General features: G+C 45.8%; 4 protein-coding genes across 4 annotated transcripts; 1 reads left to right on the forward strand and 3 right to left on the reverse strand.

Annotated features, from left to right (window-relative positions):
• Positions 1-12,953: 12,953 nt before the first annotated feature.
• LOC119390794 (chymotrypsin-like protease CTRL-1) lies at positions 12,954-25,919 on the reverse strand. Its single transcript, XM_037658488.2, has 6 exons — positions 25,752-25,919; positions 22,818-23,013; positions 21,842-21,962; positions 20,221-20,359; positions 14,756-14,898; positions 12,954-13,728 (listed from the first exon to the last, which is right to left on the reverse strand). Exons 1-6 carry the CDS (start codon positions 25,861-25,863, stop codon positions 13,525-13,527), a joined length of 915 nt encoding a protein of 304 aa, XP_037514416.1. The 5' UTR covers positions 25,864-25,919; the 3' UTR covers positions 12,954-13,524.
• A 14,960-nt stretch (positions 25,920-40,879) lies between these two features.
• On the forward strand, positions 40,880-44,745 carry LOC119391723 (uncharacterized). Its single transcript, XM_037659378.1, has 2 exons — positions 40,880-42,355; positions 44,734-44,745. The coding sequence occupies exons 1-2, from the start codon at positions 40,880-40,882 to the stop codon at positions 44,743-44,745; spliced, it is 1,488 nt and encodes a 495-aa protein (XP_037515306.1).
• A 1,086-nt stretch (positions 44,746-45,831) lies between these two features.
• On the reverse strand, positions 45,832-66,692 carry LOC119390797 (uncharacterized). The gene is made up of 5 exons (XM_049415501.1): positions 66,597-66,692; positions 62,079-62,141; positions 61,922-61,996; positions 52,381-52,434; positions 45,832-45,987 (listed from the first exon to the last, which is right to left on the reverse strand). Exons 1-5 carry the CDS (start codon positions 66,684-66,686, stop codon positions 45,904-45,906), a joined length of 366 nt encoding a protein of 121 aa, XP_049271458.1. The 5' UTR covers positions 66,687-66,692; the 3' UTR covers positions 45,832-45,903.
• Positions 66,693-82,962: 16,270 nt separating this feature from the next.
• On the reverse strand, positions 82,963-106,316 carry LOC119390796 (uncharacterized). Its single transcript, XM_037658490.2, has 5 exons — positions 106,196-106,316; positions 104,698-104,798; positions 94,674-94,736; positions 94,519-94,593; positions 82,963-83,156 (listed from the first exon to the last, which is right to left on the reverse strand). The coding sequence occupies exons 1-5, from the start codon at positions 106,290-106,292 to the stop codon at positions 83,073-83,075; spliced, it is 420 nt and encodes a 139-aa protein (XP_037514418.1). The 5' UTR covers positions 106,293-106,316; the 3' UTR covers positions 82,963-83,072.
• Positions 106,317-144,179: the final 37,863 nt, after the last annotated feature.

The following is a 144,179-nucleotide window of genomic DNA, read 5'->3' on the forward strand; positions in this document are numbered from 1 at the left end:
ATTCACGGTTTACCGATGATTCTCTCCGGAGCTTCGCCCCACTCATCATCATTCACCACGTGGATATGCTGTGATTTTTCTTTTTAAATCAGCGAAGGGCCCACTACGCGTGCGTAAGGCAACACGAGAACCTACGCAGCTCCCCACTTTGTTGATGCTTTTGCTGCTGATGATGATTAAATATGTCTGAGCGCTTTCTTTTACAGTGAAGCTTTTAGGCACCCGTTCCTGCGTTCAGTGGCGTCGCCGTCGTCGGCGTACGTGATAAAGCGCACGAGGACGAAAGAGAGCGAACGCGGAGTGCAGCGAGCCTCTGTGTTAGCGCCGGCAATGCCTCGTTCCTGCTCGCGCTTCTTGTGACAGTGGAACGCATGCCTCTCGCGCACGGGCAAGAAAAGCGGGTTGACCTGCGAGGCTTGGGAGGAGAAGAAAACGTGCGTTAGTCGAAGAGACACTTTGTGGGTGGAACGCTCTAGCGGACTCTTAGATTTTGCATATTCTTTTCCGGGCACAAGTTCACTCATAATAAACAAGTTTAGAGCGCAACTCTTAGGCGCCCGTCCCTGCATTGAGCGGCGTCGGCGTCGTCGTAAGCAGCCGAATGAACGAGGACGAAAGTGAGAGAACGCGCAGCGCAGCAGAGGATGAAGGACGGCAGTAGCGAGGTGAGCGCAAGGAGGAGAGAACGGCAGTGGCGAGACGAGAGGTTTCGCGGCGGCTACGCGAGGCGCCACAGTAGTGCACGCTGTAGAGTGCCTCGATGCGCGTGCCCCCGCTTAGAATGGTGTCAGCTTTTGAAACGGCATGTGCCGCCTCCTCGGCCTTGGCGGCAGCGTGGCCGCCATTTTGAATCCCCCGCCCGGTTACTTGTGCGTGGCGCGCGTGCTGTTTTAAAGACGATAGTCTTTCTTGGGGAACTTAAACGCAGAAATTTTGGTCTGTCTTCCTGTTTGTCGGCACGTCCCTCGATTCAGCCACTCGGCCAAAGTTGAACCAATTGCCCAAGGGCCAGCCGTCTTGAACTCGTGCGGCTGTTCATACTTGTGAACGTTGTCGATCAAAAAGTAAATATCATGCATATCTCAGGTGCAACATCACTAGGTAAGTATTAGGTGGCGTGTTCCTTTAATAGAAAATGCATACATACGTAATTTTAAGGACCCTAGTTTCTTAAGCTGCGCTGAAAATGCATAAGAATGGAAGCTTGAGCGAGTTGGTATGCGTTCATCTTTGTTGAAACAGCGCTCACTAGACGACGACGAAGTAAAAGAAGGCACAGGACAGGCAGCGCCTGTCCTGTGCCTTCTTTTACTTCGTCGTCGTCTAGTGAGCGCTGTTTCAAGAAAGCTGAAAATGCAACTGCGCTGAAATATGCCTTCCTCCGTGCCCTTCGCACGAGCTCATTGTTGTGTTTCGGTTTCGGTTCTGTTGCACTGTACGAATGCCATGGGTTGGTGTTGAAAAACTTTAGTTTTGAGAAGGCCAAGAAGGTGAAAAAAAATATTTAAAAAATGAAAAAGCAGCGTTGTGGGCGGCCTTCAGGCTGCCGGTTGTGGGCGCCGCTCTGGCATTCCTGTTTTACCCAGGCGACGTGTAAATAAAAGAGTGTGTGGAGAGTACTCGTTGAGTGCGGACGTTTCTCTGCTTCAGCGCTTCGCGCCAAACCGCGTTTTCGGGCTGGCTGGCGTCCCCGGCGGTCGCGTTGGTCACCGCCGGTCTTCGCCTGCTGCTGCGCCGGGACTACCAGCACGCAACACAGCACTCATGTTTCCCGACGTATTGCCAGATGGCGTCCATATCTCACACAGCGCCTCTTCTATCGTCTTTACACGACATTTGCAGCGAAGCACGCAGATACGCGGCCAATTTTTTAGGTCGGTGCTCGTTTCCCTCCAGTTTTATGCGCTCGATACTGTCACCATGGACGGGTGTTGCGTGCAGCAGTGCACCAATCATTCCAGAAACGCTGGGAGCTGTATCGTTTTAGAAGATACGAGGTTTCTTTAGGCAGTAAAAATCAATCGTGACAAGCGGCATCCGAAGAACACATTATGCACTTGCAGCGTAAGTTTCCGGCCGGTATTTCGAATGCACATGCAAGGATAACTTCTGCCGGTGTTAACCTTGCGTAATAAATGGACACACTGATATCAGCTACATGCTTAAAATGCTTTGGCTCACGTGTGCATGAATCCTGCATTTTTCTTCGCAAGCATTCTTTACTGCACTTGGTTGGTCCTGTATCTGCCTTTGATTTTCGCTTTCGCTAATTTTGTGATTTGAAATGTATCATGGAATATATTATGCGTTTTTGTCTGCAGATCAGATCCTTCTTTTTTCCTAATAGGGTCATTCCACGCCAACTGTCCCAGTCGGGGCGCTCGACAAAAATCAGTTTCTCTGAAAAAATCTGAGAAAATTACACACACATAGACATTAGTTCTACAGTATTTTCACAAAATATTTTGAGCGGCAAAAATTTTTCGCGTACGTGAGCGCCATTTGAACTTCTCGATATGGCGGAAAACCAGGTACAAGAGAAAAATTTGCTATAAATGGACCGTTTCATGCATTCATTCGAAACTTGCTCTTTTGTGTTTTTGGAGCATCGCGCTTTCATTATAGGACGGTTGCTTAGAGTAGCTTTATATTTTTCACTCCATGGCGCGTAGGTAAAATTGAGTGAATTGCAGCGTTTTCGGGAAATTTTTTTACCAAAGACGATTGTAGACCAAATACATCAATTATTTTTATAGAACTTTGCATAACACGTACTATCTCCTAACCTTTTTGTTTTGCCTGTGTGCGGCGCACAGACTCAAAAATAAAGTCCTGAACTTGGAAAAAACGCTACATTGGCCTGGGTTCAGACGTCTGTAGCACCCTATGGTGGTCCATGAAAAAATAAGCAGAAAAGCGCATACGATTGAGAATCATAACACCTTTGTCAGCAGAAAGTTTAGTCGAAGTAGTTTTTGTTTTAGTCAAGAAAAAAATTTTTGAAGTTTAGTCCCACCATTGCATTATTTTGCTATGGGGCAGTACAAACCGACTAAATTCACTGCATAAAAAAAAGAGGTAGTGTATTCGTTGCACATGGTTTTCAGCTCCTTTTCTTAGTACTTTTTAATGTATATTACATATCAAGGAGATGATAAACAGAGGTGAAAATATAAGAATACCATTGGCTTAGATGCCGAAATTCCTAAATAATGAATCTTCCAGTGAAGGCAGCCGGCTAAGAGGTCGTTTCAGTTTTACATCCGAAATCCGAAATGCTGTTCCCTCTTACAAACTTGTCGCAGTAGACATCACGAAGACATCCTTCTTATAAGCGAAATATCATGGTGCTTAGGCGCGGCTAGCAACGACGTCTTCAGAACATCAGCACATGCGTTCGCGTAGACGGGGACGGCATACGACCTCTGTGCGTCTTGCACCGTTAAGTTTGCCATCATCAAGGGCGATGCAAATGCGAAAACGAGGAAACGAAAGATGATCTCGTTGACGCATCCTGCATGGGGGGAGGCCGGTGAACGAAATGAAAAAGAAGACACTACTTCTGCAGCCATCCATAGGAGCACCGTCTATATCTATCGAGAAGGGAATGATAGAAGAAACGATCGAAATAGGAAAATGGAAAGGATAACACTGCCCCGCTCTCGATGAAGGAAACAGGCCCCTAAAACTAGCTAGTTACCGTAGCAGTGCCCTCAAGGGATTGCAACAGCATTTCGAAGAACTACTGTGTTAACAGTGGCTTTTCACTTTTCACTCGTTGCCATGCTAGCCATGGGAACTAAAATAGCCGGCCATCGTTCGTGGCTGTTTGTGTAATGCTAAACAGAGACGAAACCTGATGCTTTCAGGTTGCTTCTTCCCCACACTCTGTATTAATTTCAGATGAGCTCATTAATATGCAGAATGGCGAAGTCAGCATTCAATGACGGCTGAGAAGGTCAACATTGTCGTAAAATAATTCCATATAAAATTACTCAGCAATCATTCAGATTGCTGTTCTCGCTGCTACAGCTAATTAAAAGTCAGCTTGAAATTTATAGGGATGGTTGCGCACTTCATGGGCGGCCAAATAATTGGGTGTGTAACGTTAATCTCTCATTCACTTTTGACGTGAATTGTTCGTAGAATTGTTACTCATGTGAATCAAAATGTCACGGCTTTCGTGGGTATTGACGTCAACAACTATACAATTAAACGCGAGCGGAGCATTCAGAGTGGTTCCATCTCTCGCTTAATAAATGCGCACTGGAGGCCATAGCATTCCAAGGGATCTTCGCCGACCTCCTCAAAGCAGCGTAACCCACCACTGCGTCGCTTCCCCTGTGCTGGGCGTAATCAGGCTTAGACGATCAGTGAATCGCTTCATTAATATTGTCACATGAGTGTGACGGTTAAGAAAGCAAAACGCAGCCGGCTAATGGGCTAACTTGTGTCCAAGAAAATAAGTAACACTCAAAGTGCAACGAAATCGGTGAGCACATAACGCCATACTCTTGAGTTTCGCAAGACGCGTAGCGCCACCTCTCGGAGCGAGAAGCAACGTACTGAGTATTGCAGATCCGGACTACCTTGCAAAGTTTGCTGTGGAACCAGAGGCAACTAGTGAGACCGAAACAACGATTTATTCTAATGTTGCGTGTGTTTTGCTCATTGAACACTCAGAAAGAGACCCACGAATTTCTCTTCGCTAGACGGACGCGCCACGAAAGCGCCATGAAGTGCTTGTTGGATCACTCGCCAGAACGATGGCGAAAAGAAAAGCGAACGCGACAGCTTCACGCGCTATGAAGAAGCGCTGCAATCGACGCCACTGTTGCGTTGTGAATTGCCAAGGATGTAAAGGACTGGACAACAACGTTCAGTATTACCGACTTCCATGGCTGTCGTACGAAGCAGAAAGGCGCAAGCGCGGCATGCGGGCCGTTGAACGTGTTGCGTTCTGTGGCATTGTCCACAGCCGGTCGCGTGGCAATGTGCGATAACGTGGTTCTACTGTTGTTGTTGCGAAGGTTGCAGGTTCGGTCCCTGCCGACGGCAGGTTGTCTTTTCGTGCACTTTTCTTTCTTGACGTCTATATCACAAATACTGCAATAACCTGAAGCAGTACAATTAAGGTCCCTTGTACGTTCCTTTCCTTCATTATCTGCTGGTTTTCGTTAAGGTTGTGTCAATCAAAGAAAATAGCCCTCACCATTTCCTTCTTTCTTTTGTTATCTTGTTGTTGGAACAGCGTATGCGCCTAGGGTTTCCTGGAAGATGGTTTCTGCTAATAAATCACACTTGGTAGTTGAGTCGTGGCGTGTGCCACATCTCCCCGTTGTCCTTTGTCGTTTTGACATTCTTCGTCCTTCGTCATTCTTTCAGCGTTATGTACCAAGTGACCCAGACTTTACCCGTACCGAATCCGCGATGGTTAGGGACAAACATATAAAAAAGAATGTTAGAAGTATGCACTGCAGGTTCCAGTAAACGCTTGTTCATCAAGTCCGTCTTTTCTCCAGTCCTATTATTATGCTTACTGAGCGTAAAGCCAGAGTCTGATGAATATTCTGGAAGATATGTGCACACAAAGGTAATACATTTTCAGGAACATTAGTGATCTCGTCTCAGTGGTTTATTAGGGGTATCCTTATCACAGCCACTGGTCGCTTTTGTGTGGCTGCCGTGAATACTTTGTTTGAAATAAACTGCGCCTTCGCTGAAGTTGGTGCACGACAGGTGATTGGCGTACTTGAATATTATTAATCTTTGGCAAATGTTTTGCCACACAGTAATAAAAAATTATTCACAGGCTATTTTATAAGTCTCAGGGTACGCGTAGCATGATGAATGTGTAAATTGTGTGGTTGTTATTGCTCCGCTACGTTTAGGCCGTTGTGCGTTTTTTTCTTTTATTTTATTAATCAAACGATATTCACATGATTCGATGCGATACCAACAAATTGTATTGTTATACGAAGTAAGGCTAGCAGCTGAATCTTTTGGATCCGCTCTCGCGAAGCTCAACAAAACGCTGGTTTAATTGAATATGGCCGCTCCAGGGACCGAAGCTGTTTTTGTGCTGTCACTTTTTAAACCCGGAGTAAGTCACTGAGAACGCAACAAGCTTGCGAGCCGTGTCCTGATGCCTCGAGATAGCGTGCATGCCAGTGATCTTCGAGTGACGCACCCCCCCCCTTCTCCCCCCCTTGCGTCCCTTTATGCTCCTTACGAAAGGCGGGTGGGGCGTTTCCTGTTTGTTTGACGAGGAATCGACGGCAGCCCTTGCACGTGCCGTGATGTTATCGCGTATGTGTCCTCCGTGCGACGGAGAACGCCGGCTCGTTTCATCTCCGCTTCAGCCGCGTTCGTCGCCATAGCTCGCGATCTTTCGCGATCGACTCGCGGGTAGAACATACGATGTGCGGAGTGATGTTATCAATTTGGAACATGACGGCAACGGCAAAAACTCGTCAAGGATGTCCGTATAATTTCTATCGCAATTAAAAGAAAAGAAATTGAGGAGCCATTCCACTCTGTAACGTGGATGGCCAGCGAAGCTGTTTAGCGCACGGCACAGTGGCGACATGGTGGAAGCCAGTTTAATATGCCAGGCCAGGTTGCTGAAGGCCAGGCTGTTAGCGTTATTATTGTGAAAGCCTTAGATGTCTCATCAAACACGAAAACTTACCGTCGGCGTTGGCGGCATCAACAGAAGTGATGCAAAAAAAATTATGACGTGATGACGTCATCATCGATCGCTAAAACTTGTGACGTTATACACTGTGAAGTCACATGATGATGTCATCACATGACATCGTCGCTTTGCACTGGTTCTGATCGGTGTGCTGATCATGGAATCAGTGCAAAACCAGGTGCAGTGCAAAAAGCTTGCAATGTCTCCGATCCTGGTGGCGGTACGAAAGCACGTTAGGTGCAGAAAGCTTCGAGAGGGGGCCGGGGGAGGATAAATACATCAAGTAAGAAGAAAAAGATGGCTCTCATCTTCGAGTCGTCTTAGGCGAATGGGTAAGGGACCCTGAGAGTTTTTTTTTTCCTTTTCGCACTGCTCCCTAGAGAGCAAATCAAATCAAATCAAATCTTTATTTCCAACCAAAGTTGGGGGTCCCTCAGGCGAAAAGCGGTTAAAAAACCAATTGAAAGTGCCTGAGGGCCCACGTACATGGCAGCGGTTTCAAATCGGGCTCTTGACAAATAATGTACAGTAATAGCAGGGAGGAAAGGAAAAAAAGTAACGAAAAAAAGTACATGGAAAGAATTAGGAGGATGTTGTACAAATCTATGATTAGAACAACTAGACAAATAACAAATGAAATAACTATATATGTACACTCATAAATACAACCAGTAATCAAAATAAGCGTGATAAAAACAAAGAACACGATACGCGAAAGTATAGTGGTTTCATTTTAGTGGTGATTATACCGCATGTTATAAAAAAAACGTCAGACAAGGGTGAAGAAACATTCACGCATTTCTCGTTTTGTAAACACAGAAAAGTTAGGGTCATTATCTACATATTTATTGAGTAGGTGAGGAAGTGTGTATCTGAGGGACTGTAGGACTGACGGAATGTAGGCACTAGGAGTTTTTCAGCGTACAGTCGGAATGTCCTAGCTATATACAGCTACGCTGTACAAACAGAACGAATTTTGTGAAATCATGTAGTCCCCCAATAAACGCACTTCTGGGCACTTTCGCTGAAGCTTGACATTGAAGCAGATCTCCATCTTTCAGGCAACCCGGTGCATGCGCAAAGGATGGCCTGGAAGCATTATGAGAACGCTCTTGCTAAAGCACAGAGAGGCTTCAGGAAGAGGAAGGGAGTGTCGGAGGAAGTTGGCTTTTTCAGGCTAGCTAAGTGACGTCATGTTGCACCCAGCAATACAGTCGATGGAGTTGGAAAAGAACATAGTTTTCGCCTTGTATTTGTCTTAGGGATATGCATTAGGCACATTGTAACTATTTAGCATTGAGGCACTGTTGTACGTCGCGGCATTTTCTACCACGTCTGGTGATAACCAGATAGATGTATTTAGAGTGTTAGTTTTATTGATCCAGTATGCTGTTTATTTGATAGTGTCAAAAATAATCGCTGAAGAGACTATTCCAAACACTCAGCTGCATGACGCCCGTATTTTTGTATTATCGAGTGAAATATACAGTGCTCCTGAGGTGATTTTCCCCATGAGGTTTGGAATGAATCGAAATATTTCTAGCTCTTCATAAGAGCCCCATAATGATTATTCAGGTGGTTGAATGTAAATGCAACATACTTCTCCAGTGTACTCCAGGATGTGAAATAGCTGCTCCAGAGTGCTCCCAGATGTAAAATTAGCTGCTCCAAAGTGCCCAAGACGAAAAATTTTGCTGCTCCAAAAATTGATCCAAATCAGAAGTCCTCAGTAGCGTCACTGTGATGTAGTCACTTTATGCAATATCAAATTTGGTACATGTCAAGATAACGAAACAGCCGCAAGCGCACCATGAGCGGGGCTTGTATGACATAGCGCACATAAAATATGTCATGACTCTCATGTTACCACCTGTCATTTATGTTCGTCATGCAGAAATGCTTAGTCGTACCAATTTTGGTATATATCCATATATATATATACGGCCGCGAGCGCCCCAAGACCATGTCACGTAAGTCATGCTGTACATGACATGCCTCTCATGATTTGCACGACAGGACCTGTCACTTATGTTTGTCGTACAATCTTTTCACGTCATACTACTTCTGGTATGTATCAAGCTAACGAAACGGCCGCAAGAGCACCAAGGCCGTAGCATGTAAATCATGCCGTTCATGACATACATGTCATGATTTTCACGTTATGACCTATCGTTTGCGTTCGTCATAGTCATGTTGTGCCATACCAATTTTTGTATACGTCCCATTAACAAAACGGCCAGGAGAGCACAAAGTCATAGATAGATAGATAGATAGATAGATAGATAGATAGATAGATAGATAGATAGATAGATAGATAGATAGATAGATAGATAGATAGATAGATAGATAGATAGATAGATAGATAGATGGAAAAGAGATCACGTATTTTAGCACTGTTTCTGGGATGTTTTACAGAGAACTCTGGAGAAAGAGTTTCCTCTGCATCCACTTGGAATCAGGTTTTTGCAGACAGAAAATTAGGATGGGATGCCTTTTGACCTAATTATGCTTCTTGGCCTCCACTGTTTCTGGCGGGCAAGAATGGCCGGATTGAACACCGACCCTGACAGGCGACCTGCCCGTGTGCTCTTTCGCGAGAGCTTTGTTGAATACATAGATGTGCTCCAACAACAAGAGTTTGTTCCTGACTGGCTGGCCAGGGTTGAACCTTTTGAATACCGTAAGCAATTTTAAAGAAAGCCAGTCTCGTTTTGTTTTTTCGTCTTCCCTATTTTTTTGTTGGTTATCTTGACATTGTTGTAGTATTGTGTATTACTGTAAATGGTGTCTATTATTGATGTACTTGGGACGTTTATAAGCCAATAATAAAAAAATACAGAGCCACGCTAGTGGCTGAAACTCTTTTGCAAAAACATCCTATGCAAGCTTCATATCGGGCTAGGAATCGCGTTAACATGTGTAATATAGCTCGTGAGAAGAGTAAAATAACAACCAAGAGTCACAGAATGCTAATTGCGCAAAGAGTGTGTGGTTTAAAGCTTCCCACTCACTACAAATTGTTCAACCATAATTCTTAATCGTCACTATCCACAGGCAGCAACAACAAAGTTCACATAATGCCTTACAGATGTGCATCGGGTACCTAGCTTATCCGCAGAAGGACGAATAATGGCATAGTGAATGCTTGCCAAATTAAAGGAAAATTGATTTGTAGCGTAGTGGGTACCTTGCAAGTGTACCTGTAATATTTTCGCCAAGAGAGTTTAGAAAGGGCTCTAGAAAGGCCGCTCTTCTGGCTTTCGCTGTGACTGTGCTGTGCGCTCCGCGCAGGCCCGGCGTGTTTTATGTACAGCTTGGCAATCTTCTTCGACATATTGTACATGTGGTTGTCGAGTGGATTGCAGTCCAACAAATGAGATATCCACAACACTCGCTTGTCACCAAAGGAGTGGAGAAATTCGCCTTCTGTGGAACTTCCGTGCGGGCCCAAGCGACCACTCACACGTTTTTTGCCTGGAGCAATATGGCGGTCATTGGCGTCAGCGGCGTTGCGCCGTCTCCACTGCAGAAGTTTTTTTTTTAACCTCCTTGGTTGGCACCTTAAATGCCTGAAAGGTTGAGAGTTGAAGCCACGACATGTTTATCCAGTCGTGCATACGATTGGGTATTCAATATATGCCGCTATATGTTTCCCATGTATTCCCCTGTTTCCCTCTTTATCCCTATGAGGAAGGTGTTACGTCGCAGATAAATCTGGTGGCCGATTCGCCGAAGAATGCTTTGCATTGAAATGTATAGTTTTGTTCACAAAATAGCCAAGCTCCTGTAAAAGATAGCCCGCTCCTATCTGTGCAACGTGTAGTTAGTCATCATCCTAGATTGTATCTGGCAACAGGTGAACGTTCGCTGCTTTTAAAAACTGCAAATAGCAATATGTTGCAAACAGCCGGTCCGTTCAAATTGTTCTGCTTGGATGCTTTCTTAACAAGGTAGACGTCCCCTCCCCGTCCTCCCGCGCTCCAAGTTGACACGCTTAAAGCGCGTAAGACAGGCAAGTACTCGTCAAGAACGCAACCCGTTAATCTTCGGGGGGAAGCGCGGGCCGTATTTGCGTGCGCATTGCGTCACCCCTCGAGTCGGGCCGCGATAGGCCTTACGAAGTGAACAGCCAATGCCTCGACTCACATTGAAATCTAGATTGAACGGTTTACTAGCCATGATTTTTCAGCTAACACTCATAGTTTAAGATGTGCGACCAAAGTAATCCTTGCATGTGAGATTGGAGGCAAAAAAAATTTGCGTTACAGCTTGCCCTCTTCAGAGTCCAAGTACATGAAAAGCACAGCATGCATTTACGGCGAAAAGTAATGTACACGTAGCGACATCAAACCTACATCAACGTGGCTAGGTCCCACACAGCATCGGCAAATTCAAGTATTATTAAGAACACAAAATTCATATTATAGCAAATCAGAAGAATTAGTGGCAAACCAAAGCCATAGAACGGACAGTTGCGTCTTTGCAGCATGTATATAGCATGTATAAACTTAAGCTGTTGCTAGATTTGATACCTTATGTAATTCGTGTGTACTCAGTGAGTGCCCTATGTTCTAAGTAAAAAAAAAACGTAAATTGAAAATACACAGCTCTATTCTAGGTTTAAGAGCTGTTTAAGCCAGTCGTCAACAGTGCGCGTTTCACGAAAAGCCAGCCGCGCCGTAGCCATGGCAACGAGCGATGCCGCAGCTGCTAGAACACGAGGCATAACCTCATGACGCCATGCCAAGCCGCGCATGCGCAGTAGCGATAACCACGCAGCCGCTACCGCTAAGCCACGCCTAGCGACGGAGGCACCTCGCGCAAGCGAGTTCCGCCCCGCTACCGCCGCTCGATCAGATGTAGTCATGGGACGCGCACAGAAAGCGCGTACTCCCGAAGAAGCAGAAGCGCATCGTGAAGCGAGGGTTGTCGCTGTACGAGAATGCCATCAAATCAGCCAGCTTCGCCATGTATCAAGCATTGCGCGGTCGAGTGCAAGCTTTTTTTTTTCATGTTTATGAATTGGCGTTCCCACGGGAAGTTGTCTCACAAAAATTCCGCATGGGGATGTTTCAGAAGACCTCTAGCTCTTGCCTCAATGGTCAGAAACTACTGGCTGGATGATTAGTGCGACGTTTTGAAGGATTATATGCTGTGGTACTGGGAGGGAGCAATAAAAATTGTTACTTTTTTGTTTCCAACCGCACCCCTTTACTTTTACCAGATGGGTGAGGGAGCTGCCACATCGTCATTGATGTATCCGTCTGTCCCACCTGCGGGTGAGACGGCCGCTTTCATCCATTGTGGTTAACCTTTCTCTTCCAGTACGCTATTACGCCATGAGACAAGCTATGATATCGGAATATATTCGCGGCGAAAAGCTATGCTATCGGACCATATTCGCGGCGCAAAATATGCGCCTTAATGCCTGGCCGTGCTTAAAGCGGACAGCTGTGCCAGAGCTTTCGGCTGATCGCCAACCTTACCGTTTTTTTTTCTGCAAGATAGTTCTAATCATAAACAGTTATTTTTCTGATAAACCTATTTCGTTTGCGAGGAAATCCAAATTTCTGTCGGTGTAAATCACTCATATCTGGAAATAGTGGTGTTATGCAAAGCAGAAATATGGAACCCACGACATAAGATTGTTTTGACTAAGCTAAAATGAAGTTGATGTCTCTATTGACTGATTGGTGGTACTTTCTATAGCGCACGCGTTTTGAAGTACCATGACTGCGAACTAAATGTCTAATTTAGGATAGATATGATGTATGATGTAAGCTTTCACTGCAACCTTGGTATTCATTAAGGAATTAGTGCCTTTTTTACAGTTTTCACGTTATCGGCATAAAAAATGTTTCGCGCAGTTGAAACTTCGCCCCTCAAACATAGCACCGAGTAGCAGGTGCTCGGGTGTGCGTGTCAGTGTTTATATTCATTTATATTACATTCAGTTGTATTACATGTTTTATCCACGGTTTCATTCTGCACATAGTTTCAGAACACTACGACTGTGTTAAATTCGCCATAAGTTTCTTCTAATATCGTAAATAGCTACTGCAACGTGTAATTTAGTTTTCCTACGCCTGCTTTGTCGCCACCTGAATGACAGAATGTTTTTTTTTCCAGACACTGCTTCTTAGAATGCGAACTTGACAAGACCATGAGTGGTGCTAGAAGATGAGATGTCTAATTCTGAGCGCCTACAACATGCCAGCAATATTTACCAAAGCAACTGTTCGACAACACTATATAACAAAATGAACACATGTATTTGCGCAAAGCATTTTATTTTCGATGTCCGCAAATAAAACAGGAGACACGCACATTCTCTGTCATTGTTGAACGGCACTTTCTTCTGAGGGCAAACTCAAATGCCACATCGCACAGTAATGCAATGCTATCCTGAAAGTCGAGCGAAGAATACGGCCTCAGGATTTCTTCCTCCCTTTTTTGCACATGGCCCCGACTAAACTACGACAAATGACTTCTCAACGTCGATCCTACCTTGAAATGAGCAGAAAAAAAACTGCACGTCGTATGCGCAACATAGTAGACATAAACATTCTGAAAATATTTCGATAAGACATAAATATAGAACGCACGATTTTCCGACTAGAAAGCTCATTGTCATTGACCTTTTCGGGGTTCAGAATTGCGACAAAAGAGGCAGTTATGGATTTGAGCACTTAGAGGTGAATGTGAATTTCGCGAGATAAATAATGATGGCAAAATGAACAGTGAAATGGCACTGATTCGAGCACATATCTCGTCTTTGCGAGTAGTGTATCCATGTCCTCTGGTTACCACGCACGCTCTTGGTTATGTCACTTCAGGGTGCAAAACTTTTTCTTTGCCTCGCGTGACTTGGCTTTGAAGTAGGGATTGATGAAGTTGTCCATAAAGCTAGCAACTCGTGTGAAGACCATGGGGAGCGTCGAGTCGCCACAGGTGGGAGGGCCGCCTGAAAGAACTCCCTGCAAGAACCAGTTGCCACCGATGTTCTGCATAATAGGTGCTCCACTGTCTCCCTGAAAAAGGAAAGACGATCGGGCTTTGAATGATATCACGGTAAATATTCTGAATTTCCATTCTGTAAACCAATAGGTGATTATTTGATTACAAAAAGTGTGATGACTGATAAGATGGAATCTTGGCACGGAAAGAAGTTTCTGATAGTGAGACGCGTTTTCGCCGCTGAGCTGAAGCTCAGGTGTAAGTAGACTAGTGCAAAGTTAACATTGAATGATATAACGAAAAACCTGAAGATTACGTAAGCAATCGAAAATTCGCAATTTTGGGACGTTGCACACGGCGCGTATGACAGAATAACTTTGACCGTTTAGGGCCCTTCGACATGAAGAAAAAGTCTTAGTATACTATAGGCACGGTATATTTTGATACTGCGGGTATGTTGCCGCCAAAAACAAGAATATATACTAAAGCTGAGCAGCATAACAACTTTACAACCTCACAGCCAACAAAAACCGTGGGATGCGTCACTGAGACGGTTGCTACGTATCAAGCGTAATATGTATGAGACGGACGGACAAAGGCGTACAATAGCATGCTATTTGCGACATAGTTCCACTTAGGGTTCTGTATAGCTGTTGTAAGCCACCAGTTTTGCGTATAATATTTTCTTGCGATCGGCGTAGTTATTCTTACGCGACACGAATACCGTGCGTGAGCACAATGTATGTTCTTCATAGGTAATCTAGGCAATGTCATCAACGCACCTCATCACCTGCTTCTTCTGGGACCTCTCAATTGTCCTTCGCCAATATAAAACAATAAATGAACCAAAGTTATTGTGCAGGCGTGGTCCATACGCCATATGGTACTCCTTGAGCTCTATTTCATCGTGCTATCCTGCGTGTGCATTTTCGTCAAGTTTACCACAGCGCCATTGCTTCTTCAATGGTCAACTGCTGGGATACACTGGAAAGCGTCATCAGTTTTGCTTCATGAGATTCTATCTTAAAAATACTGGTGGAGTGATGCGAAGAACACATTCTATAGGTACGTTTACAAAAGATATGTTTTCGAAGTTCTTACCTCACAAAGTGAGCCACCATCATGCGGTGCACACAGCACATCGTCGGAGAGAGCGATATCGAAGTACTTCAAGCAGGTGTTCTTACTAAGAAGAGTCAGCTTCAGCTCCTTGAGGGATCTCCTCGTGCGACGGTATCCCTTTCCTATGTACGCAGCAAGAATGAGGGGCACTTATAATCGGTACACTTACAGGTGTTATAAACGTGCAAGTACATACTTCTAGTCTCACAAGTGCGAGTTTTAGTGGGAGTAATGCTAGTAATTTGGGCTGCTGCAGTTTCAAAAACGAAATGCTGTGTTGCACTCCGCACTTTCGTCACTGATATCGAACCAGTCGTTATTAGCCGAGCTCGAGCTACTATCACGAAGAGAAAACCGTGCAGCTGATGATGATCTGTCGATATGAGGAAGATGCACAGGGGATGTAGATACTTTGAACACGAAATGCGCTTTTGTGTTGCGTTCGTATAATACTGCAAATCTTTGACCCGATAAAATAGTGTTTTTTTAGTTATATGCACAGCTAAAATATAAACTGTGCTTTGACAAAAGAGCAGCTTTACTTGCTTTCCTGAAATCATGGACATTGCCCAACGATGTAGAGACTAGAGCACTGCACGGGCCGTGATTTTCGGCCCGGGCCCGGCCCGGGCCCGGAACTCGTTTAAGTTTACCCGCCCGAGCCCGGCCCGGTGATTCAATGCGCGACCCGGGCCCGGCCCGAACCCGAGAAAAAATTTCGCCTACCCGGCCCGGCCCGGCCCGACCGCAGGTCAGGCCCGACATAGGCCCGATCCAATAATATAGGTGGTGTTGCCAGAACATAGAATCTACAGCAAAGTTTTAAATAGCAAACATCTACGCTTTAATGGCAAATGTTTCGCTAACAATTCTATTTTAACCTACGGTAATTTCGTGTAAAAAGGGGCTTACTGTGAAAACAGTTGCGTGGACATACTGGGTACAATGAAGGTTCGCTCGGCAATGGTATACTATAACTGTTTTGTTTTTTTGCATATGCAATGGGGATCATCATGAGCGTTTTGTAGCAGGTATTGCAGCAAGGCAAGTGATTTGCAGCATGAGTTCAGTTTCAATAGGAAGTGCAATAAAAACAGAGGAGACAGAACAGAATGCTCTCTTCAATTAGTTTTTATTGAGCTCTTTAATGAAACCTAAAACATGCTCTAACGACAAAGGCAATTATGCACCCGGCTTCTGGATATGTAATACCTGTCTTCATTGTAGCACCTTGCCACAGCAAGACAGAGGAAGAAAGCCAAGTTTATTACCTTGTTGTAAATACACTAACCTAGACAAAAATTATAACTAACCGTGTACACCACATGTACCATTAGAAATACGTATAGGCAGCCGAAAGGACGAAAAAAAAATATTTGTGGTAGCATTGTTTTCATATATCACACCAGTGCTACTATATACAGTCCATAAGTCTTTTGTGGCATATTTTATGGCTTATTTCTTCACGTGTTATTGTGCAAAAAATCAAATTATCTAGAGATTCCGGCTTTAAGCACGCCATCTACCGTTGTATGACATATCCTGCCACGCTAAAGTTTCTCGCACTACATGCGCTAGCCGCAGGGGTAAACACCTGCCTTGCGAATTGTGAAGGTGTCGGCAGTCGTTGTTCTTAACTTCCATCACTGGAGCAAACTTAGGATGTCTTTGTGGACATTTGCAGAGTGAACGTAGCTGTGCAGCTTATCCCTTCATTTCTATCGTTCCCGAACGTCGGGACACTATTCAGTATCACCAATAAAACTCCTCTTTGAGGGCTTCTCCTTGCAGTTTTCAGCAGTATATGTTATGCACGGGTTGCAACGCGCTCTTTTTTTTCTGTCATAATGCTCTATCCCTTCCTAACGATGCTGTCTCTTAGAAGGTGATCACTGGACTACGCGGGTATACGATCGGCAGGAGGTGGACGAAGCGATTTCGATATATTTTCGGTGTTCGTTACAATTTGGTAATAAAGGCTTCAATAAGCTTCTCGGCGCATACTCAATGGATGCATATGGTTCGAGGTAAAGGGACATCACCCGGCACGGAATTCGTAATTGCTTTTTTTCAAGCGTAATATTTCGTCAAGCAAATATATTTTGGCTCACGCCTTATGCTGTTTGAACCTATGCTATTCCTCCACATTCCAACGGTGTCGCGGCAGTATCGTGTAGTTCTCACACTATACTTGTATAGCGCAGGGGACCCAAACACGCGGCCCGAGGGCCTCTCCCTAGAGGTCAGCGGCCCACACATGACAGCCTTTGTCCCATTTTTTTTTCATTTTCTAGATAAGTATGTTTTTAAAGGGGTACTGACACGAATATTTCCAGTTGTCGTTTTTTGGCGTCAAACGAAAGGTTAAGCCCTCAAGAGCCTTGAAAAGGTAGTGCTAAGCGCGAGTGCGCCCTGAAAAATTAATTACAGTATGTTTTTAAAAGCTAGTTTCGTTTCCTACTGTATCTTGACGTCACAACACGGTATGAGCTTCTCGTCGCGTGCTCGCACAATATATAGTGACGTTTCCACGGCCGCTCCGCATTCTGGCTCCGTTGGCGACGCACAAGCGGCCATTTTGGAAGTTTTGATGACGCACAAGCGGCCATCTTGGAAGTTTTGATACCTAACGTCATCACGACTAGCCACACTGCTGCGTGAAGTCACCATAATTTTTACTGTAGCCTGACGTCGAGCTAGTGTCAGTGTCAAGGTGCGCCATGGAAAAATTGACTAATATCAAATTAAGACATCTTATCACCATTTGCTGAGTTTCACACTTGCTCAGAGCCGTCTCTGCACAAAGGAAATTTGTATGGCAGAGTAAGATCACCTACGAAAAATGCTGTCAGACTCAGTACCCCTTCAAGCTACACAGTCATGACAGGTCTAAAGCTTTGTTGTCATGAGGCATCCCCTGCGGCTACCATGTGTTGATACATAACCGTGTGTCAAGAATGACAAGGTCAGGAAAAGAAGAGGAAGAAGGTATTTTGGAACGAATAATTTCAAGGCTTCAGTGAAAAGAGAAAAAGGAAGAAGAGAAAAAGAGCGCGCGGGGGGGGGTGGCGAGATTGGAACAAGAGAGCGCGCGCAAGGAAGAACGAGAGAGCCAGGACACAGGGTTCGAGAGGCCGACAGCTGCGGAAGTTCTGGCTGGGTCTTGCCCCAGGCTACCGCCCGAGCACCTGACTCGGCGAGCAGCGCCAGGAACTACCGCTGACCCTGGGCTGCAGGCTACCGCCCGAGCACCTGCCTCGGCGAGCAGCTTACGGAATTGCAGCTGGCCTTGGACTGCAGTTTCCCGCCCGAGCACCGTCCTCGCGAGCAGTCTCGGAACTACCGCTGACCCTGGGCTGCAGTTTCCCGCCCGAGCACCTGCCTCGGCGAGGAACTACCGGAACAACGGCTGCAGTGGTGCCTTCAATGTTTGCGCCACTGTGGAGAATGGATACGGCGTGTCGGCATCCAGCGTGAGAGGGACTCGCAACGGACCGGAGGTCACGGCGAAACCGTAAGCGCGACAACTGGTGGGACGCGAACGGGAGCGGACGTCGAAACGCGAGACATTTAGACATTGCCTTGTCTTTGTTTCTTCAAGTGTGCGTGTTTGTGTTGGGGGATTGTCTTGTAAATTTTTTCGGGGAATGAAATGGGAGCTTTTGTTTGAAACCACCGGCCTCCGTGATTCATTTCGCACAGCCCGACGAGCGAACCAGGCACCAGCATACGCGTGACACCGTGAAACAAAACTCTATATTTCAAAATCGGCGTCCAGACTTTAGTCATGTCCAAGATAGGTATTGATATGTTCTTGGATTCCTGCCGCCAAATACCCTTCAGAAACGACCCATATGTGATATATCGGAAAGCTCTTCTCTTAAATGGCAACGTTAGCTGACATTCGATACGACCTGGCCCCTCCCCCATTAGAATTTTGGATATAAAGTGATAACGAATGCAAGCAAAGTGAGGTATTGCGCTAGTTGGTTTTTCATGATTATAAAAACTGCGCTACAATTACTGCGAAATACGAAGTTAGGGGGGGAGACACGAAACGAAGTGCACACTACAAGCGCAAACTATCAACTGAATTTTATTGAAGAAATCTTGAAGGTAAGAAGACATCTAGGAAAGGGAAGGATCGGTTTACTGAGAGGGTAGGGGGGGTGTCTACTCCCTAACTACGTATTTCGAGTAACTGTAGCGCAGTTTTAAAATCCCAATAACGAATGCAAATAAAACACAGAATAACGACATGTTAACTATATAAGCGCCTGGTATATCTACTTCTAGCTCGCCCGTTTAAGATAAGTCAAGTAGCCCCATATGCAAGGAGCAAAACATGTTCAGTACTTGTCCCTAATAAAATTTCTCCAAATAGCTTGTCCCACATAAAAAAGCGTTTTTTTCGAGAGAAAATGTGAAACATATATGTATGAACAACGTATGAGGAACAAACTTGAAGGTGCACCAGAAAGCAAAACAATTTTTCTATTATCAGTAAATTACTATTTTGCAATTCCTAAATCATCCCGCTCGCCGGGACAAGACTCTTGGTAAGTGAGAAAACTCGCAAAAAGATAAATGCGGGTGGCGACGCCCCCTTGAAATTCGCGCACCAGACGCCGTGACATCATAGATTCTGACAGCGTCTACTGAGGCCTACGTAGCTTCTAATAACTAAAAATTAAGTACATTAACCTCTGAGGGGGCCATAGACTTACTCTTCGGAGTGTCAGGAAATTCTATAGAGCCAATGTCTCCTAAGTATGACAAATACAGTTTGAAATCTGTGACGTCATGCTCGGAGTTTCGGCACGACATTAAAAAATGGAATTTTGACCTTCATTTTCTCGTCTGATAATAAACTTATGATGGCGAAATTAATGACATTCGAGTTCTTAGAGTACACTTAATCAGTCTAAAACGGTTCACTGCATCACTATGGTGTCCATTTAAGAACCGAACAAAGTCCAAGCCCGGCCCGACCCGAGCCCGCCGCCTCAAACCCGGGCCCGGCCCTAAGCCCGGAGCTTCAAGCCCGAGCCCGGCCCGGGCCCGCCGTGAAAGCTACTTTACCCGGCCCGGCCCGGCCCACGGGCCGGGCCGGGCCCGGGTTTCCGGGTAGGCCCGAGCCCGTGCAGTGCTCTAGTAGAGACCTGAACGAGGAATACAGGAAAGCAATCTACGCACTGGTGTTAAAAATGTATTTTTCTTTGTGCCATAGACTACCGCTTATCGTATGGAAATGAAAACGTTCTCCTCGTCAACCTGATAACTCCGAAGACATTGAAAATATTCTGTGAATAAGCGCACGGGAACAACTCCTCCTTCGCCTGCTGCTGACTTCTTAAAGAGCTATATCATATAGCGAAGATAGCTGAACCTTGTAGTAGCCGCGTCATTACCAGAGTATAGCGTGAACAAAACTCGTTACATACTTGGTCTAGCTGTCCATCCCGCCGTGTATGCCTCAGAGTCTGTTGGTAAAGTTTCCTTTCGGTAAGGAAGGCAAACTGGTCTAATGCCAGTCGTGAAGTTCACCGGCTGTGCAAGCGTTATTATGGCGATATCGTTGGTCTGTAAAGAAACAAAGAAAAATGCATTACGATACGGATTGATCTTCATAAACCAGGTGTTCGTTGCAGTTAGCGCTTACGTATACGATGTCAAATAAGTCCCGTGGTCTTGTTTCGCCGGAGAAATGTTTTCAGTGTTACCTGAATATCATGACAGTGGCACAGAAACTTACTGATTTACAGGGGGCATAAGATGTAGGCAGTGATAAGCCAATGAATCTACTGGTGACTTTCAAATTATGATCATTATGGAGCTCTAAATAACCAAGTCAGGCGTTCTTTCTTAGAAAGCTCAGCTTACTGGCGTGCATTTACGCTACTTTGAAATGAAAAGCAAGATAATAGTGAAACACAAACAACGACAGTTCTGTAAGGAAGATCTAACATGAAAATACATAGATGTACGATTTAGAATACACATTAGTAAAAGAAGTTCACTATTTCCTCAACCATATCCTGCGTACCAGATTACGGTGCAATAGAAAATAGCTTTCGCAAAATTATAATACAACACAGTTCACTTATCTCTGGTAGCATACATAGAACGTTAAATTGAAAGGCAAAAAAAAAATGAAAACAAGCTTTTCTAATTTTCTGGAAGCGCTTTGGGGATGGGCAAAAGTATGCAACACAGTAAGGCGAGCAGTAATTCACGCAACATTTTGTAAAGTAGCGCTTCTTGTAAGCCTCTTTCACGATGAGTCAGCAATTTGCCTATTGTTCCAGGGCTGAATTAAGGCTTCTTCATCTCGCTTTAATGTACATCATTCCGACCGGAGCTTAAGCTTATACTAAACATGAAACCTACTTATGCCACTGAATCTGAAAAAAATTCGCACTCAATAGTTTTTCAATATCCCTCACTATCAGGCAATGTCGAATATAAAATACCCTTAAGATGTCATGAAAATGTTAAAATATTGGTTCCATAACTAAGTAATTATAACCAATAAATGAGGGACAGCACTGCTTGTGCATATAAGGCTTTATTGGTCTATTTTATTTATAAAATGCTGCTGTGCTTCGGCGGTAAGCGAAAGGAACTCTAGCAGTAGGAATAAGTGCGGTTTGAGAAGAACTAGTTTAACCTCTCTCTTTCTTCGTTTTTTTTTTCAAAGCCAATTATTAACAATACCTGAGGTTTGACATGCGAAAGCACCGATATGATTATGAGGGACGGCGTAATGAAGGGCCCCGAAAATTTCGACCACGTAGGGTTCTTTAACGCTCACTGACGACGCATTTCGCCTCCATCAAAAGGCGATCGCGGCCGGGATCGACCTCGCCGCCTTCGGTTCAGCAGCCGAGCACATCAAAGAAAATTGCTACGCACGATAGAAGTAAACAGTAGTCCTTTCGTCAAAGATTTTGAGACCATCACTTTTTGTATAAGTCAGCGAAGAAAAATTGCGGTGGAAGGAAGATTGCCTACAGTTATTTGAAGATAAATGTAAGTTGCAATGAATGACGCATGCGCACTTACACTGCCAGAAAAGTTCTGATGAATGCACATCTCCTTCACGGACATTGCGAGTTCACCCTTATCGAGTGTGCTTCGTCGCCAGGACCCCAAATGGACGCGTATGCCATCGCTTGTTCTTTTGCTGAAAGAGATGTAAAAGTTATTAGCACAGCTATAGAGTGTCAATAAAGTTGTAAGTGAGTGAAGAAAAACTTTGCGCTATGGGCATGAGCAAATCTTTGAAAGCTTAAAATGATGAAGCGAATGGTTCCCTGCATTTCATTCCTTCTGTTAAATTGTGGAACATTCGGGTGAAATAGTCAACATGCGTAAATACAAACTGACAGCTTTAGTTTTTATTGCGCGGCATCAGGCATAACATTTGCTGTAAAATTTGTTATATTTTGTTATGGTAGCACTAGCAGGTAATATATCAGAGTACTTGCGCAATAGAGCGCGATATGGTATGCCACTGACAGAGCAACAGAAAAATGTCTCACACATGACCGCGCGTACCTTCCTAACATTTCTGGGCACACGAACAAACTGTGAATATGCTAAGAATACTTCAATAGGATTTTGAATAGTAAGACTTTATAATGTGCAATCGTATCCAGCAAACTTGATAACGACATAAATACTGGAATCCAGGGTGTCAAATATTAACGGTAAAGTTCTGTGTTTTGTTACAAAGCAATTCCGAAAAATAGTCCATGTGCGATTCCGTTCGTTTCTGGCACTATTTCATTCGTGCTTAATGTTGTCTCATAGATTGCCTTCTGCACGCCACCAGTGCATGTTTCATGCTTTTAGAGGGAAAAAAATGCCAGATATGTAAATGAAGAGGCAGCTGGTCGGGCTTTTTTCCAAAGAAGAGCTTTTTTTCTTTAAAAATATACGGACATACCCGTGACAACAACCGACCGCAATGTTTTAGATCATGTCGGTGTCATGAATATTGCATATGGATTCCTTCAAAATAAAAGATGCGGCTTACTCGATGCAGTGTGCTGCGGTGAGCACGTGCTGATCGCTGATTAGCGCCCCGGCACAGTACTGCTCGGGCCGGAACTTGGCGATTGTGTGGATGGCGGCGTTCCAGGGCCAGCGCACTGGTGACACTTCCGAAGACGATGTGGCGCCATCCGTGTACTCCTTTGCCCTTGTTGGCGCGGTGCCGCATAGCTGATACTCTAATTTTGAAAAAAAAGAAAGATGTCCACTCGTCGGTCCACGCTTACGAAACGTATTACACGAAAGGATCTAGACAGCAAGTAGATCATCTAAGTGTCGCAGTTGTGTACATATTCACATAAGACGGCTGCCAATTTTTTTTTAGGATTGGCTAACATAGTTTAAGTACGAGATGTGGATCGCCATCACGTTTCTGGGCTCACGTTATGGATGCTAGTTTTACAGCTTAACAACTGAGTATCGGAAAAATAGAGGTGGGGTTTGCCTATACAGGCGGGTTTCTTTAACAAGTTTTATTTCCTCGTTTCCTCGAGTGGGGGTTGTAAATATAGACTGTCGAGTCCTGTTACATACCAGAACAGCAACGAAATTTCGAGCAGAGCAATTTTCTTCATGGAGGTGTATTGATAAATAGAATTTCTAGCGTCATCATAAAAGTGCAACCACACGAAGGCGAAAGAAAAGAAACCGACGACGATGATGATGATGACGATGATGATGTGCCTGTACACATGGCACATGCCCACACTGGGGGATTAACAAAGAATTGTTGATATGAAATTTTAAAGTTATAACTAATGATTTAACACAAAACACAAGCAAACATATAAAATAACGAGTCCAATAGTTATGCGTACATTCAGCCCAGATTTCTCATCCTAACTAGAAATTAGAATAATGAAATTAATGTGTTACCGAACGTCTTATTCTTTTTTATTGATTTTTTTTCTTAATAATTCATTGCTACTATCGGAATATGTTTGCAATTAGACGGCACGAGCGCTTTTCGTCTTCGTGTTGGTGCGCGCGTTTTATGACGATACTCTACCAGCTCGCCCAAATTGCTAAGTTGAACCTCCAGTGCATGGAGCGCACGGTCGCACATGCCTCGCCCGTCTCCGTCATCCGCCTTTAATTCCATCAAGACCTTGAACAAGTAGTTTTTCAGCGATGGCTTCACGTCATCCAGCCATTTTAAACATTCCTCGAAAGGTTGTCGCGATGATGAGGAAGTGTAATCCCGCCATTCGTGATAGTTGTGCCAGGACTAAGGGCTAATTATTCACCACAATTACGCAACGAGCTTTCACCTGTGCCTACGTGCCACCCATGAATTTCCCTGCGTGTTGAAATGATGTACAGGACAGCGGATTCAATCGACAAGGAAAAGTCTGACTCCTCGCGTAACCCATTGTTACCAGAGAAAATGAGTCAAAATTTAACAAATATTAGGACTTCTCTATGCAACCTTTTTTTAATAGTGCAATTAAAATTTAAGAAAGAAACCTCAAGCCGACGTGGATGATAGTGTTAACCTAAACAATTTTACTTCGTGCACACGTGACAGCCATATTAGTATTGCGCCTTTCGCGGAGCGCACTTGGAGATGTTGCAAGCGATTGTATGCGTTGTCGGCTGCAGCCACTGTATTTCTCCCGCTGTATTTGAACACTACATACAGAGTGCCTATCTTGAGAAATACCATCAACATGTCCTATACAGCGTCGATTCCGCGGGTGCCTCGCTTATGCTTCAAAGTAAAGAGCAGTGAATAATTCTGAAATTGTTTGTCATACTTCAGCTGGTAATGTAGAAGGGCATGTTTAGCTAGTAATTACTATTATTAATTATACAATGCATTTGTTTACACGTGGGCCAAGTATGCATGAAATTGTTGCGGATTTCGCGCGCGAGCTGTGGTAAAATTGAACATAAGTTTAATAGAAGTGGGAGGTACGTAGCAGCATGCAAGTATAGTAAGGGGCAGGGGATGTGGCACGCAAACAAAAGCACGAAAATCAGTGACCGCTCTTAAAGTGCACAACACAAAATAATTGTTCATTTATAAGACAACATTGACGCAGGCACAAACGAATGTGGAGACCGCAAAGCACAGGCTTGATAAGTTACACGCCGCATGAAAATATACAAAACCTCATCGTAGCAACCAACAACAAAAAAGACCTACCATTTATTATGTATAGGTGGTGTCTATAGAAAACACTAGCACCAAATCTGTCAACATAAATGTCGACTGCTTCTGTCGTGAAACATGCTTTTTTATGTAGACTTGCCGAGCAAAAAGATCTTGTAGAGGTGTGTAGAAAAGTGTGGTCGACTACATAATGAATAGTCGCTTTCATCAGTGCGTTATGTTTAATTTTCCGAATCTCGACGGCGAATGCAATTTCAGCTTAATTAGAACACCATTCTAAGACAGCCGGCGCAGTTAATACGGCAGCACGCTTCGACTGCGACATGCCCGTAGTATTTGTGGGCGTTCATTTTTTTTTCTACGAGCATTCAATGTGATTAGGGTGCCTTCCCTGAGCTTCGCCGAAAACAACGAGTGCTCTTTGCCTCCTTGCTCTCATGGGTTGGGGCCAATGTCTAATTTGCGCGTATCACTATGACCACGGCGGAACCATTCGAAATCTTGGTAACACTAATGCTTCACGCCAGTAAATCACGACTATCGCAAGCGGTAAACTATTATCAGGATGATGCACCTGAAGGTGCATTCAAGCGAGAGACTTAGCCTGCCTAAGTACAAAAATACTCGACAAGCTCTAATTCCAGCGCAAACGAATGTAGGTAGAAGCTGTCACCTGATAGTGGCATTGATGCCGCTCATGTAATAACGCGTGCTTTAATCACATTTAGCATGAACGAGACAGTTTTCCTGTTTTGGAGACGTAATTTCTCAAAAGATGACAAAAGAGATACATCAGCTCACCGTTGCAAGCCACCAGGGGTAAGGCGATAAGGAGGACGACGAGGCAAACGTTAGCTTCCATGTTCCCAGGGGCGGTTCGTGCGCTACCGACGCATTCGGCGGTTCGTTTCATGGTGCGGGGTTCGCCGGCCTATGTATTCATCTGGTGTGCTTCCCTTCCTCACCGCCCCCGGCCGTGTTTCGCCACTCGTCCGTCAGGCAGGGAACGTCCTTGAAGACAGGGCCTCTGCAATGGCTCAGCAGAAAGAAACTCTTCCCCGGGGTTCACGTGTCCGCGCGAAACATTCCAGGTTTTAATGCCCCTCTCCTCACATCTCTCTCCGCCACTCGTCGACGATTCGTCCGAGTGCTCGTATGGCTGCCGGCATTCCTAATGCCTTGTACTCTTTTTAATTCTCCTTTTCTATCTCTTTCGCAGCTCCAAAGAGTACGTACGTGTTCGGGGAACAGAGTGGCGCCGAAAAGATTTCTACGTGATTTGAGAGCTCTGCCCGCAAGAAAAGGGCGGCCCTTAGCAGTGAACCCCAGACACTTGATACATTTGTTTACGGGCGGACGGCAATTCGGCTTCCGGAGACACCCCAAGTGACGCACCCGCATTTCCAGGATCATTTATTTATTTTGGTTTCCGAGCGTGACGCTAAGGGAATACTTGTCCGGATACGCAACGCACTCCGTACCGGCTGACGCCACGTATGGAGCTCCGGTGACGTCGTGGCACACGCAACACACTTTGAAAGTTAATTAACTCATCTTCCTTCGTTTGGTTATCGCGCTTGTAAAAACGCAAGGAAAGACTGCTAGGATAAGTGGCTGCGTGTCCGGTTTGAAAGCCTGCTCAGAAGCGGATCTGCTTTACGCCGCAGTGTTGAAATTGACATTTATGTTGCTCTTGCATGGGCAAGTGAAACTGCCACTGTCCTGAGTTCTTGGCTCTCAAAATATTCTTATCGGCACTCGTAGGTTGCCCGGTTTAGTAATCGAAGGATTGCAAGTTCAATTTGAAGTGGCATGTTCGCATTGCCACTAGTGGAAATCCCACTTCTTATGGCGGCGGCAGGCACGTCTCGACATTCACAATGATTTCATGCTGCTAAAGAAGTCGTAAATTTGGCACATATAAATCTTGCACTGAGGACATTTTAGTTATTTTTTTTTTCGTGCATGCACCACACGTACACTCGCCGACGAGCGAGACCGAGACAGGTTAAGTCAAGGAATAACGCGGATTTTGTTCGTTGGAGCGTTGTTTTACATATAGGTAGACATTCTCTTTCCTGTAATTGTTACCCATTACGGCTAAGTGGTAAATCGTGACACGCACTAGCAAGTCACTAGTCGTAGCAGGACTTCTGATTCATAATTCCCGTGAGTGTTTCACCTATGCAAAAATTTTAAACAGGAAAGCATATCTGCGCTTCCTGATGAAAAGTCGAAGGGGTGACATTCAGAAGCTTGTTTTGTACCGTACATACGCTTCCGTAAATTTCACCTTCTTTTTATGAAAATAAGATTATTACATCATACGAATGTTGCTCCCTCCGTAGACAGTACCATATCTAGAGTATACGTTAATGTGCAAAAGAAATATACGTGAAAAACTAAGAGATGTTATACTCAAAAAATGATGGGCAATCTTACTTACCGTAGTGGTCTTGATTATTATCAAAGGCTGCTGTATTCCACAGTCGAAGTGCACACGTGAAACCTCGCAAACAGTTTAGTGTGCGGTAAAGCACTGGAAGTGATCTGAATTATTCATGGATGTGCCACTAGCTGTGTGCAGCTTTGATATTTGTATTTCACGCAATTTTGCCAACGTTGTTTCTGCACCAATTTTTTTAACGCGCGTTCCTGATATTTATGACACCCCATCTACTCCTGCTGAGCTTCACCGGCAATACAGGGTCAAAACTTTTTTCTTCTTTCCAGATTAGTGGTTGGTGCATCAAAGGCGCAACTACCGGGGTGGGGGGGGGGAGGTATCGGGGGTGACCCCCTTGGTCCCTTGAGGCCATCTTAACCCCCTCCCCTCACTGCCCCACTGTTCTTTTCACCTAAATGCCAACGTGTGGGTTCTGTTGACGTTGTTCTGTTGACGCTAAGCCTAACTTCAAAACAGGCACGTATAAATGTTTCTCACAGTTCCGTGGGCAATATTACATCGCAAGACAACGCTTTATGATGAAGCTGGCCGCGCGGTTCTTTTTTTTTGCCCTTTTTTGCCACTACCACACCAGTGGCATTAGGACCAAAAGCTGTGGCTGGGGCAGTGTCCCTGAAATTCGGGCGGAAGGAAAAGAATGAGGAGATCCATGCTCTAGACAGACAGGAAGCGAAAGAGAACACGAATATACAAGATTTAGGACTAAAGTTAATACCTCAGACCTGGATGGAGTTAATGAATATGACGCAGCTGTTGTAAGTGAACTTACAACAGCTGTGGCTTGCCTTGATTCACAACCGCAATTCTATATGGGGCGGAAATTCAGACCTAACTGAAATGTTCGTCCATATCTACGCCGACAGAAGTGACAGAAAAGAGCTAAAATGATTCGCGTATGCGAAGACGTCCGACTCAGAGACACTGGGCACAGCACAACGAGCGCAGGCGTAGATTGTGTATCGCAGCTGGAAATGAGGTCCGCCAGATTTTTGCTTTTTTAACGCGCAAGTGTTTTATGCCGGGGCCCACCAATACCTTCATGACGTATTTCCGTCACGGAAATACGCCAGCAAAATGAACGCCATCAGATGGCCAAGAAAAAAAAAACTATAAGAAAAAGTTCCGTTGACGGGAGTCGAACCCATGTACTCTCGGTCAGCAACGATGGCTGGCGGGCATTTAGACGAATGAGATACCGCCAGACACATAACGGAGGCTACATGAACGCGGCTTTTATCTTCGACACTTTCCTCTCGCAATGCTCTTGGATGGATGGATGGATGCATGGATGGATGGATGGATGGATGGATGGATGGATGGATGGATGGATGGATGGATGCATGGATGGATGGATGGATGGATGGATGGATGGTTGGATGCATGGATGCATGGATGCATGGATGGATGGATGGATGGATGGATGGATGGATGGATGGATGCATGGATGGATGGATGGATGGATGGATGGATGGTTGGATGCATGGATGGATGGATGGATGGGATGGATGGATGGATGGATGCATGGATGGATGGATGGATGGTTGGATGCATGGATGCATGGATGCATGGATGCATGGATGGCATGGATGGGATGGCTGGATGGATGGATGGATGATGGATGGATGGATGCGATGGATGGATGGATGGAGATGGATGGATGGATGGATGGTTGGATGCTGGATGGATGGATGGATGGATGATGGATGCATGGATATGGATGGATGGATGGATGGATGGTTGGATGCATGGATGGATATGGATGGATGATGGATGGATGGATGCATGTGATGCATATGGATGGATGGATGGATGGATGATGGTTGGATGCATGGATGGATGGATGGATGATGGATGGATGATGGATGGATGGATGCATGGATGGATGATGGATGATGGATGGATGGATGGATGGTTGGATGCATGGATGGATGATGCATGGATGTGGATGGATGGATGGATGGATGGATGCATGGATGGATGGATGGATGGTGATGGATGGTTGGATGCATGGATGGATGGATGCATGGATGGATGGATGGATGATGGATGGATGGATGATGATGGATGCATGGATGGATGGATGGATGGATGGATGGATGCATGGATGGATGGATGGATGGATGATGGATGGATGGATGCATGGATGATGGATGGATGGATGGATGGATTGATGCATGGATGGATGGATGGATGGATGGATGGCTGTTGATGCATGGATGCATGGATGCATGATGGATGGATGGATGGATGGATGGATGGATGGATGGATGGATGGATGGATGCTATGAGCGCCCCCTTTATAACGGGGCGGTAACGTGTGCCACCAGGCTCGAAAAAAAAAAAGACGCGCTGTTGCTACGACCGTCCCATTCGGTGCGTTTGCAATAGAAGTGTAATTTCATCAACGCCTTAACACACCACGAGGTGGCTTTCGCCCAAGCCTCGCTAATAGCATCCATCGATATCGAGAAATAGCTCTCTGACGCTCGCTTCACTGTCGCCATAGAGTTTCCTACAATACTTACTAGAGGGACCTCTGGCGCTAGTGTTTATGGGAGCTGCAAAGCATGGCGCTTCAGCCGGCGTGGGAATGATGGGTAGTACACGGATTTGTCTAAACTTCGTTCCTTCGGCTCCGTTTGGCTCCGCGTCGCCTGCATCCGCTTTATCTCTAAATGAAGTTCAGCAAAAGTAAGCAGTTCCACTTCACCAATTTAACTTTTTTTAGGCTCACCGATTCAAATCTGGTCACGAAGTTCACAATGGTACATTCTTTTATCGGAAACGAACGCCAAAACTCAGCAATAAACAAAGCCACAAGTGCGTTCGAAGCTGTAAGAACGAAGATTAGGCAAATCCGTGTACTACCGATCATTACCATGGTAGCTGAACCAGGGGCGTAGGCAGAAATTTTTTTTTTGGGGGGGGGGGGGGCACCTCCTTGATCTGTAGTGGGGACGAGCAGGCAGATGTGGTCGAGTGTCATTTTCTGCTCTGTATGCTTTGGCAAAAAAAAATTTCGGAGGGGGCACGGGCCCGGTGTGCCCTAACGTGGCTACGCCCCTGAGCTGAACGATCGCAGCGCCAGAGTCCCCTCTAGTTGATTTTAGGAAACTCTATGGATGTCGCACCGCGTTCCCCGCTCGCCCTGTGAGTATTAACGGCCAGGCTAGAGAGAAGACACGACGCGCGCAGCGTTTCTCTTCGCGTTTCACGACACTTTGAAGCAGTGCATATTGAGTATTAGTGTTTATTATGTGCTTGTTGATGCCATCTTTGCGTGGGATCCACCATATGCGGTGTCCACGTACACGGAGGAAAAAAAAACCAGGAGAGAGCGTCACGTGACATTTTTGAAGCCCAGCCAAAAGAAATGAAACAGGGGCATGCTGGGAAATGAGCACCCTCACGTGATAGGCAAGCGGTGAGAGGGGGGGAGCGGCGTCCGAGGAGGTTGGCTTGTGGACGCTAGACGCGCGCGCTCGTCAATTTTTGTTTTTTGTTCATGAGCCCACCAAAAAAGGAAATGAAACAGGGGCATCATGGGAAATGAGCCTCGAACGCGAGGAGCCAGCGGCTTCAGAGGAGGTTGGCGCGGTTTCAAAGGAGGATTGCGCGGCTTCAGCGGAGGTTGGCTTGTGAACGCTAGGCGCGCTCCCTCCTATATTTTTTTCTTTCCTCCATGTCCACGTATATGTTAAGAACTTCAGCTACCGCAAGGGTTGAATCATGATCATGGGCGCTAGTCGTCGGTACGGAGATGTGCCACTAGGCGTCAAAAGTGAGTGTGTCAACATAAAGCGGTGCTATATCTGTCACACAACAGTAGACATTGTGCAAGCTCTCATATACCAATGCACTATAAACAATCAACTACTTCTGTGACGACGTTTCACTTTCGGGTTATACCGATTCCTATGACAGAGGGATCAGCCATATTTTTTGCACAGTTTCTGAAGTCCCCCTTTGTACCCCTTTATCGGTCCTTTTCATGCGAGAAATTTGGCGAAATGGTTACAGGTTGGTGCCCTCATGAGGCAATGGTACAGAGTTGTCCCACTTTTTTGAAAGACACGTCACGGGTCAATGGTCACACTCGTCGCACTTTTTTTCTCGTGAAGCAATGGTTGTCTTTTGGCAAAAATTGCTTAATACTATTTCTAAGCGCGCTATTTAGATATGCCGCAGGTATATTTTGTGGTATGATGTGAAAAATACAGTTGAACGCACAAAGGGTTACGCAAGGTGCCTGCCCCCCCTCCTCAGCAGTGCCATATAATGGAAAAGTTTCACGATTTGCCCTGATCACTGAAATCTTGGGTGCGGTACTGCTGTGCATCCAGTATTTCTTCAATGTTTTAGTCGTCTGTCTATCCAGGATCGGAAGGACACCTATCTTCGCGTTAAGCAGCCTTTTGTTTCTATGTCCACATTTGTCTGCTAAATTTTTTTAAATGCGAATTTTTATCGCAGTGGAAATGCAACTATTTCTTATTACGTCAACGCGGCAGTAGCTTTCTTAATTTTTTTGCTTACTGAGTTTGCATAATGTTCTCTTTTTTGTGTCGGCGGTCGACGGCCGTGTGCAATGACAGCATTGGGGCATCCTCATTAGCAAGCTATCGTAAGCAAAAACCGTGCGTAAGGAGTTCTTTATAAATTCCATTAGCTTCTCAAAGACCACGTAGTTGACTACGTAGGAGCTGCGTATAGCTGCTTTCGATTCCATTAGGCGAGCCTTCATGATTACGGCAACAGCGCATTGAGACACGTTCACAGGGTAGGTGATTGGGAATTCCAACCGAAGTTGCCGCGTTGAATAAGGTCTCTGCACTCGCGCTATCGTGAGTACATCTTAAAAAAGCTTACAAGATGCACTGACCGGCACAGAGGGACGGAGAAACAGGACGCAGCGCTGGTCTGGTAAATCCTGTTGTGACTGTCTTCGAGGATGCACCTTCGTGACGTCCACGATATCAGCTGTTATTTTTACCTTTTAAAGTAGGCATTCTAACCGCGTCTTGCTATAAAATGTGCGCTGTGCGTCATGGGCAATTACGGCCAGTACACCCCTGGCTTCGCCCCACCACGGTGGTATTGTGGTTATAGCGCTCGACTGCTGGCCCGAAGGTCGCGGGATGGAATCCCGGCCGCGGCGGCTGCATTTTCCATGGAGGCGACAATGTTTGAGGCCCGTGTACTAAGATTTAGGTGCACGTTAAATAACTCCAGGTGGTCGAAATTTCCGGAGCCCTCCACTACGGCGTCCCACATAATCATATCGTGGTTTTGGAACGTTAAACCCCAGATATTATTGTTATTATACACCCTCGGCTTCTTTTATGAAGTAGGATTACTGCAATGGAACTCGCTCGAAAGAAGACATAAGAGGCTTCAAAGGCTCTATGCGACAATACTTTTTTTTTATCCTGTGCATAAAATTTTAGCGCCCTTTCTTTGTCTACAAGATTTTCGTCATACAATAGCGCTGCTATCTTACGGAGAAGATGACAGAAACCACTGTTTACAGAGTGCTTGTTACTAGGAATAGCGTGGTGGTGTATTTAATAGAGAAATAATTTATTCGCTATCGCCATACGAGAAAAAAGTGGCGTTTGCGGTATCAGTAAAGCGTGACAACGAAAAGGTGTGAAATAATGAAAGACATGCCACTCTATTTTCATTGCGCTGTGGTAAATTTGTTCTTAAAGCGATTTAGCCCATTTTGGGGAGTTTGAAATATGTATGAAAACAAAATGCAGCACTCTGGGATTCCCTTTATCAAAGCTATCTAGATTTGTTTTATTGTGATCAACGGCTTCACACAGCCGTATATTCGTTGATGTGCGGGTCAAAGCTTACACATCTTTTATTTTCATTTTTTTTGCTAGTAAGTGTAATTCAACATTTTACTTTTCGAAATGGCTCGCTACAGAAGTGCTGTACAGTATTGATTTTTTATTTTGTGCTCTCTTAAGGAGGTGTTACGCTTGGTTCTATCGAGAAGTTTCGAATGCTTTCCCGCGAGTCACATCTAATTTTTGCATAAATTGGCCGGACAACGTTCAGGCAACTGCGTGGTCTCGAATATTTCGTAACATTCTACTTGAAGTTACCTTCCAATAACAAGTTTTATGGCGTCCATTTCATAAATGGCACTCGTAACTGTATGTATAGACCTCCGGGAATAAGGAACTTATTTTTCTTAGCACTTATTGCTTTTATTTAAGTTTCAAAAAATGATTTCATTGCCCCGGCTTCTCGATGACGTTGTGCCACCACTTAGATTAAAGCTATTTCTTGCCCTGTTGTTTCCTACGCTGGACACGTAGTGGCTGTGAATCCTGTGAAGCACTCTGTGAGCTCTACGCGGAGTTCTATCTGCTACATCATTAAAACCATTGCTGTGCCGGGTCTTTTTTTTTGTTCTTTCCAAGAAGCGTTTAGTTCTTGGCGAATATTATGTTGTGGCACAATACAGTATCCTTGTAGTGGCTGTCTTCCTAAATAGGTTAGGATTGATATTTTAATTCATCGCGAAAACTGACGTTTGGCACCGCGCGGCGAATATGTGAACAAGGACAGAATAGAGACGCGTTCCGTGAGACACCTTATCACAATGCCTTCCGTAAACGCACACGGTTATTGTGCCTTTATTCATCGTTACAGTTATTTTATTTCTCTCAGATAATTTTTTGTTTAACTTACATCATCATCAGCCTGTCTACGCCCACTGCAGGGCAAAGGCCTCTCCCATGTTCCGCCAATCAACCCGGTCCTGTGCTTTCTGTTGCCACGTTATACCTGCAAACTTCTTAATCTCATCTACTTACAACACTTACAATAACTTACAAACTTACAATATGTAGGTAAATCTTCGTTTGTTTTGAGTTGTAGAGTGGCCCTGGCTTCTTGTGACGTAGTGCGTTGTGTAGTTTGTTATTGTGATCACGATCAGCATTGGCATCGTTTGTTGTCACCTGCGAAAGCTTGTTTTCGATAAGGATGAGTAGGCTTCGCTTGTCTGTCGGTCAAGTACCGCCGGTAAGAGCTAGCCATGACGTAGGTAGGCATCGAGGTTTTACTAGGCGCTGTCCGAATGGGCGCAGCAGCGGCCTTTTCCTCCACTCAACGAAGACGGGCCTCGAAGACTATGTTTTCTTAACTTCAATTGGCGGCAGCACTTTGACAGCCGTCAACGTGTCATAGATATAGTCTTTGAGATCTCGCTTTTACGAAAATAATGAGGTGATAGAAAACTAAGAAATGTATGTAATGCAACGAACATGGCTTGGAGCGATTTCTTCTTATGAAAATTCGCGGCAGTGAAAGAGTGGATGCGTACCGAAAGTTCCACGGGCTCTAGCGAAAGCTCTCCGCTCGTTTGATTACCTAGTTTGCAAAGCGGGTTATTGACATCGCCCTTATTCTGAGGTTTGCTGCTCCAATGATTTCCGCGAATTGCGGGTTCCTTCGATTGAAAATCTCCGACTACAAAATGACAACGCGCTTTTGTAATTATTAGCTGCAGGTATAAACCCTTCCGTAAAGAAATGGTCCACTAAAATTGTGCGCTTATTAACTTGTGTCAGTTCCACTTCTTTCTCTGTGTCGTTTGTGCGCTTTTTGCGTTTGATAAAACCCAGGCTCTTTGAAAAACGGTTGTCGGTTCCTTTGAAGACATGGACCCAAGTGCGAACGTTACACGAACAAGTCTTACTCAATTCCAAGTCCTAGACTGCTGTCGCAGAGAAACGACGTCAGGCGCCATCCCTTCTACGCACGCGGACGACGACACTGAGCAAGGAGGCGTAGTACTTGTGCTACGCACGAGAGTGTACGTGCGTCGCTTCATTTTTATGCGATGAACTACGAAGTGGCCTCGGAGAGCACAATCACGCTGACTGCCGTTGAATGGAAGCGTTTTGTTTCCCACGAATGAAAACCATGCCCATTATTGTGAGCCTCGGCAGACGTCCTCATGACAGCTTGCAGCATCCCTTGGGTTCGGTGAGCTGCCAGCCGGGGAGGGGCACATTATTAACTTCCTACCCTTGAGATTGTTGTGTTTTGTAAGGGGAGCTGCGTGTTTTGTAAGTCGCATCTGGGACCGTCATTCGAAAGAATACTTCCGCCTGTGACGCGTTTCCTAACATGAGCGTCACCACTTCATGCTTTTCAGAAGGGCAAGGTTGTGTCACTTTGTATCTGTGGGGCTTTTTCCAAAAGGAAAGCGATATTTAAACCTCCATTCCTCCTTACTACTAGCCGGTGTGAACTTGTGTGCATTGTTTTTCCACTTCTACTGCACGATTCTTCTAGAACCTTATTAACAAGTATGTTTCAAACTTTTGCATTATTGAAACTAAGCGCACTGCTCTGCGAGACGAAATAAACCGTACTAGGACAAACGCAGTCGGCATATTTAAATTCTGGCATGTCGCGGCAAAATACAGATAGCGGTCAATACATGCTTACATGTCTTATGAGCACAGGTCGGCAAACTCGCTCATGAGTCGGCCCACTCAGACTCACTCAGACTCAGATCGGGCCGTGAATCTGAGTCTCAGTAATATGGGTAAGTAATAATTGGGGAGATTGAGTCCATGTGAGTCCGTTTGAGAAAAGTTTGCCAGTCTGAGTCCGAGTGAACCCGCTTGAGGAAAATATTGGTGAGTCTGAGTCCGAGTGAACCCTAAGCGCAAAATATATTTCTTAAGTGAGTCTGAGTAAGCTCCATGTTTTATTGCCGACCCGGATTTATCTGTTCATCTTCAGCATTACTAGCAGCCATTGTATCGGAACGGAACGAAAACCAAAAACGAAAAAAAAACAATATTTTTGACCGGATCGAAGACGTAACCGAAACTTTACCTATTATCCTATTATTCCGTTCCGGAGTGAAACCGATATTTTTTAGATCGTTTTTCGGTTCACGAGAAAACTTAGCAATCCGGAACAACTGAGGTCATGCAACGTGAACAATTATGCATATTTCAGGGTACAGTAATAGCGCGTACCTCAGGCACGGCTTCAGAAGCAAAGATATGTTGAAATTGTGCGAAAATCGAAAGCAGTGGCAACCAGAGATGTTTATATTAATGAAAGTGGACTTTTGCGCGCCTGTCACGCAGGCCAGCATAAAGAGGGCATTGTCGGCGCTGAAGTTTGTTACAGCGAAAGCTGTTGTGAAATCACAACAGCCGATTTTGGCGCAATACTTGTCCGTCGCCGCCGGCTTCCGTAAGCGATATCGCGTGAAATAAAAAAAATGAAATGAGAAACAAATTTTTAGGATTGGATGGGATTTTTACCCGCGCCCTCTGCGTGGCAGTAGAGTATTCCACCACATTGACACGCTGGCGCTTGTAACTCCTTCGCAAACACACTCTATGCTGGCGTCATATCGGACGATAAATCATGTTAATATATGTAGTATAGGGTGACGGAAGAGTAAAGTGACAACCTGGCGTCACACAATGGGAGTTGCACAACGAGTCGCTCATTGCGCAATGAGTCGACCGTGATTCTTCGTCGTCATTAGCCACATCACAAAGTGCACATAATGCCTTACAGATGTGTAGCGGGTACCATGATTCCCCGAAGAATGACCAAAAAAGGCATAGTGGATGCTTCGCTAATTCAAAAAAAGATTACAATGATTTCGTACTGTGTACTCGTGTTAGTTGCCCCAAGAGAGTCTACAACGGGCTCTAGAAAGGCCACTCTTCCAGCTTTCGATGTGACTGTGCTGCGTGTTCCGCGCAGGCCCGACAATTTTTTTTTATCAGAAGAGCTGTCTCGTACATCAGAGTGCACTTAATGACGTGCTACTTACGAGATCGGGCTCACTCCCTTGACACAAAGGAGGAAGAAGAAGTTGGCTTTCACTGAGATTGCTTCGCATGGGCTCTGTGAATTTACCGTTCCTGGGGCGTTCTACTCACTTCGAGAACCCAATAAACGCCGGAATCGTCTTCCGGAAGATATCAGCACTTCGTAGAGATCACCTGCATCAAAATCCAAGCAGAGCAAGTACCTTATTCTACGACTTTTTCACCGCGCCAAGCTGCCGCTCTGCCAACCCTAACGGCAACACCGGCGGCCAGGCGGCCGTTCATCTTGCACACGCCTGTGCCTGACGTGTTCCGCCACTGATCAGCGTCATCACTACGCTTAGCACTATGGAAATCGTCGAAGTGGAGGGAACCAGCATCTCTCCTGAAGAATGCACCGTGGAATCCGGATGGCTTGTGAGTCATAAATACAAACAACGCCAGCAACAGCCAACACATGTCGACCAAGCCACATCCATGCTGAAGAAATCGGGTCTTCCGCACCCCTGCATGCGCCCGCGAGCCCCAAGACCTCCGAAACTACCAGAAGACGATATCAAAGTCGTAATGCGCTTCCGAGACGGCTTCAATACTGCCATGGTGGGCGAGGCGCAAATAAGAGACGCTATCCTTGCCGTCACTGGCCTCACTCCCGAGCAACCTGATGCAGATACGTACAGGACAAACCCGGCTTCCAACATTGTTCTGGTCAGCACCCCCTCGATGGAAAACGCGGAAAGGTACTGCAAGATCACACACTTACAGATTGGCGAACACAAGTTTTCAGCTGCAGCATACGCTACATCGCCTGATGATACCGCTAAAGGAGTCATACACAACGTCCCTTCGTACGACACCGCTGAAGTCATCACGAGCAGCCTAGTCAACAAGCGAAATCCTACGATTATCCAGGCCCGCCGTATGGGCAGCACGAACTCGGTGCTCATCGTCTTTGATGGTCATCAAGTCCCATACCAAGTCTATTATCGAGGAGCTGAATACAAATGCTACTTGCACAAAAAGAAAGCTGAATTTTGCACCGCCTGTGGTTTGGTTGGTCACCGAGTGGATGTCTGTCCATCACCACCACGCAACAGGTGCGCTACCTGCTACAAGGAAGACCCCCAACCTGACCACACGTGCCAGCTGTGCTGCGCTCTCTGTGGACTTGGTCACTCCACAGGGGACAAGATCTGCACAAAACGCTACCTCACCCCACGATTACTTCTACAAAGGCGCAGAGAGCAGGCTCAACGACGTACTTTTCAATATGCCGCAACACCTTCGCAACAGCAACACCAAGAAGATCCTCACCCTACACCTAGGAGCCTTTCCAGGAGCCGATCTCGGAACCGTTCGAGTAGCAGATCAGGAAGCAAAGCCCGAGGGACCTCACAACCTGGGAGCAACTGTAACGAGACGGCCCCCAGGCAGCCCATCAAAGCCGGTCATCCATTGGAGGTAAGCTGGGCAGCCATGGCCTCCCGCGCGAACCCACAATCACCCATGACATCGCAACCACACAAACCCACAGCACCAATGCCTACACAGACACACAGTAATGCGGACGGACAGGCTCTTCACATGGTCATGAAAGAGCTCAGTGCACTTCGACAAGAGCTTCAAGAACTTCGCGCAGAGAATACGCTCCTTAAGCAAAAGCTTCAAATGCAGCATCCTCCCAAGCCTGAGGCAGAGCGAGATCGGTCGGGGTGGTCAGTAGAAAAGATGCTACCACCAACCCACCCAAACGTAAGGCAACTGCACCAGACACCGACATGGATACATCCGCTCCGGAAACAAATGCAGATATTATTAGAACTACGGTAGAGGAATGCCTGCAAGGCGCCATCGCCAAGGCGCTAGAAACTGCAGTTGCCACAATGACCCAAACCTTAAAAGACGAACAGAATAAGCAACATTCAGAATTAGCGCATAAGGTGCTTATGTCTATCAAGAAACTAGAGCGCCGCATGACAGAGGTAGAGGAACATTCCGTTAGGTTCAAGGGAACTTTTGCAAAGAAAGCACACCCCCGCCCTGACGATGTCTCCGCCTCCCAGCACTAGTTCTACAGGTTACTGTATCTGGCAGTGGAACTGCCGAGGCTTTTCAAGGAAACGCGGAATACTTCAGCAAAGCTTACGCACTCTCACATCGGAGAAACCACCAGACGTCATTGCACTTCAAGAGCCCATGACCGAGGCAAAACTAACAGGATATGCGGCCTACAAGCAACAATCAAACACTGATCAGAGGGTGTTAGTAGTCACGCTAGTGAGCCGCAACATCGGAGTACTACAACATGACTTGCTCTCGGACGGACCCCCACACGTTTTCATCGAAATAATTCCACATTCCCGGAAAGAGCGCAGCAGACTCTTTATATTAAATGTATACAGTAGTCCCAAACACCAACATAGATTTCATAGACTCCTTGCCGCAGCGGACAAGGCAGCGCAAGGCTTCCCTCTTGTGGTCGTGGGTGACTTTAACGCCCCAGCGTTAGCATGGGGCTACTCCTACGACAGAAAGAAAGGCCGCCAATTGTGGGAAGATATCCAACAATTACAATATACGGTGGTCACGGACCCTACCTATCCCACGCGCATTGGTAACAGCGTCAACAGGGACACCACACCGGATCTCACGATGATCAAGCGAGCCTCCTTCACAGAATGGCACAATACCGGTCAAACCTTCGGTAGTGATCACTGTGTTCTGCAAACGCTCATCGCAGCCGGTCCACGAAACGGGTAGGGCGAACGCTCAGTATCACGGACTGGGATGCTTTCCGGGCCTGCAGGGCAGCACGTACCTCCCCAGAAGGGTGTGCACCCGACCTCGAGACTTGGACCAGCGACCTTCTTGCTGATGCGGAGGCGGCGACTAAATGGGTGTTGGAAGAAGCAGGCGCCCAGCAGCTTGACAGTAAATTACTACACATGTTGGAGGCTCTAGCGGGGCTTAGGAAACGTTACAAGACCCAAAAACTGAATCGCACGCTCCGCAAACGAATCGGGATTCTTAACACGGACATTGAGAAGTACGCGCTGCAGCTAACCAATCAACAATGGCATGCCGTATGCAACGGCATGCAGCGGCAACCCAATATCCCCAAGACCTGGAACATTCTGCGGCACCTGTTAGACGCGCGAACCAGCAAAACTACTCAACAACGCAATATACAGAAACTCCTACATCAAACGCAGGCCGCCGACAAGCAGCTCCTGAGTAACCTTGTCGACAAGTACCTTGGTGACCAGGTGACGCAACCGCAGATGCCTCTACACAGGTCAGGATAACGCCTCCCTGGACGCACCTATCACCCTGGCGGAAGTGCAGGCAACGGTACGAAATCTGCGCCCCAACTCAGCGCCGGGGGACGATCGCATCACCAATCGGATCCTACAAAATGCGGATGACGACTCCCTAGCGACTCTGTTGCAACATATCAACATCGTCTGGGAGTCGGGCTCCTTGCCTGCGCCGTGGAAACACGCCAAATAGTCTTCATCCCCAAACCAGGCAAACCTTTACATTTCGACAACCTCCGCCCCATATCTCTCACTTCATGCGTGGGAAAAGTCATGGAGCATGTCATTCTCACTCGGCTTACTGAATACATGGATAAGGAAGACAAGTTTCCACACACCATGATAGGCTTCCGCCCACGGCTGTCCACGCAGGATGTCATGCTTCAACTTCAGCATCAAGTACTCGACACCCGACAGGGACCTAAACTGGACACAAGGGCTGTACTTGGCCTAGACCTTACTAAAGCATTTGATAACGTCACACACCGTGCAATTCTCGAGGCACTCTCAGAACTAAACGTTGGTGCAAAGACCTATAGCTACATTAAAGATTTCCTCTCCAACCGCACTGCCACATTAACAATAGGGGGACTCCAGTCGGAGGTTATCAAGCTGGGAAGCAAGGGCACACCACAAGGGTCCGTGCTCTCTCCCATGCTTTTCAACATCGCCCTCATGGGGCTTCCAACACAGCTGTCTGCTATCCCACGCCTAAATCACTGCCTATACGCGGACGATATTACCCTCTGGACTGCTGGAGGCAGTGATGGCGAAATTGAAGAGACCCTGCAAGAAGCAATCAACGCGGTGGTCGAGTATGTCGAGCCACGAGGACTTTCATGTTCGTCGAGCAAGTCCGAATTACTAATCATACGCCCCGCAACGCATCGTCGAACGAGTCAGGAGAGCACGCATCCCATCATGCTCGAAGTCAAAGGACATCCCATACCGTGCGTGCCTAGCCTGCGAGTCTTGGGGCTCCGCATACAACAGAACCGTAAGAACACAGAGACTATCGAATGCCTCAAGACCCACGCTACTCAAATAGGAAGGCTCATCGCCCGCATCGCCAACAAGCACATGGGAATGAAAGAGGACAACCTTTTACGGTTGGTGCAAGCCTTTATTATCAGCCGCATCGTGTACGTCGCGCCCTTCCTATGCCTCTCCAACGCCGAGAAACACAAGATTAACATAATTATCAAGAAAGCATACAAGCAAGCCCTGCACGTCCCTCAATCTACGGAGAATCAAAAGCTCATGGAATTAGGCCTACATAACACAATTGAGGAGTTAATTGAGGCTCAGCGCATTTCACACTACGAGCGGCTCTCGCAAACACAGACCGGGCGGCACATCCTCCGTACCCTTGACATTGAATACGTTACGCAGACCGGACCCAAGGTCCCATTGTCCAAGGACATCCGAGAAACGTTCCTGATTCCCCCCATCCCTCGCAATATGCACCCCGTCTACAACGCAGAACGGCGCGCCGACCGTGCTAAACATCTCAGCAAGAGTTACAAGGGGGCCGCGCATGTAGCTTACGTCGACGCAGCAGAGTACCCGCAACAACTGGCCATGGCGCTCGCTGTCGTCACGGGACAGAATCATGTAACTACTACCACCAGCTCCCTACTCACCACACAACCCGAAGAGGGCGAAGAAGCTGCCATCGCTTTAGCCTACGCGACGACTACCGCCTCTTGCATTGTTAGTGACAGCAAGACAGCTATCCGCAACTTCACCAAGGGCCTCATTTCACCGCAAGCGAACCGCATACTTGCAAGCACATCCCCATCTCGTCGCCGCCAAGTTCATTTAATCTGGGCTCCGGGCCATTCGGGCCTTGCCGGGAACGAAGCCGCTCACGACGCTGCCCGAGAAATCGTCCACCGGGCGCGTCACCCGTCATCAGAGCAGCTACCCTCCCGACGAGCCGGGGCAGGCTGAGGACGAAGAACTCGAATCCTGGTGCGGCCACGCGAAAGAAAGAATGGTCACGTAGGGTGAAATTCTCATGCATTACCGTAGGGCAAGATTGAAGTACCCACCCCCTGACAAGTCGCTAAATAAGCAACAGTCGACAACATGGCGATTATTACAGACGCGAACATTCCCTACACCCACGCTGTACAGTCGCATATACCCGGACGTTTACACACCACAGTGCAAAGCTTGCGGGATGGCTCGCGCCAACCTCGACCACATTATCTGGGCATGTCCCGCAGCGACACACACCACCAAACACAGCAAGAACCCTACACTTAAGATTACCACGCCCGAGCAGTGGGAGGCTATGCTGCTCAGCGCGTGCCCGGATGACCAACTCTGGGCAGTCCGGCTGGCCGAAGACGCCGCCAAGACCCAAGGTCTGGCCGCCGCCTGAGGAAGGGGGGCTCCGGTAGGGCTAGTCTCCCGGCCCCCGCCTCCCTTGACCCCAGCAAGTACAAAATAAAGTTATGTCTCTCTCTCTCTCTCCCTTGACACAAAGCATTGGGCCCGCTGAAAAAGTCGTAATTGACTTTTGAGAAAATAAATACTATGACTTTGAAGGGTATACTGGTTTGTGCTAGATGGTCCACTCCTTTGATGAACGTGAGAAGAACGTGTTTTACCCGTCCCACTTTCTTAAGAGGATGGTAAGTAACTATATCACAAATCGAATGTTTTTTAGATGCTAAGTATCTTATGGCGGAGTTCAATCCGGTTGGTGGTGGTGGTTGTGATGGTGTGCGGCGTGACCACCCTTACTGCGCACGAACATATCCTCTCCACACACCCTCTCCCCCTCTACACTTTCCCTCTCCCCCTCTCCACTACTCCTCTCCCAATTCTCCCTCTCTACTTTCCCTCTCCCCCTGTTCACTCCCCTTCCCCTATCCCCTCCCTCTTTCCACTCTTCCTTTGAAACGCGGGCTAGACATGCCGAAATTCTCTCCTGCACAACTCCGCGATGAGCACCAGCGCATGCGCGTCCCCTCCCCCTCTCTCTCCTCTCCTACACTCCCCCCCTCTCGCACGCCTGTTGACCGCGTTCCCCGCTCGCCCTGTGAGAATTAACGGCCAGGCTAGAGGGAAGACAAGACGCGCGTAGCGTTCCTCTTCGCGTTCCACGACGCGAGGTCGGTAGCATGCCCAACGAACGCCAACGGAACGCGATCGTGCAAGTGCTCCGGCTTCGCATCGCCTCATGGTCCCCTTTAGCGGGAAATGATGTAATTGTTTTATGTTTACCTTAACTTCAAATTTTTGCATACAAAAAAAAACATTACGAACCGTTACGGAACATTCTTTGTTCGTTCCGGAACGGAACTTTTTTGAGGTGAGAACAAAACTAAAACCGAAACGAAAAACGTTTCGTTCCGACACCCAGCTAGCAGCCATATATCGGCTTACGTTTACACTAAAGTCTTTTCACACATATCTCAAAACACTAGCTATCATGTGCCACCTCAATATTTATTGATCAGAGGCGTGAGTTGGGGGAGGGGGGTCCCATGACATCGACCCGCAATTTGTCACAAGAAGTTAGTGATAAAAATATCTGCAGTGAGTCGCGTATTCCATAAAAATGTTCTTACTGGATTGAGACCACTGAGAACTTGTATTTCATGGTCCAAGATCAAAAGGCGTATCGTAGGGCAGGGGCGTAGCCAGAATTTTTTTCTGGGGGGGGGGGGAATTCAACCATACTTTATGTATGTTCATGTGTGCGTTTGAATGCATGCGTCCATATATACGCAAGGTAAATTGAAAATTTTCGTGGGGGGGTTGAAACCCCCAAACCCCCCCGTGACAACGCCCCTGTCGTAGCTCACCGATTGTGTGAGATATTGGCGTTAAAGAGCATTGAAACCAGGTTCGAAAAAGCTAATTTTACGCTAACTCGCTTATCAACCAGCCGACTAAGATTCAAGTCAACCCGCGAGTCTGAGTCTGTGTGAGTGCGGCTGAGTAATACGATCGTGAGTTTGAGTCCGAGTGAGTCCGGTTGAGAAAGAGTTTAGTGATTCTGAGTTCGAGTGAGTCCGGTTGAGAAAAAGTTTGGCGAGTCTGAGTCCGAGTGAGCCCTCGGAGCAAAATATATTTCTTGAGGGAGTCTGATTGAGCGCATGTCACAAATCTGAATTAGGTAGTGTGTCTCTTAATATCTTTTTCAGAATGTGCGTTAAAACTTGACTGCCTCACGTTATCTTAAGCAGCATCTGCCACAGAGGCTTTACGCAAAGATAAATAACATGTGCTTGTTTATATTGTTCAGTGTTTCAAGTTATTAACGATGGATTATTTCGGCCTAGCCTGTGGAAAGAATCACGGAAGGCCACATGAACTTCGCTCATAAAGTTTTTAGAATGAGTATCTACATCTCAAACTGGTTAATTATCACATTTTGTTCTGCTATAAATCGAGTAATGAAGCTGTTTTTGTAATAATTATTGTTTCTTTTTTTTCTTCTGTAAACCAGAGCTTTCTTTCGTCGTTTTTTTAGATGCCAAGAAGCCTATGGCCGAGCTCAATCCGGTGGTCGTGTGCGGCGTGACCACGCTTACTGCGCATGCGCATCCCCATCCCCCTCCTCTCCTGTCCTACGCACCGCTCTCCCTCTCTCTCCTCCCCTCTCCTACGCTCCCGTGCCCCCTCTCGCGCGCCTCTCGACCGCGTTCTCCGCTCGCCCTGTGAGAATTAACGGCCAGGCTAGAGGGAAGACATGACGCGCGTAGCGTTCCTCTTCGCGTTCCACGACGCCAGGTCGGTAGCATAACCGACGAACGCCAACGGAGCGCGATCGTGCAAGGGCTCCGGCTTCGCATCGCCTCATGGTCCCCTTTAGCGGGAGATGGTGTAACTTTTCGTTCTTGACTACCGGCTGAACCTTCTAGAGGCTTTCAGTGCACACTGTTGCAAATAAAATTAGATCATGTTTTCTGCGTTTAAGCATGCATAGGTAGTGTGCGCAAATCTGAGAGCGCAACTAAGATAATTTGGGTAGTGACCGATATGGTGGTGTTGAAGGCTTAGGGAAGGAACTGTCTCCGGTTATCTCTTGTCCTGAAAATCACGACAAAACACACTATTAAATAAATGAATAAGTGAACGAAGAAATAAATAAATAAATGAATAAATAAATAAATAAATAAATAAATAACGTAAGCCAACCTACCAACATGCACCCACGTTGGGACCCTAAGAGTAAGCCAAAAGATATCGTGGCTAAAACATAGTCCTTTATTTTTTTTATTTGACTTCTATGTAGTCAAGGAACAACGCTAGAGGCATTGCGCTTTCTTTGTTGGGTTAGTATTGATGAGGCACTTTTCATCGATTAATATTCAGCCGGAGATAAAATCCTTCAACCACTTTACTCCTTCTAGCATTTGGTTCACGTCCTTCGGAATGAAGCGCCGGGCACATGTCTGTAAAGACAATTGAGAAATCTGTAATGACATGTTTGTTTTATTTTATTTTATTTTAGTCATCCACCAATTTATCAGTTTTCTTATAGAAATTCAAGAGGATCAGTACTCAAGGCTACCATGCACCTGACTGAGGCCCTGAGTATTGCGCATAAATTCTGTTTACTGTGTTTATAGTAAGGAAAATCAATGGACCGCTAATTAAAAAAGAATTTTAATTACAACAGGACGTAACTCAGTTGAAACAGCATCGCCTAATGCTGCAAATGTGGAGTACATTGCATTCACTGAATGTGTTGAATGCACGGGAAATTAGACTAAAATTTCTATTATGCGGATTAGATAAAACTTTAATGACGCATAAGCTTCGCCTTTAAATGTGGAAAGCGATAGCGCGCTTAGGCCCCGTTCGCATCGCTTTCTCATTATCTTGCCACACTTCTCAGTGCCTGAACTGTACCGTGAGAGAAGAAACACCTGCGCCTGCGAAAATGGGCGTTGTAGACTCCCATATCGCGCCTAATTCCAATACAGTTGCGAAATACCCATTATTCCATTATTGAAGATTTTGGGAAGTTGCCATGTACCCACTGCACGTTTCTAAGGCAATACGCGCACCGATGTAACTGCACACTTTTCTTGGTGGTGTGGCTAGCGATGATAATGAAAATTAATTATGGCTGAGACCTTTCTGATGAGCAGGCAGCATGGGAGAAAGAAAAAAATCACAGCATATCCACGGGGTGAATGATGATGAGTGGGGCGAAGCCACGGAGGGAATCATCTGTAAACCGTGAAACTCTTCCGTGAAATGCGCCCAGTACATAATATAAAGAGTGTGAAACATCGTGTATATATTAAACATCAAACTTTTATTGTACTGTTGGTTTACATGGTCCCTTCATTATCACTTGTGATCGGTGAAATGCAAGGAAGAAGTCCGCTCCCGAGCGAAAGAGCGACCGCATTCCCCGCTCGCCCTGTGCGAATTAAAGGCAAGGCTAGAGGGAAGACAGGACGCGCGTTCCACGACGCGAGGTCGGTAGCATGCCCAACGAAAGCCAACGGAACGCGATCGTGCAAGTGCTGCTTCGCATCGCCTCATGGTTCCATTTAGCGTCCCAAAACCAAACATATTGCTCAAGGTGTGCCTTGCGTTTTTCGTAGAAATAATTTCTTTATCATGTACATTAAGACGAAAAGTTGAAAGCTCACTAGAGTGTATCGCCCGCAAAGTATGTCTTTTAGTGTGATTTAACTCTCGTACGGCAGGGTCCTCGCGCCGTTGCCGGTCCACCTCGCCCGTTGACGATCGGGCGAGGTGGCTACATGCAACTACTACTACTACACTTTAAGAAAAACATTTGGCGTTCTTTCGTTCTGCTTTTACAAAACATCTGGCGTCTTTCGTTGGTTTATTTCATCAATCAACGGCGTTTTGAACAAAATTTTTATTGTTTAATCACGCACAGGAGAAATCTCACCAGGCACTACCTTGGAGGTAAACAATGGCTGCTAATGGCAATGAGAGACAGAAAAAGTCGGCTTTTAGCTAACACTTACACTTCTACTTCTACTAACGTTTCCTACTGGAACATGCCAATGGCTGCTAATGGGGAATGAGAGACAGAAGAATTCGGCTTTTAGTTAACGCGCACGCTGCGAATTTTTTATTGTTCAACAACGCACAGGAGAAATCTCCCACCGGCACCACCTTGGAGGTCAAAGCGTAAGACTTGTTACTCACTACTACGACCACGACGACTACGAGGGACGAACGGGTGCCGCCTTAAGGAGCTTCGCCCCTAAAAAAACAGGAGGAAGCCCGCCTAGCATTCACAAGCCAACCTCCTCTGAAGCCGCTTGCTCCTCGCGTTCGAGGCTCATTTCTCATGACGCTCCTGTTTCATTTACTTTTTTGGCGGGTTCATGAAAAAAGAAAATTTGACTAACGCGCGCGCCTAGCGTCCACAAGCTAACCTCCTCGGACGCCACTCCCCCCTCGTGCTCCAAACCTCACCGCTTGCCTATCACGTGCGGGTGCTAATTTCCCAGCATGCCCCTGTCTCATTTTTTTTTGGCTGGGCTTCCAAAATGTCACATGACGCTCCCTCGTAGTTTTTTTTTTATTCCTCCATGGCACGCAGGTTTGAACGACCCACTGTTTAGGCAATTGACGGATGTGACACCTGGTGCTATTTTTTGCTTCTGCCACGCAATATTACACCTGTTGACGCGGCTCGTCGCCCGACATGACGCCTATATAGGATCTTCATCTGAAGCAGTTTGAAGCACCGGCGTGAATATGTGATAGAAAACTGCCACGTACAACGCCTAGGGTCGATTCCCGCTCAAACCCAGATCTTTATTAGCGGCGAAGCACCTTAGGGTCTCGGCTTGTCGGCAGTGCATCGTCGTCTGCTATCGCCGCGTGCACTGTCGTGACCAATTTGCTTGCTTGCATCGTCGCGTCCTGTCCATTTGCTTGAGCGCAAGAGAGGGCGCCACCGCCTTAGCGCTCGCCGTGTGGCGAGAGAGGGCGAAAGGCGCGTGTTGACTATGGAAACGCTGTTTCTACGATGAACGCTGAACTACCAGCTCACGAGGAACGAGAACGCGCCCTCGCCCGCGAGAGATAACGCCGATGAAGGCAGCGTCTGCTAGCGAGTTTCTTGATTAAAAAAAAAAAAAACCGACTGCTCGCGCTGCACAACCGTTCACCGTCCACCCCTTATATATAGGCACTGGATCTTGACCTGTAATGTAGTGCCGGTGGGAGATTTTTCTAGCGGGTATTTGAACAATAAAGATTCGCAGTGTGCAAGCTAACTAAAAGCGACCGAGGGTCTCTGTGTCTAATCTTTTTTCTGTCTCTCATTGCCCATTAGCAGTGATTTTGCTGTGGGAAACACCGGCGCACACTGCATGCTTCACCCCTCCACAGGTTTCTTGTTAGTGGAGCTGAAACACCCTTCCCCACATGCTTCTCCCCTCCTCAATTTTTCTTCCATGCATAGAAATTGTTCGCTAACGATTAACACCGCCGTTGCCAGATTTTCTGCGATAGGAGTTTCTTAACGCTCTCGCTTTAATAACTGTCTTCCAGAAACATTAATTATCCCGTAATCTTGAAGCAAGAAAGCGAGGTGCGAAAAAATCTTGTTTTAAAAGTAGCATCGACGTTGTTGCGATTAGCTTGTTGGATAAGTGAGCGAAACATCACATCGCTTGTCAAACGTAAGGCCGTATGCAGTTTGGGTCCTCTTTCGATATTATGCGGTCAAAATGCGTCATGTTCCATGCCACCACGGTTTTCAGGCATGGCGCGTCTTAGGCAACCAGAGAAGGTACTTTGAAACGCTGATTGAGGTCTCCTAGCACAACACAAATTTTTAAGGATTTCTTGGCTTGCCTTCCAGCAGTGCTGTCCAGCAGTGTATATCATCCCTGTTATATAAACCACACATATAGAAACTTCAGGTATGACACTTCGACAATACCTCGTGATTTGCGTGTAACTTTGCGGAAGTTAGGTTGATCCGAATAAGTTTCCGAAATTTTCAAAACATTCGTGCGAATGTGCTCACAATTATTGGGATGCTTGCGGAATGTTTCCTTAGGAATGAAGTAATAAGTTGCCGAAGTGGGTCCGACGTAATAAATCATTTGCGCAATGCGACCAAGGCGATAGACTCGCAGTCAAACGAAGACATGACAATGAAGCGTAAACTATGAAACCTTACGTATAATTTTTACAAAACACGGCATAAGTATAAAAGACTTGCATGCGTATATGTGCTCTTCCTGCAATCGTCTGATGATTATGCTTACTGCATAATCATCATCCCCATCAGCAAGCTAGTTTCATGTCACTGCAGGGCAAGTACCTCTCAGTGACCTCCAATCTATATTGTCTTTCGGGATGTGATTGTATTTTATGCCGGCGAATTGTCTATTTCCATCGGAGTGACTATGCGAAATGACAGCAACTGGTACACAGCCGCCTCTGGAGAAAACAAACGATATCCTTTGCGGTGGGACGACGTAACAGAAGGGAAATGATCAACTGTGTGAAGCTGCTCAAAGTCTTGTAGCGTTGCGGAAAACCACGTGAACATTCTCGGCCTTCCATTTCACGAGTATGGAGGGGCGGCTTCCGTCTAAGAGAACTGAAACCTGCTTACAGCATACCTCGCGATATGCGTATGAACAAAGCACGTAGACCTGGGGCTTGAACTTTGAAGTAAGCGCTGCTTAGTTAGAAAGCTCCTTACCAAGGTGTGCTTGCCCTCACCAATGGGCAACTGAGAAGTTCGAAATGATGCACCAGGTATGTCATTGGGTGTTCACAGGTCTTCCCTGGAACGCACGAGTCGAAGATGTGCAACGCTTCTGGGGCCTAATCTCCCTCTCCCTATTTTCTTGCCTTTTCTTACCTTTTCTAGGAACCTTTTCTACGGTGCAAAGAGGGGCATTACTGCTGTCACTGTTCCACAGGTTGGGACAAGAACCCCTTGAGTTGGAGATAGAGCGCTTATTTGCCAAACATAAAAGTCCTTCCTTTTGTTCGTTCTTGGGACGACGTGCTAGTTCATGGCACGACACTTGTCACGTGCTCGATGAACGAATAATACCACGACGCCTGTAGAGACAACCTCGCACAATGGGAAGACTTGCAGGAAAATGTAATCATTACAGCAGCAGCATACAATACCCACGCCTTCTCATAGCGCTGGTAGATATTAATAGGAAACACTAGGTACAAATAAAGAATACGACAAACGGTAGCGCTATTAATCAACTCCATTGACCCACTGAAGCCTCTCAGAGTGATGGAAGAGTAGATACGGGGAAGACATATTGGCGCAACTGAACTGCGCTCCAGCGCACTGGGACAGCATCTGAAACAATGCGGTCCGTCATGCGAGCTCTTACTTTCGCGCTAATTTCCAGGAACCCGCACACCTCCCGCCGCTGCTGCCCGTGTGCACTCAGGAAGAATACCCAGCCCGCTTTTAGAACTCAACGTTACATGGGAGTTGAAGGAAAACCGCAGCGGCGTCAAGTGGTGGAGTGTCAGACTGTGATGAGGGAGGTACTTGGTTAAGAAATAAAACGCCAATATCTTTTGTAGCGCCCGTGCGCCCAGGTGCCTTCTGTGTCATCGCCTTTACCCACGCATTCACCGTCACGCGATGTACTGGGTTCGCTTTCTAGGGCTGCCTGGCAGCCACTGGTTTTCTTATTGCGGAGTGAGGCACCTCTACGTGGCTTATTAATAGAACGGTGCGACAGAAAGAGACGAAGAGATTTTAACAACGCGAACGGAAGCGCATTTTCACCTTTTCATCGCTTTCTGTCGCGCCGCTTTCGTAATAATGCAGTGGTATTCTCCAAACTGTCAGGCATACCCCCACCTGGCACTCGATGGTTTAGGTACATATATCTCGATAAGGTGGCCCCTTCTTTCCGCTGTCTTCTATGTTTCACTCCTAATCCCCTTTCTCCGCACAACGCTGTGCCGTACTCCCACATTATGGGTTGCAGCCATGAGCGCCCTTAATAACCTCAAACCATTATCAGATGGACGAAAAATGTGCTGAGCAATGCATATATTCTACTCTAGCGGCTACCTCAGAGCGTGCAAGTCTTATTAATGAAAACATTGATGGGTGCAGCCCTTTTCTAAATATGCCTTGGCGAAATGCCGTACGGAGGCAATCGCCAGGTCACCGTCAAAGGGAATGCCTCAATAGCGATGAGCACTAACAATCAAAGGCTAACCCGATGTCATAGCCAGTAATGTGCCGTGCATGCAAAGTCGTCGCTAGTACAACAGTAAAGTCCTAGTTTTTCTGTCGAACTGTTCCAGCCTCGTTGCAGCAAACAAGTAAGCACTAGGACCCTATCGTTACCTCCTTCGAGGTATATAATATGCTTCCCATTTAGGGTGGCGCTCAGCACACTAGCAAAACCCTATGTAAGTGATTGCGTGAGGCCAGCCTAAACGCCTGGTACTGAGCAGGTTTTCACTTTTATTTCATATTTATTTTGTGATACGTAGTTGACCCTCATGCCTATTCTGGCCACCAAGATGTAATTATTTAACAGCCCCGAAGCTTCAAAGACAATAATGGTGACAAAAAGCAACACGTTCGTCCTTGCGTCTTTTCTGGTCTGCGTAATTTTAGCGCCGTTCAAATGTGATGAAATCGTACGCAGTAATTATCCAATACAACTATTTGTCAGAAGTATTCTTGTCGTTAACGCTAGTTCATTTTTCATTTTTTCGTGGGCTGCAATGAATAACAGTTTTCATTTCATTAATGAAACGAGAGAGAACAGGGAGCGTAGGTTACGCCGCAGATTTGTAATAGGGAGCGTGGCACTTACTTTGTACACATTTGTAACTGCATCAACGTCAATGTTATATCTCTTTGGAGCATTCTGCGCAGTAAACAACAACATTGTTCATATCATTACGGTTTCGATTTATGGAGAATTTCCTGAATTTTGCAGTATGAGTGCAGTTAGGCTTAAGCTATCAGCAATGCACTCAAATACGGCATATAAACTGAAAGACTATGTTACTCTGGTCTCTGTATTAAAAACAGACAAACAAAGAAATGAACGATATAAATGTCACGTTAGTTATATATGCTGGCACTTATATAGGCAAATAGTTGACCTCGTCCATCTGGCCACGTGGCTCAATTTCAACTTCAGTTTTAACCGTCATTTATGCTACATAAAAGCGAGCAGGCTGCTTGCAGCACGGAAATAGACCAATGAGAGACAGATCCTTACAATGATTAAAATTGTGTGAAACCTCCACTCACCAATTTCTTCAGTCGTACCATTTTGGGCGACAGTTATGTCGTATAACGTTATGCGGTATAATTTAAGCGTGGCGTTAACCATCTTCAAGTCACGGTTGCATTAAACCACCGAAGCGTTTAAGCCTTCGCCTAGTGTACTGTTCACAAACTTATTAAGGCGACCGCCTTACATACCTCATCAAACGAGAAACTTGACCGTTGGTGGCGTCAACACGAGTGAAGAAAAAAAGATCACTTGGTGGCGTCACCATATGACGTCATAATGACGTTACAAATCATCAAAATTTATAATGTCATCGTGAAGGTGCTATGACGTCACCATGACGCCACATATGATGGCATCAAATGATGGCATCATCACATATAATCATCGCTTGGTGAGAGGTGGCCCGATCACGGAGGCAGTGCAAAACACAGCAAGGTGAAGAAGCATGCAAGTCCTTGTCTTCCGAAGTCCCTGTTTAAGTCCCTGTGAAGCAGTGAATGCGTAAGTACACGCCGTAATGTTACATGAACGAGGGCTATCAGCTAACTCTTTTTGCTCCGATCTCACTTAACTCTACAAAACGCTGGTGTATGGCAATACGGCTGCTCCCGGGAGAGAAGCGGTTTTCGGTCAGTTTGTCCTATCAGTGGTCCGAGCGCGAAGCAGTGAGATCACAGCACTCACAACGCTCACAGCACTTAGAAGGTATAAGAGCCGTTCGCTGGGGGATGTCTGCCGAAATAGCGCGCGCGCCAGCGCTCTCGACCGTGCCCTTATAGAGTTGCTGCTCGAGTTACGCAGTCCCTCTCCCCATACATCCCTTCCTGCTCCTTCGCCCAGCAAATGACGGGCGGCGCGTTTCCTTGTGCTTGAGGAGCAATCGACGGCAGGCCTCACATGTGGGTTGATGTTATTCCGTGTGACGGAGATGGCCAGCTTGTTTCACCTCTGCTTTGGCCATGTTCCGTGGCAATGCTCGCAAGCTTTTACTCGCGGGTAGAACACACAATGCGCGGAGCGATGTTATCGATTTAGAGTTTATACGGAGCATGACGGCGACGGTGAAAACCTGTCCTGAGTGTCCATACAATTGCTAATGCAATAAAAATATACAAAAAACCGTCGAAGCGGGCTCGCCTTTTTCCTGGAAAGCTGCATCGTCTCCGCTCTAAAAAGTGCGTCCGTTGGAAGATTCATGAAATCCGGCGCCTTTTCCATTGATTTCGTTCTCGCCTTCAATACCCTTATTACAGGGGACATCTCCTCGCCACTTATTTCTTCACAAAGCACACGTACAATGTCAGCACTGAGCGTTCAACCTATCATGATTTCGCGCTGTCGGCTGCAGTCTGTTATCTCTGCATGCACGGTCGCAAACGCACAAAATGGAGCGAAAATATTTAATCGCGCTCGATAGTCGTGCGAGAGAAGCACGAGCGGGTGGGCGGCTACATAGCAAAGTAGTATGGGAGACAATTCACAACTGTTATTTCTCGTATATGGACCAGTCGAGAGTATAAACCCTGATGATGTCATGTCAATCGCTGTTCTGGCATCACGAAGTGCACTAAAAGACAAGAAACGCCAAGTGAGAATAACACGCTCGTTGTTTTGGTTTTTTGTTGTATTTTCAGAGGCTGTTAGAGGCCCTTTATAAAAACAGGGCGTGCAAACACGGATACAGGAGAGTAGTCAAGACACCAGAAACGCCACTAACTGATAAATCACACAGCGGCGGAACCGAAGGTAGACACAAATATTTATCTGCGCATTCCCACGTAAGAGGCCATACCTATCAATCAAGTGCGAGTAGTGGTCTACGTGAGAGATAGCTGTTCACTCTCTCGACTTTTCTCTTATGTCCGTGTTTCCACGTCATGTCTTCTAAACATGAATACCTACCAACTAGCTCAGCTCTATTCTAAGTTTGCCATTCTCTTTACTTCTGTATTTATCTATCGATTTACTTGATTAAGAATGAAAGGAATATATATATATATATATATATATATATATATATATATATATATATATATATATATATATATATATTATTCATTTTATTTATTTGTGCACAGTGTACTAGGTCCAAGACTCCGACAATAGGTATTAGAGCAGCGAGTTGGACTAGTTGCTGCGTATTAACTGCGGATCATATCTACTAGCGCAAAAACACACAAAGGACGAGGTAAATACGGCAGACAGGACATAGCGCTAAAGTTCAACTCATCATTTACTTCCACTAGAAACAGGTAATCACAAGCTGCGCAGGAGGCTTCGCCGCCCGGAAGAAAACATTCAAAAAACGCCCCCATAAACGTAGCAGTGGTATGCATGATTCCACTGTCGTGCGGAAAGTGCTACATCGGCCAGACGGGTCGTTGTTTAAACGACAGTCTGAGGGAACATCGAGCATCTGTCAGTGCTGTCGCTGCCGGTGGCCATCTTGCTGAACATTGCCGAAGGTACTACACGTGCACAGAACAGCTTTCACTGCGCTCGTATGTTCAGGCGGTTGCTAGGTCAATCAGACAGAGAGATTTACGAGGCCTTCTGCGTAAGAAAAGCGGGTGATCGGTTGGTAAGCGCACCGTCGCTGGCACTCAGCAACAAAGAGTGCGCACTACTTAGAACGTAATTTGCGCATAGAACCGTTGGACTAGTTATGACACGATTCATTATCTTATGGCACATGAAAGGAAAAAAAAAAGAAAAAAAAGCAGTGACGTTTATGGGGCCGTTTTTTTGAATGTTTTCTTCCGGGTCACGCAGCCTCCTGCGCAGCTTGTGATTTCCTCTTTGTTGTGGAAGTAAATGATCAGTTGAAGTTGAGCGCTGCGTCCTGCCTGCCCTCTTTAACTCGTCCTTTGTGTGTTTTTGCGCGAGTAGATATGTCCCAAGAATATGCTAACCAGTGAGTTGGGTCGTCACCCTTTAAGGCTGCAGGCCGCGGCAGCGTTAAGGTCAGGCAATACTCGTGATATTTATGGAGAAGAAAAAGATACAACTTCTGGGAAGCTATTCTCGATGCGTTCATCCAAAGGAGATGTCCACAGTCTATTTCAGCAGTGCGCATTCAGTTATTCGAAATAGCGGTGAGCCGTCATGTCACCTCGCTCTTGACCACGTCGCCGCATCGAACCCGCCAGCACATTCCCAGCGTAAGAGAGTGGACGAAATGCACAGAAATAGGAAGTTTTCAAGTCTCAATTTGCATATCAATGTGTCCCAGTTGTTTGAGAACGATGCAGTGAATGCGTACCGGCCTTACAGCTGCGTTAGACGAGCGGCCGCATTAAACCTAAATCAATGGCTAACACGATCAAAAGACACGTGCACCGAAAATCGGATCTCTGAGGGCTGCGTTCGATGCATTGAAGCGCATTCCGTCCCTATCATTTGTGTTTGGAGTGTTTGAAAGCTTCGTGATGTCATGATGGTGCTGCAGAACAAGAACCGGAAACAGGGGGCGCGCTTCTCGCCGAGTTTCCGCTATTCAGCGGCCGCTGAAGTGGACAGTTCATTACATGGAAACATCGACAAGAGCTCCTCCAGCAAAGTGCTGTATTTTATTCCCAGATTCTCCATTCGAATTAAAAGAAAACACTAACGGCGGCGCGCCGCAATTATTGCGCGGCGGCGGCGTGATCTCTCTTGGAACTTTGGCGGTGGCGGCGGCGGCGCACACCTCTATTACAGACTACTTCCATGTGAAATAAAGTGTGATAATTTCAAAAAAAAATGTCACATTGTAATATTGCATATCGTGGGCGAATAGAGAAGTCAGCACTTGTTACAATTTCGGCAAACCGTTTAGAGACCTGCAATGCTTTGAGATAAGCCTTAAATACGCATATGTTGTGTGTCGTATTATCAATATATCGTACTATTTGACAATCGTTTTCCACTTCGATATATCTGGGATTGATTGCACAGCCGTATATATGAAAAAACGACTGATATCAATAGCATGAAAAATATTTAATCCGAGATGCCGCTTAATGGTGCGAAGTTGGAAAGCAATACGTTTCCATCTGACTCACCTTCTATTTTCCGTGGTTACGGTGTGCGCAACAACAACCTTTGCAAAACTAACGCAATCAAACACATCGATCCATAGAGTTTCTGTGTACAGGCCTTAAGATGCGGTGAGACTTTGAAAATGCGTTTCAAAATTTGGCTGTACACCAGTGGTAATAAAAGCTGTGGCTAGAAAATTTGCAAGGAATTTTTAAAGATAGACGCAGCTGAATTGGAGTTCAAAACTAGTTTCAGTTTGTATTCAATGTTTTTTAACATATTTCTACATAAGTACTTTTTTGTTAAGATATACACCTGCAAAGCATTGCCATTTCGGACAAATATAACAACTAACGCTTTAGAGAAGTTGAACTAAAATTGTGAGCGTACAACAAATACTAGATTTGTTATGTTTTTTACGTTTTCGATGTATGAAAATGACCACTTACGAATGTTTTTTTTTTATACTAAAAAACACAAATGAACCTAGGTACTTTTTCTAGTTCCAGTTACGTAAATGCCACTAATCAACACATGCGAGTATTTTTGTTTGCTTAGGCCCTACGTTTCCCGTGAAAAATGTACACCAAATTCCAGAAATGTTGTTTTGAAAACAAAAACGAAGAGATCACGGAGGCGTACACCCAAGTTTTCTGTCAGCATGTTTTAAGGAACGGACCAAAAAATATTTTAACACGAAAGTCTTTTATGCCGGGGTCCACCAAGTACATCCGTTACGGATATGACGCTGATCGGATGGACGCCAAGCGGTGAGAAAGAAAAATGTTGCAGTGGCTTAGTTCGGCTGTGACGGGATAACGTAGCGTTAGCAAAGGTTCAGCTGATTGTTCTTAGCTTTTCTGATTGTCTAGGATTAGCTTGATTATCATGATTACTGCTGCTTCAATGACACAAACATGGTATACATATTTTGTGGCACATTTATATTTATTTTGCCAGGCAACTACTTCGGGATCCGAAGAGTTAAGCTTCACCGCTCTTCTGCGCCATTGAGCAGCATTTGCGCTCTCCTTCTCCATGGCTAAACCCCACTGGCAAACGCCAGTCAGGGGCGCTTTCAAGCGGCTCCAGCGCAGTGTCATACGGCTATTGCACAGCGAAGGCGAATAACTGCGCGCGCGCCGGCGCCAGTACGTCTGCCTCGGCTACGACGTCACTCCTCTGGAACGTGCAGACCGGCGGCAGCGAGACGCGCGCGGCTGCGGCAGATTGCGCGGGAGGTGCCGGATCCGATGCGCCAGCTGTGTGACATCACTGATCCTCACGCGTGCGCAGCATGGCGCCTGAGGAGCCACGCGAAACTGGCTCGGTTAGGCCAGTGTAGCTAACGCTACAGAAAAAAATTAAGAAAAAAAATCCGGCGCCGGGAATCAAACCTATGACCTTCCGGTTGCGACGGTAAGCGCCCGACGCTAAGCGAACTAAGTTACCTTGGCAGCCGCTGGACACTCCACGAACGCACCTTACATGTTTCACACATTCTCTCTCGCACGGTGCTCTCTGTTGGCGTTGTAGGTAGGCGGGGCGGTGCCGCCGTCTGTGAGAGGTGAAAAAAAGTAACGCATCACGATCGACACTTACTAACGCTTACTCCGAGACTGTGCGCGATATTGGAGGTCATGGTTAATACCAGCGATACCAGAGGTCGATACCAGCGAGGGACACCGGCCGCGCTGGCGTCGCAGAGGCACCCTACACGCAGTTACGTTCTCTGCCTTTCGCTTCGTGTTAGCGCTCGCCGGCTCATCGGAGTAGTGCAGCTTCCACATGAACCAACGGGATTTCTCCGCCGCCGACTGCTTCGATAGCGAGAGCACCGGCTAGCAAAAGTGTTGCAATAGGCGTTGCAGAAAGGACACGATTTCGACGGGCGAATGTCGTGCCTTGGTGGAGCGAGAGACAGGCCAGCGGGACGCGCGCTTTTGCGGCTCAAGCTACGAACCTCTGCCTCCCGTGTTGCTGAAGTGCAGTGTGGTAGTGTATGCATGAGCAAAGGCGTCGGTTGCCCATTACTAGAAAGCGCACATCGTGCTGTTGCTCTCCTTAATTTTTGAAGAAATGCATATCGGGTACAAATGTTGATTATGAGCTTGTTGATGTCATCTTTACGCGGGATTCACGATTCGCTGTGCCCAAATATATGTTCCGAAGTTCAACTACCTCATTGGTTTAATCATGATCATGGGCGTTAGTCGTCGCGATAGAGACATGCCACTAGGCGTCAACATGGGTGCATCCACGTCAAACGGTGCTATAGCTGCCAAAGACGAATAGACATTGTACAAGCTCTCGTACATCACTACACGATAAGCACAACTTCTGTGAAGACACGTTTCACTTTCCTGTTATACCGATTCCTATGGCGGAGGGATCAGCAATGGTTGTTTTTTTTAAACCACGAGTACCCAAATATGACCATTTTTTAATGGGTAAAAAGATTCTATATGAGATGCTTGTAAAATGTCAAAATGAATTTTTTTGACCAAAGAAACCTCAGCCGATCTTAACCGAATCCTGCGGTTGTAGGGAAATCGTATTTTCGCTTAGGACACCATGCGGAGTTCAAAAGCAGTTCAAGCGTGCTATGCAGGATGGCCCGAGCTTCTCGGGCACACGAGTTTGCTCCGAGCCCGGCCTACGACGGTCATGATAGGAAGACAGTGCGGAGCGCGCTATAGAAGCGTTGTTTAAAACGGCTAAAAGAACGAGAATGGCGTCACAAACGCATGCGCTGCATTTGCGGCGGTTTTCAAAGGAATACCGCGTGCGAACGCGTCAGCGCCGCCACTCAGTCAACATTTTGACAGTGCAGCGACGTCAGCGTGATTGTCGCACTATCTTTTTGCCAACTGATGATCGCGCCTCCCACGGGCGTGTTCGTGGGCGTTTGTCCTCTTTCGGAAAATTCTTTCGTTCCACCTAGTGCATGGAAATTTCCACTCTCGAAGGCAACAAGGGCGACCACGCAGCACTCTGGTGCAGCTCGTTCCGCTTCTCTGGAATATTACAGATAAATAAATGGACAGGTTACTGCTATACTTTCATTACACGTATGAACATTTTTTTGAATTAGCGAATCGGTAGAAACAGTGTCTCCGCAAACAAGTAATAGTAACATTTTTCGCCGCAAATCCCACCAGGGGCACTTGCTTCACAGCTGTGAGTGGTACGTCGTGAGAGCGGTGAAGTTGAATGCGAGGCACCGTAGCCACGTGATGATATAGCCTTTAGTTTTTCGTGCGTGTGTGCATAGTCTGTGCGATTAGGCTCATAGATGAATGGTGCCGCTCGCTGGCGTTGTTGCGTGAGCACTGCTCCTCGGCAAGAGGGAACGCGGTGGGCGGACCCGCTCTTCGCCGCGGGCGTCTGTCAATCAAATTGAATGACGCGCGAAGTCGGGCACAAACTCGTTGATTCTGAAAAGGCCCCAGTTACACTCGTGGCTGTCATAGTGCCGGTGTGCCTGTCAAGTGTTTCATGCGGTGGACGCTACTCAGCAGCTTCTTTGCATATAAAATAATTTGTTCAGCTTGCAGCGCTTGTGCAGGGCTTGGGCCATCGGTGGAGTTTGTGATCACCTAGCTTCTTCCACCTTTTTACGTGGCTCGTCTACTCGGTATGCTTGGTCTGCTTCGGTGTAAACACCGTGTCAGTTCGGTCTCAATATTGGTGCTATTGCTTAGGAAGGTCCTAACTAACATGATAGTGAATAGTCCTTTCTTAATTGTTAATGTTTTAATTACCACGACGTTAATTAAGCACAGATGTAATTAGCATAATAATATTAATTAGCACGATTCCAACTAACACGTCCTCGTTGAGTAAGGTCTTGGTTATCTATTAATTGATAATGTTTTAAATACCGCGCCATTAATTACTCAGCTTTAATTCGCAAGGTCCTGAATAGTACAGAGGTTGCTTGCGTAATCCTAATGAGCACGATCCAAATCAGCACGTTCATAATTAGCGTCGTGTTAATTAACAATAACTATTAATGACTTAATTACCACGTCATTAAAAGACATGTTTAATTTGCAAGGTCCTGAAAGGTACAGAGGTAATTAGCATATTCGTAATTAGAACGATCCTAATAAACACGATCTCGGCGAGTAAGGTCTTGATTACCTTGGTTTTAATTACACGATCCTAATTAGCGTCATGTTATTTATCATGAACTCAATTACCTTGTTCTTAGCTTTACACGACTTCATTAGCATGGTCTTAGTAAGACGTGGCTTAGTTAGCTCGACCTTAGCAAGATTTGGCCTAATCAGCTTCGTCATGGCACGTCCTGACTTAGCTAATTATACCGCCCAGCCAATTAGCTAATCAGCCGGGCGCACGTGCTCTGGGACCGAGCAGACGATGAAGAAGAGAAAGACGAGGGCGCGCGCCGGCCGAGCAACGCGCTAGAATGAACAGGCCGACCATGGTGATTATACACGTGGCCTCGGCGATTAGCTCTAGCCGCGGTGTTGTAAGGCGCTCGGTCGGAACTAATCTCGGAGGCCACGGTGCTGGTTATTCTAAAGGATACTTGCTGCAGACATTAAACGCTTGAAAATGAATTGAAACGGCCCGCGCACACATACAAAAATGTAGTTAGTAGAGCTTTCTGCCACTTTTCCTGCATGGGTGCACGTCTGCACTCAGTGGAACGACAAAGAAATGAAAGAAGGTGCCTCATATTTACGACACCACCCAACCTTCTCGACCGCCCTTGACCTAATCTTGACGTGATGCCGCGTTCCATCGTAACCAATGGAACGGAGCGCACGCTGAGGGATGGATTTCACCTTATCGTAATATTAGCTCGTTCAAAAGGGGGTGTCGCCAGAGCTCGGAAAGATACCGAGTTTCGCCAAACTCGGGCCATCCTGCATAGCACCCCGAGATTCTTTCGACATTGCGGGATTAGGCACTCAGCAAGTATCCAGAAAAATACATGAATGTGACAAAAGCGTATTTTTATTTATGATATCGACAACTTAAGTTTAATTCGTTTTAGCGCAGGAGAAATAAGCAACGTTATTACGCTCCTATATTTTCATGGTGCGGAGAGACTTACCGGGTCGATTGTGATCCAAGTACGGGCCATTGTTTGCATGCAGTCGACCACTGCGTCCTCAAAAGTTGCCGATGCCTGAATCCGAATAGTAAAAAAAAGCCATATATTTAAAAGAAAGACGGAATCTATTGAAAAGTGCGTTACACTAATTACGAACATTAGTCCTTTCTTCGGCAACGATGTAGCACACTCGCCAGGATGCGCACAGCTTGTCAACTTTCTGTAAAAAAAAAAAAAAAACATATTCATTGCAGCAACTTATATTCCTTTTACGGAAATGTCCTGTTGTGAGAGACAGAAATATGGGTTGTGCCGCATACAAGGCACTGTGCGACTCGCGAAGCATGATGTCGATTACTACTATTTAAAAGCAAAATGCCAAAATTTCCCCTCAGCTCCGTTTAAATAAACAAAATTTGCACGCGTTGGACCAAAGATATTTCTCGGCTGATTAAGCTATGTCGGAAGACAAAGGCTCCTGAACAGATATTTCGTTAAGAAGAGTGTAGCGGCTGTTCACACAGTACACGAAAGGTGGTATAGCTGTAACTCATCGCGATTGACCCAAAGAGGCAGTAGTTCGTGGTAAGAAGGTAGCTTGTAGAGATGAAATATTCGAGAACGCGGGGTAACGCAGCAGCCAACATTTCGCCAAGCGGTCTTTGTTCTTCAAGGCTGCAACCTTGAAGAAGACAAGACCGCTTGACTAAACGTTGGCTCCGGTGTATTTCATCTTTCCATCATCTCTTCAAAGGGATCATGAAAATGATATACAGAAGCAATAGCTGGGTATTGAAGCCATAATGCTTCAGCGTGAACAGTGCGTCTACTTGGAATATCAATCTCTCATAAGAACAGGAGTTTTCTTTTCTCATTACGAAAAATACACACGTCACAATATAATGCTTTTGCTAAGGTGGCATCTCTAAAGATTGTCATGCAATATTATTTAAGCACGACAGATAACTTTGTCTGTACGCACCTCCTACACTATTTGATCTTCTTGCTTGTTACTCTTGTTCTTTATTGCGTAATCATTAAATCATGTGATCACTGTTCTTTTTTTGTTAAAACGGCAAAATGTACGGACAATATTAATGAGAACAAATAGACAATAATGCCACGGAAAGTATAGGGGATGCTATTTGTAGTAATTAGGATATAAATGTGAAGAAATTAAAGTGGTCGAAAAGATAACTTGCCGCCGGCAGGGGCCGAACCTGCGACCCTCCAATAACGCGTCGGATGCTCTACCGCTGAGCTACAGCGGCGGTCATCCCACCGTCCACATTATGGGGTATATATGGGAATTTAAACCTAGGAGTGTTAGCGCCGATCGCAGCCATGGCGGCGAGGGAGGAACACTTTTTTATGCCTGTTGGCGTAACGTAGCACGTGACATGCTAGGGTAAAAAAATTGGAGGGCACTTGAGCTTCGGCTTTGAGAGTAGAACGTGTTGCGTGATCTTGTCCTGCTCGCATCGCCTTTTCAGTGGCTAGGCTGGCTTCTGTTCTCGGTGGACACCTCAACAGTGCCCCGAGGAAAGCAACGTCTGTGTGCATAACACTAGCCGTTTCAAACCACCCAAGAATGCCTACTATAACTACTGTTGCGAGGCGTCACTGCGCCATAATTCTTCTTTTAAGGAATTTGCGAAGTGCCGACTATGCGTTCCTAAGGCGAACACACGCACCTGCGATAATAATAATAATAATATCTGGGGTTTAACGTCCCAAAACCACGATATGATTATGAGAGACGCCGTAGTGGAGGGCTCCGGAAATTTCGACCACCTGGGGTTCTTTAACGTGCACCTAAAGCTACGTACACGGGCCTCAAAAATGTTCGCCTCCATCGCAAATGCAGCCGCCGCGGCGAGGATTCGATCCCGCGACCTTCGGGTCAGCAGTCGAGTGCCATAACCACTAGGCCACCGTGGCGGGGCCGCGCAGCTGCGAAGCTGCGCACTTTGTTGATGCTGTTGTTTCTGATGATGATGACTAATTATGCGAGTGCTTTGTAATGGGCGGGCCTTTAAACCACCGACTTGTTGGACAATTAACATGTTGTCACGCCTGCTGCGATTCGACGCTTCTGCCACGCAATATAACATCCGTTAAAGGGGCCCTGCAACATTTTTTGAGGACGGTCAGGAAACGCTGCCGATCGGTTTTCGAGGCTTCCGAGAACACGCGAGCCAAACAATATAGCACAGCATGCGGCCTGGAATTTGCGATAAGTTTTCCAGGTCAGCTAAAGGTCGCTCGCTGTCCTCCCGACAAATCATGCGATATACTCAAAATTGCTGCGTCATGTACGCAATTTTCGCGCCATTGGCTGATTTGAGCATTTTGAGCAGAATAGTTACCGCAGTCGCCGCGGGATGCCGCTACGTGTCCGCACGCACGATCGCGATCATACTGAATGTCAGCCAAGTGTTCGAGGAAAAAAAAAAGAAGAAGCGAACGTGCTTAAGGTCACGACGCACGCTCACGAAGGGCTACATCTTTGTTATTCATTCGTCATCCCCTTTCCTGCCTAGCTCTCAGTGCGCTCGCTGGTACGATAGGAGAGAGAAAGCGCCTGAAGCGTTGCGACAAATCCCAGTAACTAAGCTGCTACTGGACGGATTCTAAAAAAAATATTCGCGGCATGCTACTCGTGAAGCGTCATGCGCTAATAGTGAGGCACTTCCATTTTAACTCGGAAAAGTGTTGGAGGGCCCTATTAAGGAGATTCCTTGCACTGCATGACACCCGCACAGGGTTGTTTTTAGATGCGAAGCAGCTTATGGCCGAGTTCACTCCGGTGGTGTGCGTCCGGACCACCCTTACTGCGCATGCGCAAACCCTCTCCGCACACTTCCTCTCCCCCTTTCCCCCCTCTCGCGCCCCTCTCGACCGCGTTCCCCGCTCGCCCTGTGAGAATTAACGGCCAGGCTAGAGGGTAGACACGACACGCGTAGCGTTCCTCTTCGCGTTCCACCATGCTTTGAATAGACGAATGCAGCTTACGGCGCGGGACTTAGCCCCAGCTTAAGAGTCTGGCGAGCCAGCTCTTGAAAAAATTACACGATCTCCCACTCAAGCGAACCATCTCCCCGCTGTTTCGCATCCACATATGGTTCCTTTTAGCGGGAGATGGCGTAATTTTTTTCCGGAGTAGCGTCAAGCACTGGCATGACGCTTTGGTAGAACACGTGCTTGCCACGCAGAGGACCTGGGTTCTATTCCCACTCGAGCCGAAGATTTTTATTTATTTATTTATTTATTTATTTATTTATTTATTTATCTACATCGATCTCAATTTCTTGCTCAGCCAACGAAACCGACGCCGACACCGGAATTTGTGCAAAACGAGCTCTTTAACTCTGTCGCGTTAAAAAGCTAGTATTCCCGAAGCAAATGGTCAGCCTAGGTAGTAAGGGACGACCGGAGGTTCAATATTAGTTGCCTTTTCACGGCTCTACGTGTCATAAGCGTGTAATGCATATATGCGGCACGCTCTATAGTTGACAATTTTCGATTGTGCTTGATCGCTTGGGCTTATTCGTTGTGCACTCAAATATAAGCATAGCGGGTTTTTCTGATCACGTCCCATCGACAGTCGGATGTTATGACAAGGGTTACAAACTGCCTACCCGAGCTTAGCAGCCGTGAAGCTGTATACCACGCCGGATTTAGCTGGAGGCTCGCATTTGCTCTTCGCAGTGAGCACGTATGGAAAACTTATGATCATCGATGGGGCCTGAGACTGAAGTTGTTGATATTTGAGTCCTAACGTCGCAGCATATTACGTATATATAATTTTGTGACATTATCGTCGGAGTGACACTCCTAAAATCAAATCCATGGTGTAATCATCTACAACTGAGTGGGTTGTTTGTGTGAGAGCGAATCCCGAAGCACGAACATGTTGATTTGTGCGCACGGTAGCACTTTCTCACATATAGCTCTTCTATTTGCCCCAGCGAGGAAATAAATGAAAGAGAGGGATGGGATAAGGGTTGAAGCTGCAGCAACCGTGCAGTGTGTAATATGGTAGCCACGCCAACTACGATACGACACAACTAATGTCTATCTCCCTATATGTAGGTTAGTATATGTGTATCATTAGAAAACAGACTTTCTTGTTTAAGAGATGTGATGACTACCTTCATTTGCATCTACAACGGTCTATAATTCCCAACAAATGTTTCCGCGATACCATGTGTGTCATCTTGTCTTGCGTTGGTACAGCCAGAACAACACCGCATACTGATAGCATCGTCTCACCAGACACTCGTACGCATTTATAATAAACATAAAGACCAAATTCATAGTGTTACCGGATGCATGCACTTACTTTGGCATTTGTGCTCATTGCACTAAGAGGTCAAAGCCTTCACAAGGCAGTGGAAGATGAGTATGCACGTAATGCCAATTGCAATGATCTCATCTAAATTGTAGAAGACAAGACAGTTTCCATTGTAATTGTGCAGTTAACATGCCAAATAAGTGAAGAAAACAAACTGTTTTCTCTGTGGCTTTCCAAAATGCGTAGATTTACTTTTTGAAACTGAAGGTTTTTGCACTGTCCTATATACAGCTGCTTCGTTAAATGTAACTCTATCTGCACATAATTGTTACGCAATTGCAAATGGTAAACATAAAAAAAGTAAACGCCACTACGCACATCTATTATTGTTGGTTTTACGTTTAACCTGATGATGTCCTTTTTGCATGCCAGGAACATTTCTGTTGCCGCCCTCATCGCCTTTGCCATATTTAGTGGATCTGCGTGGAAAACAAAATAGAAATATTGATTCACAGGTGTTTAAAGCTAATAGTTACGTATCACACTGAAGCCTATATTAGAGCATCGTGCTGACGCATAGCATGCACACGAGCAGACCGCACCCGCCACGGTGGTCTAGTAGTTATTGTGCTGGACTGCTGACCCGAAGATCGCCGGATCGGATCTAGGCCGCAGCGGCCGTAATTGTATTGTCGCGAAAAGCCAGAGGGCCGTGTACGTATATTTAGGTGCACTTTACAGGACACCATGTGGTGACGATTTGCGGAGCCCTCCACCACGGCATCCCTCATAATCATATCGTTGTTTTCGGGACGTAGAACTCCAACAATTATTATTAGGAGCACATCGCATGTCGTGCACATTGAGGCGCATGTTAGAACATCGTGTTTTTCAGAAAGTGTCTGTCATGAACACCAAAAGTTAATAGCCCACGACTTCGATTGCGCGTCTCAACGAAGTGTTCGGCAGTTCCAATTCGCTGTAGTGTTTTCAAAGCAATGAGAACAGCTGCAACAGCTTTTTTTTAACTTTTATAAATACAATCACTTGCTTTAGTACTGCAGGATTTGTGTCAAGAAACTGCACTGGTCAATCTATGAGGAAGCCTATGTCTCAGGGCGTGCTCTTAGAGACTTCGGCACAAAAAAGACGAACACAGTGAAATACGTACCAACAGGCATAAAAAAACCAAATATATGGGTTTATTGATACGATTTACTGAGCACCCATACCTGGCCGTCAGCAGAAGTGCGGAAATATAGTAATATTCCTTATAGCAAAAACCTGTTCTTTTGTACGAATTCCTAAGCTAGCATATAACAGATGTTCTTCGCTGAGCTAAAACACGGCAACTTGTTTGTAATGTTGACTTCGAGGTTTCGCTTCGTTCGCGTGATTACCTGTATGCTGAGAGGTTCACTCACCTCTCTGGGGTGGCTACAAATATGACAGCTACAAAAAAAAAATGAACGCAGAGCGTTGCTTCAACAGGTTTTCAAAGTAAACTATGAAGTTGTACTTTACTTCACAATGAATGAGAGCAACGAGAAATGCGGTGAAAATGTAGTTACGATATATTACAGCTCAGGAGGTACTAAATAAATGAACAAAACATCTCATTTGATTTAGCATTTAAAGAAAGTTCTTACACCTTTCAGAAATCTCTACAGATAATAATGAGCTGTTTTGTTTTAATCTGATTTATTCATGACACTCATAATTTAATGCCTATAATGTTCTCATGTTCTCTATGCAGATCATTACAAACCGATAATAACCTTTTGATCCTTATAGTTGCATTCTATGTCTGCTCAAGTATCGTCATTTCCTTGTTTCCTCGTAAAAAAATTTGAAACATATACTTACTTATGCCTGAGCCGCACCAACGCATCTTTTGAACATCACGAGCCGCGAAAGTAAAACTTAACAGGCACGCAAACAGAAACTCTTGAAACAGCCACATCTTTAATGAAAAGAATGAAAGTGGTCCGATGCCCCATGTCGCCTTCGCTTTAAATATGAAAAGATACGCTTTCCTGCTTTCCCAGCATTCCACATAAACGACATATTGAACGGTTTGTGTGCTCAATTGTTCATCCTACACATCGCTTCGACATGACAAACGATGTTTTTGTACCAAGCGGAGAGGCTGAATAAGTTTCCATTGTTTTCCAAAGCCCGGCATTGCAGGCAATGGAAACGTTTTCTGTTCTTTTCGTCGAAAAACGTTACTTGGTTATACATTAGCGTAACGGATACCTACGTGACTCTGGATCGAGCGCTATTTGCATTGATCTTTTCTTAACCGATAACGCTTCTCGGAATGAAAGCCGCTTATTCACATAGAGGTAGCGCACTGAATGTATTAGGTACTTCTCACCACAGTACGCTTTATAGGACACTCATTTGACGTAACACTTTTTTTGTAGTTGTTTTAAGAAGGGCGCCAAGGTTTCGCATAACAACAAAAGGAGAGAAACCTCTAAAAGCGCCAGCAGCAGAGATTTTGCACATTCAGAAAAGAAAGAAGGGCAGCAACGAGCTCTTTTCGTCAGTTCTGATTAATCGACAACTTGACCCACATATATTCGTAAGCTTCATATTCATAAGCATAATAGGTGAGTTCAATCGAAAGCTGGATGGAACTTCTTGGTCAGTGAGCGTTCCGTTGGCTTTTGTTGGGCATGCTACTGACCTCGCGTCGTGGAACGTGAAGAGGAACGCTACGCGCGTCGTGTCTTCCCTCTAGCCTTGCCGTTGATTCTCATAGGACGAGCGGGGAACGCGGTCGCTCTTGGCGCGCTTTCTCTTTCGCTCGGGAGCGAACACTTTCCTTGCATTTCACCGATCACAAAGCGGTGTTAATGAAGGGACCACGTAAACCAACAGTACAATAAAAGTTTGATGTTTAATATATACCCGGTGTTTCACACTCTTTATATGATGTACTGGGCGAATTTCACGGAAGAGTTTCATGGTTTACCGATGATTCCCTCCGGAGCTTCGCCCCACTCATCATCATTCACCCCGTGGATATGCTGTGATATTTTGGGCTATTATATTTTAAAGAGCTCGTCAATATTTTGAATTGTGTGTTATCGTTCTACAATTTTTTCCCTATTTCTTTATTTTCTTTCACATTCTGCTTCGGCGGTATAAAGTGCATGTACATAACACGCTTCATTTTTATTATATATATGGGTCATTCCATATCAAGTCTAACAGGCATTTTGCCCACCTCCGATCATGCTGAAAAAAAATCATGCTAGTGTATGTGACTGTGACAAGTAATTATAGAGGAGCTATGTTTCGGGAAAAAATTTTGAGTTGCCTAGAGGGCTCTTCGAACCTTGAGCACGGAAGTGGAGCTGTGTCGCGCTTAATAATTTATATAAAATTACAGGTTTGTGTAATTACTACAAAACAATTTTTTGTAATATCAAGGCGCTGAGTTTCATGACCACGATAGTTTATCTATTTTTGTTTTAACTTTCATTATTTCTGGCCTTCGCGAAAAAAATCGCACAATGCTGCATGTTTAGCGTTTTTTAGAAAGACTCTCGAAATAAAAAAAGAAGAAAAAGCGCAGATTTTCTAGCGAGCAATATATTCAAATGTAGGCTTTTTAGGTTCCTATAATAAATATAAATATACTGCGGAAGCGAGTGAAACGGAAACATTGCCGCAATGGTGTGACAAAGTTGAAAAATATAGCGTTTTGACTTTTATTGCGTCTTCATTTTCGCAAGGTAGCGTTCCAAGTAAATATACATCATTGTATTATGCTTTCTTGATATGATACACAGAACGTTTGAAAAGAGTGGTTTTTGTTTTAAGCGAGAAAAAAACTTTTCCAACTGAACAACCACATGGTTGTAAGAAGTTTGCCTATTCCTCGCCTTCACTGCATGGCACGTCAGTGCAGGGTTCTAGCGTGGGCCTTTTGTCGATATGAATAATTGTCGATATTAATCTTGAAAAAAAAAAGAAAGAAGAATTGGCGAAGCTTGCACTAAGAGGCGCAAGGCTTGAACCGGCGAAACAGGACGATTCTAAGATCAACTTAGTTGCCTCTAGGTTGTTCCTAGGCCTTAGCTAGGTGATGCAGATTGTTTCTAAGCTGCTTCCTGGTCGTTGCTAGGCTTTAGCCAGGTGAGTCTATGTTGTTTATACGTTGATTCTCAGCGCAGAGAGGTTCGAATGAAACCACGGACAGTCAGAGACACGACACGGATGTCCAATCTCCAGAGACAAAAACTCGCGCTTAACCCAAGCGTTCGCACCTTTCGCAGATCTACGGGCGCCTCGTAATCGGCGGAGACCTTCCATCGCTTCGGGGTCTTCTCGCAGCCGCCGTTGCCTTTCCCGTTGCCCAGTATTCTCTCGTCGTACGTACTCGGGTCTTCGGCTCGCCGCCATCGCTTCGCGGCCATTTGTTGGGCTAACTGTTGCCTTCTTGAGTGGAGCAGTGCTTAGTCGCGGGATTTACCCCATTTCTTTGGCAAATACCCGTTTATGATGATTATAGTGTTGTGGATCGACTCACCAGTAACGTTTTGCTAAACAGCTTCGCTATTAAAACCAAGTTGTTCTATACTTTATGTATCTTGGTGGAAAGACCACGTGCGACCATTTATGTTCGCTAACTTATGTGTTATTTAGCAAGTGTTCGCAGATACATAAGGCTAACAACTGGCAATATAAAGCCACTTGTTAATCAGCAGGTGTTTGTGGTGTGTGTTGTTCGTCCCTTGTGTCAGTCGCGCTCTGCCGGCATATAGCTAGAACCAACCTGCCAAAATCAAAGCCCTACTGCAAATTACTAGAAATATCATTTACTGAAGTTTTGTCATTCATGGGAAATTTATATTAGCTTTATTCAAATGTAGCTGTGTAAAATTTAATACTGGTATTCTGTTGTAAAAGTTGCGGCTATATGACGTGCGCTTCTATCCTTACTATTACAGTCAATTAGATATCCGATCTAGCACTGTTTTTCGATTAAACTACCTTGCGTACTTATTTTCAGGTATATATCTTTCACTACTTCTGTCTCTGTTATCTGTCATGTTATGTACTGCGTCGCGATTGGTTTGCGCAGCTGATGTATTAGCGCATCAACAGATAATTTTCATCTCTGCGTTCGTCATTCTGTATTGTTTTGCTCGTGTGTTTCCCCCCTCCCAATACTGTAGGAGGTAGTGAAGAGTCCTGGAGCAGTCTTCGATACTGAGACCTCCCATGCAAGGAATTGGAACATGAATTAACAACAACGCAAGTTTAAAGAGTAGATGATGCGATGACACACGAAGTTAACACATGTAGTAGAATGTCCACGGGAACAAGATTTTGATGATTGTAGATAGTTGCAACAAACATAGATGTGACAAATATGATGATGAAATTGATGATGATGGAGGTGCTTGATCAGCCATGTAGTCTCCTATAAGGATTTCCTGATGAATCTGGTGGCTGAGCCATAGCAGTTTATAATCAGAGTATCCATAGATTCTATACTAAGTGAAGAAATCACGGTAAATGAAATTTAACAGCTGTAGTTCCTATTTACAAGAGTTGTGATGGTTGCGCGCCCACTTCCTTGAAAGAGTTGTCTGATGCATTTTCTTTCCTAAATAAAATTGTTGAATCACAAAGCAAATGCCTTATTGCGGGCACCATTTCTTTTTCGAGAGACAGACGTTAGACTTGACGGATGCTATCCATATGCCGCGCTTATGTCAAGAAGCAAGCATAGGGTACAGCAGCAATCGCTCATCCTGTTATTGGAAACTGCCTCAAATTCTCTGCAGAATGATCACTCTTACAAACGGTCGAGCACTATGTACCGTTCCTATACATAGACAAAGAAAAGCACCTGTAGAAAAACAAAATAGGCTTTAGGAATGATGAGAAAACATGGCGGCCGACTCGTGATTGAAAATGATCTCTATTGCATCATGCATAAATGAGAAAACTCGCGCACCCGTTAACAGCGAAAGGTAACGCGGCAAGCTGTAAAAAAGGTTGCAAAGGACAATAGTGCTCCATAGGACAATATTTTTCGGTGTGGCTTTTTGTTATGTAGGTATTTTCTTTCTCGCTGCGCTGCTTACCAGATGGATGGATGGATGGAAAAGCTTTATTATGGTTCCCCGGAACGCGCTCTAGCACGTTGCGGGCCGCTCCCACTACAGAACAGAAAGACCAAGTCTCTCTGCCGCATTGCGGGCCCGTTGGACTAAGAAACTAATTCTCCTACTTGAAGTATATAAAAACAAGCTTCTGCTTGTAAACACAGCAATCCGATTCTCAGAAACGTAGGTTTCAATACCACCACGTTGTGACAACTATAAAGACAGTTCGTGTTCATGCGCAATAACAACACCTGTCTATCGCTTACAAATACAAAGCAGTGGCGTCATGATAAATATCTTCACAGTAATATTGCCTCGGCTAAAACCACATAAAAGAAATCGGACTTCTTTCCAATTTCATGATTTTATTTGCAGCATGGCAGCAATCGATGCAAGCCGAAAGAAAATCGACCCAGCAGTCTCTCTTGCAGGCCCGTAGCCAAGGGAGCGGGGGGGGGGGGGCTAGGGGCCTGGGCCTCCCCCAAAATTTTGGTGAAGTGTGTGTTTTTACCAAAAATAAATAATAAAAATAGGTGTTTTTCTCAAAAAGTCAAGGTGTTCAGCAAGTGCCCCCCCCCCGCCCCGAAAAAAATTCCTGGCTACGGGTCTGCTCTCTTGATTATATCAACTCAGTCAGAACATTTAATTAGACTTCCAGCTTCATATATAGTGCATAAAATATCTCTAGGCGGCACAATATCTCAGCTTATCTTTTGCGCTGAAGCGCAAATGCAGAATATGCAGCATCGGCCGCTATCTTCATCTTCCATTGGCCACATAGCCATTGCCTGCTGCTACTCTGTTAAGAGGATGAAGAAGTATTGGCGTCTTCTTGGCCAAGTAGCTGAGGATCAACCAACCAACCCTGAGTGGGTATGAGCCATGCGGCAGCGAATACTACTACTACTACTACTACTACTACTACTACTACTACTACAGTCCCGGATAACACAACCTTTAATTAAAGAATTATATTTCAAAAACTATCCGGTTCTTGGCCAATCCCCCAGCGTGGGTGTGTGCCAGAGTTTCTAGGATCTACAGTACTCTACTCCACTCCACTCGAGCAGCTGCTGCAGAGGACTGTGTGACGAGCACTATTGACCCTTCCAAGCAACGTAAGCACAGCACAAGAAGCGCAAGGGTCACCGACAGGGCTCATCCAGAGAGCCGAAGAGCAACAAGCAACGTATTATGACGCCTATGAACGGCAACGAGTGAGTACGCCTGATGCCTCCTATCGACTGTGTGGCCATCGTGACTGCGGTTATGACATGCCCAGGCGCTGGAGGTTTATAATTTTAAGCAAAATTTCTTTGAGTTACAGATATGGGTGGCGGAAGCGGCTTAGTTCGCGAAAGACCCGGCTCCCGCGAGTGCTCGAAAATGCGGGTGTATACTAAAAGGCCCTCAAAGGTGCGCCGGTCACATGTGTATTTGTGTGTGTCTTTTGAAAAATAACTGATGCTCTCGCGAACGTGGACTTGTCCGCGATCATCGTTTCTGACATGAAAACGTGATCTTTTATTGTGGTCACTTGTCAGTTAACGTTTCCAAATTGCAATATTGCCTTTAATTATTGCACGTGATTGTGGGAGTCAGTAATTAATTGTTGCATTTGATCGTACAGTTAGTCATCCAAATGGAGATGTGCCACTCCATCCCGATGACTGACGCTTGAACATGATCGAAATTTAACCCTCGAGGTACCTGAAGTTGTTAAAATATACCTGGACACAGCATATGGGGGGGGGGGGGGTGAATCCTATAATCGAGCGTTTGACGAACAATCATCTGGCGAGGGAACATACTTGTGATAAAAAACACACACTCGCCGAGGTTAAAATAAAAACAAAAAAGGCATTGACGATTCAGAGCCCGTACGAGTCCCTTGATCACAATGAAGATGTCAGCGTGGGCATGCGGCTATTTATGGGTCAGGTGGCGCAGCGTGCGGGTGTATACCTCTGGTAGATTGCCCGTTGTCCTGTTAATCGTGCGGTTAGTCGACTGAATGTAAAATGATTCTAAAAGCAGACGGGCAGATAAATGTCTTTCCGTTGTGATGATAGCTGCTGCGTCCCAGTCAATACTGTGGCCAGTTTCATTGTGGTGTTCCGCCAAGGCATTCGCAGTTGTGTGGCCCTTGGCGACGTCAATTTGGTGCTGTTTCAAACGCCGTTTGAAATTCCCGCTCTCGCCGATGTACGACACGTCACATTCCCCGCGCGGTATCCTGTAGATAACTCCCGCAAGTCCGTGCGCTTCAAAGGATCCTTTGGGTGAACAAGCCGTTGTCGTAGTTTTCCAGTATGCACGTGGGCTATTCGAACACCATAGCCTTTTAAAATTCTTACAAGCGCCTCGCTTGTTCCCGCTGCGTAAGGAATCGCTGCGCGCTTCGCCCTTTCTTTTTTTTATCTGGCCGTCTGCTTTTAGAATCATTTTACATTCAGTCGACTAACCGCACGATAAACAGGACAAAGAGCAATCTACCAGAGATATACACCCGCACGCTGCGCCACCTGACCCATAAATAGCCGCGTGCCCACGCTGACATCTTGATTGTGATCGTCTTTTTTGTTTTAGATGCGAAGCATCTTATGGCGGAGTTCAATCCGGTGGTGGTGTGCGGCGTGACCACCCCTACTGCGCATGCGCGAACTATCTGCACACACGTCCACTCCCACTTTCCTCCTCTCCCACTTCCCACTTCCCCTCTCCCACTTTCTCCCACTCCACTTTCCCTCCCCTATCCCCTTCCCTCTCTCCTCCCCCTCTCCACTTCCCCTCTGAAACGCGGGCTCGACATGCCGAAACGCTGCTTCACACTGCCTGACGGTCCCCTTTAGCGGAGATGGTGTGATTTTTTATTTTAACCTTGGTCAGTGCATGTTTTTTGTCACAAATGATGAATCCTGCACAAAGATGTCATCAACACGCACGCAATGAACACTGGTACTCAATATGCACTCATTGGAAGCGTCGTCAGTTCAGAAAAACTGCAAGGTGTGCGCTCCCCAGTACGAGAGTAACGTACAGGTGCCCCAAAAGCAAAACGGAGCACCCGAGCTGTGACCAAACTCAGGAAAGTGCATGCCACCGTTCTCTACCTGCAGATGCGCTGCAGATAGCGAGAGTGCGTCGAAACATCCAGCTGACCCATCCCGATATTCTGATGCTCGCCTTATCGCTGGGTCGAGCGAAGTCGCGCTGCTGCCATCACGACTCGTCAGCGGCGCCTTCATTGCTTTATGCATTTGTTTGCCCGCGTCGTGAAGAAAGATTTGGACGCGTGCGCTTTCTGCTTCGACAGGGATGCCACCACTTTCTCCCCTGACGAGCAGTAATGGTTGTAGCGCGGCTTCGCTCGAGGCGGCCATAAGGCGATAATCAGAATATCGGGATGGGTCAGCTGGATGTGCCGACGCACTCTCGCGATATGCAGCGCATCTGCTGGTAGAGCGCGCTGGCATGCAGTTTTCCCTAGAGTTACTGTATGTGCTACCGTAACTCTAGTTTTCCCGAGTTTGGCCACAGCTCGCATGCTCCGTTTTACTTTTGGGGCACCTGTACACCTGTTCTCGTGCATACTCTATACCACACTGCGCCTCAGCTACACAGGAGGCAGAGGTTCGTAGCCTGAGCGGTGAACGCTCGATCACGTTCCTCTTCACGCTTGTGTGCGTTGCTCGACCAAGGCGGGGCACTCGGCTCCAAAAGTCGTCGCCTTCCTGCGGCGCTTATTGCAGCAGTTTTATTTGTTGGTGCTACCGCACTCGATGCAGTAGACGGCGGAGAAACACCGTTGGTGCATGTGGAAGCTGCACTATACTGGTGTCAACGTGGGTACATCTACGTCAAACGGTGATATATAGCTGCCAAACGCAAGTACATGTTGTACAAGCTCTGATATACAGGGTGTTTCAAGAAATGTGTCCAACCTTCTAAAAAAATCAGGGAAATGCGATATTTGCTCGGGGCTTTCAGAATTGCTTTTTCTGTAGCGGCAGGAATCTTAAGGTAGTTAAGGACATCATTTAAGACAGTATTTAACGAAGTTACATTAATTAACTTTTTAATTAGTGGAGTTAGGTGATTGTGTCAAATGAGAGAATTGAAGTTTTTCATGCGAGGAACCCATCCGAGCTTTGAGATTTCGAAAAAGCGTCCTCTCGTAATTGTTGTGGCGTAATGAAATTCAACGAAATCCAACGGCTTTCAACAGCGAAAGCTATCGAATTCGGTTGAATTTCATTACTTCGTAATTATTACTAGAGGCCGCTTTTTCGAAATATCAATGTTGGGATGGGTTTCTGGCACGAAGATCTTCAATTCCGCAATTTGACACAGTCACCTAACTCCACTAATTAAAAAGTTAATTAATTTAACTTTCTCAATGACTGTCTCAAGTCATGTCTCTAACCATCTTAAGGTGCCTAGCGCTACAGAAAAAGTCATTCAATCATTTTCGACGCCTCAGAAGAATATGGCAGTTGCGTTATTCCATGTTTCTGTATAGGTTTCGCCAGTGAATTTAGCCGAATTTTATTACTTCATAATTATTAGTATTTATTTATTTATTTATTTACAGATTACCTACATCGCCATATAGGCATTACGTAGGGGGGAAGAAAAACATAACCAGATTAAAGGAACACTTGCAGGGATATATACACACATATAGAAATATCAACAAAACATTATCAGGAGCAACATGAGTATAGATCACCAAATACAATTTAGAGACACGTAGTACATACATTTGTTGTTGCAAGAACAATTTCACAACATGGAAAAAAATAAATCATTATCTGTTATATTTACTAAGTCGTCTGTTAAACTGTTCCAATCTCTTATTGTTTTAGGAAAAAACGAGTAGAAAAAAGTGTTGGATCTGCATTTAAAGGTAGAAATCTTTTTGCTATTATCACAGCGAGTGGATGTGTAGGATGGTTCAACAAGGTAGCTATGACGATTAATACCTGTGTTAGAGTTATAGATCTGGTGCAACAGCTTAAGCCGTAGTTTCTGTCTACGTACACGGAGCAGATCCCATCCCAAGGTGGCCTTCATTTGAGAAACACTGGCGTAGGGGCTGTAATTATTTAAAACAAACCTTGCCGCTTCGTTCTGAAGTTTTTCAAGTCTATTTATAAGATAGTCTTGGTGGGGGTCCCATATTACGCATGCATAGTCAAGTATGGATCTGACTTGCAAAAAATATAAAGTTTCCTTGATTTCGCGCGTCGCCTGTTTGAAATTCCTGCGGATAAAGTGAAGCATCTTACTAGCTTTTGCTATGGCCGTGTCAATATGTTTGTTCCATGTAAACGATTCGGTAAAGTAAACGCCGAGGTACTTATAATCGCTGTGTATGTTGATAGGGACGTCATAGATGTTATATTGATGCTCTGATTTGTATGTTTTCCTTGAGAAGCTCACGCTGCAACACTTTTTTATATTCAAATGCATGTTCCACTTTTTACACCAGTCCGCTATGTGATCTAGGTCAGTTTGTAAAGTGTGTATATCATTTTCAGTCGCAATTTCTCTGTATATGACACAGTCGTCAGCAAATAATTTTATGGGAGATCTAATGTTTTCAACTATGTTGTTTATGTAGATTAGGAACAATAAGGGCCCTAAAACGCTTCCTTGGGGAACTCCCGAAGTCACTGCTATTGACGAAGATTTGACATTATTTAGGACGACGGACTGGGTTCTACCATTTAAGTAATTTCGTATCCATGTTTGAACATTTTTATTTATGTTTAATGCAGCAAGCCTTACATCCAAGAGCTTATGCGACACAGTATCGAAGGCTTTTTGGAAATCTATAAAAACAGCGTCTACCCGACTACCGTTATCAATGGCTTTGGATACGAAATGCTGAAATTCTATTAGTTGGGTGTTACAGGAATAACCTTTCCGGAAACCGTGCTGGGAGGGAGTAAAGAAAGCGTCTGAATCAAGGAATTTAAATATGTTTGAATGTAAAATGTGTTCAAAGATTTTGCAACATATCGACGTTAAAGAGATTGGCCTGTAATTTTCTCTCAGTTTTCTGTCTCCAGTTTTAAAAACGGGTGTAACGTTTGCCGTTTTCCAATCCTGAGGGATAAGACCAGTTTCAAGGGAGAGTTTATAGATGATACTTAAATACGGAGCAATGATGTCATGACACTCTTTGAGGACTACTGGGGATAGTCCATCAGGTCCAATGGCTTTTGTTGCGTCTAAGCGGCGTAATAATGAATCGACGCCACTAACATCAATTTCAATGTCAGACATCATATTGCTCTGAGCGGTATTGTTTAGAAGCGTTGTCGGCTCGGTAGTTTCATGCGAAAAGACTGATTGAAAATATTGATTAAAGCATTCCGCCCTCTGGAAGTCTGACGTCACGGTTTCGCCGTCGACACTTAAAGCTGGTATAGATACATCTTCTTTTCGGTTCTGCTTTACATATTTCCAGAATGACTTCGGGTTTTGCTTTAAGTCATTGCCTAATTTAACAAAAAATGAATCTTTCGCCGATTTAATTGTTACTTTTAATAAATTATTTATTCCCTCTAAGCGCTTTTGGTTTACCAGACTGGAGTTAGCAGAAAATATTTTATACGCGCGTTTAGCTTTCCTAATAAGTTTGCGTATTTCTGTGTTAAACCAAGGTTTATGCGTTTTTTTACGCAAGTACCTACATGGAACGTGACTTTCGACCAATCTGAGTATTTTGTCTTTTTAATTGCACGGCCACTCGTGAATCCGAAGCGAGGAGAGTGTCTCGGCGATTCCGACACCTTCGTTGGCTGCAACGCCCAAAAGAGCGCAGTTGCTTCTCCAACATCGCAACCGGCCACACCCACTACACGTCATAGTGAAAGTAGGAATGATTGCGACGTTGCAGCTCCCGTCAGTGACAAAAATGCAGGCACGGCTGCGCCTACAAATGGCTCAACAGGGGTCACGAGTCCTGTGTCGCCTGTGCCACGGAGATCGGAGATACGTAGTACTACGCGCCAGCAAGCACAACAGGAAAGAGAACAACGCAAGATTCTCGAAAAAGACGATCGAAGGGGAAACCGAGGAATCAACTCGTACGATCACAAGATCAGCCGCTTGCGAAGGCCGCGGTTGTCGAATGGCTTGCGCCTTCCGCAGAAGAGCGCAAACTTATGCCTTCGCTTATACAAGGTACGCAGTGGCGTAATTACTTACATTATTATTAAGGCGAAAGCCTCATGAAACTCGAAAATTCACCATCGGCGTCGGCGGCGTCAACACAAGTGATCAAAAGATCATTATCACGTAACTATAACGTCGCATAACGTTACGTCACACAATGACGGCATCACATGATATCGTCGCTTGGTCACTGGTGGGCCGATCGCGGCGGCAGTGCATTAGCAGCTGAGGTGCAATGCACCCACATACACACGAGGGAATACGCACATACGCTCGCGCACGCAGGCGCACACATACACACATACACGCGTACACGCGCACCCACGCAGACCACACACGCGTACAGAATTACGATCATAGGAGTTACATAAGTTAACTTACAAATAACATGAAAACTAACGCACGCGCGAAAACACAACAAAGCTTTGTTGCGGCACCGAAAATCAACAAAACAACTCAGCGACTCACTCAGAAAAAGCAGTGTCCACATTTATATGTGCTCGCTATTAAACTGAACGGAGAGTCCGGCTATGCAAAGAACATTAAAATCACCACATAACTTCATCCAAAGATGTAAGGAAATCTGTAACATATCTCAAAGAATGCCGTGCTTACAAGAGGGCGAAGCCCTTTCTCCCGATGTTGTGGATCCTCTGCTTCTGGCCCACGGCATTCCGTTTTCCTCGGGAAACGGAATGGGGAGCGGGTAAAATAATTTTATGCCTTTCTCTCGCACCGACGTTGGGATGTGCACCTTCAACTTGTACTTTAACATACAGGGCGCGGTCAACCGGGCTCGCGCGATCATCTCTTGAGTGGGAGTTTTTGTAGGTCTTGTGCTTTCACTGCGATGTTTGGGTTGAAGGCATAGACCACATGAAGGTCACTTTGCTCGCTGCAGCGGCCGCGTTTGCGAAAGGAGTGATCTGCTAGCTAAAAGAGCCAATTAGGGGTTAGTTGAAGTAACAACTGTGACAGTTAGCGCTCGTCCTATGTATACCTGTGCGTTCTTTTCGTGTCTCATTCTCTGTATTTGAGCAGCGCGCTGCAAGTGTCGAGCTGTGACAGTTGTTAGTTCGCACTCGCCTTGCGTGTTTTATTTTCAGGCGTCCTCTGTGCATGAGCAGCGCGCAGCAAGCTTCTAGGTGCTTGCCGTTCATCCTGTGACATTCCAATTTCTTGCTAGCGCATTCGTTGCTTCGCCCTTGAGGCGAAACTGTGACTCTTAGATTCACGAGACATGCGCCGGAAGAGAAAGGGAACTGTTTTATTAGACGACCTCGCGCATCGCAGCGAGAGTCACCCCGTAGACCGCTATGTACATTAAAGTCCCCAAGTGCCAGATAAGGTTATGGAAGCTGATCAATTAAGCACTGGAATTCGTCAAGCACTGGAATTGCTGTAGGTATATATCCTTCCATAAAGAAATGGTCCACTAAAACTGCGCTTTATCAGTTGTGTCAGTTCCACTTCTTCCTCTGCGTCGTTTGTGCGCTTTTAGCATTCGATAAAACCCAAGCTCATTGAAAAACTGTTGTCGGTCCTCTGAAGACATAGACCCAAATGCGAACGTTATACAAACAAGTCTTACTCAATTCCAAGTTCTAGACTGCTGTCGCAGAGAAACGACGCCAGCCGTCATCCCTTCTACGAACGCGGAAGACGACACTGAGCAAGGAGGCGTAGTACTTGCGCTACGCACGGGTGTGTACATGCTTCGCTTGATTTTGACGCTATGAACCTCGAAGTGGCCTCGGAGAGCACTATTCCGTTGACTACGGTTGAATGGAAGCGTTCTGTTTCCCAGGAATGAAAACCATGCCCATTATTGTGAGCCTCGGCAGATGTCCTCATGACAATTTGCAGCATCCCTTGGTTTTGGTGAGCTGCCAGCCGGGGAGGGGCACATTATTAACTTCCTACCCTCGAGATTGTCGTGTTTTGTAAGGGGAGCTGGGACGTCAGGTTGCGAAGTCGCATCTGGGACCGTCATTCAAAAGAATAACTCCGCTTGTGTCGCGTTCCCTAGCAGGAGTCTCACCTCTCCATGCTTTTCAGAAGGGCAACGTTGTGTCATTTTGAATGTGTGGGGCCTTTCCCGAAAAGAACTTGATATTTAAACCTCCACTCCTTCTTACTACTAGCGGGTGTGTACTTGTGTGCGTGGTTTTTCTACATCCACTGCAGAATTATTCTAGAACTTCATTAACAAGTATAAATTTCCATCGTGTGCAATAATGAAACTAAGCACACTCCTCTACGACACGAAATAAACCGTACCAGTACGAACTAAGCAGGCATATTTATATTCTGGCATATCGCGGCAAAAGGCAGATAGCGGTAAATACATGCTTACATGTCTTATTGGCACGCTCCCCATTTATCAGCGACGTTCAGTTTAAACTTCGTAGGACCTACAGTGGCGGGGATCTCAGATCTGATGCAAAATCGGGACACTTCTTTGTCCTCTTTGCACGTTTTCGTTACTTTAATAGAGCGTTGATAAACGTTATTGCAAATATAATGGCATAATTATTGGGCTTTCACGTCCCAAGACCACGATATCATTATGAGGGTCGTCGTAGTGGAGGTCTCTGTAAATCTTGACCACCGGGGTTCCTAAACATGCATCTAACTCTAAATGCACGGGCCTCAATGATTTTCACATTCATCGAAAATGCGGCTACCGCGGCCGGGCGATGTCGCAAACGTGAATTGAGTTGCGCTTCTCTTTATACCTTTTGGAAAGGTGCGTGGAAACGTGACTGCGTAACGATATCTTTAGCAGCATCTAGATTGTAAGCTTTATGCAAAGATAATTAAGCTGTGCTTGTTTATTTTGTTCACTGTTTCAAGTTATTAGCGATGGATTATGTCGGCCTAGCCTTTGGAAAGAATGACGGAAGGCCGCGTGAAATTCGCTAATAAGACTCTACAGCGAGCATGTATATCTCCAAACTGTTTAACAATCACGTTTTGTTCTGCCATGATTCTAGTAATCAAGCTGTGTTTGTAACAATTATTGTATCTTTTTTTTCCACCTGTAGACCGGAGCTTTCTTTTCCTCGATTTTTTTTGTTCTTGACTACTGGCTGAACGTTCTGTCGGTTGTCAGTGCACACGGTAGTAAACAATGCATATCGTGTTTTCTGCGTTTAAGCATGTGTAGGTAGTGTGCACTAGTTCTGAGCGGGTTACTAAGATTATTTTGGTAGTGAACGCTATGGTGGTGATTAAGGCTTAGTTAAGAGACTGTCTTCGCTAATCTCTTTCCCTGTAAATCACGACAAAACAAATTATTAAATAAATAAATAAATGAACGAACGAATAAACAAATAAATAACGTAAGCCTCGCTCAGTCTACCAAATGCATCGACGTTGGAGCCTAAGAGTAAGCCAAGAAATATCGTGGCTAAAACATTGTCCTTCTGTTTTTTTATTTGATTTCCATCTTGTTAGGAAACAACGCTAGAGGCATTGCGCTTTCTTCGTTGGGTAAGTACTGATGAGGTACTTTTCTTCGATGGATTATTCAGCCAGAGATAAAGTCCTTCATCCACTTTACTGCTTCAAGTATTTGGTTCACGTCCTTCGGAACGAAGCGCCCGGCACACGTCTGTAAAGACAATCGAGAAGTGTTTAATGACATGTTTATTTATTTTAGTTCTTCGCCAATTTTTCAGTTTTCTTACAGAAAACGAAGAGGATCAGTACTAAAGGCGCTACCATGCACCTGACTGAGGACCTGGCCATTGCATATAAATTGTTCTTACTATGTTTACTGTAAATAAAATCAATGGGCCGTAAATTAAAAAAAATAGTGTTAATGACAACAGGATGCAACTTTGCTGAAACAGCATCGCCTAATGCTGCAAATGTGGAATACAGTGCAATTAATTAAAAGCGCTGAATGTATGGGAAATTAGACCAAAATTTCTTTTATCCGAATTAAATAAAACTTGGACGATGATTAAAGGGACGCTAAAGGCAAATGTTAAGTTGACGTTGATTGTTGAAATAACGGTCCAGAAACCTCGTAGTGCTACTTTTGCGCTAAGGAAGTGCTTATTTTGAAATGAAATCACGATTTAGTGGTCCGCATCGCGTTAGCGCACTTCAAATCACCCGCCTGAAAGCGGTGTTTCTCACGTCTCTGCTGCCGTGCCTAACGTTGCCCACCTTTACTGCGCGGCGGCGTGCACTGGCAGCGTGCGCCATTCGGGCATCCGACAACATGACATGCATTCGGCATGTTGTCAAACTTTCTGTCAGAGCGACTTTCACGAGCGCTCAAAACACACGCGGCAGTACGGGATACCGAAACTACCACTGAGACGCGATCGGTTGAGCGAAGCAGGGCGCCCGGCGAAGCGCAATTCGGCGAAAACGGAACCTTTGAACCACGCGCGCCGGTCCCCATGGCAAAGCCAAAGAGGTTCTTTTAGGGGCGAAGCTCCTTAAGGCGGCACCCGTTCGTCCCTCGTAGTCGTAGTCGTAGTAGTTGTAGTCGTAGTGCGTAACCAGTCTTACGCTTGGACCTCCAAGGTGGTGCCGGCGGGAGATTTTTCCTGTGCGTTGTTGAACAATAAAAAATTCGCAGCGTGCGCGTTAACTAAAAGCCGAATTCTTCTGTCTCATTCCCCATTAGCAGCCATTGGCATGTTCCAGTAGGAAACGTTAGGAGAAGTAGAAGTGTAAGTGTTAGCTAAAAGCCGACTTCTTCTGTCTCTCATTCCCATTAGCAGCCATTGTTTACCTCCAAGGTAGTGCCTGGTGAGATTTCTCCTGTGCGTGATTAAACAATAAAAATTTTGTTCAAAACGCCGTTGATTGATGAAATAAACCAACGAAAGACGCCAGATGTTTTGTAAAAGCAAAACGAAAGAACGCCAGATGTTTCTAAAGCAAAACGAAAAGACGCCAGCTGCTTAACGAAAGATGCCAGATGTTTTCTAAAGCAATGGTTTTCTAAACAATGAAAATTCACAGCGTACTTGTAAAATTAAAGTGAGCTGCAAGTCGTCATAACTCATCGAACCTTTAGTATAAACGCACCCGATCTCACGTCAGTGATGATGTACTGGGCAGAATTCACGGAAGATTCATGGTTTACCAATGAACCTCCGCAGCTTCGCCCACTCATCATCATTCACTCCGTGGATATGCTGCGATTTTTTTACATATCAGTCACTGTCTACTCTTTTTTCCATGAATCAAACAGAAACGAATACGCAGCATTTTATTACGTCTCTTGATGCACCGAAGGTTCTTTTTTATTGCAGCTAGTCTGATTACGAGTGATTAATTGTAGTCGAACTCTCTCACGTCATCGGGATCATTTCCAAAATGTGCCGCTCGTGGCGCTCATCGTGTGATACATTTAGCTTAATTTCTCGGTAAGTAGGGCACTGCTGTTGATAATATGGCCGTTTTGGGCGTTGTTCTACATTGAGCTTTCACTCTGACATAAATTGTTATTTGCCTTTAGTGTCCTTTAAGCATCGCCTGTAAATATTAAACACGATAGCCCGATTAGGCCCCGTTCGCATCGCTTTCTCATATCCGTATCTTGTCATACTTCTCAGTGCCTGAACCATGCCGTGAGGGAAGAAACACCTGTGCCGGTGAACCTGGGCGTTGTAGACTCCCATATCGCGCCTACTGCAAATACAGTTGCGAAATGCCCACTATGCCCTAATTCGATATTTTGGGAAGATGCGATGTCCCCACTGCGCCTTTCTAAGACAATACGCGTATCCACGTAGCTATGCACTTTGTTGGTGGTGTGTCTAATAATGATAATGAAAATGAATTATGGATGGGACCTTTTTAATGAGCAGGCAGCTTTAAACGACCCACTGGTTAGGCAATTAACGGATGTGAAACATGATGCCATCTCTTGCTTCTGCCAAGCAATATTACATCTACTGACGTGGCTCCTCGGCTGACGTGCGCCTGTGTAGGATCTTCATCCGAAGCAGTGGATTCATCCGATTCATTTGAATCACCGGCGTGAATTTGTGATATAAATCTGCCAAGTAGAACACCTAGGGTCGATTCCGGCTGAAACCCGGATTTTTATTTGAACGCATAGGAATTTTTCGCTAACGAGCAACACAGCCATTGCCGGATTTTCTGCGATAGGAGCTTTTTATTGTCTTCAAAGAACACTAATTAAAATGTGACCTTGAAACACAATCGGGCGCTCTAAAACAAGACAGCGACATCGACAAAATCTTTTTTAGAAGCAGCATCGACGATATTGCGATCGCTTGTTGGATCAGTGAGCAAAACATCCCATTGTCAAGCGTGAGGCCGTGTGCAGTTTGGGTCCTCTGTCGATCTTATGCGGTCTAGAGGCGTCATGTTCCTTGCCACCACGATGTCCAGGCGCGGCATGTCTCACTATGCAACCAGGGAAGGTACTTCGAAACACTGGTTGAGTTCTCCCAGCACAACATAAATTAAAAAAAAATTCTTCGCTTGCTTTCCAGCAGTGCTGTTTCTTCGGCACATCATCCCGGTTAATTAAACCACACCTATAGAAACATTACACATGCCGCTTCAAACATGCCTCGTGATCAGCGTGCAACTTTGAGGAAGTTAGGATGGTTCTAAAGAGTTTGCAAAATATTCCATACATTCGTGCGAAAACACTCGCAATTATTCGAATTCTCGCGGAATGTTACTTTAAGGATGATTGAACTATCAAGTTGCCGAAGTCGGTCCGACGTGTTAAATCGTTTGCGCAATACGACCAAGGGAATGTCTCAGAGTCCAAAGGAAACACGAGACGCAAGCGTAAACTGTCAAACGTTATATCATTTTTTTTTTTTGCAAAGAACACGGCATAAATATAGAAAACTTGCAGCGTATATGTGCTCTTCCTGCTGTGGTCCTGTATCTTTGACTAACGGCATCATCATCATCCCCATCAGCAAGCTAGTTTGATGTCACTGCAAGGTAAATATCTCTCAGTGACCTCCAATCTATGTTGTCTATTGGGATGTGATTCTATTTTAAGCCGGTAAATTGTCTATTTCCATCGGAATACCTGTGCAATCTAACAGCAACTGGTACACAGCCGCCTCTGGAGAAAACAAACGATGTTCTTCGGGGTGGGACAGCGCAACAGAAGGAAAATGATCAACTGTATATAGCTCCTCAAAATCTTGTAAGCTTAGGGAAAACCACGTGAACATTCTCGCCATTCGAATTCACTAGTATGGACGGGCGGCTACCGTCTAAGACAAATGAAACCTGCTCGTAGCACATCTCGCGATATGCATATCACAAAAGCATAGCGGGGCACTTACACCTAGGGCTCGCACTTTGACGTAAGTGCTACGGAGGTGTGCTTGCTCTCACTAATGGGCAACTGACAAGTTCGATCTGATGCACCATGGATGTTCACAGGCGTTCCCTCGGACGCACGAGTCGAAGACGTGCATCGCTTCTGGGGCCTAATATCCCCCTTCCCCTCAGGAACGTCTTCTTACGGCGCAAAGAGGGGCATTGCTACTATCACTGTTACGCAGGTTTCGAAAAAACGCCAGGCCTGCGCTGAAACCGCAGCACAGTCACAGCGAAAGCTGGAAGAGCGGTGTTTCCTAGAGCCCGTTAAGCTCTCTTGGGGCTACAATACAAGTACACTAGAAAGGTACCCACTACGCCATAAATCACAATTTTTGTGAAGTTGGGAAGCACCTACTAAGCCATTATTCGTCATTCTGCGGAGAAGCGAGGCACCAGCTACACGTCTGTAAGGCATTATGTGCACTTTGTTGACGCGACGACTGATGACGATGAAGAATTATGGCTGAGCCCTTTCTAATGGATTGGAATCTTTAAACGGCCCACCAGTTATGTAATTTGCATTTGGTGACGCCCGGTCGCTATTTCCCTATCCCGTCATGCTGTATAACATATGTTGATGTGGGAGAGAGACGGGGGGGGGGGGAGGGGGTGGCGAAGAACTTTACTGAGACCCCGAGGAAATGGATCATGCGCTTATGGGCTTCCTTGGCAACCAATACAAGTGCACTTGCGAGGAACCCACTACGCTATAAATCACTGTAATTTTACTGAGACCCCGAGGAAGTGGATCATGCGCTTATGGGCTTCCTTGGCAACCAATACAAGTGCACTTGCGAGGAACCCACTACGCTATAAATCCTTGTAATTTTTGAGAAGTAGGGCAACAGGCACTGTGCCATTTTTCGTCATTCTACGGAGAGCGTTGGTACCTGCTAAACGCATGTAAGGCTTTATGCGCACTTTGTTGATGCTGTGCCTGATGACGATGAATAATTATGGCAGAGACCTTTGTAATGGGTTGGAAGCATTCAACAACCTACTCGTTGCGCAATTCGCATTGTGTGACGCCTGGTTACAGAATTCGCGTTGTGCGACGCCTGGTGCTTATTTTACTCTTCTACCACGCTATAATGCATATGCTAATTTGGTTCCTTCCCAACATGAAGGCTGTATAGGATATTTTTGCGAAGCAGTTTCAAGCACCGGCATGGCTCAGAGGTTGAATACTGGGCTCCCACACAGAGGACCCAGTTTCTAACCTCGTTCCATTCTGGAATTTTTTTCTTATTTCGTTTTTTTTTCTTATTTCGAGCGATACTGGTTACGGACACCGGCGGCGGCGGCAGCGGCGGCGGAGGCGGCGGCGGACAACTACGGCGCCAAAAACGGCCGGTGAAATGATCTCATAACAGCTTTCGCTGTAAAAGAACCCCTTGAGTTGGAGACAGAGCGCTTATGTGCCAAACATGAAAGTCCTCCCATTTGTTCATTCATAGGAGCACGTGCCAGTTCATGGCACGACATTTGCCACATGCCGGCTGAACAAATAACACCACGACGCCCGTAGATCCAAGCTTGCACGTTGGGAAGACTTGTAGGAAAACTCAATGATTACAGCCGCAGCATGCAATACCTACGCCTTTTCATAGCGCTGATAGACATCAGCAGGAAACATAGAGTAAAGTACAAATAAAGAATACGACCAGAGGCAGCGATATTATTCAACTCCATGGACCCGCTGAAGGCTCTGACGGTGATGGAATAGTAGATACGGGGAATATATAGTGGCGCACATACACTGCGCTCCAGGGCTCTTGCACAGCATCTGTAACGATGCGCTCCGTTGTGCGAGCTGTTATTTCGGCGCTGAATTCCCCGGAACCCTCGCACCTCCCGGTGCTGTGCACATGTGCACAGCTGAGGAACGCCAGCGTCTCGAACTCCACGCGATGCGGGAGATCAAGGAAAACTCCGGTGGTGGCCGAGTGGTTGAGTGTCGGCCTCCGATTAAGGAGATACTTCGTTACAAAATAAAACGGCAATGTTTTTCAGCGCCCTCTGCGCCTCTCGTTGTCATCGGCTTTGCCCACGCATTCACCGTCATAGATGTGCTGAATTCAATTTCTAGGGCTGCCTGGCAGCCCCAGAATATTAGAATATATTTCCACGTTCGGGTGACGCTCAGCACACTATCAAAACCATATGCAAGTTATTGCGTGAGACCAGCTTAAACGCCCGATTGTGAACATGTTTTTAACAGCGAAGTTGCTGTAGCTCGCCGTAGTTTGTGCGGTCTCACCAGAATGCTCAACATTATAAACCTGCACGCGCTCTCTGCGTCCAATTCTTCGTCATCGTCATCTGCTTCACTCCCAAAACACAAGCGCCGATTTCTCCGGAGCGGGATGCAACAACTCTGATGAGCGAGATGACGAGTGCAGAGAGAGAGAGAGAGAGAGAGAGAGAGAAAGAAATATTAGGGGAAAAATCGCTTCGCGAGGCGAGATTCGAGCCCGCGTACACGCCACCCGAAGGCTAGCGTCTTAACCACTCGGCTATCTAGGCAGGCTAGCAGAGCATAGCATAGCCTTGTATAGTACACTATAGCAAAGGTCCGGGAAAGGGAATTGAGTGAAAGAGGGACATATGTGAGGGTGAGGAGGAGGGGAGAGAATAAAACATGCCGTAGAAAGAAAGAAAAAGAAACAGAGAGAGCGAAAGGCAGATAGAAAAAGATGCAGAGGAAAAGAAAGAAACAAAGAAAGAGAGAGAAAGATAGACAGAGCGAGAGAAAGAGATAGTGTAAGAGGAAGTGAGAAATAGAGAGATAGAGAAATAGGGAGGTGACGATGAGGAGGAATGGAACGCCATCAACTCCGCTACTACGTCAGTCTTCCTACCACTACTGTGAAGCTGCCCTATATTTTCTTTTTCATTTTATATTGATTTATTTTGCGTTGTGACATTGACCTCCATGTCTATTCTGGCCGTCAAGTTATATTTATTGAACAGCCCCAAAGCTTCAACGACAAGAATGGACACAATAAGCAACACGTTCGTCCCCGTGTGCTCGCTTGCCAGCGTAATTCTAGTGCCGTTTAAATACGATGGAACCGTACGAAGTTGGTATCCCACAGAGCCGTTTGTCAGATTCATCCTTCTCGTTCAAGCAAGCTGATCTTTCACTTTTCGAGGGGCCACCATGATTAAAGGGGCCCTGCAACACATGGTCAGAAAACGCTGCCGATCGGTAGTCGAGGCTCCTGACAACACGCGAGCCAAACATTATAGCGCAGCACGCAGGCTGGGATATACAATAAATTTGCAAAGTCAGCTAAAAAGCGCTTGCCTCTTTTCTCGGCAAAAAATGATGCTTACGGCATCACAGGCAGATTCCACGTCATTGGCTGATTTTAAAATGGCGCTCGTCCAGGACGGATTCTAAATAATTTGGCGGCGTTCAATTCGTGATGCAATGAGTTCCTTTGGTAAAGCGATTCCATGGCTACTTGAAAAGTGTTGCGCAGGGCCCCTTTAACAATTTTCCTTTCATTAATAATAGGGGACATTCTTGGAAACATTTCGGCGCGCACACAAAAGACGAAAACGAAAGGCGAGAAGGCAAACGTTTGTCTTCTCGCCTTTCGTTTTCGTCTTTTGTGTGCGCGCCGAAATGTTTCCAAGAATGTACTCAAACCAACTCGGCCAGCTCTCCATACTATTACAATGAAAGGGGAGTTCACAGGAAGCGTAGGTTACGCCGCAAATTTGTAAGAAGGATTAGAGCGGCACTTACTCTGTACACATTTGAAACTGCATCGACGTCAATGTGATACTTCTTTGGAGCATCCTGCGCAGTAAACAGCAACAACATCGTTTCGTTGCATTACGGTTTCAGTTGATGAAGAATTTCCTTAATTTTTCACTATGAGTATAGTTAACAGGCTTACACTATACGTAACGCACTAAAATTCGGCACATAAAATAGAATGCTATATTACTATGGTCTCTGTTTTGACAAAAAAAAAACAAAAAACAAAACAGACAAACAAACAAATTTTAGCAATCCAAGAGCGAAAGTGTTCACTGCGTCCATCCGGCTATGTAGCGTTACTTGAACATCAGCTTTAACCTTCATCTATCCTACGTGAAAGACAGCAGGCTGCATGGAGCACGGAATTGGACCAATAGAGACAGATCTTCACAATGAGTAAATTAGCGCGAAAGCTCCAGTTAGCAATTTGGGGGAGCTGCACGATTTTGGGAGAGAGCTATATCGTATAACATTATGCGGCATAATTTAAGAGTGGTGTTAACCATTTTCAAGTCACGATTGCATCCAGCCCACAGAAGCTGTTATGCCTTCGCCTGCTGTATTATTCACAAGTTTATGAAGACGAAAGCCTTAGATGCCTCATCAAACGAGAAAATGGGCCGTCGGCGTTCCGCGTTGGCGGCTTCAACACGGGGGATGATGCAAAAAATCATCACGCGATGACAACACCATATGGCGTCATCAAGACGTCACAGATCGCCAACATATCCAATAATCTCGTATGATCATACGAGAACACATATGATTCATATGTGTTCATACGAGATTATTGGATACGAGGCATACGTGTCATATGAGAATTTTCGATAGGGATATGTGACGTTTTATGAACTTACTACGACGTCACCATGAAGTCGCATATGATGGCGTCACCTGATTACGTCATCACACGACATCGTCGATGGGTCAAATGTTGGCCGATCACGGAGGCAGTGCCAAAGAACCTTAAATGCAGAAAGCTTTCGGAGGGGGCAGGGGAGGACGAATAAATTGACTGAGAAAAAAAGAAGATGGCTTTCGCCTTTCAGTCGTCTTAGGTGAATGCATCAGGTACCCCGTCAGGTTTTGTTCAGGAGAGCCTCGACAGCATTTAATTGGCCTTGATGTTCATTCATGACGTAATCTCGGGACATCTTCTCATCCGTGCGTACTTTGTTCTGCTTGGCCTTGCATATCGCATTTACAATATCTGTCTTCACCGCGCCTTCCACTGCGCCGGCGAGGTCTCGGCCTGGGAATAACACAAGTTAGTTTGTGTAGAATTGGTTATTTCCCTTCAGTCGGCTAACAACGTGAAATCTATATGACGAAGGTGCTTTTCATTGCGGGCTTCAATATTCAGTGTCACTTCAATATTCAGGGACACAAAAAGAGAAACACGGACGAGCGCGGACATTCAACTGACGTCAATCCAAAGTTTGCGCTCGTCCGTGTTTGTCTTTCTGCGTCGCTATTTATCATTTGGTGCATACCCGGTTTCCTTGAAGTATGAACCAAGTCGCCCAGCTACAACATTGAACAGCTGTATTGTTTCTACGCTGTATGCATTTTGCAAATTGTGCAGAAAGTCTAAATGTCTCTACGAGACTTCTAGATGTTTTAAATACATTTTCGGGCTTAGTTTTTCCGAAACCACGATATAAGGCACGCCGCAGTGAGAGACTCCCGATGACATCTCACAGCTTGGAGTTTTCGTGTATGCATTGTAGAGGCGTGGTAAATTCTCAGTCATGAAGTCAACGAAATATTTACACGCTGACGATTACTGCTAATTGGAACGACGTCAAGCAAAGCACCTTCGGGAGCCATTTTCTTGCGGGCTTTGAAGTCAGGTGACAAATTTGGGTACGTGACGACTGATGACAGCACCTGTAACGTGCCTCAGTGAATTTCCCGACTTGTCAGCATTCGCGGGCGCCATCTTCGACTGATGCACAGCAAGCGACTTGTCGATACAGATGACGGTGAAGCTATTTTTGACCGCAAAAATGACAAGTATATGGCTGAAGTTGCCAGTGCCGTGGAAGTGGACCCTAGCAGTGATGGGGATGCCAACGTCCGCTGCTGTGGAGCTTTGTACCGCACTCCAGAGCTTGTGTCGGCGTGCAGCGCCATTCGCCGCTGCTATGGCTTAATAAAAGGCGCTGGATTTGCGTATTTGGAAAGAGTCAAGGAGATATTGAGGATACCTTGGTGAACTTGATGGCGCACAAAGAGCAAGATAAACTTACAGACTACTTTCATGTGAAATAAAGTGCGATAATTTCCAAAAAGGTTGTAAAATTGTTATTTTCCGTATTGTGAGCGAATCGAGAAGTCAGCACCCGTTACAATTTCGGCAAAGCGCTTCGAGACCTGCATTGCTTTCAGATAAGCCTTAAATACGCATATGTTGTATTTTGAATTATAGGTATATCGAACTATTTCGCAATCCTTTTCCGAGTTCGATATATCTGGGATCGACTGTACAGCGGTATATATATAAAAAAAACAACTGATCTCAATTGCATGAAAAATGATTAATACGTGATGCGACTTGCTTTTTTTTCATTTTTCTTTATTAGATCACGTTCAGGAAATTTTGCCACTTTTGTCTAACGCCGGCTACTCTTTTTCACAGATGATAGTATACGGTAAAGTCACAGCAACGAAAAGAAAAAAAATACGTAAAAGATTGGCTAGGCAAAGTTCATATGTAGGTCCATTTAAATAAAAAAGGAGAAAAGCAGACACACACACAAGTTACAGTCTCGTCACATAACAGTATACGTTTCGATCTGACTCACCTAGTATTTTTCGTGGTTATGCTGTGCACAACACCAACCTCTCCAAAACTAACGTAATCAATGACATCGATCCATACAGCAGGCCTTAAGGTGGGATGAGACTCGAAATTGCGTTTCAAAATTGGACTGTACAGCAGTGGCTGTACAGTGTAAAGCTATGGCTATAAAATTTGTATAGCATTTTTTAAAGATAGACGAAGGCTGCATTGGAGCTCAAAACTAGTTTCAGATTGTATTTAATGTCCTTATTTTTGTTTTAAAAAAATCCACATGTGTACTTTTCATTAAGATCTACACGGGCAGAGAATTGACATTTCGGACAAAGATAGCAACCAACGCTTTCGAGAAGTGGAACTAAAATTGTGAGGGTTCAACATAAACTAGATTTGTTATGTTCTTCACGTTTGTCGATGTATGAAAATAGCTACTAATGAATGTTTTTATGCTAAAAAACACAAATGCACCTAGGCTACTTTTGTTAGTTCCAGTTATGTAAACGCCACTAATCCACACATGTGAGTATTTTTGTTTGCTTAGGCCCAACGATTCCCGAGAAAAAAGTGCACGAACTTCCAAAAATGTTGTTGTGAGGAAAGCGCAGAGACCACGCAGACGTAGACCTGCGCCCACATTTCCTGTCAACGTGTTCTAAAAAAAAGGACCAAACGTATTTTTGAAACCGCGAGTACCAAGTATGACAATTTTTTTACGTATAAGAAAATTCACTATCAGATGCTTGTAAAATGTCAAAATCAAATTTTGTGACCAACGAAACCTCACCCCACCTTAACGGAACCCTGCGGTTGACAGCAAATCATATTTTGGCTTAGGATATCATGCGCAGTTGCAAAGCAGTTCAAGATTCATTCGACACCGCGAGATTACGCACTCGACAAGCGAAGTGTCCAGAGAAAAACATGAATGCGACAAAAGCATACTTTGAATTCATGATATCGACATCCTAAGTTTATTTGTTTTAACGCAGCAGAAATAAGCAACGTTATTATGCTGCTACATTTTAGTGGGATGGAGAGACTTACCGGGTCGATTGTGACCCATGTACGGGCCATTGTTTGCATGCAGTCGACCACTGCGCCCTCAAAAGTCGCCGATTTCTGAATCCGGATAGCAAAAAAGCCACAAATTTAAAAGAAAGAAGGACTCTATTGAAAAGTGCGTAATACTCATTACGAACATTAGTCCTTTCTTCGGCAACGACGTAGCACACTCGCCAGGATGCGCACAGCTTGTCAACTTTCTGTAAAAAAAAAGATTTCATTGCAGCAACTGCTATTCCTCTTACCGGAATGTCCTGTTGTGAGAGACAGAAATATGGTTTGTGCCCCATTCAAGGTGCTGTGCGACTCGCGAAGTGTGATGTTTATTACTACTATTTAAAAGCAAATTGCAAAATTTCCTCCGAGCTCCGTTAAAATGAACTAAATTTGCGCACGTTGGGACAAATATATTTCTCACTGCTTAAGCTGTGTCGTAAGAGGAAGGCTCCTGAACCGATATTTCGTTAAAGAGAGAGTAGCGGCTGTTCTCACAGCACACGAAAGGTTGTACTGTTATAGGTGATACGGCCGTAACTCATCGCGAGTGACCCAAAGAGGCAGAAGTTCAAGGGAAGAGGGTAGCTTGCAGAGAAGAAAAATACGAGAACGCGGGGTAACGCAGCAGCCAACATTTCGCCAAGCGTTCGTGTCTTCTTCGTGGCTGCAACCTTGATGAAGACAAGACCGCTTGACTCCAGCGTATATCATCGCTTCATACTCTCTTCATAGAGATATAATTGAGATGATCTCCTCAAAGAGATTTTTCTTCTTCTCATAGAGAGAGAGACAGAGATATGCAAGAAGGAAATGCTGCAAGGGTAACAGCAATTGCATGTGTTTTGCTACCCTTCACCAAGGGGATGGGGAAAGAAAAGTGGAGACAAAAAAAAAATGGCGCAGCTTGCACTAAGTCGCGCGAGGCTTGAAAGACCGAAACAGGGCCCGTATTCTCAAAAGGCGACAATCGCAAAAGTATCGCCTTTGGTGCGCGCTGATTGGCTATTGAGCAAACCGGAAAAGTTAGGGCGCCATCTGGTAATTCCGCCGACGTCAATTTTGCGCCATGGTGCTCGACGGTGCTATCGACATATTTGCAATAAACGAAGGCACCGTTAATTGTCGGTTCGTGGTGAAGTATAGCATTTCAGTGACGTAGGCGGTAGCTTCTAGTATTCAATCCTCGGTGGATATACGCAGCATTTTTTACGCTGAAGCTTTCATCAAGCATCGAACGAGTGCTGATGACACCTTGGGGTGTTATCAGCACTCGTTCTTTGCCAGCGCAAGTTTTGTCGTGGTTTGAACGTCCCAGAAGCATGAACCGTGCGTTGCTCGCGTGGCTTATCCCGATCCGGCAACATGTTGAGATCTTGAGACGATGTCGCTGCGGCGGCACGGTACAGCTGAACTCTCCGAGTACGCCGTGTTAAACTCTCAACGAAAATACGTTTCAGGCAAAGTTGCATTCTTTAAATATTATACTGTGCATTAAATAATCGAACAAAAAAAAACGTTGAAAGCACTTTCAACACGTCTTATTCTTCAAGTAGCCACAGCCAAGCCGGCCAAGCCTGGCCACTGCGTAGAAGCAGCAGCACACGCTCGAAAACGCTAGAGTCACTGGAAAATCAGAGTACCGCAAAGGTAGGCTGCACGCGGGCAACATTGGGCGGCGGCGGCCATTTCCCTTCCAGACCGTCCGGCGCGTTGCTAGTTTGTGTTGAGAAGTGACCGATCTTTCAGCCTCAGTGCCGTGTTACGCTCGGCAGAACGGCATTATGTGTGTGTGTTTCTTCAGGAGGATATTAGAAGTGATTTCGAGTCATCGACAGGTATGGATCGACTGCGCGGTTAGCGGTGTAACTAATGAAACGTACGGCGAATGTTGCCATGTGCTCGCGAACTCTCTTCATGGCTTCATCGGTCTCTTTTCGTGTCACACCCGGGCGTGTTCGCTAGGTCCGGAGCTGTAAACATAGTTAGATTAGCGCAGTGACATCGTGCGAGATGCCATTTACTTCGACATTTGGTGAATCTTGACTCTTTGCGCTAGCTTTGCAGTCGCTGTTCAGGTTCACTGCACTCGAGAACGTTATCGAACAACATCGAGAACATTCAACATTGCGTCCTTCGACTGATCGCTGACGCATAGCTTGCTTGCGCACCGTGCTTGCTGTTCAACTGGTTGATATGTGTAATAGAAGTTGTGTGTGTACGGTAATTGGAAGTTGTGCGCGACGTCTTGATTCGGAACGCCAGCAGCCGAACGCACGGGCGAATCGGCGTGTGGTAGGTAAGGTGCATCTTATCTTGCGATACGTAGAAAATAGCCTATCAAAAATGATTGACATCACTACTTAATTGTTTCATTTCCCATTTCTTGTCTCCTTAATATGCCCAACGTTGCAATGAATTTGCAATTATTTTGCTGTGTTCCGACAAACAGTTCTTTTTTGGCGTTGCCAGCGCGTAAACATCTGGGGTTCGGTTTCTGCACTGCTGCACTTTTTTTTTCATAATGCACTCTTATCAAAACTTCCTCGGCACGGTGCTTTATGTTCTTTTGATCAGAAATAACACATCCCGGAATTTTTAAAGCGCATGCTACTGCAGCACAGTATGTATAATGACCTAGGGCCCGCATAAGATCGACTCCCTCAATGCGCGGGATCTGCTTTTTTTTTTTTTTTTTTGCTGTGACCATTTCTCACCAACTATACAGTATTTTAAGGGTACGCTCGGCGCAGTGCAGCATTTTTTGCAACAAATTTAAAAATGCGCTCGATAACATTGCCTTATACTGAGTTTATCAACAGAGTTCCACGCTTCTGTTTTGTGCAATGCCAAAATTGTCTTCAAGGTATACCAGTAAGCAGTTATTATTTTAATAAATATTCAATTTCGCTCTCGTGCGTGACACGCTTATAACTCGGATAGCATGCGTAATCTTTTCAACAGATCGAGATATAAACAGCCGAGCAAATAGAAAAGTATGTAGTTTTCAATATCGCTGACCATAACCGAAAATGTAATATCTGGGGTTTAACGTCCCAAAACCACGATATGATTATGAGAGACGCCGGAGTGGAGGGCTCCGGAAATTTCGACCACCTGGGATTCTTTAACGTGCACCTAAATCTAAGTACACGGGCCTCAAACATTTTCGCCTCCATCGAAAATGCAGCCGCCGCGGCCGGGATTCGATCCCGCGACCTTCGGGTCAGCAGTCGAGCGCCATAACCACTAGTCCAACCGAAAAGGTGAAGTATCCTGTCGCATAAGATCTTTTCCAGCAAAGTTAGTGTAGTTCACTGCAGGAAGGAGTGCTATTCTAGGGGGGCGAATTCGTTCAGGCCAAATATGCAGCCACGTAGAACGGCGCTCTTTGACATTAATTTTCCCCACACGGCAAACGAGATTCCCAGAGTAGCTCACCAGTAACGTTCGATTGATGGTGAGCTACTCTCTTCTGGCGTCTGCATGCAGTGGCGTAGCCAGGGGGTGGAACACCGGGCCCGTGCCCCCCCCCCCCCCGCCAAATATTTTTTTCCCGTGGCATACATAGCACGAAATGACACTCGATCACATCTGCCTGCCAGGCCCCCACTTCAGATCAAGGAGGTGTCCCCCGCCCCGAAAAAAAATGTCTGCTTACGCCTATGTCTGCATGACGCGTTTAAAAAAGCGACGAAGTCTTTCTGGGGATCGTGGTACTGCTAAATGTCCGGCCACGCTCTGCATTGAACGCGCCTGCACCCAAAGCGTTTGGAAGGGATATGGCGGCGAAAGGTCACGTGATGCGAGTATGCCAATCGTGTCGGCGGCGGCGCGCGGAAAACAGATGCGATACTCTGAAATTTTTCCAGTGACTCTAGAAAACGCCGCACTCGGGTTGCTCTGCACTCGTACGGCGTTCACTCCTGTGTTGTGAGACATTCGTACTACCAACGGCCAGTTGCAACAATGACGTCACAGGCAAGTGTTTCTTTTACTTATTGAATGCATCAAATTCTACGTCACCAAACGCGATACTATCGCCTTTTGCGATCGTTTGAGAATACGGGCCCTGGACGATTCGGAAGTCTAATTTTGTTGCTCCTAGGTTGTTGCTAGGCTTCGGCTAGGCTAGTCACGACACTCCAGAACCAAGCGTGCACACCTCTCATATATCTGCGGGTGCGTCGTTGGCGTAGGCCTTCCATCGCTTCGGGTTCTTCTCGCACCCAACCTTGCCTTTCCCTTTCCCTAGTGCGGCAGCTTCAGAGTAGTCGTGCCAAGCATGAAGGAAGAGCGCAGCTGGCTGGCCTTGTTTCCTTTGAGATGCGAAGCAGCTTTTGCTCGGGGCTGTGTCCATCCTTCCATTGCCGACCGTCCGCTCGGGAAGCATGTGTGCTGGCACGCGCTAGCGCGTTCGGGCCTGTGTAAGTGACTGCGTAAGACGATGTGGCCTCTCCACCTTACACTCTCTCAGCAATCACGTGATGGCGTCGGGGAGCGATATTCTGCAGACGCGCGATGAACCCACGCGCGATGACCGCGCGTGCCGTGCTCCAACAAGAGCTCGGGACGAGTAACTACAGTGAATTCATCGTGTGCTCCACTTGCAAGGACGCGTTAACATCGGGCAAGGTGCCCGTGATGAACGGAACTTTACGTCGACCTATGCGCTACTTCGCATTCCCATGTGGTTCCCTTTAGTGGGAGGTGGTGTAACTTTCATTATTTTTCTTTCCTTCATCTCTTTGTTTTTTATCTCTATTTTGTATGTTTGTATTTCTTTCTATTTCTCGCTCTTTTTATCTTTATTTCTATTTCTTTCCTTTCTATTCCTCTGCTTTTCTCTCTCTTTATTTGTCTCTTGATCTTTCCATTTTCTCCATCTCTTTCCCTCGCTTTCTGTGTATCTCTTTATCTTTTTCTCTCTTTCAATATCTTTATGTCGTTATTTCCATTATGTCTTTCTATTTTTTTCTTTCTCTCTCTTTCTATAGCTTTCTCTCCCTCTTAGTGAACATATGGTGAGTAGTAGGATTTTCCCAATTTCTGTGGCACATACCCGTTGATGATGACAGTTTTCTGATATGCCGCAAATATAACGGCCAGCTTAAACAGCTTTGCGGATAAAAAGCAGGCGTCAACACACACATACAATAAAAAGAACGGAAGGTGAGGAACGGGAGCGTTATAGTCCATCTAACAGGCCACTGCTACGTAAAACACTCAATAAAGCATTGATAGACTTCCGTTGAGACGAAAATTCGGGTTGGCATTCTCAGACTGTTTGTTTCAACAGGGGCCTCTCATCAAGGTGGGCCAACACAGCTGTTAGCGGCAGCCTTCGCGCCGTAGGGATCGCTGAGTATAGAAGCCATAACGCTTCCGCGGGAACAGTACATCCACTTGCAAGTAAAATCAATCGGTCATAAGAACGGGAAGTTTCTTTTCTCCTTACGAAAAATAAACACGTCGCAATGTAATCCTTTCGCCAAGGCGCCATCGCTAAAGATTGCCATCTAATATTATTTAAGCACGACATATAACAGTTTCTCTCTACGCGCCTCCTACACTATTTGACCTTCTTGTTTCTTACCCTTGTTATTTATTGCGTAATCATTAAATCACGTGATCACTGTTATTTTCTTGTTTGAACGGCAAAATGTATGAACAATAACATTGATTACGTAGCTTAGAATGCAACACATTGGTTCAACGAAAACAATATCAAAGCGGCGACGACAAATTCAGCGGGACAATAACGCCGACAACACATAAGCGCCAACAGTATACGACAGCCTCAGCGGTTATAATGTCGTTACTCTGTCTGTAACGATTGCACGACCAGTGAGGGTTTATGGACGGGGCTTGTTGGACCAGCAACTTACATTAGGGTAAAAAAAAAATGGAGGGCGCTTGAGCTTCGGCTTTGAGAGTAGAACGCGTTGCGTGATCTTGTCCTGCTCGCCTCGCCTTTTCAGTGGCTAGGCTGGCTTCTGTTCTCGGTGGACACCTCAACAGTGCCCCGAGGAAAGAAACGTCTGTGCGCGTATCATTGGCCGTTTCAAACTATCCAAGAATGCCTACTGTAAGTACTGTGGCGAGGTGCCACTACGCCATAATTCTTCTTTTAAGGAATTTTCCAAGTGCCCACTATGCGTTCTTATAAGGCGAACACGCGCACCTGCGAAGCTGCGCACTTTGTTGATGCTGTTGTTGCTGATGATGATGACTGATTATGCGAATGCTTTGTAATGGGCCGACCTAAAAGACAAAGCCCCCGCCATAAGCTGCTTCGCATCTAAAAAAGAAAAGAAAGCGCTCAAGGTCACGACGCGCGCTCACGAAGGGCCGCATCTTTCTTGCCCCCTTGTCATCCCCATGCCTGCGTAGCTTTCAGTGCGCTCGCTGGTACGAGGGGAGAGAGAAAGCGCTCGAAGCGTGCGACAAATCCCTGTAACTCCGTTCGAAGTTCACGGATTCTAAAAATTTTTGAGGCACGCGATTCGCGAAGCGTCATGCGCTAATAGTGAGACTATTTCACTAATAGTCAGACTCTTCCAGAAAAGTGTTGGAAGGCCCCATTAAGGAGACTCCTCGCGCTATATGACACCCGTATGTTTTTTTTTTCTCCCGAAACAGCTTCAAGCACTGGCATCTGGTTGCCAGGCGGAAAACCTGGGTTCTATTCTCACTCGAACCGAAGATACTTATTTATTTATTTGCATCTATCCTAATTCTTCGCTCAAAACCAACGAAGCCGACGCCGACGCCGGAATTTCTGCGAAACGAGCTCTTTAACTCTGTCACGTTAAAAGCTGGGATTGCCAAAACAAATGGTCAGCCTAGGCAGCAACGGGTGACTGCAGGTTAAATATTAGTTGCATTTTGAAGGCTCTACATGTCATAAGCGTGTAATATAAATATGCGGCACACTCTAGTGGACAATTTTGGATTAATTTTGATCGCTTGGATTTATTGATTGTGCCCGAAAATATAAGTAGAGCGGGCTTTTCTGATTACTTCCCATCGACAGTCGAATGTTATTACAGGTGATAAAATCTGCCTACTCGAGCTTAGCAGCTGTTAAGCTATACACCACGCCGGAATTAGCTGGATGCTCGCATTTTCCCTTCGCAGTCGGTACATAAGAAAACTTATGAGTGGCGACGGGGCCTCAGATTTACGTTATAGATTTTGAGTCTTAACGCCGCGGCATATTACATGTATATAATTTGAAGGAAAGAAGTGGAAATTTTAAGGGCTTGTTTTTCTTTGTTATACACAATATTAATGAGCACTAACCGACAATAAGGCCAAGGAGAGTATCGGGGATGTTATTAGTAGTAAAAGTAAGTGGACGAAAAGATAACTTGCCGCGGGCAGGGACCGTACCTGCGACCTTCGAATAACGCATCCGATGCTCCACCAACTGAGCTACTGCGGCGGCCATCCCCCCGTCCCCTTTATGCGGTATATATGTGCATTTAAACGTGAGAGTGTCAGTCAGCGCCGCCAGTAGCCATGACGACGAGTGTGGAACACTCTTTTTCTGCCTGTTGGCGTCACGTAGCACGTGAACTTATTACGAGCTGACAGCTGACCAATAATACCTCGCATACTACCTGAAAGCATCACGTCTGCCAGAACGAGACCCTCGCTAAGAATGAAGGAAAGAAGTGGAAATTTTAAGGGCTCGTTTTTCTTTGTTATACACAATATTAATGAGCACTAACAGACAATATTGCCAAGGAGAGTATAGGGGATGTTATTAGTAGTAAATATAATGTGGACGAAAAGATAACTTGCCGTGGGTAGGGACCAAACTTGCGACCTTCGAATAACGCGTGCAATGCTCCACCAACTGAGCTACCGCGGCGGCCATCCCCCCGTTCACTTTATGGGGTATATATGTGCATTTCAACGCGGGAGTGTCAGTCAGCGCCGCCAGTAGCCATGACGGCCAGTGTGGAACACTCTCTTTCTGCCTGTTGGCGTCACGTAGCACGTGAAGTTATTACGAGCTGGCAGCTGACCAATAATCCATCGCATACTACCTGAAAGCATCAAGTCTGTCAGAACGGTGACGGCGAGTGTGGACTGACTGACACTCCCACGTTTAAATGCACATATATACCCCATAAAGTGGACGGGGGGATGGCCGCCGCGGTAGCTCAGTTGGTGGAGCATCGGACGCGTTATTCGAAGGTGGCAGGTTCGGTGCCTGCCCGCGGAAAGTTATCTTTTCATCCACTTTTCTTTCTTCACATTTACATTACACTTACTACTAATAACATCCCCTATACTCTCCTTGGCATTATTGTCTGTTAGTGCTCATTAATATTGTGTATAACAAAGAAAAGCGAGCCCTTAAAAGCCACCTTCTTTCCTTTATTCATAGCGAGGGTCTCGTTCTGGCAGACGTGATGCTTTCAGGTAGTATGCGAGGGATTATTGGTCAGCTGCCACTTCGTAATAAGTTCACGTGCTACGTGACGCCAATAGGCAGAAAAAGTATTCCACACTCGTCGTCATGGCTACTGGCGGCGCTTACTGACACTCCCACGTTTAAATGCTCATATATACCCCATAAAGTGAACGGGGGGATGGCCGCCGCGGTAGCTAAGTTGGTGGAGCATCGGACGCGTTATTCGAAGGTCGTAGGTTCAGTCCCTGCCCACGGCAAGTTATCTTTTCTTCCACATTACATTTACTACTAATAACATCCCCTATACTCTCCTTGGCAATATTGTCTGTTAGTGCTCATTAATATTGTGTATAACAAAGAAAAACGAGCCCTTAAAATTTCCACTTAATTCCTTCATTCTTAGCGAGGGTCTCGTTCTGGCAGACTTGATGCTTTCAGGTAGTATGCGAGGGATTATTGGTCAGCTGCCAGCTCGTAATAACTTCACGTGCTACGTGACGCCAACAGGCAGAAAAAGAGTGTTCCACACTCGCCGTCATTGCTACTGGCGGCGCTGACTGACACTCCCACGTTTAAATGCACATATATACCCCATAAAGTAAACGAGGGGATGGCCGGCGCGGTAGCTCAGTTGGTGGAGCATCGCACGCGTTATTCGAAGGTCGCAGGTTCGGTCCCTGCCCGCGGCAAGTTATCTTTTCGTCCAATTTTCTTTCTTCACATTTACATTACATTTACTACTAACATCCCCTATACTCTCCTTGGCATTATTGTCTGTTAGTGCTTATGTATATAATTTGTGACATTATCGCCGGAGTGACACTCCTAAAATCAAGTGTTATGCTGTATTCATCTACAACAGAGTGGTTTGTTTTTGCAAGAAGGCAAATCCCGAAGCGCGAACATGTTGATTTGTGTGCACGGTAGCACTTTCTCACATACAGCTCCGCCATTTGGCCCACCCAGGAAATAAATGAAAGAGAGGGATAGGACAAGGGTTGAAGCTGCAGCAACCTGCTGCAGTGTGTAATGTGGTAGCCACGCCAACTGCATTACAAGACAACTAATGTCTCTCTGCCTATATGTAGCTTAGTATATGTGCATCATTAGAAAACAGATCTTTTTTTAATGAAGAGATGACTACCTTTATTTGCTTATACAATGTTCTATAATTCCCAACGAATGTTTCCGCGATACCATGTTTGTCATCTTGTCTTGTGTTGCTACAACCAGAGCAGCCTCGCATATTGATAGCATCGCCTCGCCAGCCAGTCGTATGCATTTAGCCATGTCTCCCGAGATAATCTATAAATTTCTGTGAAATATGTCAATAAACATAGAGACAAATTCACAGTGTTGTCGGAAGCATGTACTTACCTTAGGATTTGGGCTGATTGCACTAAGAGGTCAAATTAGCAGTTAAATCCTTCACAAAGCAATGGAACATGAGAATGAACGTAACGCCAATTGTATAGAAATTGGATGTTAGGTACTGATGATCTCATCTCGATTGTAGAACACACGACCGTTTCCATTGTGATTGAAGCAGTTAACATGCGAAATAAGCGAAGAAAACAGTTTCATCTGTAGCTTTCCGAAATGCGCAGATTTACTTTTTGAAACTGAAGGTTTTTACACGGTCGTACATACAGCTGCTTCGTTCAATGTAACTCTATCTGCTCATAATGGTTAGGTAATTGCAAATGGTATTCATAAAAAAAGAAAACGGCCGTACGCACATGTATTATTGCTGGTTTTATGTTAAACCTGATGATGTGATTTTTGCATGCCAGGAACATTTCCGTTGCCGCCCTCGTTGCCTTTGCCATATTTAGAGGATCTGCGTGCGAAATAAACGAGAAAATATTCAGTGACAGGTATTTAAAGCTGATATTTACGTATCACATTGAAGCGTATATTAGAACACCGTGCTGACACATCGCATGCACACGATGATATCGAACCTGCCGCGGTGGTCTAGTAGTTATGGTTCTCGACTGCTGACTCGAAGGTCGCCGGATCGGATCTAGACCGCGGCGATCGCACTTGTATGGTCGCGAAAAGCCAGAGGACCGTGTACTTCTTATATTTAGGTGCACTTTACAGGACACCATATCGTGAAGATTTCCGGAGCCCTCCACTACGGCATCCCTCATAATCGTATTGTTGTTTTGGGACGTAAAACTGTAACAATTATTATTACGAGTACATTGCATGTAGTGCACGCTAAAGCGCATGTTAGAACGTCGTGTTTTTGAAAAAGTGTCCGTCATGAATACCAAAAATGAATAGCCCACAACTTCAATTGAACATGTGAACGTATGTTCGGCAGTGGCAATTTGTTGTAGTGTTTTCAAACGGAATGAGAACAGTAGCAACAATTTAAAAAAAAAATTTTAATAATACAATCACTTGCATTTGTACTGAACTATATGTGTCAAGAAATTGAACTAGTCATTCTATCAGGAGGCCTATGTGTCAGCGCGCTCCTTAGAGACTTCGGCACAAAAAAGACGAACACATACGTACATACGACGAAGATACGTACCAACAGCCATAAAAAGAATAAATGGGCTTATTGATACGGTTTACTGAGCACCCATACCTGGCGTCAGCAGAAGTGCGGAAATATCGTAGTAAAAATCTGTTGTTCTGTACGAATTCCTAAGCTAGAATACTACGGATGTTCTTCGCTGAGCTAAAACACGGTAACTTATTTGTAATGTTGACTTTTAGGTTTCTCTTCTTTCCTGATTACTTGGATGGTGAGAGGTTCACGCCCATCTCGGGGCAGGCTAGGCATACGACAGCTACAAAAAAAAAAAATGAATGCAGAGTGATGCATCACCAGGTAATTAAAATAAGTTGTACTTTACTTCACACTGATTAAATAAGCACGTGGCTCAAGTGCGAGCAATGAGAAATGCTGTGCAAATGTAGTTACGATATATTGCAGCTCAGGAGGTACTAAATAAATGAACAAATCATCTCATTTGACATAAAATTTAAAGAAAGTTCTTACATCTTACAGAAAGCTTTACAGAAAATTATGAGCTGTTTTATTAAAATCTGATTTATTCCTGGCACTCATAATTTAATGCCTAGTGTTCTCATGTTCTTTATTCAGATCATTACAAACCGATGATAACCCTTTGAGCGTTATAGTTGCCTTTTATGTCTGCTCAAGTATCGTCATTTCCTTGTTTCCTCGTAAAAAAATTTGAAACATATACTTACTTAAGCCTGAGCCGCACCAACGCATCTTTTGAACATCACGAGCCGCGAAAGTAAAACTTAACAGGCACGCACACAGAAACTGTTGAAACAGCCACATCGTTAATGAAAAGAACGAAAGTGATCCGATGCCCCATGTCGCGTTCGTTTTAAATATGAAAAGATACGCTTTCCTGCTTTCCCAGCATTCCACATAAATGACATATTGAACGCTTTGTGTGCTCAGTCGCTCTTCCTATACATCGCTTCGAGATGAAAGACTATGCTTTTTTACCAAGTGGACAGGCGAAGTCGCCATTATTTTCTAAAGCCTGGCACTGCAGGCCACGGAAACTTTTCCTGTTCTTTTCGTCGAAAACGTTACTTGGTTATGCATTAGCGTAACGGATATCTACGTAACTCCGGATCAAGCGCTAATTGTATTGATCTTTTTTTTTAACCGATAACGTTTTTCGAAATGAAAGCCACTTATTCACATAGAGGTAGCGCACTGAATATTATCGATACATCTCACCACAGTACGCTCTATATGACACTCATTTCACGTACAACTTTTTTGTATTTGCTTTAAGAAAAGCGTCAAAGTTTCGCATTGCAATAAAACGAAAGAAACCTCTAAGAGTCCCAGCGGCAGGGATTGTTCACATTCAGGAACGAAAGAACCACAGCAATGAGCTCCTTTCGTCAGTTGTGAATAACCGAAAACCTGGCCCTTATACTCGTAAGCTTCGTATTAATAAGTGGAATAGGTGAGTTCACCGGAAAGCTGGATGGAACTTCGCGGTCAGTGGGCACGAATGATGTAAGGTTAAGAGTTATATAACTGCAGTGACATATTTTGGTTAACTGGAAATATAAAAACATAATTACATAAGGAAACATCCCGGCCACAAATGCTGTCATCATGCACGCATAGGTCAGCTTTATTTCGCATAGATATTCATTTGTCATGCCAAAAATCAGAGCAGGACTCATAACTATAAATGTTTATCATTTTTCATACCAACGACGTGTAATCTTTGCCACCATTGTGTTATGCTCTGTATACGCAATCTTTAAGGAGAAACAGCGCGGGAAAACAACTACTAAACAAGAGATAGAAAACGGCGCCGTCAACACCACTCGTGCACCATCTAACACAAGCCTTCACTACATGCATGTACGCATTTATGGGCTTGCTCTCTGTCCGCGACATTTGATAGAAAAAAAATATTATCTACAATAGGGGATATTCATAATGCTTGGTGCTCTGGCAACACAGGGCGCGTCCGCCATTTTTTGTTGGGCGCCGTTGTGGAATCGTCTGCTAGCGTCTCCATAAGGAGAGGCCACGGAGAGGCTGAGCCGCAGTCGTTGGCGGAGCTTTCGGACCAGGAAAGTACGGCCATTTCTTTCGACGTCCAGCGCCGAACGGTCGTTGCACTTCACTGTACTACCACAAATCGACGGGAACGCAATATCGGAGCTCTGCGCGCTTTAAAACTCATCCGGACGGCAGCTGCACGAGGCGCATCGCTTCGCAAAGCCGAACTGCTGTTCTCTAGTGGCGTGTGCTTCCGATCTGAGGTAAGCGGGCAAGAAAAGTGTTCATTGCAGAGAAGATGTGACTCTCAATCTTCTAAGATAACCTTGCACAGCAAAGATCTACACTGTATTCCGCACTGCGATTATAAATACGCGTTAGATATCGAAACCACGTTGTTTCTGCGCGACCTGTGCAACGCTGTGCTGCGATCCTCGACTCATTTCTTTAGCCACATATATCTCTACACCCTTCGCAATAGCATGTGTCGTAGTTTTTCGAAATGTACAAGGCATGGACATGTGCATGAGCGGTGCGCCGCAAACCAAACAAAATACGCGCGTTTGAACTTTGCAGAGAGAGCGGCCCGAGTAAGGCTGTTTCAATGCACACTGCTTGTTTATAATGCCTTGTGGTCGTAATCTATCGCGCTGATTTAGTACTGTCGTTCTAGTTTTCTTGAAAGCTATACGTGTGCGTTCACCGACATATCTTTTTAAAATATTGCGCTCTTTGCTTTTGCATGCCACGGAGACATGCATTGTCGCGCGCCGCGCGCTATTGCGAACAGCGTACAAGCATACAGTGCCCGCGATCCGCGGAAAGAGGAGTACGATGATCTGCCCGATCCACCTAGATCTACCTAAAGTCATTGTAACGGGAAAAGTACCGCGTTCGTTTTCTCTTCGCCGCCGCGCCTTTTCGGCGGCTTCGCCACACAAATGGTCCAGCTCGCTCGCCTCGCTAGTCTCTCCCGGCCGGCGATGCACAGCGCTTTGGAGGGCGATTGATTTTATAGCCTCAGAAATTAGTGCAGGAACATTACGACATCCCGTATCGTTTTGAAACTTCGTGGCAAGCCTGTCGAGGCATCCAACGATGCCTGGGTGCTGCGCTTTTGGGTGCAGCAACAGGCGGGAAACGGGCAAAGCCCTCTTTGCTATTCCCAGCGGGAAAAAGGATGGCAAGCGACGGGCTTTGTGGCTGCACATAACACGGCGGGAAAAATTTGTTCCCGCGACTGATACCCACCTTTGTGAGGCAAACATTTCATTAGGAATTCGCATATGTTGTTTCGGGGAATGCTTGCGTCTCCCCTGCATTGGTGCAGCTTGTTTCGCGTGGTTGCCGCATAAAATTCATGCCCAATAACATTGCCGGGCAGCTTTTAATTATGTTTGGCGTAAAACTGACGCCTTTGGGCTCACATAGAACGGTCAGCGCGCCATGAAAACTGACTGCTACAGATTGGTATTGCGTGACGTGACAGTATGACGAACATAAATAACAGGTGCTAACATGAAAATAATGGCACGCATGTCATGTAAGGCACCATTTACATGCTATGTTCATGGCGCACTCGCGGCCTATTCGCTGGCTTCATATGGACCAAAATCGGTATTGCGTGATGTACGTGAATGTATGACGAACGTAAATACCAAGTGGTAACATGAAAAGAATGGCACGCATGCCATGTAAAGCATGATTTACATTCCATGCTTATGGTGCACTCACGGCCGGTTCGCTGGCTTCATATGCACCAAAATCAGTATTGCATGATTTACATGAATGTATGACGAACATAAATAACAGGTGATAACATGAAAATAATGGCACGCATGTCATGAAGACATGAATTACATTTCATGCTCATGATGCTTTCGCGGCTGGTTCGCTGGCTTGATATACACCAAGATTGGTATTGTGTGACGTGACTGTGTGACGATCACAAATACCAAATGGTAACATGAAAATAATAGCACGCATGTCATGTAAAGGATGATTTACATGTTACCACCTGTCACTCACGTTCGTCATACAGAAATATATCGTCATATTAATTTTGGTATATATGCATTTCATTAAACGAGCGCGAGCGCCCCGAGACCATGCCATGTAAATCATGTTTAACATGGGATGCCTGTCATGATTTGCGCGTTATAACCAGTAACTTGTGTTCGTCATACACTCTTGTCACGCCATGCCAATTTTGGTGTGTATCAAGCTAGCGAATCGGCCGCGAGCGCACCATGAACGTGACACGTAAAATAATGCCGTAAATGGTATGCATGTTATTATTTTCATGTCATCACCTGTAATTTATATTCGTCATACAGTCATGTTATGCCATACCAGATTTGGTGTACATCCCATTAACGAAACGGCCAGGAGGAATACAAATGGGAGAAGGCAGGGAGGTTAACCTTTTAAACCTCCTTGGGTTAACCAGACAGCAGGAGAGTACAAATTCGTGGGCGGCTAGATGATGGATGGATGGATGGATGGATGGACGGACGGACGGACGGTTGGACACGTTCAAAGTCGCAGAAGTTCGCTAAGAAACGCTTCGCATTTAAATATTGGTAACGTCCGTCCGATGTCGCTTACTTCATGCATAGGGAAGACCATGGAGCACGTCATCCACCTGCGCCTCAAGCCGAGAGCGTAAATGCCGCGCATTTCGCATTTATTTATCGCGTTAGTACGCGCGCGCGCGCGTGTAGGCAAGTGCAAACTGCCGCTATTTCTTTCCAAATCAGTTAGAGAACAACGGTATGCTTCAATCGGGGCTGCAAAAGCGCACGCAATGCGTAAAAAATGCGTCACTCCGCGTGAAATCAACACCGTGCCGCCGCAGCTGCTGCCACGCTGGACCAAGTATGGCGGCGGGCAGGACGGTCACGGTACTTTTCCCGTTCCAGTGACTTTAGATCTACCTAGAGTTACTGTATATGCTACCTTTAGGTAGCAGAGTTGCGCATCTGTCTTCCAACGCCGCTAGCAACCATGCATTGCGGAGAAGCTGCCGCTTGGACCAATTTTTTTATTTCTCGACGCCGCCGCTGCACCGAACTGAATTAACACTAGCCATCGACAGCCAATGTTTATCGCCGGTCTTCGACACGCCAGACAGGTTAATCGGCGACACGGTAGGCATGTCGCCTGCAAAAACGAAGTGCGACTTCACCGCACAGCTGTGGTTGCTAGCCGGACCTATGCGCAACTCTGCTACCTAAAGGTAGCATATACAGTGACTCTAGATCTACCGAACAAACAGCTCCATCTGTAGTACGGCTCCGTAACTCGCTCCGTGTGCGCAGCGCACGCTAACCGAATGAAGCAAAAGAAAAATAAAAGCTGATGGATAAGGCGGTGTAAAGCGAAGGGCAGACGCGGCATGCGGACTATGTACTTCGGCGCACACTGCGTTGCGAAACTTGCAAAGCGATGGCTGTGTGGATCTTTGAGATCGGGTCTCGGGTGGCGGCACTGATTTACCGCTGACGCGCGCAGCAGCGTCTGTGGCAGTGCCTGCACACGTTTATATACGTAAATCATTGTTGTCGTCGATCTGCAACACCGATAAGCTAACGTTGGTCAATTATGCTCTCGCGCGCGCGTGCGACGTCGGCCGTCTGTTTTAAAATGCATATATCGTAATATATTGTTCTGTAAGTAGTAGTAGGGTCATTCCACGCCAACTGTCCCAGTCGGGGCGCTCGACAAAACTTAATTTCTTTGAAAAAATCTGAGAAAATTACGCACATATAGACATTAGTTCTAGCCCTTTAGGCCCTGGCGTCGTCAATTGACGACACCGCACAAATGTTCCCCTAGCACCTCGGGAACGAAACCAAAATTGCTAATGCTTGGGGTAGTAATTCTTCAAAGATCCCCACTGCGATCAACACCACAAATGTGGCATTTTTGTGGGGCTGGGAGCCATAAAGAAGAAGGAGCTTGACCGTAGTCGTGGATGACGCCGAGATGGGTACGCTGAGGCGTGTAAGCGCCATTTTCGGGTCGACGTACCGAAGCTGTTTCAACGAGTATCGCACTGAAAAATTAGACGTGGTTGACATTTTGTGTACTCTAGTGAGCAGCAGGAAAAAATAGGCCATCTTTCTAATTTCACAACCGCTGAGCCCTGATGACCTAATTTGATGCAATGTCTGTAAATCCACTAATACTTGCACCACTGACTCAATTTTTCGTTTTCGCTCTTCTGAGATCCTAGCCATTAAGAAAACACGCACAAAAAAAAGTCTCCGACCAAAATAAAAAATCCAGGGCTGAAAGGGCTAGAGAATTTTCCCAAAATATTTTGAGGAGGAGGAGGAGGAATAAACTTTATTAAGGGAAACCAGCAGGTTTAAGTGGCCGGGCCTAGGCCTCCCATGAGGGGACGTCAAGGGCTTGCCTCAACGCCGCCGCACGGGCGAGCGGCAAAACTTTTTCGGGCACATGAGCGCCATTTGAACTTCTCGATATGGTGGAAAACCAGGTACGAAAGAAAAATTCGCTATAAATGGACTGTTTCACGCATTCATTCCAAACTTGCTTTTTTGTGTTTTTAGAGCATCGCGCTTTTAGTATAGGACAGTTGCTTGGAGTAGCTTTATATTTTCCACTCCTTAGCGCGTAGGTAAAATTGAGTAAATTGCAGCATTTTCGGGAATTTTTTTACAAAAGACCATTATAGACCAAATACATCAATTGTTTTTATAGAACTGTCCATAAAACGTAATATCTCCTAAAATTTTTGTTTTGCCTGTGTGCGGCGCACAGCCTCTAAAATAAAAACCTGATCTTGGAAAAAACGCTACATTGGCCTATGTTCAGACGTCTGTAGCACCCCAAGGTGGTCCAAGAAAAAATAAGCAGAAAAGCGCATACGATTGAGAATCATAAAACTTCGTCCACAGAAAGTTTAATCGAAGTAGTTTTTGTTTTAGTCAAGAAAACGTTTTTTGAAATTTAGTCTCACCATTGCATTATTTTGCTATGGGGGCAATACAAACCGACTGAATTTACTGCATAAAAAAAAAGAGGTAGTGTATTCGGAGCACATGGTCTTCAGTTTCTTTTGTTAGTACTTTATAATGTATATTACATATCAAGGAGGTGATCAACACAAGTAAAAATATAACAATACCATTGGCTTGGATGCCGCAATTCCCCAATAATGAATCGCGTTACTTAATGCATTGTTTACGCACACCGGAGGCGGCGGCGGCGGCGGCGGCGGCGCCAGACAACTACGCCACAAAAATAGGCTGCTGTGATCTCATAACAGCTGTAAAACAATGCATGTTACTTGACAGACAAATTCTATTTTAACCAATATCTGCTGCCAGCGACCATCCAAATAAGGATGTGAAAAATAGCTTGGCATATCCCGTCCGTAGTGTCGCGGACGACGGACGGAATGCGTGAATACGCGGCGCGTCGTCACATCGTGCGCCGTTAGTTGCGGAATACTTAGATGAACTCCGTTTGGATCCGCTATAATTATAAATAACCACGCTCACGCCTCCTTTCTCAGGTTTACATGAACTTTGAGACTTGACTTATTTTGGCGCCAATTGATTCTCAGAGCCGGAAGCAATAAGTAACGCGATTCATTACTGGGGAATTGCGGTATCTAAGCCAATGGTATTGTTATATTTTTACCTCTGTTAATCATCTCCTTGATATGTAATATATATTATAAAGTACTAACAAAAGGAACTGAAAGCCATGTGCTCCGAATACACTACCTCTTTTTTTTTATGCAGTAAATTCAGTCGGTTTGTATTGCCCCCATAGCAAAATAATGCAATGGTGGGACTAAACTTCGACAAAATTTTTCTTCACTAAAACAAAAACTACTTCGATTAAACTTTCTGTGGACGAAGTTGTTATGATTCTCAATTCTATGCGCTTTTCTGCTTATTTTTTCTTGGACCACCTTGGGCTGCTACAGACGTCTGAACATAGGCCGATGTAGCGTTTTTCCCAAGTTCAGGATTTTATTTTAGAGCCTGTGCGCCGCACACAGGCAAAACAAAAATTTTAGGAGATATTAGGTTTTATGGACAGTTCTATAAAAATAATTGATGTATTTGGTCTATAATGGTCTTTTGTAAAAACATTCCCGAAAATGCTGCAATTTACTCAATTTTACCTACGCGCTAAGGAGTGAAAAATATAAAGCTACTCCAAGCAACTGTCCTTTAATAAAAGCGCGATGCTCTAAAAAAACAAAAAAAGCAAGTTTTGAATGAATGCGTGAAACAGTTCATTTATAGCGAATTTTTCTTTCGTACCTGGTTTTCCACCATATCGAGAAGTTCAAATGGCGCTCATGTGCCCGAAAAATTTTTGCCGCTCAAAATATTTTGGGAAAATACTCTAGAGCTAATGTCAATATGTGCGTAATTTTCTCGGATTTTTTCAGAGAAATTAATTTTTGTCGAGCGCCCCGACTGGGACAGTTGGCGTGGAATGACCCTTTGACAAAAATGTGTATATATACAAGGCAAGGGAGAGGGTGCGAGACAAGAAAAGAAAGGTGCTTACATCATTGACACATCATCTGAAACGCTTCCAGCGTACCACGACGTATGCCCTAAAGCCCAGCCAAGTTATCAAATTCTTGATTTGAAAGTGCAATAGAGGGTGCGCTAACGCACTTGTCCCCCAGCTTATGTATCAACTCAGCTTTCATAACTTCGCGAGTTAGCTGAACCCTATGCCTTGCCATGACTTTGCTCTGATTGAAATGAGGTGTGCGCCCACAATCACGACAGTTGCTGACGTGTGCCCCTGCACTGTGTTGAATACATTATTGTGATGCTCGTGCGAGTGGTCATTTAGGCATCGGCCCGTTTGACCGATATAACTTTTTCCACACGTCAGTGGGATTGAATAAACAACCCCCTCTGCGCAGAAGATGAAACATGTCCTGTGCTTCACGGAACACCCAGGAACTCGTGATAGGCTTGAGAGTTCACCATTTGACATGAACTCTGAGGCTTCTCTGGAGCTGAGAAAGCCACCTGCAAGTTGGCACGCGCTCCTATATTCTTCAGCCTATGCAACACATTGTGTATGTAGGGCAGCACAATGAGGCGCTTTTTCATGGTGTTCCCACGCTCTTTGCAATCATCTCCTTACTGAACCTGCTTCAATAGACCTATGCTACTCACTACCACATGACAAACTGCTTTTATATGTCGAAGAATGCATTGACACTTTTGCATCGCCGGAGTTTCAATCTTGCTCGGGAATCTACAACAGTAGACTACTATACTCGTGGACAACTTTTCTTGGCAATGAAGGAAAGGCTACGGGGCAGAGCTACTGCACGAGTACTGCTGTGCCGAGTAGTCCGGTTCGGCGTACGTTTCGAAATTAGTTTTGGTTTATAAACATTCCGTATCACCTGTGACGGCCGTTTGATTATTTTAGTGGCCATCAAAGGCTTTGACAGCCATTTGTTACTGAAATTCATCACAAGCTTCTTCGGCGAGTCGCCGGAGAAGCTGGAGGATGACGAGAGCTCACCTGAAGACGAAGACGCCATTTTGACTGTGAGGTGCCCATAAAAGGTGCGACGTTTTCACACGCGCAAAAACGCGAAATGAAACTTCATAAAGTAAAACAAATATAAATATCTCCTTGGTGCGTTCTGACCCTCTTTTCAAACTGTGTCCTGTAGAAAATAAAGTATTGTTTTTTTTAATCTCGCGCAGAAAACACGGACTTAATTGTGGGACTATATTCTTCAGCGGTAGCACAGGTGTAGTTCAGCTCTGTAGCCTTCCCTTCATTGCCAAGAAAAGTTGTCCGTGAGTATTGTTGTACTTCTAAATGAAATCGAGTTTCGTCACGTGGAATGGTCATAACTTCATCCAAAAGAATGGAATTTGCATTGTGTCATGTTTGGCACCAATCCTGAGCGATATTTATCTTGCACGTCACGACCGCGACATAGCAGGCAAGCTAGATGGATGCGTTGTTTTTAATCTGTGCCGATTTGTTGATGACTTCTTAATTCTGGTTTGCCAAGGAGACAATTGCAAAGAGCATGGAAACACCAACAAAAAGCGCTTCGTTGTGTTGCCCTACATACACAATGGGTCACATAGGCTAAAGATAGGAGCATGCGCCAACTTGCAGGTGACTTTCTCGGCTTCAGAGAAGCTTCAGAAGTCATGCCAAATGGTCAATGCTCAGCCTTCATGGGTTCCTGCGTGTTCTGTGCAGCACAGGACATGTTTCGTCTCCTGTGCAGTGGGGGTTGTTTATTCGATTCCACTGCCGTGTGGAAAAAGTTATATCGGTCAAACGGTCCGATGCCTAAATGACCGCTTGCATGAGCATCACAGGTGATGCACTGCATAGGGTATCGCATAATGCTTTTGCTTTCTGTTCCTTAATTGTTTCCTTGATTGGTAGTATTTGTGCTTTCCAAAGGCATGTGGGCAAAACCGATTGATATTCGAGAATATTTATTTTATGATTTGCGAATTCGTTAAATCTGTAATTTCACGTGATCTTGCTTCATTGTTTTTTATGGTCGTAACAAAGACTTTAGCCCCAATTCTGGCTGTTGTATCGGGCATGTACGCTAATGAATATTTCAGTTATTAACTTCAAACAGATTGGTGTCTTTCAGCGGTGAAACTATTTCAAAACTGGTCAGGTAGTTTGTGAAGTTTCTTTTAACATTCTGTACCTTTTTTTGCCCAGCTACTACTAGAGTTTGATATCCTTTTCAAAGGGAACCTGATTACAAACTGTGGAGAGAGGCTGCAAGCAGCTTGGATACACTACTTCAAACTTTGGAGAGGAAGAGGAGCCAGCGTTTGCAGAAGCGGGATCCGGTAACTACACATTTTTACAATGAAGCTATTGGGGAGTACAGGAATGGTTTTTGTGTAGCAACAGTGATGGCCAGTGGCGGCTGTGGCATGGACGTTTAAAAATGAGAAGGCCAAAATCTCTTCCTACATTGAACCTTGAACTTTCAACATAATTATCAATAGTTGGGTGTGTCCAGATAAGAACAAACACGACGTGCCACTCACCATTCCCGATTTGGTTAAATATACTCTAGACCATAGGTCGGCAAACTCACTCATGAGTCGACTCACTAAGACTCAGATCGAGCCGTAAGTCTGAGTGAGTCGGGCTGAGCTATACGGTGGTGAGTTTGAGTCCAAGTGAGTCCGGTTGAGGGAAATTTTAGTGAGTCTGTGTCCAAGTGAGTCTGGGTGAGAAAAATATTGGTGAGTCTGAGTCTTAGTGAGCCCTAAGCGCAAAATAGATTTATTGAGTAAGCCTGATGGAGCTCCACCCTTCATTGCCGACCAGTGGTCTTATCTACTCACCTATCGGCATTACTATCAGCCTTATATTCGCTTACGTTTATACTCAAATCTATTCACTCCTGCCTCAATGCACAAGCCTTCATGCTCCACCACAATGTTTATTGATAACAGGTGTGAGTGGGGGGCTGCTAGGGGCAGGGGCGTAGCCAGAAATTTTTTTCGGGGGGGGTTCAACCATACTTTATGTATGTTCGTGCGTGCGTTTGTATGTGTTCGTGCCTATGTACGCAAGCAAAACTGAAAAATTTCGGGGGGGGGGGTTTGAACCCCCCCAACCCCCCCCCTTGGCTACGCCCCTGGCTAGGGGGTTGCCATACCTTCCCCTGCAAGCTTTTGCACAGGAAGTTCTTAATAGAAATATCTCGTGTGTGTCGCACATTTCATAAAAACGTCCTTACTGGATTGCAACTACTCATAACTCCTATTTGAAGGTATAAGATCAAAAGGTGTAGAGAACCGATTATGTGAGGTATTGACGTTAAAGAGCATTTACACAATGATAGGCAAAGCTAATTTTATGGCAGTGACTCATGAGTCAATTCACTCAGACTCATTCAGACACAGGTCAAGCCATGAGCCTGAGTCTGAGTGAGTCCGGCTGAGCAATATGTTGGTGAGTTTGAGTCCGAGTGAGTCCGGTTGAGAAAAAGTTGAACGAGTCTGAGTCCGAATGAGTCTGGTTGAGGAAAAATTTGGCGAGTCCGAGTGAGCTCTCGGAGCAAAATATATTTCTTGTGTGAGTCACAGTGTGTTCCAACAGTTTTGCCGACCTATGCTCTAGGCACAGGTTTTAGACTCAGAACGATGATTTCAAAGTTAGTTATGAGAAGGAAAATGTTGTTCGTGTAAAGAAAAATTCAAATTTTGGCCTAACAAACTTTCCTGCCAATTTCACAGCTTTGGAATGTTGAGTGCATGTAGCCAAAAAAAAAACAAAGAGTCTTGGTCATAATATTTAATATTCCAAAGAACAAGTGAAATTCCAGCTTATGAGTATTTTGTTTCCCTTTTCTGTTGAATGACGTCTGAGGAAAAAATAAAAATCACAAATGGTGAACCGCATAAAATACCTGATTTCAGAAATTTATTGCTGTAGACAAGTTAAGCTGAGGATAATAAAACTCTACATATTGACTTTCATATTTGCGCTTTCATTTAATATAGTTTCTGTGGTTCTCACACACTTATACTTTAAATTGTGCTTAAACTTGTGTGGCTTCAAAAAACGCTGAAGTTTGAAAACAGTTATCTCTGAAAGACCATTTTTAATTTATTTATGAATGACTGATTCAAGTCGGAGATGTTGTCTACCATTCTGCGTAAAAATTAATGCATTGAGTTGCTAACAAGTTATAATGCATCAAATGAGACCAACTAAGCTTAGCTGCCGTGCCATTATTTATTTATATGCTGCAAATTGGATACAAATCGTTCAAAATATTTGTGCGCGGTGTACTCGCAAAGCAGCTGTTTCAAAACAACAAGTACGCAGCTAGGTTGCATAGTGCGGCGGCCTTTGTCTTGTGATCAGCTGCTTGGGACACTTGAGACAATCTGTAGTGATGGCCATTCCAAGCTGCAGGTGCTCACATTGCATCACTGCCACTTCGATTGCAGGTAAGCTCCACTTGTGTGTCAGAACAATGCTCAATGAGCGAATGAGATAGCAAATTGATCAATGTGGACAGTAAAAGCTGCTAATTGCCAACATTTGCCCACATCATGCAATGAGAACTGCGCCGGTAGTGAGCGGTCAGCGGCTTCGGTGCTGTGCTCATGTGTCCTTCCTCTCTCCTGAGGGTCTAAAAATAATTAGGTGCACTCTATTTGAAACGTGTTCTGCTTGTCCCACCGGAATACTTGTTTCAGCCGGGTGTTAAAAGAAATGTCTACAAGTCATTTGCCTAATCAAAGTATTGCTTATACAATATTGTATTTTTGTGTGTCTGCAGACATGATATTCAACTCAAGCTGCACATTTATCACGATATTTTGCACCCTCTGACATAACAGCAGAGGAAGAAATACATGCATGCTGTGCTGAACGCACTCACTGAAAGGATACTGGCAGTTTTAGTTGCGTAATATTGACCTTGTTGGCAATCCACAGTTTATAATTTTCACAGTGATACACCTCTAATCTCATTCGCCCTCTGAGCGTCGTTTTCATGCACAAGCGGAGCTCGCCTGCAGCTTCGAGCGGCCATCACCATGGGTCGTCCACTCAAGTTTGCCTAGTGGCTGATCATAAAACAAGGTGTGCAGCACTGTGCAACTTTGGAATAGTTGTTTTGTGATTGTCACATACAGTTACGCTGAACAACTTGCATCAAATTTGCAGCACATAACTAATAACGCGGCCACTTGGCCGTGTGGCTACATTTGGCGTAATATATCTTGTTAGCAACTCAAATATTGCATGATTCTTCTTTTTACGCAGAATGGTAGACAACGTCCTCAAGTTGGATCAGATTTTAGAAAAAAGTTAAATGGCCTGGAACGAAGCAGTAATGAGGCGGGGTTCGTCGAAATCGAACGCGATGCACGCGTCTCCCTCGCTGGATGAGAGGGCGTACTGTGGCGGGGCTACACGGGGGACAGTGCGCGCGTCTGTGATCTGCGTGCCCCTAATGGCCAATATCAGCGAACTTGGGACGGCCAGTGCGAGCAACGCAGCTCTCTCTGGTGAGTGGACGGTGCCTATGGAGCGCAAACACTTACGGGAACCATATGAAGGTGTTGCTGGTGGGAAAAGGAACAAAGGGCGAGGAGTAAGGAAATGAGGATCAGAGAGGGTAAACCATGTTCAATCTGAAGTTTGAGAATGAAAGAGAGAGACAGAACAAGAGGGAATAAAAAGGAAGATAAAAAAGAAAATAGAAATACAGAACAAAAAGAAATGCGGAGAGGATAAGACGTAGAAAGCAACAGACAGAAAGACAGAAACCGTAGCCATCTAACGTAAAATCTAGCAAGGACTGGGAAAGAGAGGTGAGGGTGGGCAGCAGGCTAAGGAGGAAGATAGAGGGTAAACCAAAGCAACGGGTGGGAAAAGGAAGTGACGGTGAGGCGCTGATAAAGGACGAGGTCAACGGGACCAGCTCCGCTGCATCCTATGTCTCGCACCACTAGTGCACAGCTGCCCAAGTTCTTATTATTAGAAAGAAGGGAACACGTCGTGGTAGGTTATCACGTACAGTGTCGCGCTCATAAGATCGAGGGTGCGGGTTTGATTACCGACCACTGCGGCCGCATTTTCATGGGGACGAAATGCGAAGAACACACGTGTACTTAGATTAGTGCGCATGTTAAGAACCTCATAATCATATCCTTGTAATAATATCATGGTTTTGGCACGTAAAGCCCAACAAGTGTTATAGTAATATTAGAAAGAAAGAAAGAAAAAGGAAGGAAAGGAAAGCTGTGCGTCAGGGATGCCCATGCCAAGCTTCGTTTGCCCCATCTTCCCGATTGGGGAAGCGCTCCTGATTTTTTTCCACTCTTTTTGTTTCAACTTCCTTTTGAGTGTGGAGCACTGAAGTGGCCAGGGCTGTCGTCTGACGTCACCTTCTGTCACCTGATGTCGCTTGGTGTCACGCAGACAAAATTACGTATAGCAAAGCCATCACATAATCATCCACAGTATCGTGAAGCAAATGGGTGGTAAAAAGAAGCTATGATGAAGAGCAGAGATATGAGTAGGGCAGATGGTAAAGCACAGTGTGGGCGTGCATAGTTTAGTATAGCAATGTTGTGGAAAAGGGAAGTGATGGGGAGGAGAAGAGACGGGATGGTGAGGAGGATAGGAACAGGGGAGAGTGCACCAGTGCATCACAAATGAACGTCTACTTTCCCACCGTAGACGACGAGCAGGCTGCACGTTTTGAATGCCTCCGTCGCCATTGAGCAGTCGAACTACTGCACCGCAGTTCCTACAGCACCGCCGTTGAGTGCAACTGCATGTCTTTTTTGTGTACGAGAACTTTAGGGCTGATTTCCATCCTAAAAGAAATAGGCCGCCATCCCTACCTGGTAACGTGAATATTCTGCGAAGCTGTAAGAAACAGCACACATGCTGGTGGGGAGGGGGGGGGGTATGTTTTAATATGATTTTAGAGTAAGGACAGAGATAATCGCTGCGTTGTTGGTTTGGTAGAGTTTTATTGGTTCGGCGAGCATCTTCAGCAGCGCGAATTTGTTCATTTCGTCAAGCATTCTATTGAGGCTCTTCTTCTGGCATCTTTAATTTCCGCAGTCTAGCCGTGGCAGTCTTAGAGTGCAGTGAATGAGTTGCAACACGGATCTCCTTTTTATGTATGAACTCGGGAAAGACACGCGGGGAGAAGGAAGAGCTGTTTGACGTCATTCAAACCACTCGTCCGAAGTGCAAAGCACCTGCAACCTAACCTCTACCGCGAACGCGTGGGAGTGTGTTCCCATGTTCATAGGTGCCTTATCATTACTCGCCGAATTTTCGGGCACTAAAAAGCGCAGTGTAGGCGCCAAAAATAGGCAGGCAAAACAATGTTTCAGGCGCCAAAAGTAGGGAGGCGAGCACATTTTTGTATATGAACAACTTTTATATATGAAAGCGGCAAACGCCCGCGGGGAGAACGAAGGAACTTTTTCGTCATTCGATGCGCTCGAGGAATGTGCAAAGCATCTGCAACGTAACCTTTACAGGGAAGGCGTGGGAAGGTTTTTTCATGTTTACAGGTGCCTCATCATCAAGCATGCGGTTTTGATGCTTGTTTTGTAATTTTACGTATTGAAACGAATACTGGAGCTCTATGCTGTATGCCTATACAGCATAGAGCTCCAGTATTCCTGGAGCTCTATGCCCAGGAATACTGGAGGCCTATACAGAAAGATATGCCGTTTGCCTTCAATTGTCGATGAGCACCTAAACCACCCAGAGGTCGTAATTGTTTGTGGCTTTGCAGTTATGCACAAGTCTAAAGCGAACGCGTTCGTATGCTCGTCCGTGCCAGAGGTGAAAGCCCAAGCAGCGCGCGAATCTGCTAGCAGAGTAGCACACGAGCGCGAGCATCTGTTCATAGTTTAGGGGCCTCATGTTTTGTTTTAGAGCGCAGCTATAAAACGCCTGTTCATGTGTTGAGCGATGTCAGTGTCTACGTAACCGATAGATCAAACTACTTAAAAAAAACATGGCTGATCCTTCTTTCATAGGAATCGGTATAACAGGAAAGTGAAACGTGTCGTCACAGACGTAGGCGAGCATTTGTTGTGCATTGTTGAGGCACAAGGGCGAATGAATGAATGCTAGAGCAACAAACTGTAATGCCACTCGAAGACCGGCAAGGAGCTCGAAACTCGCAAAGCGTTACTCTAGCAGAAAGGACGCACGAAAACAACATACACAGGATGAACGCGAACTAAATGTCACAGTTGTAACTCATTTATGAGTGAGCAGCGTGCTCCTTTCGCAAAAAGCGGCCACTGCACTGAGCGAAGTGACCTTCATGCTCTCTCTAATTTCAACGCAAACATGCAGTGACAGCACAAGACGTAAGAACCGCCGCCATCACGAGACAAGCGCGAGCGCACGAGTGACCACGCGCTGTCTAGGCCCGCGTTCATCGCAACGCGTGGGGCGATGACGTTTAGAGCACGCCCTTCAAGCCCTTTGCGCCATCTGGCTAGTGATAACGAAAACACGCTGAAGTGCCACCGATCTCTGAGTACCGCCAATGTTAAATGGTGTATATAAATAGGCGCTTTTAGCTGACCAATTCTGTGGTCCGTTCCCCGTTCCGCTCAAACGTTCAACGTTACCGGAGCGCAACGTGCGTTGTTGGTTTTAGCCAAGCGTCTTTCGGTCAAGGCAAGCGCGACGCCACCTGTGCATGAAAGTCAGAAGTACGTTGAAAAGGAAAATAAAGATTGTACTTATCTTGCAGCAAGAAAGGAAATTCTGTTTTAAAACAGTATGAATTGATTTATTTTCGCGTTACGGTGATGCTTGACGCATGAGCCTTTTATATTTTTTTTGTCACCTTGGCTTGGCGCTGGACTGCAAACTAAGCTACAATTATCCAATCTTATGCGCAAGCATGGTGTCTTCAAGTAGTTAGGTATACATTGTGCTCGCCCAAGTTCCGCTGTGTTCTCCTGTACCCTTTGTGTATAACGAGTACTCGTAGACTGAACGCTGCATTGCTCCTACCGGATACAATCCACACAGCCCAAAGGGTAGCTTTGTTCGGAGAAGAGGCACTATGCATAATACTTCGTGCAACTACAGTTCTTATTTAACGACAACCTCTTGCGTGACTTATTGCGTTAATTACACTGAGCAGTACGATTATAAACTCTTGAGGCCATTTTGTTAACTGCTGAGATACAGCAGGCCCGGCATTTTCTGCCTGAACTGCACATGCATCCAGGTAGAAGGGTATTCCATTTCGTTAAAAACTGAGCAGCTGCTTATGTTACAGAAATATATATTTGCATTCGAAAATATTGGGTTGTTAATGCTGGAAAAGGCTCATTTTCTGCTCCAAAGCGGGGTTTTATCTGCTCCAGAAGTTGGACTAAAATTGCTTCGATCAATGACATCACTGAAAGTGGGAGTGAACCAGGAGATGCAAAGGTGTTGTTTTGTTTATTGTGAACAAGGGTACAGATACGGTGACAGTGCGGCACAAATGCCTGGATGTCATCTGGCTCTTGGAGTGTGGTGTCATCTTGTCTGTTGTCCACCTGCACTGCAGTGTCACCACACCCTTGGACTGGTGGCTCAGGTTCCTCATCTCCAATCATTCCCAAGAAGAGTGATGCCGGTGACTGATTTTCTGCAGCAGAATAGAGGACAATGAAGTGAAATTAAAAAAAAAAAATTCTTAGCCAGCGGAAGACTATTGCAAATAAGCGATGAAATCTCTCAATGAGGAAATCACATGCGGTACACCATACTTCTCGTCCTGTGTGGAGCGGCACTGAAAATTTAGGTTGCGCATAACCCATTAGCTGGCATTGAGTTTGACGAACATTGAGAAAAGCAAGTGAGAATGAACAATGTCTACGCACTTGCTTGTCCCCCTTTCTCACGGTGCTTCAAAAAACAGAAATTTAGATTAAGAGTGCTTTCGACTCTCTGAACACAGTTACAAACAGGCACCACGAAATGGGAAGCAACACGTAATCACATGCTCATATAACAGCGCACAACCATGAGCATGCAGTCAGCACTACAACACTGAAAAACATTTATGAGAACAACACAACGTTAGCAGTTTTTCGCAAGAATAGAACATTAACATGACATCACAGATTGCCAAATTCTTTGGCGTCACTATGTAGTCCTATAACATCACGTCACATTACGAATTCATCAAATAACATCGTCCATTTACATTGCCTCCGTGATCGGTGTACCAATCACGGAGGCAATGCAAGGCAATAACGGAGTCCTATATCACCAAGTGCAGCAGAGAAAGGAAGGCGTAAAATTCTTCCGTTCCAGACCTAGCAATGCAAAGTATGATTTAGCTCAGATGACCTCACGCAGTATGGACGCTTATTCCCATATTCAGAAGCGCTTGAACTTAGACACCGCCTTCAAGGCAGCACAAACGCGTTTCAAACGCGATGCCCTGGGGCGGCGCGTTCAGCGCGTTGCCTTGTGGCACGTCAAAATAAAGAGCGTTTCTGAATAGGTGAGAGAGTGGCTGCTGTTAAAAACCAAATTCTTACTATTGTACATGCAATCGCTTACTTGCGAAGGTTTGCGGAGTCCTGTTGACGGAAGCACCAAAGCAGCAGCTCGAGACGCTTCATCTCTCGATGTATCGCTGCAATGACGTTTCGTAGAACGTCATCCCACATGCGCGGATTTTCAAAGTGATTGGCTGCGACGACTTCGCGGAGAAGGCACAGATCCTCGTGTATCCTCGTGTATAGCGAACAACCGCTATGTTTTCCGAGTAGCGCATACTCGCGGCACAAGAGGCTGCCATTTTGGTTGTGTCTCCTCGTGTCACGTGATCCCTCGCTCGCTACAGCCCAGGCTGACGGCGACGGTCCGGTCACACGCTCAGCGCCTGACCGTCGGGCGCATGCGCAGTGGCGCCACCACCGACTGGCTGAGCGGAGCGGGAGGCAAAATACGGTCAGCTAAAAGCGCCTAATAGCTCGCCCTTAGTGCGCTGAAGAGCATGCCGTCTGTGGTCGAGTCAGTTCGCGCCGCGCACTGCGGAGCGAGGGGTCGTAGGTTTGACCCCCGGCGACGGAACTTCTTTTTCAAGTTTCTTTCTTTGTCATCTATTAGTGTATATTTTACAACAATATATCCGTGACAGAAATACGTCAGTGGAGCCATGGTGGACCCCGGCATAAAACACTTTTATGTTAACAAGAGAGCACGCGGAGTCTGTCGACATAATGAGCTACTGGCGTCTAACCTCGCTTTCTTCCTCCGTCATGAGCGCTGGCCGCTTCGTCGGAGCTCATGCGCATGAGGGGCCGGCAAGTGCTCTGCGGCTGGCTTCACTTACCGTAACGGGCGTTTCGGTTGGTTCGCGACGGCTGCAGTCAACAAAGTGGTGTGCGTAGCACTCGCACCCGGACAGTTTCTGTGGCAGTGGGTAACGAATATTGCATTGCCACAACTGCGGATAGCCAAAACCTCAAGCAATGTTGGCGTTGCCCCACCGCGAAACGTGCATCAGTTCTTTTAGAGCGCAGCTCTTAGGCGCCCGTTCCTGCGTTGAGCGGCGTCGGGGTCGTTGTAACCGGCGCAGTGAACGAGGACGAAAGTGACCGAACGCGGAGCGCAGCGGAGGATGAAAGATGACGATAGAGAGGATAGCGCGAAGAGAAAGGAACAGTGGGGAGACGAAAGGTTCCGAGGCGGCTACGCGCGGCGCCACAATAGTGCGCGCCGTCGGGCGCTCGCCGTTGATGTAATCACTCAGGTATGCGGCGATAGCGCCAACCGATATCATATATGTAAAGAAAGCGATGCATGAACGGAGGGCTGTCTGCGGCGGCTGTTGTGGAACGCGCGCACGCGCTGCCTTACGCGGTATCCCGGTTAGCGAGGCAAACGCGCTACACTCCGTCTGCGCCGGTTGATGTGGAATGGGCTGCACAAAATTGTCCGCGCCAGTCACGCTCCTCACTGTGTCGTATGCAACTGTATATACACACATATATCTCTCAAATCGTTTCCCTCAACTTATCGCTAAATCGAAACACCTGAACAGCTGCGCTCACAATTCGCATGAGGAAGTTTCGTAACAGTCGGGGAATTGTTTTGCCCACGGAGACAAAACCGTTGAGGGCTAGAGGTATACATCTTCGCTGTAGCACTATGTGCCCGTAGAGTGGCTCGCTGCTCTTTATTGGGATGCATGTGTGACATTGCCGCCACAATAAGCATACCATATAATATACACTTAAAAATAAAGTTATTTCTTTGGTACTTATTTCTGCACTCATTTATTACATGATAACCAACTGTCCAAAGTCATTGTAGGAACGAGGCAGAAAGATCATTTCATACAACTTAAAAAAAAAGGACGGCTTACCCCATCTACCATTTGCTAAATGGTGACTAATATTTGCTTTCGTCAGCTCTATGACGGACAATATCGGAGAGTGTAGGTTTACTTAGGCTACAGCGTTGCCATGGGCATTCCCTACTGTGTAGGGGCCCGCCTCTTTAGCAACTGTCCCATTGGCCGCGAGATCGAGCGGAGTCGCCGCCTGGCGGCTACTGGCTGAAGCGCGCCTAGTGTTAATTGCTCCCTGCGTCGTCTGCTAGCCACGTCGTGTTTGCATGTGCGCGTACGTCCTGCCCGTTCTCAAACGGCGGTTTATTCTGTTAAATTAGCGCGAGTTTACCTGCTCATACGTATACCTAACATGCTGTACCGAAGTAAATGGGCTTGCTAAGCTGCATGCGCATTGTAATAAGATCAATGAGTGCGACTTTCGAGAGGGCTGTGTATTGGTGTCCTACCCTTCGTTCACCAGAATCATTTCAGTGCTGGTGTCGCTTTCTGGTTCAAGCACGTCCTAAAGTGCGCTTGGCATAGCCCCAAACATGAGAGCATTAAATAGTGTGTGAAGGCACCCTTTTAGCGACTCATTGGTAAACAAAAACGAGCATCTAGGCCATACACGTTCGCGTTGTTGTTAGGTGTATAACTGCGGCACTGATTGCTCTTCGGTTGTGCGATGAGCTTTAGTTGTGCTCCAGATGTCCTTTTATTGTAGTGGTCCCGCTACAGCGAATATTTTTATCACGTGAAGTCTGGCACTTCGGTACTCAAACTGTCCCCTAAAAAACAGACAATGTAATCAAACGGCAGTGATAAAAGGAATTTGCCGCACGCAATTTTAACTTGGGGCGAAATTTACGCAGAACCACCCGTGTGCATAGATTTAGGTACGCTTTGAGGAACCCAAATGTTGAAAATTAATCCCGACGGCGTGCCTTACATTTATGTCGTACAATTTCACGCAAGGCCTTTTCCTTTTTCTTACATTATCTTAAGTGTTTTTGTCGAGTTGTTAGAAATTGATGGAAGGCAGCGGACATGTTCACTTTGAAAAATAAGAAAACGCTTATTCCATAAAATAACCGGACGCTTGCTGCATCGCTGTCGTGCACGTAATCAATTGATCGATCAAAGCTCTGTGCTAAACTCCTACCATTTTTATTCTGTTACTGGAGCAAGAACAAGTGCGTACGCGTTGAACGTCTCCGTGGCGCTAAAGCGCTGTCAATCACCTAGATTTCCTGACTAAACTTATCAACTGTTCTACAGTTCATGAAGAACAGAACAATAAAAAAATGCGTATGCGTATTCGCGCGAACAATACGATTGAACTCATCGCACAGGAATATGGGCTGGTATACAAATGAACAAGTAGTTCAGTCGTGCTAGAGCAGTGCATAGTCCACAGCACACAAGCTAAACACGTACAGATAAAACAACCGAAAACGTCATATAGTGCGTAAGCGTAGGCTGTCATCCAGGCCGAGCATCCCTTTCATCGCCAGATTGCGCTTCTCTTACTAGTAATAGTAACATTGGATGATCTTTGTGCATCGATTCAACAATGAAGAGCGTATATATTTCCAGTAAGCTGCAATCAACGCATTTCATTCGCCGACAATTGGCTCAAACCGCTCACAACGAAGCGCCGCTGTGTGCATTTGTATACGCGCCGCCGAAGGCCTCTCCACAATAACACGGCGACGGTGCTGCCACTTATAGGTCGTTCTCGCGGCCAATGGCGACGGCGCAGCATTTATCATACATATATGACATCCGAAGCGGTTGTCTATGAAGCATGTTTTAGGGTTGAGTGCCCTGCGTGCCTCATTTGGATGCATGGAACATACGGCTCGGCCAGGCATAAGAAACTGCCATTCATTCATTCATGCATTTCTTCCTTCTTTCATTCGTTCATTTTTTCATTGATTCACTGCTATATATACGAGTGCTTCTTTTAGTTTAAACTACCCTTGGCTTGCTGAGAAATTCGTAACACACGTTCAAATATACAATCCTAGGCATTTTCATTATCTTGCAGGCGTTTGGATAAAAGATGTAATAGAAACAGAATTTATTTTTCGCAGCACTTCTTATTGCATTGGTTACAAGTAATGGTAATCGGAGCGGCAGCAAAACTCTGCTTAGGAACCAGATTGAGCATGGAGGCTTTTCAAGTTGACTTAAACCAAGGGTGCACAAGTATATTCGGCTCCATTTGCAGTAACGGGCTGTGGGCGTCAATGTTACTGCATAGACCAACGTTACTAGAACAAACTCAGTTTAAAAGCTCCGCCGGAGAGGCGGTCCGCGTGGCGGTCGTGAGAACTAGTGGCGCTGCAGTCACGTCTAGCTCCCGCGGCTGGCGCTTGTTGTGATCGGCGCCGCCGATGTACGAGTGCACGTGGGTTACAGCGTCGTCTGCGCTTTGTTAGCTCATCATTTTTGCGACTGTTCTTGACCAGGCTTAGCGCCTTGTACGAAAACACGTGCATGATGTACGAAGCGTAACGAGGACGACCACATTCACAGTGCGGTATGCCGACTTGCTTTGCGCCGGGCTGGAAGAGCGGCTACCGCAACGACGACTCCGCTTCACGACACTTCTTCGGACCTCCAATAGACCCTACGCCATTCAAGCTCCGCATCGCAAAGATAGAAAGCTTACTGCGAAATGCAAGGTCTGTGACGTTCATTTTGAGAGTGACGACATTTTAAAGCACTATCGTCGTGTCGTTGCGGACAAGAAGTTTTGATCCCACGTGGAAAGTGGGAACTCGCGCCCGGTGCCGTGCCGCGCTTGTTCCCAGCACTTCCACCCCACATTTCAAAGCCGAAATGTTCGGGGTTTAGGCGCAAATCGCCCCCACCCCTCCAAACGCACGGCGTCCCGCGAAAGCCCAGTGCCCAGTTTGGAGGAGCCGCCAGAAATAGAACAGCAAAACGAAAGGCAGGCGATTACCTATATATGCTACCGAGACTGAGAGTTGCATCACACTAACATTCGATCAGTTGTCAGCTGTCGCTATGCCTTCAAAGCAGTGGATTTCGAGAGATTTTACGACGCTGTATTGAACAAGATGTGCGGAATATTTTACACTCGCCGGCTCGGGAACGGCCTGCTCAGCGCAAAAATTTGACACGGTACACATAAAAAGACGAGGACCAGCACTGGTCCTCGTCTTTTCTATGTGTACCGTGTCAAATTTTTTGCGCTGAGCAGTTTAATAATGGAATACCAACTAGCCCAATCCCACAATTTGCTTCGGGAACGGAGGCTTACTTGTGCAAAAGATAATTGTAGTTGACGAGCAGTTTAACTGCGTAGTGAACGTCTACAGCACGAAACGCAAACGGCTGTCGTACAGTGTAAAGTGCTGCGGGCATGGAACATCTGCTCGGTGAAGTTGAAAAACTGAATTTTAATACTGACGACTCTTCTAGCAACAGAGTACGCGCGAATAACTGCTCGGTGCTCACATCAAGGCCGATCTGTTCGTATTGTTTAAGGCCCGTGAAAGGATGCGACGTAGAAAGATGAGACACCGAAAATACAACTATCCGCTGAAAGAATTGCTCAGAGACGACATCTATTCCATGTAATCGCACACTGAGATTTCATTTACCGAGTTCTCGTAAAATTTTCTGATTTTGGGTCAGTATCCCTTTAACCGTCGCGAAAACGTGTCTTGTAAACATTGCAAAGCATTGGTGATGTTTTTCGAGAAAGCTTTTTTCAATAAATTGTAGACAACATGAGAGAGAGAAATGAACTTTATTTTTGACCAGGCTCTTGGTACTTGAGCCCTAAGGTGGGTGGCCTCCTCAGTCCAGGTAGCCATGGCTCGCTGCCGCCGCCCGAGCCCTGTTCACCAATCGTAGCTGGTTGTCAGGGTCTTGCGTCACCAGCAGAGCCTCCCACTGGTCTTCTAATTCTTCTCTGTGTCTGCTCCTTCCTCTGCGTTTCCGCTTGGGGGTGATGAGTACAGTTTTTCTAGACCGTTTTTGTATCTCGAGTAAGTACGCTTCTTTGTACACTATAAAGGCTTTTACAAACGTGTTGGGTTGTTCTTGGTCTAGATAAGACGGCAGCGGCTAAAATTGTGGTGGTAGTTATAAAAATTACTCTGAAAACCCTCATTCGCTTAGAAACTCCTATGCTTGGAAGTTAAGCGCAATGTAGACAGCTCAAATACTGTCACAGGGTCGTGACGTCGACGAAGGCAGCAGTCAGCAGGACCGAGATGAAACTCTTTATTTGGCCGAACTTGTGGCCGGGAAACTGAAAGTCAAACTACAGCAATACACTGATAGCGCGAACAGAGCGTCGACCGTCGATCAACTGACAAGCGGTCAAGCGCGTCGGCTTTTATACAGGCGCTATCGAACTTTCCAGCGATATCGCTGGTGGCGGCGTTATCTCTCGACAAAGCTGGAACATTCGCGTGCAGCGCGCAATCTTAACAAGACGATCTACTACGATCGCGAAGCTTCTCGAACACTGCTTCGCGGACAGCGTCGAGCGCTGATAACCGTCCTTGCTGGTCAAACCCGATACATCAAAATAAAACAAGAAGTGGTCGTGGCAATATAGACCGAACATCGATTCTTAGCCAATCAATGTACAAGGCACGCGGGCCAATGCATACAGACGACCTTATGCATATCCACCTAAGTATCCACCTAACTAGTACAATAAGAAAGTTGCCGCGCAGTTGCCGCGAGCAACTGCGCGGCGGACCGCAGAGTTGGCAGCAGACGACGCGCCGATAGTGGCGCAAGACGGAACTGCAGCGCCGCTAGTTCTCGCGACCGCCGTTCGGACCACCCTCCTCCGCTGGCGGAGATACGGAGCTTTGAAACTGAGTTTGTTCTAGTAACGTTGGCATAGACACTGTTTCCAAGTATTCGTAGCGTCAAACGATGGAATAAAAGCTGTTCTGAACGCATAACGCGAGAGGCAGCCTATGGCTTTACCATAGTAGAGTCCACAATAGACACTTTTATCTGAGCGTTTGCTCTACGCTTGGCTCAGACTTGCGTACGCTAGCGATTTACACACAAACGCATAGAAGGAACCGCAGTGGGCGTGCGCAAAATGATCATGCGAGAACGGAAACGTGGAACAGTACCTCGAACGCACCTTCCGCTCCGCTTGTGAAGTCCATTGAGCGGAGCAGCCGAGCTGAACGCGTCTCGGCAAGACGCTCTGATTTAAAAACGCGAAATCGACGCGGTTACTTACACTGCCTCGGGACGCTACATCTACAGCAGGGCTAAGCGTACGAGACGCTCAGCTAACGGTGTCTTGTGCTCCAGAGCATTTGCTACCAAACGAAAGACTATTTCAGCTCTTCTATCTGTCTACGTGTACATCTAGCAGCCAAGGGCTCGGCTACGTAATGGCCGGCTCTTCAGCCTGGTACATATCAAAATTCCCAAAGAGGAGGTGAATGTTGGACGAAGACGATTCGCAGGTCATGACATGAAATTAATGAATTCCCTTACGCGAATGTCACGGAATCCTATCCACCTGTCCCAAACGGCATATTTTCGCGTACCACGGCATGGTTCCCGGGTATGAGCCACAGTTTGTTGTCAGTTTATATCAACCAAGACTGTAAATATTAACCCGACAGTTTGAAGGCACCCTTGTCACAGAAAATGATGTGCCGTGGTCGGCGGTGTTCAATGGGTTAAAAAGATGGTTGGTTGATCCCTCCGTCATAGGAATCGGTATAACACGAAAGTGAAACATGTCGTCACAGAAGTAGTTTCTTGTTATATTGCATGGTATATGAGAGTTTGTACAATGTCTACTGTTTGGCAGAATATAGTACCGCTTGATGTGGACGCATCGCACTCACGTTGACGCCTAGGGGCACATCCGTACCGACGACAAACGCCCATGATCATGATATCACTTGCGGTAGCTGAAGTTCTTAACATGTACGTGGACTCCGCATTTGGGTGAATGCCGCGCAAACATGGCATCAACAAGCACATAATAACACTATGCTCAATATGCACTCCTTCAAAGCGTCGTGAAATGCGAAGAGAAACGCTAGCGGTCGTGTCTTCCTCTAGCTGGTCGTTACTCCTCACAGGGCGAGCAGGGAACGCAGTGCGACAGCCATGCGAGCGTTGGAGCGCTATTTGTCGATATAGATGGATGCTAATGAGCGATGCTTGCGCTAAAACCGCCACATCACGGGTGTTAAGCGTTGACGAAATTAAACTTGTATTGGAAACGCGCCGAATGGGACGGTCGTTGCAACGTGGCGTTTTTTTTTCTTTCGAGCCTGGTGGCACAGATGTCACCGCCCCGTTATAAAGGGGACGCTCATAGCATCCATCCATCCATCCAAGGTCACTGTGAGAGGCAAGTGTGAAAGATAAAAGGCGCGTTCATGTCGCATCCGTAACGCTTTTGGCGGTAGCTCAGTGGGCTAACGCCCGCCAGCTATCGTCGCGGACCGAGAGGTCACGGGTTCGATTCCCGTCAACGGAACTTTTTCTTATAGTTTTTTTTCTTTGCCATCTGATGACATTCATTTTGCTGACGTGCTTCCGTGACGGAAATACGTCATGAAAGTCTTGGTGGACCCCGGCATAAAACACTTTCGTGTTAATATCTCGATGGAAGTAAGCAATATAAATAAGAGCTTAGGCGGAACCGAACCAAGCCATATGCATGGCTGTGAAGCGTTCTAGCATAGAGCCATGCAAGGGCTTTAAACTGTTTCGAAAAAGGACCCTATACAAGCGCCATGTCAAGGCAACACCAACTGGGGTTACACTGTCGGTTATCCGAATTTATATCAATGCAGCAAACATTGCATATATGTGGCTGCCCAATCTATGTTTTTTTCGTGCCTGGCAAGATATCCGCACTATTCAATTTGCAGAACACGTGCAACTACATCGTAATGCTTGACTCAAAGTGAAAAACCAGGCATACTGCTGCTGTCTGACTGTATCGCATGAAATTCATACCCACAATGCACGGGATCTGCCAGAAGTTTCCTCTTTCTCTCTATCTTATTTCGGAACGCTCCATCATAACTTTCCGCTTCCTCTATGTGGGTAATAGGATCTTCAACCTACGTACTTAGCAGGCCAACATTTGTGTTGCTACAGGGAACGATTATCATGCGTGAACAATGATATGCGATAATGCAAGGCAACAGTAAAATGTGACACCGAGAAATCACAAGTGACCCTCGGTAAAAGACCACATTGCCATATCGGCAATGGCTCATCGCCGATAATCACACGGTAGAGAGAGAGCATCAATTAATGAATAAACGACGCATAAAAATACGAACGTGACGGCCTCCTTCGACGGCATGGTTCGTTTACACACGGCAGTGCCTCTGCCCGCGAAATCTGTAGCTCATAAAAGATTTGCTTAATGCTAAATTTACCAAGGCCGTTGCCTGAGGTTTCCTGACCAGTATAGGCATTTTACTACTGGATCTGCTTCGGGTTCAGTTCCAGCCTTGGCCGGCAGCCGGTCAAAATCGGCGCAGCTTTGCAAAGCGGAGGGGAAGCACAGAAAGACATGTGTAATATAGTGTAGCAAGTGGTGGAAAAGGGAAGTGAGGGTAAGGAGGAGTGATGTGAGGTGAGAAGGATGGAAAGGAGGAGGGCAGAGGGTAAAGCATAGCATAACCTTGTATAGTAAGTAGAGCAACAGGGATGACAAGGAGAAGTGAGGGTGAAAGGAGGGAAGGGGGAGCGGGTAAGGCATAGCACAGGCACTTGTACTACAGTATAGCACGAGAGTGGGAAAGAAAGTGAAAGGCTAGGAGGAGGGAAAGGAGGAGTGAACAGGGTAAGACATAGCATAGCCACGTGTAATGTAGCAAGGGGTAGGAAAAGGAAGTAAGGCTGAGAAGGAGGGGTGTGATGAAGAACACAGATGGAAAAAGCACAGCGTAGTCATGCATATACAGTATAGCAAGGTGTCTGAAAGGGAGATGATGATGAAGAGGAGTGATGTGAAGGTGATTAGGAAAAAGGAGGAGGGGAAGGCCAGCAGCTCCACTGTTTTCTCAGTCTTCACACCACTAGTGCGCAGGTGCCCCGATTTTTTAAAGATACGTCAATCATCTTGCACAACTTGCCACATATCTGCATTGCAGAATGTCAGTGTTCTATCGAGAATAGGTATCTTATTGCGATAGTGAATATATGCCATGACATGAAAAAGTCAGTTTCGCCGCAAGGGCGAAGCAATGAATGCGATAGCGAGAAATTGAAATGTCACACGAAGAATCAGAAGCAGCTCGGTACTTGCAGCATGCCGCTGAAGCACAATGAAGGACGCCCTAAAAGAACGCACAGGCATGCACAGGGCAAGCGTGAACTAACAACTGTCACAGTTGTTACTTCTATGTGCTTGAGCAACGCGCTGCAAGTGTCGACAACGGAGAATCAGACGCACTTAGATATTTCTTCTTCTTTTATTCTGCGGCGCGGGAAACGACCCTCTGCGTCTCTTGCCACACGGGGGCATCTGATGCGAGGTGTGCCCGGTGTTCTTTGCATTTTTTTTTCTTCCACGTCACGAATGGGTGCAGAAAAGTGCCACTTTGTCGTGCTCGTCTCAAGGGCAGTATTCGAATTGAAAGAATATTAGGAGAGCTGAGTGATAGAAAACACGCTGACGCTCCTCCGACATTTACTTACCACCACGGTATATGGTGTATATAATAGCTCGCCGTTTTTTGCCGGCGCATACTGGCGTGTGGTTGAGAATTAACGCAGAGTACTGGAGAGCGAGGGGTTGCTGGTTCGAATCCGCAGTCGGGTACTTGAGAATTTTTTTCTGGTTTATTTTTCTTTGTGCCTTTTTATATATATATTCATACATATACATATACGGGGCATGACGGTGACGACAAAAATCAGCCAAGAGTGTCCATATAATTCCTATCGCAATAATCAATGAATTCCCTGACGCGGATGCCACGGAATCCTTTCCACCTGTCGCAAACTGCATATTCTCGCATACCACAGCGCATGGTGTCCGGGTATGAGCCACAGTTGGCTGTCAGGTTATATGAACCCAGACAACAAATCTTAACCAGACAGTGTGAAGGCACCCGTGTCACAAATAATGATGTGCCGCGGTTGGCGGTGCTAGCCTCCTAAATTTACTTCCGCCGGCGGCATGCCTGAAATAAACATAGATGTACACGCTATTGGCTGTGCCTTGCGGGGACTGGTTACTTATAAAGCTATCGGTTGTGATAGAATTCCATCCCATGTCCCGAAAGAAATATGGCATTATAGCACAATATATATGTATTTTCAAATATCTTAGAAGACTGGGGTTGGTTCCACAGGTCTGGAACATCGGGGCTGTTAATCTCATATTTAAAGCAGTAGACCAAAAACTGGTGGAAAACTACGGACCTTTTTCCTCAACGTCAGTATTTTGCAAAAGTTTGAGCATATATTATACAGTCAGTTATTTAAATACCTTGAATCAATCGGATTTTTCACTGCCTCAGAGCACGGGTTCCGTAGTGGTCTCTCGTGCAATACTTGATTAGTTGAATTTTAACAATATATAGGTAACTTCCTTGAAAAAAATAAACACGTCGATGCAAGATTCCTTGACTTCAGGAAGGCGCTTGACACAATATGTCATCATTTGCTAAATATTAGGTTAGGGTCTTTAAACGTACACAATAAAACTCAAGACTGGACTTGCAGTTATACTGGTCGTAAACAGTGCGTAGTTCTTCATGGTTGTAGCTCATCACATGATGATGAGCTAGATGGTTGTAGCTCATCACATAATGATGGTCAAAAGTAAGTTCACATCGACCAAAAACACCTAAATATAACAAAGAGGTTTCGGCTCCAATACGGGGGCCTTGTTCACAAACATTTTGTGAACAAGACAACGTATTGGAGCCGAAACCTCTTTGTTGTATTTAGCTGTTTTTGTTCGGCGTCTTCTTAATTTTGACCACGATTGTTCCCGACCAGACGATAATGGTATTGTAGATGACATACAGTCCCCTAATAAACTATTTGCAGACGAACTTGTCTACAGAAATATTAATTCAATATCAGATATAACAATCTAGCAGACCGACCTTGATAACATAGCAAATGGGTGTCAGCGCTGGCAGATGAGCTTGAACATTAGTAAATGTAATCATATCCGTTTTTCAAATAAAAAATCCGAACGTCAAACACAATGCACAATTGAAGACGCATCAATAAACAAACTCTCACAGTGCAAGTACCTCAGTGTGCACTTTACGCCGAAACTTAAATGGAACGTACATATCCAACACACAATATGTTGGGCAAGTAAAATGTTGTTTTTATTCGCAGACACTTCTTAGATTACACCTATATGATTTGGAACCCTTATCAGCACTATCCGATACAGGTTATAGAAAAACTTCAAAATCAGGCTGCACGATTCGTCTCCAGTAACTACAACTCTTTTCAAAGCGTCACTGAAATAAATGCATTTCTGGGCTCGGAAACGTTCACAAAACGAAGAAAAAACTCAAATTTTTTCACCGTAACTATTATAATTAAAGAGGCATTCAAAGCGGCACCCACGTGTCAGAGCCATCCTACGTTTCGACGAGCCACGACCACTCCAAAATAGTACGCGCCTACAATTGCAATACAAAACATTTTTCAAATCTTCTTTCCCACTAACTTTACGAGACTGGAACGTGTTACTGGAAGACTGTGTTTCTATATCTGATAATCATGATTTCACTCCCGATTGCGTTTAGAATAATGTATAATGGTCCTACTTTGTTTGAGCTTTTTCTTATCTTTGAAAATGCTAACGTACTGTGTTTTTCACCTTCCTTAGCTTGACGTAACTTTGTTTATATGTCTTTTTGTTCATCACTGTAAAACGTGTAGCACATGGTACTAAACCTGTCTACCCTGCGATAGTGCCTACGAGGCAACGCAGGTTTTTAGTATATAAAAGAAAAAAAATATGGACATTCTCGGCAGGATTGTGCCGTCGGCGTCACCATCGCCGGCATGGTCCGTATATTTTCACGCGCTTCGAAAAAATTCTTGCAGCGCGCGATAGGAGATTTGAAACTGCTACCCCTCGCTCCGCAGCGCGCCTCGTTAGACAACTCAACCACGCAGCATGTGTTCTGAAGCGTACTGCAGAATCGCCTGTTGTTGGGCTAGTTGGTGCTTACCAATAGACATCGTGTGCGAAAAAGACAAAACGGACACACTGAACCACAAACCACAGGCGCTAAGACACACAATACATATATGCGCTCCAAACGCGCAGGCGCAAATGTGACATCCGGCAGGCTACAGGGGGCGCTAGGCCGGATACCCAACAGTACGACTGAAAAACGTACGTCCCACGGCAAACAAGACAACAGACGTCTGACTACCGCAATCAATACCACTTTCTTTGTTAAAAAACTCAAGCATACTAACGGCGAGCTATTTATTGCACCATTTACCGCTGGCGGCACGCAGAGCTCGGAGGCGCTTCAGCGTGTTCACCATCACGCGCAAGATGGCGCGAAGGGCGCGCCCTAAATGGAGTTACTGTATATGCTACATTTAGGTAGCAGAGTTCCACCGAGGTACGCCATATTGGGCTCCGAAGATATGCGGGAGAGCCACTCTCCGGTCGCATAGAAGCCACGCTCGCGGGACGCTGCGAGTGTTTTTTTTTTCCCTTTTTTGCTATTGTAAAACTCGATTGATGGGCTTATGTTTACGAGCTTCGATTTTCGCGCTTGCGTTCCTGGTATGTAATAACTGCGGCAAATAATGCGTGTCACAGCCATATACATCGGCGCTATAACTCTTACAGAAATTTCTATCTTCGTACTTCCAACTACAATTAAGCCATGACGGCCTGGCTTTTCTCGCTCGCGTTTGACCCCCTTGTGCTAAATGTGGAAGCGTGAAACTTCTATGTTCCTGAATTTTTACCGAACCGGGCTCGGTAGCGATCGAAAGTGGCCATGTGACATCCTTATTTGGCGTTCACGTATGCGATCACGGCTCAATAAATCTAAAATATGTGAATGAGTGATTCTACAGCAGTGTTGCCTCCAGCATTCCTTGTGCTGAAGGTATGTAAGCTGAAATTAATTAAGGCGACTGAGAAGAGCAACTACATACATTCTATTTGCATTGCTGCAGGTGCTCCACTGCGTTGATTCCAATTATTGCAGCAAAGCTTCGTGATCCCGTTTCACGCGTGACGAGAAAATTTAGATGTGTTATAGGAAACGCAAGCTCAACTTTGGGCGCGTCGCTCGCGCGGCCGAGCTATGCGTTACTTGGGATAGACGCTACCGGCGACGATGTAGCGTCTATCGCTACCGGCTATGTAGCGATAGACGCTACATCCGGTCATCTCAGTTTCACACGTACGCTACATCGACTACGTGAGAGATTCTACTGGCCGAAAATGTGGAAGACCACAAAACAGTACGTCGCCAGTTGCGCTATATGTCAGCGCCACAAGCAATCCACCACTGCCCCGGCAGGTTATTTGCAGCCCATCTCACCACCGACATCCCCTTTTGAAAAAGTCGGCATCGACTTGCTCGGATCCCTTCCTAAGACCCCATCCGGCCACCGATATATTATAGTGTGCGTAGATTATTTAACTCGCTTTACGGAAACAGACGCACTGACATCGGCCACAGCAGCCGCTGTTTCCTCTTTTCTGTTACAACGGGTTATACACCAGAGCACGCCTGTCTCGCACCCAGGCTTCTGGCGAGCCGAGCGGACACTCTCGCACCCAGACGCCGGGCTGTTCGGGGCTGCCAAGGCGCGCGCGGGCTGCACCAAGTAAACAGGGCAAGCTGCAGTTCTGAGGCTTTAAAGTGCGAAAAATTACCCGTTCACGCCGCTTCAACGTATAAGAGCTCGTCTGGGCACTACTGCGTCGTCTTTGGATGCCAAAACAAGCAGCGCAACAACAGGATATTAGCGGTGTCTGCGACGATTACGACGCGCCACGGAAATTGTGCCGGTGCGCTGTTTTCAGCTGCGCCGCGAGTGGATAACCGTGATTCAAGCAAAAAAAACTAGGAGCCGAGTGAAAATTCGCGAGTAAGTACACTATCTGCGTGTATTCTGCAGTGTGATGCCCACCTATTTCATTTTACGAACCTAATTTGCGTGACACGCAGCTGGGTTGAAGGTAGGCGCGAGCTTTGTGTGGGGGTGCACTTCATACCTTTGAGCGTTTCCTTTGACGAAAATCTAGTGCAAGGTAGTGTTTTCAAGCACAAGCAATGAGCATGCATTGCCACTTTCAACGTAGTATTAAGCTTTAGTGCTTTTGATGGCATCCACGCCTTCGAGATTTCGTCTTCAAAAGGTAATAAATGGCCACGGTGCGCCTCAACAGCTGGCCAGAATTTCGTGCTTTCATTTCAGTGTTTGATGTCCCCAAATTTATTTGGACACGAGGCATCCAGCTGCACATAATACAGATATTGGCAAGTAAGTAAACAGTACTCGCGCCAGTGTCCTTTACGTCGCAGGCGTAGCTAACCGGCTTAACTAAGAGTAGCACAGTTTCGCTTGTAAAGCACCATCGTTACAAGAATAAAATAGCGCAGGTAGCTTCCAATAGGGATCGCTGAACGATACCTCTGGTTATACTCCCTCATAGCACGCTTTTGTGAGCCAGACGCATTATTGTAAGAGCGCCCGTGAAACAAAATTACGATCCGCGAAACTACCCGTAAAGCGTACTCTAATTATCACGCGATGCATGCTGAAATGATGAGCTTTCACAAAACTTTGTGCACAACTTGTAATATGGGGCAACAAAACATCGTTTCACTCTTTCGCGAGCTGCACTGCAATTACGATTCACGCGTACTACGGCGAGAACGTTCTTTTTTTACAAATGTAACAGCGTACGTATCTGACGAGGTTGCTTCCGCAGCCCACTCAGCACGTACTGTATACATTGTGGACTTGCATGAGGAAGATGTTCTTGATGTTCCAATAAAATCAGCGAAAGTGTCCAGGCTAGAAAAGACGCGAAACACGCTCTCCGACGGGCTGAGTTTCAGAAGTTTCACGTTTGCTCTCTGTAGCGTCTGCTGGCGTGGCAGCCCGCGCATGTTGTTTCGTCGCGTGTGCGATAGATGGCGCGACGCGTGATGCAAATATGGCGATGCGCATGGAATTCGCTGTGTTCTGGTCTATACTGCGTCACGGTGCTCCACGGGTTGTCATCAGTGACCGTGGACGGCAATTTATCGCCGATGTGGTTGAAAAAATTTTGCGCCTCTGTGGCTCCTCTTATCGCCACTCCACCCTTACCATCCGCAAACTAACGGTCTCACTGAGAGAACGAATCGAACTCTTACGAATATGCTATCGATGTACGTTGATGCTGACCACAGGAACTGGGACGCCGTCTTACCGTTTGTTACTTACGCATATAACACCGCCAAGCATAAAGTTACTGGACATTCGCCTTTTTTGTGCTTTACGCACGAAGCCCACGGAGTTTTCTGGACACCCTCTTACCTTTCTCGCATGAGGAAGATCTGTCCATCGCTCAGACGTTGTGTCGTGGTGAAGGAGCACGTCAACTAGCGCGCCTTCAAACATTGTCTTCCAAGAACACAGCAAGAGTCGCTACGATGCCAAGCATATCCCCGTAGAGTTTTCTCCTGGCGACTACGTTTGGCTGTGGACTCCTGTTCGTAGAAAAGGATTGTACCGGAAGTTTCTAGCAAACTATTCCGGCCCATTCGTGATAGTCACTCGTCTGAGTGACGTGAATTACGTTGTCGCCCGAGTCACAGCCAATAACCGGCGTTCGCGCGTTACGCAAATTGTTCACGTAGCCCGCCTCAAACAGTACCATCATAGGCATATTTAACTCGCTCGGCGAGCTTCGTCTGCTGCCGGGGGAAATGCAACGAAGATGCGCGAGCGTACGGGGCGCGGAAGAAGAAGAAAAGTAGTGGAGCCGGCGCTTGGACTGTGTGGTTGGGTGAACCGGACTAGGCCTGTCTCAGAAGTACGCTGCTCTTTCCCAAAGCCATTTCACCTCATCTGTAAATAAACACAATCACTCGTAACAATATGAATATGGTGAAGGTAAAATAGCGCACAATTTGGAAGAAAAGGCACGTGTATTATGTGGATACTCCTTTTAGTTATTGGAAAAACGGTTCCTCAACTCAAGACGGTCAAAAAGTCAATTTCGCTGCAAGAGCGAAGCAATGAATGCGATGACAACAAATTGGAATGTCACAAGAAGAACGACAAGCAGGTCGAAACTTGCAGCGCGCCGCTCAAGAGCAAAGAACGCAAGAAATGAACACAAAAAAGGACGAGTGCCAGCAACATTTGTTGTATCTTGACACTTGCAGCGCGTACCTCAAATACAAAGAACAACGCTCGAAAAACACGCAGAGGTATACACAAAACAAGCGCGATTTAAGAACAGTCACAGTTCTTGCTTCATTGTGCTGGAGAAGCGCGCTGCAAGTAACCACTATGCACAACCCAACGCTCATAGATATTTGATTTTTTAATGCGGCGCATTGATTGACCCCTCTACGTCTCCTGCCGCGCGCTGGCGTCCGACGCACTGTGTGCCCGGCGTTCCACATCACGAGCGGGTACAGAAAGGGGGCACTTTCCGTTCGCGTTTCGAGGACAGTTATCAGAGAGAAAGAAAAGCTAAGGAGTGTTTCGCGCCATGTCGCGGTTGACAGAACACGCTGAAGTCCCTCCGAGGTCTGCGTACCACCAGGAGAAACTGATGTATATAAATAGCACGTTGCAGCGGCGTATCCTGAAGGTTGCAACACCGAGCCTGTGCCCGAGGAAAGCTTCTGTCTACGCCCCTGCACGCGTTAGTATGCAGGATGATGCATAGCGCGTGGTAGAGTTGTGTGACGCTGCGTGCTGCGGAGCCAGAGCTCGCAAGTTCGAATAGAAGTTCGCAAGTTTGGCACATAAAACCGACCGATTATTAAATATGGAGCTGTTCAAGCCGAGCGTAAGGCGTAATCCGTGGATTGGAAAAACCACGTGGCGGGTATGCGCCACAGGTTTCGAGCAAGCCCCACTACACAGTACAAACATTTATGGGAGCCATAACAATGCGTTGCTGGTGGGAAAGGCATGTGGGGTGAGGAGGAAGAGAGATACGAAGGTATATCCTATCGGGGAGGCGAGAAACAGAGCAGATATATATATATATATATATATATATATATATATATATATATATATATATATATATAATATGAAGAGAAAGAGCAAGAGAGCACCGTAAAAAAAAGGGAAAAAAGAAAGAAAAAGCTCGCAAGAGAGAGAGAGAAAGAGGTGGAAGGAAAGACACAGAAAATAGAGAGAAAATAGCGAGCGCAAGTAAAGTCTTGTACAGTATAGCGAAGACTGGGGAGGTGAAGGAGGAAGTTAAGGTCAAAGCATAGCATTGTCTTGTATAGTATAGCATAACAAGGGGTGGGAAGCGGTGATGGTGAGGCGCTGAGAGAGACAAGGGGAACGCCGCCAGCTCCACTGCTTCCTCAATCTTATTTCGCACCAGAAGTGCGAAGCTGCCCAGTCTTTACTCTTCGAACGAAATAAACTAACCCGCCATGGTTGCTTAGCGCTAGGGTGTCGCGCTGCTAAGCTCGAGGGGGCGGGTGTGATTCAAATCCACAGCGGCCGCATGTCGATGGGAGTGAAATGCAAAGAACACCTATATGCCTATATTTAGGTGCACGTTTAAGAACCAAAGGTTGTCAAAATCATTCGGGAATTCCCCCTCCCCACCCCTAAGGTGTGCTTCATAACCAATCATACCCGCCACGGTGGTCTAGTGGTTAACGTAGTCGACTGCTGACCCGCAGATCGCGGGATCAAATCACGGCCGCGGTGGCTACATTTTCGATGGAGGCGGAAATGCTAGAGGCCCGTGTACTTCGATGTAGGTGCATCTTAAGGAACCCTAGGTGGTCGAAATTTCCGGAACCCTCCAATAAGGCGGCTCTCATAATCATATCGTGGTACCGGGACGTTAAATCCCAAGATTTTTTATTATTATCATAATCACTCATATTCTGCTTTCGCGATGTAAAGCCTCAAAAATTATATAGTATTTAGAAAGACAGAAAGAACATAATAATATCATGGGTTTAACGTCCCAAAACCACGATATCATTATGAGAGACGCCGTAGTGGAGGGCTCCGGAAGTTTCGCACCCCTGGGGTTCTTTAACGCGCACCTAAATCTAAGTACGCGGGCCTCAAACATTTTCGCCTCCATCGTAAATTCAGCCGCCGCGGCCGGGATTCGATCGCGTGATTTTCGGGACAGCACTCGAGCGCCATAACCACTTGACCACCGTGGCGGGGCAAAGAAAGAAGGAAAAGAAAGAAAAAAAGAAAGAGATAAAGAAAGAAAGAAAGAAAGAAAGAAAGAAAGAAAGAAAGAAAGAAAGAAAGAAAGAAAGAAAGAAAGAAAGGCAAGCAGTGCATCAGACAAGTCCGCAGGAAGCTTTGCTTGCCGCCATTTCACCGATTGGGGAAGAGCTACTCATTTTCCCCTCTCTTCTAGTTTCAACTTCTTTTCGAGTGTGGAGCACTTTAAGGGCCAGGGCTGTCGTCTCACGGCATCTTTTGTCATGTGATGTCGCTTGCCATCACGCAGCCAAAACCATGTATACCATAGCGATCACATAGTCATGTACAGTAGAGTAAGTCAACGAGGCGCACAAAAAATTCACACACGG

The sequence above is a fragment of the Rhipicephalus sanguineus genome, chromosome 4, assembly GCF_013339695.2.
Source record: "Rhipicephalus sanguineus isolate Rsan-2018 chromosome 4, BIME_Rsan_1.4, whole genome shotgun sequence".
NCBI classification, from domain to species: Eukaryota; Metazoa; Arthropoda; class Arachnida; order Ixodida; family Ixodidae; genus Rhipicephalus; species Rhipicephalus sanguineus.

Excerpts from the sequence above, each read along its gene's own strand:
- LOC119390794 (XM_037658488.2), bottom strand. The coding sequence starts at position 25,863 with ATGAAACGAACCGCCGAATGCGTCGGTAGCGCACGAACCGCCCCTGGG. Across the intron at positions 23,014-25,751 it reads ACCCCTGGTGGCTTGCAACG|AGTATCAGCTATGCGGCACC; the intron begins GTGAGCTGATGT and ends TTTCAAAATTAG. Across the intron at positions 14,899-20,220 it reads GGGATGGACAGCTAGACCAA|GAAAGGGATACCGTCGCACG; the intron begins GTATGTAACGAG and ends CTGCGTACATAG.
- LOC119391723 (XM_037659378.1), top strand. The coding sequence starts at position 40,880 with ATGGATAAGGAAGACAAGTTTCCACACACCATGATAGGCTTCCGCCCA.
- LOC119390797 (XM_049415501.1), bottom strand. The coding sequence starts at position 66,686 with ATGGCAAAGGCGATGAGGGCGGCAACAGAAATGTTCCTGGCATGCAAA. Across the intron at positions 52,435-61,921 it reads CTTGGATCACAATCGACCCG|AATGCTCCAAAGAGATATAA; the intron begins GTAAGTCTCTCC and ends TTTACTGCGCAG. Across the intron at positions 45,988-52,380 it reads CAGTTACAAATGTGTACAAA|ACATGTGCCCGGCGCTTCAT; the intron begins GTAAGTGCCACG and ends TTGTCTTTACAG.
- LOC119390796 (XM_037658490.2), bottom strand. The coding sequence starts at position 106,292 with ATGTGGCTGTTTCAACAGTTTCTGTGTGCGTGCCTGTTAAGTTTTACT. Across the intron at positions 94,737-104,697 it reads TAAAACCAGCAATAATACAT|AAAGTTGACAAGCTGTGCGC; the intron begins GTGCGTACGGCC and ends TTTTTTTTACAG. Across the intron at positions 83,157-94,518 it reads CATGGGTCACAATCGACCCG|ACGTGTGCCGGGCGCTTCGT; the intron begins GTAAGTCTCTCC and ends TTGTCTTTACAG.